At 42.7% G+C, this 144,179-nt stretch overlaps 2 long non-coding RNA genes and 1 pseudogene across 2 annotated transcripts; 1 reads left to right on the top strand and 2 right to left on the bottom strand.

Moving 5' to 3' along the window:
- Positions 1-44,262: 44,262 nt before the first annotated feature.
- LOC139165442 (PH domain leucine-rich repeat-containing protein phosphatase 1-like) lies at positions 44,263-84,989 on the bottom strand (annotated as a pseudogene).
- Positions 84,990-96,174: 11,185 nt separating this feature from the next.
- LOC139165854 (uncharacterized) lies at positions 96,175-100,907 on the top strand. The gene is made up of 3 exons (XR_011558821.1): positions 96,175-96,422; positions 100,076-100,256; positions 100,806-100,907. It is a non-coding gene; the product is annotated as an uncharacterized lncRNA (long non-coding RNA).
- Positions 99,812-100,458, bottom strand: LOC139165855 (uncharacterized). Its single transcript, XR_011558822.1, has 3 exons — positions 100,423-100,458; positions 100,025-100,091; positions 99,812-99,915 (listed from the first exon to the last, which is right to left on the bottom strand). It is a non-coding gene; the product is annotated as an uncharacterized lncRNA (long non-coding RNA).
- Positions 100,908-144,179: the final 43,272 nt, after the last annotated feature.

Raw genomic sequence — 144,179 nt, 5'->3', positions numbered from 1 at the left:
AACTGGGAAAAGTAGACCAAAGGTATCAGAAGTCAGAACATTTCTGATCCATTTCTGGAAAACCTTCCAGAAGTAACAGGGACCAAAATAAAACCACCAGGCCCATCACATCTTTCCCCCACTCGTTTGAAGCCCGGTTTTCCACACTTGACCGACTAGAGGTGCTATTAAAATACTCAAAGGTGAAACTATTCCGCGCTGAGAGTAGGAGAGCAGATCTTCCCATTCCGGTCGGAAAGCAGCTCTATCCCCTCGCTTCTGCTCAACCCAGGAAGCGGCCACGGTTAAGGGATGATTCACACGCTCCCCTGAGCACAAAAACACGCCTCCCATTCATTCCCTCACCCACCTGCATAGAAACGGAAGAGAGGCAGCCGGTCTCCGAGTCCATGCCTTCCTCCTGCACCCGCCACAGGTCCCGGAAGCCCAGCTGCGAGAGGTAGTCGTTTTGAATCTTCAGGGGCTTCTCGTGCGATTCCAGCCGGCGGGCGGTCTCCCCATGGAGCTGGACGTACAAGGCCGGAGGCTGCTGCGGAGAGGCGGCTTCCCCATCAGCAGGGCAGGAACTTTCCCGCAAAGCTTTGCCCTTGCCCGGGGAATCCGAATGCGGGTCGCCTGGCCGGGAGGGGTGATTCCACCCAGGCCCCGATCCCGCTCCTTCTTCTTTGGCCGCCGTCTGCGCCAGATCCGCTTCCGACGAAGAACTCGACGAAGAACCCCCGCCTCCGCTATAAGGATCCAAGCGGTCGGAGGCAGTCTCGGTGCTGGGGCTGAAACTCTCGGTATCCGACCCTCCCAAGAGAGCGGGGGGCTGGACAGGGAGAGATCGGTGCGGGGCGATGGGAAGGCCCATCCAGGGCTGCAGTTGGAAGGGGAAAGGCTGGACTGCCCGCTTGCACAGCCGCTCTCCCCTCCAGTGAGAGCCAGGCGCCTGGGCCGGACAGCCGGCGCCTCTCCGGCTCCCAAGCCATTGGCGGCCCCTCGATGGCTTCGGGGCCTTCTCCCGACTGGAATTGGGGTGAAACTTCCCGCCGTGGAAGTCGGAACCTCCGCGGGCTAGGGCAGCGCCTCTTCTTTCCCGCCTGCTTGCAGGAGCAACCCCCCGTTTTCTTCCTTAGGGGGCAGGGGAGCCTCGGCGGCCGCCTTCCCTCACAACTGGCCAGCGCTACCCCCGGCCACCCCGGTGTCCGATCTGCAGCAAGCGAAGCGCCACTTCGGCGGCGGTGGTCTCCAGGTTGCAAAGCACAGGGAGCAGAAAGCCGCCGCCGCCATCTACCCGCTGTCGCTCTTACTGGTGGGGGTGGTGGGGATGATAGTAATAGTAGACATGGACGCATCCTCGCTGTAGGTCCCGCCACACCCAGTCTCGCTCGGGGGCTTGGAGAGGCTGAAGCTGCCGGGCCGGCTTGGGCAGCAGAACGAGGGTCTTCCAATCTAAGCTGCGCGTCCCCAGCGCAATGGGAGCGGTGGGGGAAGAAGACGACGAAGAAGCCGCCGCCGAGAGATTCCTCTTCAGCCGGCCTCTCGGCAACAGGAGGGAGTTGGCGCCGTTGCCGGCAATAGCCGCCACCACCGCTGGAGTCCCGTTGGCCACTAGCGCCAAGGAAGCGACGAAGCCGGCCCCTCGTTTCCTTCGCCGGTAGTGTTGGTAGCCGCCGACCAGCCCCGTTCTAGCAGCTCCTGCGACAGCTGTTCCATCGTCCCCTTCCAGCGGGCTGGGTCCTCCTGCGCCGTTGCCGCTCTCGAGGCTGGGGCCCGAGTTGCTCGGCCGCTGCCCCTTGCAGATCACCGTGGCCGGAGTTTCTGGGCTCCCGAGCTGGAGTTGCTGCACAGGTTCGATTGTCGAGCGGCCGAAGCGGGGAGGAGCAGGCCCCGGGATTATGTAGTAACAGTGAACATTTCGTTGGTGTCTCTCAACGTTCCGTTCCTCTCAGCCTTGCCCCCGGCAAAGCTGCTGCCGTTGTCGCGAGCGCCATTAGGGACTGGCGAAGAGACTGGCTCAGCGGCGACAGGCGGCAGACACCACCTCCTTCCTCAGTCCCTCCCACCCACCCGGCGTGGCCTCTCCTCTCCTCTGGAGGCTCCTTATGAATATTAATTAGAGCAGGCCTCGTACGAAAGGGGGTAATCTTCCGCTTTGCCTCCCTCCCTCGCTCGCTCGTCCTTAATGCTGTTTGAGCGCCTTCTTAATATTCATGAGGAGTGACGACACCCCTCGTGAGTTGGGAAAGGGCGGGGCTCCGGGGATAAATAAAACGTGTTCATTTGCGCCTAAAAGATTGAACGGTGGGAGAAAAATCGACCGAGGAAGAGGTTGCTGGGAAACGTAGTTCTTGAAACGCAGCTCTGCTTCCCGAGGTCTCCCAGTGCAGACTACATGTCCCTTTAGCCATCGCGCCCTCTTCGTTAGGCGGGAGAGAAAAGGCAGTTTCCCCAGGTTTCCTTCCTCTAGCTGCTCGCTCTTTTGGGGGGCTAGTGGAGTGTGTAGGCTTTAGTAGTTCTCCTTTATCTTTCCTCATCCTTATTTGACCTCTACATTCTGCATGTAGTGTGGTGGCTTTAGTTGTCCTTTATCTTTCCTCATCCCTATTTGCTCTCGACCTTTATATATAATTCCATATTTGTTGAGGTTTTCACAGATACAAATGACCTCTGAGATTGCTGCATTAACCTCTATAATTGTCAGAAGTGACCTTGAACTTGATAATACTGGGCTACCTACAGTTTTTTCCCCCCAATGACTCTCCTTAGTGTAAAGAGGCATGTTTGCAATCAATTGTTGCTACAATACTTAACGTAGTTCCATTTAAAACATTTGATGGACTAAAATCTTTTAAGCTGTAGCCTACCAGAGAAGTCTCCCTCATCTGAGACTAAATTAAGATTGATGTAATCAATCAGGCTTATTGCTAAGCATTGGATTGCTCTATTAATCATAGCCAAAATACCTCACTGGATTTTGTGCAGGAAAATTACAGTATTTTGTTACAAGCACCAGCATGCTTACCTAGAAGAATAAATTACATACACACCATTCATTCAACACTTTGATTTGATTTGATTTGATTTGATTTCCGCCCCTTTCCAAAGACTCGGAGCGGCTCACAACAGGAACACAAAATACAAATCCACTGATTAAAAAAGCAGAACAGTTAAAAAAGCCCTTCATTAAAAACATTCATGCAACCCAAACAAACCATACATAAAACTTAAATTACAGCAGGGACAGCCAATCATGTAATTATCCCAATCAGAATAATTGATACAATCCACTAAAGCTGAGATAGTCTTTGCTTAAAGTAACACCATCTAGTTCAAAGGTAGGTAGCTCCTAATTTGGCCTGGTTCTTAGAACTGATAGATAGCGCAAGTGATAGGAGGCTGCACCCACCTGCCCAGAACGCTTCCGCACATGTGCAGAAACATCAAGCGACAAGGGTATGCATGAACCAGTAGTAAAAGGCTATAGAACTCACTACTGATGTAGTTGACTCTGTCGTGCAATTTGTTCTTGTACACACATGCCTCCCACCTTTTAGAACGGAAGGGTCCTTAATACAGTGGTACCTCTACTTAAGAACTTAATTTGTTCTGTGACCAGGTTCTTAAATAGAAAGGTTTGTAAGTACAAGCAATTTTTCCCATAGGAATCCATGTAAAAGCAAATAATGCATGTGAGTAGCTCCATTCTTCTCCATTTATCAAAAAAAGAATGTTAAAAATATGAGTAAATGACTAAATGATACAACAGATTTGGTTTCAAATACCTGTAAAAACAATGTGATTATAAGCAAGTAAACTGCAATTTATTTCAATACAGAACAATCAAAACAATCATAGAATAATCATAATCATAGAACAATCATAATTCTAAGCTTATGGGGGGGAACCTTCAAACGATTCATCAGAACATTAAGAAATGATTTTATATAAATCTATTTTAAACAAATTTTTGATGATTTCTTAGAAGTAAGAGAATACACGGAAAAGAAATAACCATGAATCTTACCTTCCAGCACACTTAGATCCATAGCCTCATTGGCTCTCTTCAGCACGCTTAGCATAATGTCTAATCCCTCTTTAATGTCACCTTCAGCTTCATCACAACAGGTGAGTAAATCCTGTAAAGGTATCACATTGCTATTCAATCATTTATTTCTATTAAATCTTATCTACCCAGAACATGCCAATATTCTAACATGAGATGTTTAGGATACAGGTGTTTGTTTTCAAGTACAGTAATACCTCATGATACGAACTTAATTGGTGCAAGGAGGAGGTTCGTATGACGAAAGGTTCGTAAGACGAAACATTGTTTCCCATAGGAAACAATGTAAAGTCAATTAATCCGTGCAACCAAAAAACCCCCGCAAAAAAATGGCTTTCGGCGACTGCTGGGAAGCGGCGCGGCTGTTTTAAAAGGTCGCAGCCGGCCTGGGGGGCTTTCCAGCACCCCCCCCGAACCCGGGTTGGGGGTTCGGGGGGGTGCTGGAAAGCCCCCCAGGCCGACTGCGACCTTTTAAAACAGCCGCGCCGCTTCCCAGCTGTCTCCTGAAGCCCAACGCCAAACGCGAACTTCCGCGTTTGGCTTCAGGAGACAGCTGGGAAGCGGCGCGGCTGTTTAAAAAGGTCGCAGCCGGGCTGGGGGGCTTCCCAGCAACCTCCCGAACCGAACCCGGGGTTCAGAAAATTTTTGCCTCTTCTTACGAACTTTGTTCGAGTTACGAACCGGCGTTCGGGAGGCTTCTGGGAAGCCCCGCCGCCCGGCTGTCACCTTTTAAAACAGCCGCGCAGCTTCCCAACAGTCTCCGAACGCCAGTTCGTAACTCAAAAAAAGTTCGTAAGAAGAGGCAAAATTTTTCTGAACCCCGGGTTCGTATCACGAGTTGTTCGTAAGACGAGGGGTTCGTATCTTGAGGTACCACTGTACAATGATATCAAAAGATCAAGGTGGGTATTGTGATGACATGTACAAGTTCCGCTCTGTGATACTTACACTGTGACATCACACAAAGGAACATGAGGGTTGGGGTTTATGTCATAGTGAACACTTCGCTTTCTGATCCATCTTGCATATGTCTATATTTCAGATATATTAAGTGGGAGGCTTTACTGCATTAGCCAAACCACAACTTATTCCCCTTATGCATTTGATTAAGCAGTGGAAATTTAGCAACCTGTATACGTACAAAATGTTGTGAATTCAGAAAACTTCCTTGTGTTAAATGCAATTCATTCATCTCATTTGGAATATTTTTAAATGTTCCAGTAAAAGAACAAAGCAATATTTTGATATTTGGAAATGGGTTGCTATAATTTTTATTGGAATACAGTAAAAAAAAAATGAAAAAAACTTTCCAGTACATTGACTTCTTAAATAATGAAGCAAAACAATGGAGATGGCTTACAGCAGGGATCTCCAAACTTGGCAACTTTAAGACTTATAGACTTCAGTTCCCAGAATTCCCCTGCCAGTGTGGCCGACTAAGGAATTCTGGGAATGCAAATCCACAAGTTACCAAGTTCTGAACAAACTGGAATATGAGAGATATGTAGAGTATGAAGAGCTGGTATCAGTGCTGTCCCAATTTGATGAACTTTGTAATATAGTGCAAGCTCAACATTTCATACCAGCCTTAATCAAATACATTTCAGCCTACCACTAGCCACTATGCTGAATCCTCTGGCACAATGTTTCTCAACCTTTGTAAGTTTGCTTTGCTTTGTTCTCTCTTTTACATCGTTTCATACATAGCTCCAAAAATATACAGGGTGACTGAGTCTCCATTGCTTGTCACATGGACCCTCTACCATTTGTCCAGCCTCCTTCAATTGCTTTTATTAGGCTTGCAAAGCCAGGTTTTCAGTTCTTTGTAAAAAGCCAGAAGGGTTAAAGCAAGTCTTGTATCAGAGGATATGATATATTTTTTAAAACAATATTTAATTCAAATCCTATATTTATTTCCCTAGTGTCTGGGAAATAATAATGTACTGGAATAAAGCACTAGCCTCTAACATAATTTCTGTTTTTATAAAAGATTGATTTAGCTTTATAGGCATTCTCAGAAAATAAATACACTCACCGATTCATTGGAATTGTAAACAATTCCTAGAGCTTTTTCGATAGACATAGAAAAGGCTCCATATCTGTTGTCAAGTGACATTATGTGTCTTTTAATATTGGTTGCCCGGACATGCCTCCTTTCACAGATGACATCAGCGATCTGCATTAATGTCTTCATCCGGTCTTTGGTTTGCTATAGGATACACGAAAGATGGAAAGGCGGTAAGAAGAATGGACATTTGGTGCCTCTAATAAATAACAGCCTTTTCACACTATAAATAGAAGATTATCTAACCCTCCAGAAAACGTAAGTTTGGGGAAATATGCCTCATTATGCTAAAAAACCAATTTATAATACCACATATTATTGATAAAGAACACAATAAATTTTAGCCTTTATAGTAGCAGAGACTTTGATCATGTATAAGGCATTCAAAGAGTAATGTAACATTAACAGTCCTATTATCCCCTAGAGCAGGGGCAGTGATGGGCTCCTACGGAAATGGTCAGGAACGCAGTTCCAGTAGTAAAATTTGGAGCACCACCCCAGAGCACCCAATTTACACTGAAAAATGTTGAAACAAAATGCATAAGCCATGCCCACAGTGTGGTAGTAAAATTTTGATAGCCCATCACTGAGCAGGGGTGTCAAGCTCAAGGCCCAGGGGCCAAATCTGGCCGGTGGGGTGCTTAGATCTGGCCCATGGGGCCACCATGATAACAGTGAAGGAGTGGCCTGCCATGCCTCTGCCAATAAACATGGAGTTTGGGAGGCCCACAGGAAGCCTTCCCAAGGTCCATTTTCAATGGCAAAATGTTGCAGGATGCCATCCCAGCTGAAAATATATGTCGGGCCACCACAGGCACCCCTGACACAAGTTATGTCAAGCTAGCCACGCCTACCCCACCCTCCCCAAGGTAAAACACAACTCTGATGATGGTCCTCAATGAAATTGACTTTGACACCCCTGCTCTGTAAAAGGATTGTTTCACAGATTCTATTGGGATATATCACTCTAAATGGGGATTAATCAGATGAATGCTAGTAAAAAGGAATTCTTATTTCATAAATAGTGACCTTTTAAACAAATATTCATTCTTTACAATAAACAGTATATATTATCCACTATCTTTCTGCTAATATTTGTTAATTTTAAAATGTCTCCATCTATTTACTCCATCAATCACAATAACTCTGGTCTTTAAATACATTGATTTTCAGATCCATTATTCTTCTTATATCTAAAATTTGCTGCAAATCGTCTAGGTTGTCAGAGGCATTATTCACATATGAAAATACATATGTGTGCACAATTTTAACCAATTGCTATTGAATATCACAACAAACCGACATTATACAACCAAGTGGACATCACATATTTTGACTTTTTCCTCTTTGGTGTTATGTATTAGCTGAGAATTCTTTAATGCTCACTTGTGATTTACTTTACTTTTATGTATTACTGTATTATGAATTCCTGCCACTGAGCAGCCATCATTCAAAATTAACTTTATCTAGAACTTTTCATAATTTAACCTATTCACCAGTATATACTTTCTCAAAATCATTATCTATTATTCTCATTTGGGCATAGAGTAATTTAATAGTAACCAATTAAAAAGTTGCCTTTAAATGGACTACAAAATGAAATTTAATAAGATAGAAAAAACACTATTACCTCTATAGCATGCTGGAATTGCAGCTGCTGAGCCACTTGGAGAGATGTCGCCGTAATTACTCCACAATTTAAAATGGTCTCGCCATCTCTGATATATCCCAAAATCTAAAACAAAATGCAAGAAAATAATAATATAGAAGCTTCTCTTCTACATTTGATGGACATGAAATAGAGATGAAAAACGTCAGTTGTCTTATACCTGTTTCACTGTAGACTTGACGCGGCGTAGCTGCACACACTGGAGATATTTCTGCAGCTGTTCCACTGCAAGGCCCAGTTCTTCATGTTTACCGTGCAGGATCGCCACGTCCACCTCTTCGATCAGATCGATCAGTTCAACACCTATAACCACACCTATAGGTTAGACCTTCATATGTGGTATACTTCACTAAAACTCACATACATGATCTACCGTGTTTCCCCGATAGTAAGGCAGTGTTTTACTTTCTTTTTACCCCCAAAAGCCCCACTGTGTCTTACTTTGGGGGTATGTCTTATATTGTCCCGGGCACCGGGGCCGGCTCGTCTTCGGGCTTCGGCGAGTCAGAGGGAGGGCATTTCAGCACACAAACGCTTCGAGGAAAAGGAAGGGACGCGGTCGCCCCCCCTCCCCTGCCGAACCTTTCCTTTCGGTCTCCACCCCCCCACCTCCACGCCGTCTTCTCTCCCTCCAATCACCCCCCCTCCATCCCCCCTCCCCCCTTCCAATGGGCTATTGGACGTGGCCAAACCCTGCACCTCCCGCGTCTCGTGTCCTCGGCGGTAGCGCATAGAAACACGTTCCCAAGCAGGAGCAGCGGTGGCAGCGGCAGCACCAGCAGCAGCAGCGGTGGTGGCAAGGAGAGGAGCCCTGCCTCGGATACGAAAGGCGGACCCGGGCGAGCGAAGCCGAGTGACAGCAGCAGCACCTCAGGGGCGAGTCCAACGAAGGGACTCCAGCTTTCCCTGTATTCCTGGAGCTGCCGCGCCTGCCTCTTTCCCTTTTTTTGCCGGTTGTGCGCGCCACTTGTGCACGCCGTGTGTGGTGTGGCGCGGTGTCTGTTTGCAGCAATGGCTGCGGCGGCAGCAGCAGCGAGCAACAAGGCGTCGGGAAGGCTCCAGGGGAATGCGGCAGTAGCCTCCCCAGCTGGGAAGAGCGAAGATTCTCTCTCTCTCTCTCCCCCGTCACCCACCCTCATGTTCTCCTCGGACCTCCTGGCGTTTACGCGCCGGCTTGGGATCCTGCGCCAAGAAGCCTGAGGGTGCTCTGGCCCAGCCTGGCTGTGTGCTTGAGTGAGGGGCTGTGAAGGTGCTCTCGTTCTCGCTGGAGAACGCCCAGGTCCGCCTTTCATATCCGAGGCAGGGCTCCTCTCCTTGCCGCCACCGCTGCTCCTGCTTGGGAACGTGTTTCTACGCGCAAAGCCGGCGGCGGGAGCGGCGGGGTCCAGCCCTCTAGACGGCGCCTCGCCAGCTATCCGCCGCTTCTTTCTTCTCCGCCTCGCCTCCGCTACTCCCGCCGCCGCCTTTTCTCTCCCCACCGGGCAAGAGGCCGGGCGAGCAGGCTGAGGCGCTGGAACTGGGGCTGCCTGTCCTTGGCGTGAACGGCCGAGGAGTCCTTCTTATCCGTGCCGGGTTTGGGAGACTCTCCTGGGCGCGAAGCTCCCTCGCCAGCGCCGCGAACTGCTCCAACGCCTCCCTCGCTTTTAGTACCGTGTTTCCCCGAAAGCAAGACATATGTCTTACTTTCGGGGTATGGCTTATATTAGCCGACCTCCCTGAAACCCCCCATATGTCTTACAATCGGGGGGGTCTTACTATCGGGGAAACACGGTATTAAAGGATTCACAGCTGATTTTATTTTTTTGAGCAGTGTATGTTGATGTTATGTGGAGTTTGGTATATGATTTGTATATAGGTATTTGTGAACATACATATTGTTTTTTAAAACTATTCAATTAAAATTATTTAATTAAAAAAAGCCAAATCCATAGCAAACGACCGTAATGTTTTTCTCCCTCTTTTCCTTTTATTGCTATTGATTAGTAATTGAACTGGGTCCTTCCATTAAAAAGACACATTCTATTATTCCGGCTAATATACAAGTTATAGGAGTAGACTTCGCAGTTTAGCTTTCTATTACCGCACCCATTTAACAATTTTCCAAACAAGAGGGTGTACTCACGTTGGTACCCTTTGCGTTGTATTTCAAATGTAACTTGCTTTCTTCTACGAGGAAAGCAATGGCACCCATCCTTTGAAGACGAGTTCGCAGGTTTTTGTGGCCTGCAGCAGCAGAATAAATCCCTGAAGCGTCTCTGAAATGTCAGAAACCTAAGAAAAGGAATGGAAAGGAGTAAAACCTCTCTGATAGACTCTATCTGCTCTGTGTCTTAAACAAGATCTAAGTATTGCCCACAAGATCATATTCTGCAACGTCCTGCCTGTCGGCGACTACTTCAGCTTCAACCACAACAACACAAGAGCACACAACAGATTTAAACTTAATATTAACCGCTCCAAACTTGACCGTAAAAAATATGACTTCAGTAACCGAGTTGTCGAAGCGTGGAAATCATTACCGGACTCCATAGTGTCATCCCCAAACCCCCAACACTTTACCCTTAGATTATCTATGGTTGACCTATCCAGATTCCTAAGAGGTCAGTAAGGGGCGAGTACTAGTGCACTAGAGTGCCTTCCGTCCCCTGTCCTATTGCTCTCCTATATCTCCTATACCTTCTTCTATTACAATATATTCTATTCTATTACAATATGTTCTATTACAATATATTCTCTTCTATTCTTTCTTAGAGATATTTTACTATGAGTATCTCCTCTATAACCTTCATCATGTATTTTACTATGTGTGTGTGTATGTGTGTGTGTACATATATATATATATATGTGTGTGTGAATGATGAGGCAGCAGCCATCTCGATCACCGGAACATAGAAACTTTAATAAAACCACTTAGCTTTCGTTAGCGTGCTGCTAACTTCGTCAGAGTATTAAAAATGCCATGGGAGACAATCACCTTTATAAAGCATTATTCAGTCTGCTCATTGCCCGCGTCATAGGGCCACACCCTTCCCTCCCCTCTGCGGCAAGCCTAATTGTGGGCTTGCTCATGCTGGCTAAAGGGGGATCTACCGCTTTTACTCGTGTCTGTTGCCTCTTTCCCTCCCCAAGGGAGGAGGTGGAGTTACGAGGCAATACTTCGGAGGTGTTTGGTATTACTTTCCCCCCCCCCCATTATCGTTGTTACTTTCCATAGTGGTACATGTCTGCTCTTGCAATTTTTTTGCCCATGCCCTCGTCTTAGGTCTGCACTGTTCTAATCCTCCCTTGTCCCCTGTGTTGGAACTGCATTGTGCCCCTCCCCCTCTACCTCCATGTTGCTCCAGTATGTTCCCTTGCTTCCCGTTGGGGGTTGCTCTACCCTCATTTAGCTGGTTTCTATGCCCGGCCTGGGGAATTCTGTTAGGGGCTTTATCCAATCCTAATGACCTATCCCCTTTAAGTCGTTGCTGGTGCCTTAAAGCCTGGTATGCCGATGGCATATCAATATGTCTATTTAAAGAATTTTCATTGGAGAACCAGGCTTCCTTTAGGAGGCGACCTCCCTTGGTTTCATCTCGCGCCAGAATCTCAGTTCCCTGGAAATCGAAGCCATGATCCTGCTCCTCCATGTGTATCCAAATCTGGGAATGACATATTGATATGCCATCGGCATACCAGGCTTTAAGGCACCAGCAACGACTTAAAAAGTAAAAGATCTTGGAATACTAATATCGAATGACCTAAGTGCTAAAGCCCACTGCAACAATATCGCCAAAAAAGCTTCTAGAGTTGTTAACCTGATCCTATGCAGCTTCTGCTCAGGCAATCTCACACTACTCACAAGAGCCTACAAAACCTTTGCCAGACCCATCCTGGACTACTGCTCATCTGTCTGGAACCCATACCACATCTCAGACATCAACACCCTTGAAAATGTCCAAAGATATTTCACCAGAAGAGCCCTTCACTCCTCCACTCGAAACAGAATATCCTACGAAAATAGACTAACAATCCTGGATAGCCTAGAACTGCGGTGCCTAAAACACGACTTGAGTATTGCCCACAAGATCATATGCTGCAACGTCCTACTGGTCAATGGCTACTTCAGCTTCAACCACAACAACACAAGAGCACCCAACAGATTCAAACTTAATACGAACCGCTCCAAACTTGACTGTAAAAAATATGATTTCAACAATGGAGTTATCGAAGCGTGAACTCATTACCGGACTCAATAGTCTCAACCCCTAACATTTCTCCCTTAGACTCTCCACGATTGACCTCTCCAGGTTCCTAAGAGGCCAGTAAGGGGCGTACATAAGTGCACCGGTGTGCCTTTCGTCCCCTGTCCAATTGTCTTCCTTTCTCTCCCTTTTCATATATATTTTCTTCCTTTCATATATCCTCTTCTATAAGTTCACTTTTACCCTTATATATATTACATGTCTATTTTTCTTCCTGTGTATTTATGTATTGGACAAATGAATAAATAAAATAAAAATAAAATATGTTCTATTCCTATATCTTCTTTTCTATTATTTATTAGATATATTTTACTATGAGTATCTCCTCTATAACCTTCATCATGTATTTTATTATGTGTATATAGATATATACCCACTAAAACCCTCATTGTGTATTGGACAAAATAAATAAACAAACAAACAAACAAACAAACAAATAAATAAAAACAAACCTTCCGCCGCCCAAAAGAAACAAAAAGCTTGAGAAGCTCTTTGGAGCAGTGTTTCACAACCAGTGTGGACATGGTCAGGTGTGCCGCGAAGAAGGAAGCTCAGCTTCTGGTCTCCCAACTTTTTGCTGAGAGTGCAAGAGCAAAAAGTTGTGAGACCGGAAGCTGAGCTTCCTTTTTTGCGCCTTCCAGGTTTTCCGCCAGCTGCAGCGCCCCGCCCGGCTGGAGCTTCTCTGGCAGCGGCGGCAGCAGGTGAGCTTTGGAGGCCGGCAGCAGCAGCGGGCACCGGCCAGTAGCCGCTAGGGGGCGGCAAGCTGGTCAGCTGTGAGGCGGAGCTTCGAACTGAGGCTGCGATGGCGGCGGCTGGACGTTTTGCTGTACGCCGTAATGCTGGCATTGTGTGACTGGCACTTGCCTGCTGCCTGGGGCCGGGACTGAAGCTCCAGCCCCATGCCCATGCCCAGCACAACGCCAGCATGTACGGCGGTGCCTCACAGCTGACTTCACTGCAGCCGCCCCACGGTTTAATTGGGGTGGCTCCCCCTCTTTTCTTGGAGGGATGGTGGCGAGCGCTCGTTGGCGCTCCCCGTCCTGGAGGGCTGGAGAAAGGGAGGGTCACGGCAGGATATTTGTAGGGTGGTATTAAAACATCAGCGGCATTTGAAGATTTGCGGCTAGAGGGAGAAGCAGCTTCCTTTCCTAGATGCGAATCTCTCCCTCTTCTCCCACATGCTGCCCCACTGGCCTTAGTCACCCCCGTCCCCAAAATTGGGGACCCTTTTCTCAAGGGCCAGTCCTCCTTAGAAGGGGGGAGGGTAGCAGTCATTGCCGCCATCGTTAGCCACAATTGTGGCTGTTTTTTTACATACGTTATGAGCCGCCCCGAGTCCTCGGAGAGGGGCGGCATACAAATCAAATTAATTAATTAAATAAATAAATAGTGCCCAATGCCGCTGCTGCTGCCGCTTGTGTACGAGAAAGAAAGAGAGATAGGAAGAGAGGGGGGAGAGGGGGGAGGAGGAAAGAGAGAAAGCAAAAACGATAGAGAAGGAGGGAGAGGAGGAGAGGGGGGAGAGAGAAAGAGAGAAAGCAAAAAAAGACAGAGAGAGGAGGAGGGGGGGAGAGAAAGAGAGAAAGCAAAAGAGAGGAGGGGAGAAAGCAAAAAAGAGAGAGAGGGAGAGATAAGGGGGAGAGAGAAAAAGCAAAAAAGAGAGGAAGGAAGGGAGAAAGAAGGAGGGAGAGAGAGAGAAATAGAGAGAAAGGGAGGAAGAGAGATGTTTTTTGTCCAAAGTTTTTTAGCCCCCCCCCCCCCCCTCCTCCCTCAATGTTCCCCAGGATTTTGTAAATGTTAATTATGTGTCTGGGCTCAAAAAGGTTGGGAAACACTGTTTTAGAGCAGACCTACTTACATCTTCAACTGTCACCCTTCGCTGCAGAATGACCACAGGCAGTTGGTGACTTTTGAACTTAGAATGTTGAAGTCCCAACAGCCAATAGAATTCGCACAAGGTGAAGGCCTCCTTTCATATCTACTAAAGATGACCTGCTCCACCTTTTCTGCATACAGTCAAATATCTCTAGGAACCTAAAATATTACACGGGGCGAAACCCGAACTCAGAACAATCTACATACATATACCTGTAAAAATGTACGAAAACACACACACACACACACATATATATATGTCACATGTTTTTTTTGCTGAATTTGAAAATTAAGGGCATATATATATATATATATATATATATATATATATATATATATACATACATACACACCACTAAAACCCTCATTGTGTATTGAACAAAATAAATAAATAAATAAAATAAACAGAGAGAGCATTTGGGCCAAGAGAACAGCTCCTTCTGTGAAATCTCTGCAAAGGAGTCAATCTTGAGGGCAGTCAAATATCTCTAGGAACCTACTAACAAATCCCTGAAGCTGCTTCTTTCTCATCTTTTGGTACAGAAGCCAAAATTCGTCGTATGTAGCTTGTATTTTTATATAAAAGCTGTTCTGTTCAGGTCTGTGAAACCCGAAATCAAAGTTTGAGCCCCTATAAAAAAATTTAGTATGAGTTATCTCCTCCATAACTTCCATCATGTATTTTACTAGTTGGGGGGAAAGATCAAAAGCAACATGAGAAAATATTATTTTACTGAAAGAGTAGTAGATACTTGGAACAAACTTCCAGCAGACATGGTTGATAAATCCACAGTAACTGAATTTAAACATGCCTGCGATAAACATATATCCATTGTAAGACAAAATACAGGAAATAGTATAAGGGCAGACTAGATGGACCATGAGATCTTTTTCTGCCGTCAGTCTTCTATGTTTCTATGTTTCTAATAAATAAAATAAACAGAGAGAGCATTTGGGCCAAGAGAACAGCTCCTTCTGTGAAATCTCTGCAAAGGAGTCCAATCTTGAGGGCAGTCAAATATCTCTAGGAACCTACTAACAAATCCCTGAAGCTGCCTCTTTCTCATCTTTTGGTACAGAAGCCAAAATTCATCGTATGTGGCTTGTATTTTTATATAAAAGCTGTTCTGTTTGGGTCTGTGAAACCAGAAATCAAAGTTTGAGCCCCTGTAAAAAAATTTAGTATGAGTTATCTCCTCCATAACCTTCGTCATCTATTTTACTAGTTGGGGGAAAGATCAAAAGCAACGTGAGAAAATATTATTTTACTGAAAGAGTAGTAGTAGATCCTTGGAACAAACTTCCAGCAGACGTGGTTGGTAAATCCACAGTAACTGAATTTAAACATGCCTGGGATAAACATATATCCATTGTAAGATAAAATACCGGAAACTGGATAAGGGCAGACTAGATGGACCATGAGGTCTTTTTCTGCCATCAGTCTTCCATGTTTCTATGTTTCTAATAAATAAAATAAACAGAGCATTTGGGCCAAGAGAGCAGCTCCTTCTGTGAAATCTCTGCAAAGGAGTCCAATCTTGAGGGCGGTCAAATATCTCTAGGAACCTACTAACAAATCCCTGAAGCTGCCTCTTTCTCATCTTTTGGTACAGAAGCCAAAATTCATCGTATGTAGCTTGTATTTTTATATAAAAGCTGTTCTGTTCGGGTCTGTGAAACCAGAAATTAAAGTTTGAGCCCCTGTAAAAAATTTTCCCTGCATATCTGAAACTTGAAATTTCATGACTTTGCATCATTTCAGGGGTTCTCTCTATGAGAATTTTTTTGGGAGGGGGGGCTTCTTTCTTGCTGAAAAAAAAGTCGCTAAAGTTCTGTTCCCGGGTCAGCCTGACCCAGACAGAAAATTCTTCATTTGGGGTGCTTATGTTTGGTCAATTTGAAAACATTTTTCACTTGGAAGGTAGTCTGAACATGTCTGCACACAATGAAAAGAAAATTGAACTGAAAAAACTGATGCTTATTGATTTATTTTGATCAAAAAGCCACCGCCTCCCCCTTTTTGTAATCTTTTTTTTCAATTTATGGATAGTTTAGCCTTCAAAATGTGTTCAGTTTTATTAAAGTTGGTGTGAGATTGGTAGTTTGAACATTTCTGAATATAAACAAAATATAAATGAACTGAAAAAAGTGATGCTTATTGGGGGTTTTAATCAGAAATAACCCCCCCCTGCTTGCAACCATTTTCACTTTAAATTTTTTTAGGCTCCAAATTTGAAATATTTTTAACATCTTAGGCATTGATTTACTAAATAACATTGCTGATCCTCATAAAAATATTTTGGGGGGGGGCAAATTTTTTTTTGGGGGGGGAAATTACACTTTTACTGTTTCAGGTCGTATAGGACCCGGACCAAAAAGATTTTTTTAGGAACTTAAATTTGGTCTTTTTTAAAACTTGTTTTGCTTGTAAACTAGTTTGAACATCTTTGCACACAATGATATGAAAATTGAACTGAAACAACTGATGCTTATTGGTTTATTTTGATCAAAAAGCCCCCGCCCCCATTTTTGAGCATTTCGTGTCCTTTTATATTTTTTTAGGCTACAAATCTCCAAGGGATTTTCCCCCAAAAGGTTTGATATACAAAATTGAACGTTCCTGATCATAAGAAAAATACAAATGAACTGAAAAAATTGATATTTATCGGTTTATTTTCGAATATAAGACCATAGGCTACTTGAGTATAAGCCTATTTGATTATTATTTATTTATTATTTATTTATTATTTGGATTTGTATGCCACCCCTCTCCGAAGACTCGGGGCGGCTCACAACAAGTGAAAAAAAACAATCCAATACATAATCCAATTAATTAAAATATGAAAAGTTTTAAAAAACCCTATACTAACATACACACACACAAGCATACCATGCATACATTCAGCGGGCCCAGGGGGAGATGTTCAGTTTCCCCATGCCTGACGGCAAAGGTGGGTTTTGAGAAGTTTACGGAAGGCAGGAAGAGATGGGGCAGTTCTGATCTCCGGGGGGAGTTGGTTCCAGAGAGCATGGCGGCCGCCTTTTATGAGCAAAATCATACGACCCTGGGAAACTGCAACCATCATGAATGTGAACCAGTTATCAAGCATCCATATATAAACTGTGATCATGGGGATGCTTCTGGGATTTGAACTTGGGCTTTTTGCCAGTTGGGCAGTTGCTTTAACCTCTAGGTCACAAGTCCCTATATCAGCTGAACCAGGAGAGGGATTCAATGATTTTTCCTGTCAAATCACCTGGTATACCCAAATATGGAAGGGAGCATACTGCTTTCTTTTGCCTTTTGGCCCCAATCCAGGGCATACTCAAGGAAGTGGGGAGAGGGAAACGGGATGGATGCCTCCTGCAACAGTCTGCTGGCCAAAATGGGGCATGTGAGGGCTTAATAGATGGCTCCCTGAGTTCTATTTTGGCCAGCAGAGTGTTGCAGGGGCACAATGGGCTGCACCTTTGCTATTTGCAAGAGAAATATGCTCCCTACAGGGAGTATCCGGCCCCTGCGCCTTGAATTTGACACCACTGAATTAGTGACTCTGCCAGGTGGATCTGATTTATATTTCACGTTTGTTAAATAATGTATTGAGTTAGAAATTGATTTACTTTAAATAAAAGAAAATTTATAATCCTATTTTTTTCTCTTGGATCTAAGATCGACATTATTTTTATGACTTTCATGAGTTTTCTGTCACTGTAAACACCTGCATCATACTTGTGTGAATATCAGGATAAGTCATATTGTCATATAACCAGGAATTTCTTTCTCCTTTAATGCTTTTCATCTTATTTTAGCTGAAGAGAGAAATTACATATGAAAAATTTGTGGACTGGGTCAATCCAGAGAAGATGATCCCAAGAGAAATTGAACTCTCCTTTCCCAAATTTAAATTGGAAGAAAAATATGACCTGAAACCTGTTCTGAGAACCGTGGTAATAACAGATGCATTTGAGGAGGGCAAGGCTGACTTCTCTGGAATGTTAACTAACAATGAGGGCAAGGCAGACCTCTCTGAAACGTCAACTAACAATGGTTCAGTCATATCTGAAGTCGTTCACAAATCATTCGTAGAAATCAGTGAAGAAGGCACTGAGGCAGCTGCTGAACTCTCCTTTCCCAAATTTAAATTGGAAGAAAAATATGACCTGAAGCCTGTTCTGAGAAGCAGGGGAATGACAGATGCATTTGATGAGGGCAAGGCAGACTTCTCTAGAAGATCAACTAACAATGATTTAGTCATATCTGAAGTTGTTCACAAATCATTTGCAGAAATCAGTGAAGACATCACTGAGGTACCGTCTGCCACTGGTGTAATAATGGGAATCAAGAGTGTAGTTCTTGCAACTGAATTCAAAATTGACCATCCCTTCATCTTTATTGTTAAAGACCGATCTAAAAACAGCACCATGTTCATGGGTAGATATTCTTCTCCATAATGGGTGCATCCAGAATATATTGGTACGATGGTTTTTACCCTTAATTCCTCAACACATTTCTTTAAGCCATGTTTTACTGAGCTTTCACTATCACTATCACACTTACTATCTTCTCTGTAATTAGGATAGAGATAGTTACTTTGTAATACTCCATAATACTGTATTTCACTTCTTTCCGGAATTATTTTTAATCAAGTCAAGAAAATAAGTTTTTAGTACAAGTGTTGCGACTGGGAGATATAATCCTGCCAAATTGCTTTGTTTATATAGGAATGTGGGCTGCGGGGGAATGGTTGCTAAGCATGAATCAAGGTATTACAACACAGATGTAACTATGTATTTGTCCTGTGTACATTTCCATGTGATGATGCAAGTACAATCAGCTCAGCTTCCATTGTGACTTCATGTTTTGTTATTTGGGCGATGTCATGGCTAGTTGTAGATGCCGCTGCTTGGTTTATCATAGCAAATGTACACAGTGATAGAATGAGCACACACATATAATTTTGTGATTATCATTTAATCAAGCAGTTTGAGTCTATTCTTTTATTTGAATCTCAAATATCTACAAATGATATGTACTGTACCTTATATAATTCTCATTTTGGTGCAGTCTTTCAGGTAATCAGAACTGAAATAAAAAGCATTTGATTATGTTGCTTTCAGATTTATTTAACAGCTGGTATAGTAATAGACCATTTACATCAGGGTTCCCCAAGCACTGCTCCACAGCCCCATACTGGTCCATTGTCCGTTGGGAACTGGCTCACACAAGCAGCATAGAAGCGTGGAAAGCTTCATTTGTATATGCATGGGATTAGATTGAGTGCACACACCATTCCCCTCCCCCACCCCCCACCAATCTATGTAGTCAAAAGTTGGGGACCGTTGCTTTATATTACTCAGCTCCCATATCACTGAAATTCATTATACCCAGATTGTATTTTCAGGTAGTCCTTGACTGCAATCAAGCCCAGAATTAGAGTCTAAAGTCATGATATCATATGACCAGATTCTATGGTATGATAGTTACAATGATAGTCATTAAGTGAACATGCATTGGGTAAGAAAATCCATTTCCCCATATGGACAGTTTTTGCTCAAAGTGGGAAGTAAAAGCTGGAAACTAGAAAAAAAATCACAGAAAACGTGAGCCAAGAATTATACTCTTTAAGTTTTTGCATAAGTCAAGATAGCATGTGGCCAGATTTGGTGCTATGATAGTTATTACTTAAAACATGTGCTTGCTAAGGAAATTTTCCCCAATGGGCATTTTTTGCTGGGGACTGAAAGCTGGAAACTGACAAATAAATAAATAAATAAACCAATTGCAAATTGTGGTTATGAGACCATGGGATGCTGCAAATAATCATAAAGGTATGTCAGTTGCTGACTAGCTTAACTCTGAAATGACATCTTAAGTAGCTCTGGGGAGGTAACTTTGTTAAGTGACCAGTTGGAAGTCAATTATGACCTGTAGGATAAAACAAAAAATATTGGATTAATAGGATGCAATAGATATCCATTTCAGTGAAATGTACATTCAATTCAATATTTTAGTAATGAATATGGCAAGTTGGATAAAAAGGCTGGTAGTTATTGCTTCCCTTCTCTCTCCATCACAGCATGGCATAACCCACTGATCCATCTAATTTAGGGATGTCAAACGTAAGGCCTGTGAGCCAGATCCAGCCCACAGGGTACTTAAATTTGGCCCAGGGGAGCCAGCCGGGAGATAGCAAAGGATCAGCTTGTGGTGCCTCTGGCAGCCAAAACAGGGGAGAGGGGTTGTGCGCAACTCCCACATGCCCTATTTTCAACCTGGCCAGCTTCCTGAAGCACTTTGCTAGCCAAAATGGGGCACAGGGGCTTCAGCTGCCCAGACCGAAAATGGGATGGGGGAGGCATGCACCCCCGCACACCATTTTGGCTGGCATGGTGGTGCAGGAGGCATCCATCCATCTCCAACACCCACTGGCCTGTGGAGAACTACAATGCTGATCCGACCCTCAATGAAATCCAGTTTGATATCCCTGATCTAATTCCTTTAAAATCTTAACAACATTTACCCTTTCTTTTTTGGCTGCCACATCCTGAGGAAGGACTTATATTTGGATTTATCTACTTATGAGAGAGTTGGATGTAGTGGTTAAGGTATCAGATTAGAAGCTGGGAGACCAAATTCTAGTTGTGCGTTAGACATAAAGCCAGCTGGGTGCCCTTGGGTCAGTTTTAGGAAAGAGGCAAAGATTTCTGAAATGTTTCCAAGAAAACTACATGCATTAATCCAGGAGGTTGTCAGGAGCTAACACTTTTCAAAATCATGCCACAAAGACACAGAAAGATCTATCAAACAACACATTAATTGATTAAATATCTTATTTGCAGTTATATGTATGAGACACTGAACAGTTGAAAAAAATGATACTTAAATAATCAGTGTGCTCATCAATGCAAAATGTTCCATTTGCAAGTGGCACATGATTTAGACAATGTATGCTTATTGAGCAATTTGAATTAAATGTCTATATATACGGCAGAGTTTGCCAATATAGCTGATTGTACTCTTTCATAAAGAAGCAGATTGCATAAAGGGGACTGGAGTGATTGGTGCTTGTCCGCTTATTTTTTATAGACTTCTGCCATTGCAACTAGTTCTTTCTTGGTTCCTCCCATCCTTTTCTCAGCTTCTCCACCCACTCAGTCAGGGATATTGAAGTGGGGACCTCTGTAGATAGCTCTGACATAGAAACAAATACTTGGCCACTGGTAATCTGGAAAGGGGTTAGCTCCGTGCTGTTGTGGATGGCGTTGTTGAATGCTACTTCTGCAAATGACAGCAGCTCCACCTAGTTGTCCTGCTGATAGTCTACATAACAGTTGCTACGAGATGGACGCAAAGCTCTCTCATCTTCAGGGCATCCAGCATATGTTGCCTCTGATCTCCTCCACCCTGGGACTGAAGACATTTCCGTACCCATAGAAGGCTCCTCCACTTGCCTGGAGGGAGAACTCACCCCTCCAATCGTCCCTGGCAAGGCCTGCTCCAGCAGAGGGAAGAACTCCAAGGCCAGCTGGGCTTCTCCTCTTTCAGGTTTCTGGGCAGATTCACTTTTGGATTGTTGAAGGGGTAGGATTTCAGTGTGCTTGCCACTTCCCTCTCAATTTTCCTGAGTTTTACACCACCCCGTGTCATGATGGTGATGGGCTTAGGACCATGGATAGCTCCCCACAGTGGGGGTACCTGGATCAGCATTTAGATGAGATTCAGGTTATTGTCAGCATTCCAAAAAGCATTTGAGAAATAAATCATATTCCCAGGCTTCACCTTCTCCAAAGTTCCAATTTATTAACAGAGCCATGTTCAACACAATTGGAGAAACCTGAATCTAACATACAGGGGTATCTCCACCTGGATTAGAGTTCATTTATTTTATTTATTTATTTATTTATTAGATTTGTATGCCTCAAGCCCATGACATGAACCATTTATTTTCTGTCAGAGTAATCATGCAACACCCAGTAGCTTCCATTCCCACTGTGGAAAAAAAGGTGACCTTGGGAACCTAAAAATGAATGTGTCATGACATGCAGCCATCCCCCCCCCCCCCCCAGTTCCCACAGCAAGAAACATTCCAAAAGAACATAGTATGATGTGACAGGCCAAAACCTCCAAGCACTTTGTCTCTGGCCTGACCAAGAGTTTGTCAATATTAATTAGATAGCTGATTGAATTCTTTCATAAAGTAGCAGATTAAAGTGCCACAAGTAATTCCTCATTTACTTAAAAATCATACGTAACCTGTTTGCCTGCAAATAAGGCATCCCCTGTTAATAGGCCCAATCAGGCTTTTGAGTGCATGGCAATAAGTGCTTATTTCAGGATTCAAAAAAACAACAACATAAGACAGGGACTTATTTTAGGGAAAAAACAGTAGTTATAAGGAATCTCATTTGCATAGTAACTGTAGATTAATATCTTTCCCTCTGTACTTAGCATGAAGATCAGGTTCATAGTGATTAACATATGTAGCATTATTTACAAGGAAGATATCAACATCCTGTCAAAATGATTTACTGCTTCCTTTTCCCCATGATTCCTAGGCAAACAGTGTGGCTAAATGAACCTGTGATAAAAGGGCATGCATGCCTATTGTATCATGCAATGTTTGACATCAGTATTATTAAAAATAATTTTGGTTGGGAACATTACTTTTGTTGTTTGGTTATTAGATTTGTGGGCCTCTCTGGTCATAGTAGATTGAATGGCATACAAACCCAAGATTGCAATTTAATTAAAAATAAATGAAGTAGCATGGTTGTATTACTCTATCTTTCTATCTTTCTATCTATCTATCTATCTATCTATCTATCTATCTATCTATCTATCTATCTATCTATCTATCTATCTAATAAAGGATGTATGTACTGTATGTATGTATGTATGTATGTATGTATGTACTATATGTATCTGTTTTCCCCCCAAAATAAGATCCTGTCTTATATTTTTCTGAACCCCAAAATAAGCACTTGGCCTTATTTTTGCGGAGGTCTCCTTTTGCTGTCTTACCTGATTTCCAGCTCTGTCTCTTTAATCCTAGCCAGAGAAAATGGCGGGGATGGCCTGCACATGCGTTTAAATATTTTTGAGGAGGGCTTATTTTCAGGGAAATACAGTATACTGTATATGTTTATTCTAGCATAACTCCGGAACACCTGGAGCAATTTCAACCAAACTTGGTACACAGATGACTTACTTCCTGAGACAAACAATGTGCGGTTAAGACACGCCTGGGGTATGTATGAGTGTGTATCTGTGTGTTCCAAGATACCTCTGGAAAGCTGGGGCCTTTAGGGAGAGTGAGTAAGGCATCTAGAGTGGCAATTGTTCACAATGTCAGAGGAAGAGAGCCTGATTAGGCCAGTACAGCAGTAGGCCTATAAAAGGAGTTGGATTAGGCCAGTTCAGAGGCCTTCGATTGAGTGTGCTCCCTCAGACAGTGGGCCTTTAAGGCCTAGGCCTCCTTCACATAATAGGCCTGTGAAGATAGTAGGTCACAATAAGACCAGTATCAGGTTGCTACCAGTATGGATAAGGACAGCCTACCAGTAGCAAAAATTAAGTTGCACTTGCACTTGTTGTGGGCACATGTGCATGTCCCAGCAAAATCTCACAAGGGGACACACCCACACATGAGATTTCAGCTAATTTTTTGCTTCTGCGCATGTGTGAAAGCAAAAAAAAAAAAAAAGCCAAAATTTCACACGCATGTGCGTCCCCTCGCAAGATTTTACTTCTTGTACAGTATAATTTTTTTTATTTTTCTCCACCATGACATAAAACAATATATGGTTATAAACACAACAACAATGCTTTAAATCAATCATATACAAACTTTTCTTTTCTCATCACTCGCTCCATGGAGGGTCTTAACTCTCTTCCCATATAAAGTTTTCTGTTAATTTTATACATTATTAGCAGTTCTTAAAATTCTACGTTAAAATTTTTCCCTCACCGTCTTACTACTAAAGGTTACAACAATGTAAAGAATAATAAATCTCTTTTTTTAGGGGGGGGGGTATTTCAATTATATTTTTATTTTACACAACTCCAGCCAAATAATACTGACACATTTAAAAAACTAATATTGATGTTTTCCAGTATCTAAAAATAATACAAAATTAAAACATTCAAATTCTAGGCATCTTTCTTTTCTTTTTTTCTCCCTCACTCAGTTTTTAATCTGTTATATTTTATTGCACACTATTACAAACAAGTAAGATAAGTCTTTTATCACATTAAAGTTTAAGCACTTGGAAATAATTAGATGCATAAATCTCTATTATCTAAATTTAATCTTATATCATATAATTGATTAAAAATTCTCTCTCTATATTTAGTATCTCTCTATCTTTAGTAATAGAAACTATTCATAATATGTAACCTACATCATAAAATAAAGTTCTATATGTTTAAATATAAACAATAAGTAAATTTTGTGTTATATCATTATATAGTGCTACCACCATTTCTCATCTTTGCCATCCAGCTTGCAAAGCTTGAATCAAATTCACTGTTTCTATTTTTCCAAAATTAAGGTACATACATAATGTAACTCTTAATTTTCTATCCAATCATAAAACTTCCCCCAAATTTTATAATAATCAGAGTCTTGTTTATCTTTAAGTTTCAAAGTCAATCTACTCATCTCTGCACAATCCATAATTTTTCTCAAAGATTTTACTTCTTGTGAATGTGCAGAATGGGACATGTGCGTGTGCCCGCAGCAGAAGTAAAGCTGTGTGTGCAGCGCACCGTTAGCAGTGGAATTGGGAATCCGCCCCTGTCAGACAAAAGCTTTGACATCTATAAATACCTGGGCAGTGCTGGGTTATCACCTAGCAGCTAGCTTACTCTAAATTTCTACCAGTAAAGCCAGTGGAAAGTTGCTGGCAGGATGAATAAACAGAAAGTGAATCCTCAGAAATGAACCATCCCTGTAGAGGACAAGGTCAAAGTTCTCCACAATATTGTCAGCCGCCCAGAGTGGCCAATAAATTAACTAAATGAACAAATAAACAAACAAATAACTTTCTGATGTAGAGTGGCCCGAGAGAGAATGACTGGCAAGCAATCACACAGTGAGATGACAATACAATACACAGGAACTGGGTTTTCCTGACTCTATTTCAGTGTCTGAACAATTGCACCACACTGCCTCTTAGTGTTTACTTATATTAATAGCTTATATTATAGACTTTATTTGCTTTTATTTACATTGTTACTTAACACTTTGAAATACTTATTTCTTTCCCCAAAACAATAATTTTCTTTCACCTTTATTCAATTTTGTGCTGACACAATTGTTTTCTGAAGAGGTTTTTTTTAATGGTGGGGGAGAAATGAAGGATTTGTGGTTAATGTTGTAGTCTGTAACTATTTACACAGAATGGAATGGAATGGAATGGAATGGAATGGAAGGGAAGGGAAGAGAAGAGAAGAGAAGAGAAGAGAAGAGAAGAGAAGAGAAGAGAAGAGAAGAGAAGAGAAGAGAAGAGAAGAGAAGAGAATTCTTTCTGGGCCAAGTGTGGTTGGACACACAAGGAATTTGTCTTTGGTGCATATGCCCTCAGTGTACATAAAAGAAAAATATACATTTGTCAAGAGTCATGAAGTACAACACAATGATTGTCATTGGAGTCAAATAAGCAATGAGAAAACAATCAATATTAATAAAAATCTTAAGGATACAAGCAACAAATTAGTCATATAGTCATGAGTGGAAGAAAATGGGTGATAGGAATGAGGGGGGGAAACAGTAGTAATAGTAGTGCAGACTTAGTAAATAGTTTGACAGTATTGAGGGAATTATTTGTTTAGCAGAGTGATCGCATTGGGGGGGGGGAAACTTTTCTTGTGTGTAGTTGTCTTGATGTGCTGTGCTCTGTAAGCGATATTTTGAGGGTAGGAGAAATGAGCATTGCTGCATTCAGTAGGGTTAGGGCAGTGGTGGCAAAACTTGGCATGTTCAAAAATTTGGAAAATATTTAACTTTGACTCTTCTCCCTAAATAAAAGTGAAACTATTTTCTGTCTTCCCGCCACCTGGAACACCTTGAAGACTGACATTTGGTTACAGTGCAAAGGCTAGTCCTGAAGTAGAAGTTCAGGCCTTGATTTTAGTTCTAACACCACCAGTGCCTTTGAAAAAGACCGTCTTGATCCATTTTTCAATGCTTACAAATTTTGGGGAAAGGCTCAATTGTCTCGTGGCCCAATGCTCCGGAGGATTTGCTACATGCTATTTAACGTCAAGCATTTTTTCTTTCTATTAACACTTTATTTATTTATTTTATTTATTTATTTATTTTATACAATACACAATGAGGGTTTTAGTGGGTATATATCTATATGCACATAGTAAAATACATGATGAAGGTTATAGAGGAGATACCCATAGTAAAATATATCTAAGAAATAATAGAAAAAAAGGTATAGTAATAGAACAAAGCAATGAAAGAATAGAAGAAGAGATATAGGAATAGAAGAAAGGTATAGGAGATATAGGAGAGCAATAGGACAGGGGACGGAAGGCACTCTAGTGCACTTGTACTCGCCCCTTACTGGCCTCCTAGGAATCTGCATAGGTCAACTGTAGATAATCTAAGGGTAAATTGTTGGGGGTTTGGGGATGACACTATGGAGTCCGGAGTTCCACGCTTCGACAACTCGGTTACTGAAGTCATATTTTTCACAGTCAAGTTTGGAGCGGCTAATATGAAGTTTAAATCTGTTGTGTGCTCTTGTGTTGTTGTGGTTGAAGCTGAAGTAGTCACCGACAGATAGGATGTTGCAGCATATGATCTTGTGGGCAATACTTAGATCTTGTTTAAGGCGTCTTAGTTCTAAACTTTCTAGGCCCAGGATTGAAAGTCTAGTCTCGTAGGGTATTCTATTTCGAGTGGAGGAGTGAAGGGCTCTTCTGGTGAAGTATCTTTGGACATTTTCGAGGGTGTTAACGTCTGAGATGCGATATTGGTTCCAAACAGATGAGCTGTATTCAAGGATGCGTCTGGCAAAAGTTTTGTAAGCTCTGGTAAGTAGTGTGAGATTGCCAGAGCAGAAGCTACGTAGGATTAGGTTTACAACTCTTGAAGGTTTTTTGGCTATATTGTGGCAGTGGGCTTTGGCCACTGCAGCCTCTGAAAAACCTCACAAAAGCAGTTCCCATTCTTATGTAATTGCCAGATACACAGGACTGCATGCCCCTCTCGCAACTACGGGAGAGGTCAGAAGCTGCACAAGAGCACACCTGATTCTCACATGGCCTCTGTAGACTATGAAAATCATGAGAACGGGCCATGCTTTCAAGAATAGCAATTGTTAAAAGAGTCAAGGAAGAGTTATATGATTATCATAATTTAAGAATATCATCCTAGATCAGTGTTTTTCAACCAGTGTGCCGTGGCACACTAGTGTGCCGCGAGACATGGTCAGGTGTGCCGCGAAGCTCAGAAAGAAAGAAAGAAAGAGAGAGAGAAAGCAAGAGAAAAATAAAGCAAGAGAGAGAGAGAAAGAAAGCAAGAGAGAGAAAGAGCGAGCGAGAGAGAAAGAGAACAAGAGAGAAAAAAAGCAAGACAGAGAGAGAGAGAGGGAGAAAGAAAGCAAGAGAGAGAGAAGGAAAGAGAGGGAGGGAAGGAGAGAGAGAGAAAGACAGAGGGACGTAGAGAGGGAGAGAGAAAGAAAGAAAAAGAGAGGAAGGAAGAGAAAGAAAGGGATGGAGAGAAAGAAAGAGGAAGGAAGGAAGAGAAAGAGGGAGGGAGAAAGAAATAGAGCGAAGGGGAGGAAGAGAGAGAGAGAATTTTCTTGTCCAAACTTTTTTTACCCCCCTCCCCCGCTCCATGTGCCCCAGGGTTTCGTAAATGTAAAAAATGTGCCACGGCTCAAAAAAGGTTGAAAATCACTGTCCTAGATGATATGGAGACTTACTGTATTTCTGGCTATGTATAGAAAATAACTTTCATCCCCCCTCCCCCCAAATTGATCTCACCTGCCATTTAAGGGAAAGCTGACTGCTGCCACCCTTGATGAGGGAATGGCAGGGATGAATCAGGCATGCAAATTAAGTCTTTAGCTAACTTAAGGGGAAAAGAATAGAGCGGGCAGTGACAGTACTCCAGCCTTCAACCAGAAATCCTGGATCATATAATAACATGCTGAATTTTGAGGCTTCCGTTCTGACAGACTGTGTGCTGCAAGCCCTTGCTTAGTACATTTTTACTACAATTTGCAAGAAGTATGGATGCAATGGGTTATATTGAAGCAGTAGCTTCTTTAGAGGTTTACCCAGCCAATTTATTGATGCAGAATTTGACTATGTCACAGCAATGCGGCTTGATGGTGTAGTTCAGGAGTGGGCAACTATGGCCTCTTTATGACTTATAGATTACAACTCAGGTCATGAAGCTCAGGAAGTCTGGGATTTGAAGTCCATAGGTCATAAAAGGGCCATAATTACCCATCCCTGGTGTAGTTGAACTTACAATTCTCCTCGTTGAACTGTTTCAGGATAGTGTGATTGGGGAACTTCAAGGAAGCAAAGTCAACAGGACCCCTACTTTGTTATCCTCTTCTACTGGCTTAGTCGCTTTTGTATTTCCTTCCCTGACAGAATTTAGCAAATGGGAAAAAAACATCAACCTTTCTATTTCAGAATTTTGTAAATCAGTAAAGAACACAGAGAACGTTTTTTTCTCTTTTTTGAAACTGGAGGAAAGAGTGCAGTGGAAGGAGATCCTTTAATATAATGAATGGTGATAGAGAAATATCACAAAAATACCACAAAAAAGGATATTTGCTGAGGTGACTGATAGCACTAGGACAGTGATGAATTATTGATAAACAATTATTGATAAACAATTATTGATAACCAAAGCCTGCCGAGAGCCTTTATTGCTACTCTGATCAATAAAAGGGACACACCCCAGACAGAACACTTTTGAGAATCTTTTGAGAACCTTTTGAGAACTATCGCCTGTGAGGCCACGCCACACCCTGTTGCAGGGGTCCTCAAACTTGTCAACTTTAAGACTTGTGGACTTCAACTCCCAGAATTCTCCAGCCAGCATAGCTGGCTGGAGAATTCTGGGAGTTGAAGTCCATAAATCTTAAAGTTGACAAGTTTGAAGGCCTCTGCCCTGGAGGTTTCCTTTTAAAGGGATGGCGAAACCCGACCGCTGTTCCCTCAAACACGGGCTTAAGCAGCACATTCGCGCCTCGCCCCACCGTGGACTTTCTCCCTTCCCCGCCCTGGCCTGGGAGGATATTGCCGAGGAAGCGGAAGGGAGGAAGCTTGTAGGGAAGCGGCTGGGAGCAATTCTGCTCTGGCCTCCAAGTTGCAAACTGCTTGTAGAGCGCTGGCCGTAGAAGGACGTCTCCTTTCGGCCTCTTTCTAGAAAAGTTGGTTTAACCCTGCTGTTCTATTCGGACCTGTGAGACCCGAAATCAAAGTTTGAGACCCTGTAAAACATTTTCCCTGCATATCTGAAACTTGAAATTTCATGAGTTTTCATCATTTCAGGGGTTCTCTCTATGAGATATTTGTTTTGGGGTAGGGGGTTTCTTTCTTGCAGAAAAAAAAATAGTCACACTTGTACTGTTCCTGGGTCACCCTGACCCGGACCGAACATTCTTCATTTGAAGTGCTTATGTTTGGTCAATTTGAAAACTTTTTTCACTTGGAAAGTAGTCTGAACATTTCTGCACACAATGATATGAAAATTGACTGAAAAAATTATGCATATTGGCTTATGTTGATTATAAAAGACAGACCCCCCTTTTATTTGTGAACTTTTTTCAATTTATAGATAGTTTAGCTTGCAAAATGTGTTCACTTTTACTAAAGTTGGTGTGGGATTGGTAGTTTGAACATTTCTGAACATAAGAAAAATATAAATGAACTGAAAGAAATTATGCTTATTGGTTTTTTAAAATCAGAAATAAGGCCTCCACACAAACACACACCGGCTGCTTGCAACCATTTTCACTTTAAATTTTTTTTAGGCTCCAAATCCAAAATATTTTTAATATCTTAGGCATTCATTTACTCAATTTAACATTGCTGATCATCATAAAAATATTTGTGGGGGGTGGGGGCTAATTCTTTTCTGGGCAAAGAAAGAAATCACGTTGAGTCTGTTTTGGCTCGTATACGACCTGGACCAAAAAGAATTTTTTTAGGTACTTAAATTTGGTCTTTTGGAAAACTTTTTTCACTGGGAAACATGTTTGAACATTTCTGAATGTAATGATATGAAAATTGATCTGAAAAAAATTGAGGCTTATATTTTTATTTTGATCAAAAAGCCCCTCCCCTCATTTTTTCTGAATTTCGTGTCAATTTATATTTTTTTAGGCTACAAATCTCTAAGGAATTTCCCCCCAAAAGTTTTGATATACTAAACTGAACATTCCTGATCATAAGAAAAATAGAAATGAACTGGAAAAAATGATTCTTATTTGTTTATTTTGGCCACAAAAGGGCCATACACACCCTTGCCCTTGCTGTGTGCCATTATTGTCACTTTTTATATATATTTGGATAGAAATATTTGGAATATCCTTTTGAAAAGCAAGCACATGATAGCCAGACAACTACTTTTATGAATGAAATCCATTTTACTAAAAACAAGTATGTAAATTTGAAATTAACAGCATACTTTTTATAAAAATTGAAATAATTGAACACGGGGGGAGACATTTATGTGCAAAATAAACAAATATGCATCAATTTTTCTAGTTCAATTTTCATATCATTCTGTTCAGAAATGTTCAAGCGACCAATCCCACACCAGGTTTAGTAAAATAGAACGCATTTTGCAAGCAAAGCTATCCATAAATTGAAAAATAATTCACAAAAATGGGGGGAGCGCATTTTATCAGCAAACTAAATCAATATGCATAATATTTTTCAGTTCAATTTGCATATCATTGTGTGCAGAAACGTTCAAACATGTTTCCAAGTGAAAAAAGCTTTCAAAAAGACCAAATACCTAAAATGAACAATTTGCGGTCCAGGTCACATAGACCCAGGAACATAACATTTGTTTTTCATAACACTTGTAGTGTTCGGGTCTATTTGACCCGAAACAAAAAAAAAATTCTTTTAGGTACTTGAATTTGGTCTTTTTGAAACTTTTCTCACTGGGAAACAAGTTTGAACATTTCTGAACATAATGATATCAAAATTGAACTGGAAAAATTGATGCTGAAAAAATTAAAAGGGGGAGGGGGAGGCTTTTATGTGCAAAATAAACAAATATGCATCAATTTTTCAAGTTCAATTTTCATATCATCATGTTCAGAAATGTTCAAGCTACCAATCCCACACCAGGTTTAGTAAAATAGAACGCATTTTGCAAGCACAACTACCGTGTTTCCCCGATAGTAAGACCCCCCCGATTGTAAGACATATGGGGGGTTTCAGGGGGGTTGGCTAATATAAGCCATACCCCGAAAGTAAGACATATGTCTTACTTTCGGGGAAACACGGTACTAAAAGCGAGGGAGCTGCGCGCCCAGGAGAGTCTCCCTTACGCAGCCTGGTGCCAGCTGGCAGTGGCGCGCTGCACCCAGAGCTTGGGCCACCCGGCGGGCGAGGAGGCGGCCCTGGCCGAAGCGGCGCGGCTCTGGCTGCGGCACGAGTGGGAGCATCGGCACTGACGACAAGTCCAGCTTCAAGACTTACGGAGGGAGCTCGGGCTGTGGCGAGAAGACGGGATTCCGGGTGCTGAGCGCCACCCGCCCGCCGTTCACGCCAAGGACAGGCAGCCCCAGTTCCAGCGCCTCGACCTGCTCGCCCGGCCTCTTGCCCGGCGGGGAGAGCAAAGGCGGCGGTGGGAGTAGCGGAGGCGAGGCGGAGAATAAAGAAGCGGCGGATAGCTGGCGAGGCGCCGGCTAGAGGGCTGGACCCCGCCACTTTGCCGCTGCTCCCGCCGCCGGCTTTGCTGGGGTCGAGCACCACGCCCGGCGGCAGGAACTGCGGGGGGTAGCCGGCGTACGCTCCGGCTAACGAGCCTGGTTAGCTCATGCTGGCCGGCGGCGGCCACGGGAAAACGGTCTGGCCCGGCTTGTAAGGGGAGACGGGCGCCACCAAGCCGGCAGAGCCCCGCCTTGGAGCCCTCGTGGCTTTGGCTCAGCTCGGTGGAGAGGCCGCTGGAAGAAGCCAAGGGGCAAGGGCACATCCGACGGCGCGTCCCGTTTGGCTTCTTCCAGCGGCCTCTCCGCCGAGCTGAGCCAAAGCCACAAGGGCTCCAAGGCGGGGCTCTGCCGGCTTGGTGGCGCCCGTCTCCCCTTACAAGCCGGGCCAGACCGTTTTCCCCGCTGCCGCCGCCGGCCAGCATGAGCTACCCGGGCTCGCCAGCTATCCGCCGCTTCTTTCTCCTCCGCCTTGCCTCCGCTACTCCCGCCGCCGCCTTTGCTCTCCCCGCCGGGAAAGAGGCCGGGCGAGCAGGCCGAGGCACTGGAACTGGGGCTGCCTGTCCTTGGCATGAACGGCGGGCGGGTGGCGCTCAGCACCTGGAATCCCGTCTTCTCGCCACCGCCCGAGCTCCCTCCGTAAGGCTTGAAGCTGGACTTGTCCTCGGCGCCGATGTCGCTGAGCTTCAAGGGTGCGCCTTTGGACGTCTCTTTGTCGGCGCCGCTGGACGCTGGAGAGCTTGGAAGAAGGCGACGGGTCCAGGTTGCCGATCAGGAGCAGCCCGAAGACGAGCCGGCCCCGGGTGCCCGGGACAATGTAAGACATACCCCCAAAGTAAGACACAGTGGGGCTTTTGGGGGTAAAAAGATAGTAAGACACTGCCTTACTATCGGGGAAACACGGTATCCATAAATTGAAAACAAAAATCACAAAAATGGGGGACGCACTTGATCAGCAAAATAAACCTATAAGCATTACTTTTTTTCATTTCAATTTTCATTTCAATGTGTGCAGAAATGTTGTTTCCAAGTGAAAAAAGCTTTCAAAAAGACCAAATATAAGTACCTAAAATGGTCAATTTGCGGTCCGGGTCAAATAGACCCGGGAACATAACATTAGGGAGTTTTATCGAACAGAACACGGGGGTTAAGCTCTCTGGCTAAGCAAGGCCCACCAGTGCAGCTTTTGGTCAACTTCCAGTCAAAATCAGTTGTGTTGCAAGGTCTCTCTCCCTCCCTCCTCCCCCTCTGTCTGTGTGTATGTATGTGTTTGTATCAACTGCTGGGTCTAGAATTTTATTTATTTATTTATTTATTTTGTCCAATACACAATAATACACAATGAAGGTTATAGAGCAGCGGTCCCCAAACTACGGCCCGCGGGCCGGATGCGGCCCACTGAGGCCATTTACCCGGCCCACAGCAGCATACGAGATTTTACCATCTATATACTAAGTTCCTGAATCTCCCCTCCACTCTGTTGCTGAGCGTCTGGCGGCGGCAAGGAAGAGGAGGAAAGCCAGGGGGCGGGGAGGAAAGCACCCTATGGCAGAGCAGCAACAGTGTCTCCCTAAAGGCGAGAAAGAAATTGGCCAATTACTTTCCTCCCCGCCTCCTGGCTTTCCGCCTCCTCCTCCTCCTCCTCCAGACGCTCAGCTGCAGACCGTCTTGGTCCCTCCAGTGCTGCTTTTTTGCTTTTTTTTTTTTTTGCACTGTTGACGTTTGCGCGCGTTTGGGCACTTTTGGCATTGGGGGGGGTGTCTGCTGCCGAGAGGGAGAGAGAGAGAGAGAAAGAGGGAGAGATAGACAGGGAGTGAGTGAGAGAGAGAGAAATAACGCAAGAAAGAGAGGGAGAGAGAGAGCGGGAGAGTGCTGCTTTTTTGCTTCTTCGCTACCCACGGGGAGCCTGGAAGCCCTGCAACAGCGTCTGGAGGGGGCAGTAACCAAGCCATTAGGACCCCATGCGCACTAACTTGTTAACGGCCATGCCGTCCCGTATCGCAGGGAGGGGAGCTTTTCCCCGGCCAGGCGACAGCAAGGCCCTCCCGATGGTTGCCTGCCGCCCAGGCCCCGCGCTTGGAGCCGGGGGCGACGGGCCTAGCCTCCGCTTATTTGGCCCCGGCACGGCCGAAGCGCAGGGCATAGTAGGCGGCGGCGGCTGCTTCAGGCCCACCCCCGAGCTGAGCTTCCTTTGGCTTCCTTCGAGGCAAAACTGCAAAGCTCACTTGCCGCCTTGAAGGAAGCCAAAGGAAGCTCAGTTCAACGAGGACCGGCTGTTGGTCCCTTGAAGCTGCCGCCGCCGCCGCCCACTGCGGAGATCCTTCACCCGAACGGAGGCGGTGGGTTCAAGGGACCAAGAGCCGGTCTTTCTCGGGGCTGAATTGTTGCAGCCTCTGAGGCTGCCTCCATCTCTGGGCGAAGGGATCTCCTCGGTGGGCGGCCTTCCTTTCTCCACCAAGGAGATCCCTTCGCCCGGAGCTGGAGGCAGCCTCAGAGGCTGCAACAATTCAGCCCCGATAAAGACCGGCTCTTGGTCCCTTGAACCCGCTGCCTCCGTTCGGGCAAAGGGATTTCCGCAGTGGGCAGCGGCGGCTGCAGCTTCAAGGGACCAACAGCCGGTCCTTGTTGAGCTGAGCTTCCTTTGGCTTCCTTCGAGGCAGCAAGTGAGCTTTGCAGTTTTGCCTCGAAGGAAGCCAAAGGAAGCTCAGCTCGGGGGCGGACCTGAAGCAGCCACCGCCTACTCCGCCCCACGCTTCGGTCGCACTGGGCAGCTCTGGCAGGTGCGGGGCAGCAGGGAAAGCCGCGAAGGTGATGCAGCCAAACGTGAGTCGAGTGGGAGGGCACTGAGCAGTAGCCGTGGGGCAGCGGTGGGGCGGTTGGCTGCAAGGCACCGGCGGTGGAGGCAGCTTAATGTGTTGCAGGACGCCGTACATTGCTGGCGCTGCGCTGGGCATGGGGCTGGCACCTCCGTTCCAGCCCAACCAGCGGGCCAGTGCCAGCCCCATACCCAGCGCAGCGCCAGCAATGTACTGCGACCCGACGTCGGTGCCACCGTCTTGGAGCTTCTGCTTGCAGCCGACTGCCCCGCGGCGTGTTGCATGGAACAAAAAAAAAGGAGAGGAAGGAAGAGAGAAGAAAAGGAGAGAGAGAGAGAGAGAGAGAGAGAGAGAAAGCAAGAGAGAGAGGGAGAGAAAACAGAAGTGAGAGTGGGAGGGAATGTGAGAGAGAAAAAGAGAAAAATGAGAAAATGATGGAGGGAAAGAACGAGGGAGAGGAAAACAAAACAAATGAGGAAGAAGGAAAAAAGGGAGAGGGAAGAGAGAAGTGGAAAGGAGGGAAGGAGGGAGGGGGGGAAAGAAGGAGAAATTGAGGGAAAAGGAGGGAAGGAAAGTAAGAAGAAATGGAGGGAACAAGGAAGGAAGGAAGAATGAAATGAATTATAGGGGCGGAGGAAGGAAGGACTTTTGGGGGGGGGGATTTTTAAAAAAATTTCTCTCAACATACATTCAAACAATACAATGTACCATCTAATTTTCCCTGAATAAAATGCGATATTTTGTCAGTAACTAATATCAATCATCAAAACAGTTGCAAAAGCTTTTTTTTCTAATGTTGTCATCCAGGTACATACTTTTCTTTTAATTAAATTCCCTCCTTAATGTTCCTTCAAAAAGTACAACACCAATTATATTTCTAACTTATTAACCATTATGCCAAAGTGCTTCCTTCTTTCTTTATATATTTTTCTATAAACCTTTTTATACATTTTTCTATAAACCAAGAGAATCTTGTATAGCCAATCAGATGTTAACAAAAGAAAATTAAAAACAAAGCATAAACATATATAAATTTCAGACTTGTTCCCCCTCTCTAAATAGTACATTCCCATTTTGTTTTTTACGTTAAAATAAGGTATGTGCAGTGTGCATAGGGATTTGTTCATAGTTTTTTTTTATAGTCCGGCCCTCCAACAGTCCGAGGGACAGTGAACTGGCCCCCTGTGTAAAAAGTTTGGGACCCCTGTTATAGAGGATATAGTAGAGAAGAAATATGAGATATAGGAGAGACTATAGGACAGGGGACGGAAGGCACTCTAGTGCGCTTACGTACGCCCCTTACTGACCTCTTAGGAATCTGGAGAGGGTCAACCATGGATAGTCTAAGGGTAAAATGTTGTGGGTTCGGGGATGATACTATAGAGTCCGGTAAGGAGGTCCACGCTTCGACAACCCGATTACTAAAGTCATATTTTTTACCGTCAGGTTTGGAGCAGTTAATATTAAGCTTGAATCTGTTGTGTGCTCTTGTGTTGTTGTGTGTTCTGTCTGGGTCCCCCCAGACACCAACACCAACCAAAAAGAGTAGCCAGACACACCGGTAAAAAGCAAAGGCAGTTTATATAATTCAAAGCAAACACAGGTAACAAAAACTGTTCTTACAGACAGGAACACTATGAAGCTTCACAGAGGTTTCATGAAGGCCAGGCAATAAAACAGGATTCTTGCTGGCAAAAACAACGCTGGAGATAATAAAACCCACACCTCCCCCAAGTCTTCCAGACTTCTAGGCCACAAACCAAGATCAGAGACGCCAAGAATCGAAGCAAGGTCACAGGACTCCCAATTGATAACTCTCCACAAGACTGTAAGGGCGGGCCTGCCTTTTCAACCCTGCTGAGGAGAACCACACCCAAACCCAGCTGTTGCCAATTCAGGGATGGAAATACCTTTCTAATTGGCCCCATCTTTGAGCTGCTCGTCTTTGCCTCATGTCTATTATAGCCTGTGCGTCTTCATCCAATGAATCCAGGCTACTAGCTGAGGAGAGCCCCCCCCTGGGGGTCTCAGGCTGCTCTCCCTCCTCCTCTTCCTGACGTTCCTCTCCCCCGTCTGCCTGGTCCTCCCCCTCCTGTTCACTGTCCTCCTCTTCTGGGCATAGACAAAAAACAATAAACAATAACAACAATAAACAAATAACAAAGAATATATCATTGATGTCCTCATGTGAGGAGGGAAAATACAATCCCTTCTAGTATCAAATTATTTTGATTATTATTCTACATGGGGCTTCGTCTGAAAAATGTTCGGAAACTTCAGATCATGCAGAATGCAGCCACAAGAGCTATCGTGGGGCTTCCAAGATCTGCCCATGTTTCGCCAACACTCCAGAGCCTTCACTGGTTGCCGATCAGTTTCCGGTCACAATTCAAAGTGCTGGTAATGACCTATAAAGCCCTATATGGCATTGGACCAGAATACCTCCAGGACCGCCTCCTGCCACACGAATCCCAGCGACCAATCAGGTCCCACAGAGTTGGCCTTCTCCAGGTCCCCTCGACTAAACAATGCTGTTTGGCAGTATATTGTATTGCTGTTGTTGTGAGCTGCCCCGAGTCTTCGGAGAGGGGCAGCATACAAATCTAATAAATAAATAACTAAAATAAAAATAGCTTTGCTTTCATGGGGGGGAAGGTGGCAGGTAGAATAATGCCTTGATCAAGGTCCCTGATGTCCCGGCTGGCGACGCGCTGGAGGGTTTCGAGGCCGGGCAACCAAGGCGTGTGCTGGGGAGTGAGCGGCAACAGTGACGAGGCCTTTTTCTCTCCCCCCACGTGGTTTGTGTTTCTCCGCTGGATTCAGCGATCTCGAGCGGGCCGCGTGCACGGCGGGGCTGGTGGCGGGGGTGCCGCGCGGTGAGACCTCACCCCCTCCCCATTCTAACTTTGCTTTCACGGGGGGGGGGTGTAAGTCTGCCTTAAGCATGCCAAGAAGAAATTAAATTAATTAATATTAATGGATTTCATGCACCAAAGGAGGACCAATTTTTTTTTTCTAAGACTTGACACAAATGTGATATTACAAAAGTCTACATTAAAAAAGAGCACAGTAAACTATTGGAAAATATAAACCAAAATAAAAATTAGGATACAGATGATGAAGGGGGAATTTAAATGGCTGAATTAAACACAGAAATGAAACATATATTCCTTTTAATACATATGCAGTGAATTCAAACTGATCTTGGGCTATAAACGAAATGGGATATAGGATTCCTACCATTGTAGATATACGTTATATAATGTTTGAACCGAGAATTTCCCAACATTGATTTCAACAGTTCCCCCATGCAAGTTAATCAGAAATTGGGAAGCTTTGGGTACTGAGGAGCAGAAAGAGCCTTTTCTGAGTTGTTTTCTTCTCTCACAGCCACTGTTTATAAACCAGAATAATTTTCATGATGCAGGAATAATAAATAATTTATTTTATTTACAAATGATTATTTAGTTCAACTTAGATGTCCATTTACTAATTCATTCTGTTCAGGTTTGTTTCTTCAATTTGGCAGAACTAGAGACGTGATACTGGTATACAGTGATCAATTATTTCCATTTAAACTATATTACAGTTCTTATCCCAGGAGCCGAATCGGGGTTTCCCCTTTGCGTGCGGGGAAACCCCGATTCGGCTCCTCGCTGCTGCTGCGCTACCGAGCAGATCAGCTGCTGGGCGGCCGAAGAAACCTTCCCTGGGTCCTCCCGGCCGCCCACGCAAAGGGGAAACCCCGGCTCCTCGCTGATGCCCCCGCTCGCCCGCCCGCCGCCCACCAGCAAGAGGGGGAGAGATAGAGAAAGAGAGAGAAGGAAAGAAAGAAAGAGATGAGAGAGGGAGGAAGAAGCAAGATAGAGAAAGAGAGAGAGAAAGAAAGATGAGAAAGGAAGGAAGAGAGTGACGTCATCGGGTGGGGGAAAATCGCGATATAGCGTTTCGCGAAGATCGAGATCGCGAAAATCGAGGGATCACTGTATTAATAATAAAGTTGGGGCCTGGAGATATACATGTCAGGACTTCTCTAATGGCTAGGGATTTTGTCTCCCAATCTCCAGCAAATCCCCTCAGGAAAGCCAATTTATGGCTCAGGTGCAGCTAGATTGTCGTTCCTAGAAGTAGTAATGACTTTCATGCCAAGGTTAGTGCAATGGCCATGAGATATCATTTTAATTTCCTAGTAATACCAGATTTTCATTGCCAGTTTTAGTTTAAGATGAAAATACAAGCGAAAATATTGCACCGGGCTAGGATGAAGGTGTTAATTTCAAGATTGAACTCCTGCAAGAAATAAGGCCATTCCATCACAGCTCCTTTAGCGTGTTCCTGTAAGACCCACTTCATTGTTATTGACTCTAAGGGGATAAACACTGTCTAAAGCAGAGACCACGATATCTGTTACTATAGTGTTATTATTATTGAGGTGATTGTTTTGTGATGATATCGTTAATATTATTGTTAAATTGATTAAGTCATAGTGGTCATGCTTATCCAAATTCCTTGACCAGCACAATGGGGTTTCCTTTTGGAGAGAGGAACGCAGGTTGGAAGCTGAACTACAGGTCCATTCAGATGCTGCAGGGGGGGTCGGTTTTGGGGTTGTCCTGTCAAACCGATGGTGCCAACCCCCCTGGCCTCAGGAATGGCATGAAAAAGGCATTTGCAGGGATCTGACATTCCTGGAATTTTTCCCCATTATCGTGGCTGTTGAGATATGGGGGGAAGAGTTTAGGAATAAAACTGTCTTGTTCTGGTGTGACAATCTAGCCGTAGTGCACGTCATTACCTCATTGTCATCCAAGAGCGAATGCGTGATGCGTCTAGTTCGCCACTTTGTTAGCAGGTGCTTCGAAATCAATGTTTTTATTCACGTCCCGTCATGTCCCGGGCGTGGAGAATGGCCTAGCTGACGCTCTATCACGGGGACAGCTGGTCAGGTTTTGGGAGATGGCGCCGGATGCACAGCAGTCTTCGCACAATGTCCCACCTCACCTGTGGCAGCTTGGGAACTTGAGGTCAACAGAGCGGTAAGCATGTCGGTGGCTCCTGGCACCAGACAAGCATACTTCAAATCAGGTGAGGAGTTCTGGGCTTTCAGGCAGGGCAGAGGACACACGCAGAGCTGGCCCATGCCAGTAGAACACCTGCTGGAATTCTTTGTTGAGAAGCACCAAGCGGGGTGCGCACCCAGGACAATACGTGGTAAATTGGCTGGTTTGGCATTTCTAGCAAAGCTAATGGCTTCCTAGATACAGCCAAGGAATTCAGAGTTAGAAAGATGCTGGAGGGATGGTCCAGGGAGCAGGTGCCAAGAAAGGTTGACCAAAGGAATCCGCTTTCTGTTGCCCAGTTAATGAGGATCTCTCAGCAGTGGGAGTTGTTATGTTCCTCAGGTTACGAAATACACCTGTTTCGGGCGGTAGCTTCCATACTGTTTTTCGGGGCTTTTAGAGTCAGCGAGGCCCTCGCCTCTTCCCGCAAAGATGCATCCTTAAGAGCATTTCAGGCCAAGGACCTGTCTATTTCCAATGATATGATGTCGCTACACTTAAGATTCTCCAAGACAGACCAATTGGGTAAAGGCAAGGTGGTCCACCTCTCGGCAGCCGGAGTTAAGGAAATATGTCCTGTCTCAACTTTAATAAGCTTTTTAGAAGCAAGAGGAGACAAGGAAGGTTACCTTTTTTGTCACCAGAATATGGCACCTTTAACGATATATCAGTTTTGGACCATCACCAAAAAGGCCCTATCAGGTATTGGTTTGGACCCCCAGCTATTTGGGACACACTCATTCCGGATTGGGGCCGCATCAACAACGGCTAGGTTGGGGCTCCCAGCGAGCCAGATCCAGGACATAGGCAGGTGGAAATCTTCGGCTTTCAAAGGATACATAAGGACAGCAGTGGAAACATCTGCTTTGCCCGGTAATTAAACCTGCTTTGTTTTTTGTTTTTTTCTCACTGTTCTAGGTCCTGGCCCAGCTCCACGGTGTGTTGTATGACGGGTGAAGGAAATGCCCATGAGGCCGCCCACAATACTGTTGTGTGGACACAGTATGATTTTCTGGGCTGGCAGAAGAGCTGCAATATCCCATTGGGGAACACAGTTGGCGTTAAGTCGCCATGCGAAGGTGGAGTGGCTGGGACGAAGAGGGCTGCGTTGGGATGGACTCCTCCCACTGCTAAGAGGCTGGAGCCGTGGAAGGGCTGAGCCTGGTGTTTTGGTGTTGCACTTGAGTGGCAACAACCTTGGACTGCTGAAGGGCTTGGCGCTGGTGGCCCAAGCTGGTGAAGACCTTAAGGTCTTAAGGAAGTGGTGGCCGAGCACGCGGCTGGTGTGGTCTTGGATCCTGCCTCGCAAGGTTTGGAGGTTTTCACAGCATCCAAGAGCAATTGACAAACAAAGGATTTCAAGTTAATAAGGAAATTGGAAAACTAATTTTGGCCGAAGGGGGATTTATAATGAGGCACCCGGACATTCGCATTCATATTCCCGATCTTTACAGACCAGATGGGGTATACTTGACAGATGTTGGCAACGACATCTTCTTGACAGACCTGCAGAGGGGCCTGCTGGAGCTGGTGCAGGCTTAAGGGGGGAGCTGGAGGCCAAGATAGAGATCTGACCCCCAGCTATGGCAAAAACGGGGTGGAAAGGGTGTCAGTTGCAACCGTGTGTTCTCCCTTGGGCATCTGTTAAAAGGTGATGGGCTCCTTCGTCTCACAACTCATGCCTCCTCCACGGATGGAGCGGTGGGAGGGAGGAGCACATGGGGCTCATCAACGTCACTTCCGGTTCCGGGTCATGGAGGTGAGCCCTCCCACACGCTGGGCGTGGCTTTCAATTTGGGTGAAGGCGGGGCTCGCTTCACCCTTACCAAGCAAGAAGTTCGCCCATTGGTTGCCCAAGTACGTTTTGTTCAGGATTTTTCACCCCATTTAGCACCCTCTACAGGTCTATTACTGTAATCAATAAAAGTGACCCATTTTCATCCAGCTCTTGTGTTCGAGTTTCATTCCCTGTCCGGCGCAATTAAGAGGCCGGGCGATTTTCGCACGGCCGATAGTTGCGGCAGCTGGGAGGGGCGAGAACACCGCCTGCCAGCTGGGCGTGCCTGCGCAAAGCGCAGGCTCGCCCATACGCTGCTTTTGGCAGCAAAAGGCATGCCTGTCCGGCGGGGGGAAGAATCGCCCCGGCCGGACGTCTGTTTCAGCTGGGAGGAGCGGGACGCCGCATCCCAGCTGATTGGCGGGGCCACCACAGGCAGTGGTTGGCTCGCAGGGGCCGCTGGGAGCGAGGGGAGGGGTTGCGGGCCTATTTCAGGGTCTGCACCCCTTGCCCTCGCACCTTTGCTCCCTGCTCGCCCTCCAGATGTCTATCCATTTTCAAGACCAAAAAAGCCTTTTCTCTCTCTCAAAGAAATAACAGTATTACAATATTACTTAACATTTTGCACTGGCAATACTGCCCTCTTTTCCAAATGGACAGAGGAAGAAGAGGGCGGGGGAGAACAAATTTAAAAAATATAAGGTCAACGTCAACATCAGTTTTTTTGTAATATATTAAACCTTTTGTATTTTAATTTTTCTCCACTTTGTCTTGTACACATTTGATATGTTAAGGGGGGGGGAAGGGTTAAACAAGATTAATTTATAACCAGTGAAGAATTAGAAAAAGGGGAGAAAAGCAACTCCTAGGAGTTAGTCTCCATAAGTCTACAAATATCTATCCATTTTCAAGACCAAAGAAGCCTTTTTTCTCTCTCAAAGAAATAACAATATTACAATATTACTTAACATTTAGCACTGGCAATACTGCCCTCTTTTCCAAATGGACAGACGAAGAAGAGGGGGGGGGGGGAGAACAAATTTAAAAAATATAACTTCAACGTCAACATCAGTTTTTTTGTAATATATTAAACCTTTTGAGTTTCAATTTTTCTCCACTTTGTTTTGTATATATTTGATTTAAATGTGCAAGGGAGAGGAAGGGTGTAGCTGCCGTAGCATGTTAGGATAGGATTACACTATATCTGGACTTCTAACAACAAATGCCTTATACATTCCGATTCCGTTAGCCAGGACAGGACTGCACGTAGGTCACATAAAGTAGTCTGCATTTCTGGTGAAATCTCCTTAAGGAAGTGATTGGCCATAAAACGGTTCAAGCAACTCTCCTCGAATAACAAGAATGTGTGAACAGGAAAAGAACTGTGTGATCAAAAGACGCAATTTACATTGCCTGGGGTAAAAAGGACGAAGGCTGTGATAAAAGACCTTGATTTGTGGTAAACAGGAGATAGCTGTGTTAAACAACAAAAGGTCCCAGGAAATTGGCCATGAGAGACATTTGCTTAGTAGAAACTAGTTATGTGCCATATGGAGATGGGAAGGACTCGGAAGTTGTGTCATCTCTTAGAGTTACGTTATTGGATGTTTGTATATCACTTGACATGTATGTGTAATCATTCCCATTTGCATATTCCCCCAATAAAAGGAGGTGCACAGGTCAATACTGTGTCATTTCACCCAGAGAGAGATGTGTCCAAGTCTTCTTTCTAGGATTTGCGTTTGTGAGTGACCACCTTGGCTGGGGTTGCTCTAAGTCCCTCTGAAGACATCGTTCCCCTCAGGGACTTTGCAGCACCCTCAGAAGGGTTAAACAAGACAGAGGAAGAAGGGGGGGAGAACAAAATTTAAAAATATAACATCAACGTCAGTTTTTTTGTCATATATTAAACATTTTATATTTTAATTTTTCTCAACTTTGAACACATTTGATGTTAACAAACAAGGGGATAAAAAAGATTAAACAAGAGTTAGAACAGGGGAGAAAGGAAGTTGGTGATCATTACAGCTGCTGCTCATAAATTAGCCTCATTATCTCCCTCACCTCGTCCTCAAGCTCTGGTGGGAGGATGAACTCGTCATCCGGATCCGGCTGAACTGGAGCAGAAAAATAGCCCCCCCCTCCTCCTAGGTGGCGCATCATCTGCTACTTCAATTTGTTTTTGGCTGCTGTCTTCAGGAACCACGCAGCCATTACGTCGGGGGTGCCCAATCGTACGAGTGGTGGGAGCCTCGTCTTGTTTGTTCGCAGTGATAAAGAAGCTTTCGTTGGTGAATTCTGTGGGGGTCTGCAGCACCATGCAGATCTGTTTGGCTGGGTCATGGTGGATGTCCACTGTGACTTCAATTCTTCTGGCTTGGCTTGGCTCCTCATCCTCGCTGTCTGAAATTGCAGCATAGGGCACTTGCCATGGGAAGGAGTTGGTGTGCCATGGTGGTAGGCGCGCACAGCTTTTATAAAAGAAGAAAAGACGCTGGTGTGTCAGTAGGCCTGGAATTTCTCAGTTTTGCCACCTAGGTTAAAAATAGCTCCCTAGCAAAGAATGTGAGGAATGGTAGCTGTGCCAAGTTGTCAGGTTTTTTGTCATATATTAAACATTTTATATTTTAATTTTTCTCAACTTTGAACACATCTGATGTTAACAAACAAGGGGATAAACAAGATTAACCACTTAAGAGTTAGAAAACAGGAGAAAGGAAGTTGGTGATCATTACAGCTAACAACCAAGAAGCAACGGCGCTTCTTGGTTAAAGGGCAGGATATGGAAGAGAATTGGGAACAAAACTAATGTAATATAAACCTAAGGAGCTTCCAGCTCTTAATGTTTCCCAAAGCTCTATTATCGTGGCATTTTGCGCAGTTGGTTCCGCTGACGCTGCTGCTCTTGTTGCTGCTGCTCGTAAATTAGCCTCATTATCTCCCTCACCTCATCCTCAAGCTCTGGTGGGACGATGAACTCATCATCTGGATCCGACTGAGCTGGAGCAGAAAAATAGCCCCCTCCTCCTCCTGGGTGGCGCATCACCTGCTACTTCGATTCGGTTGTGGCTCCTGTCCTGAGGAACCACACAGCCATTGCGTCGGCGGCGCCCATTCGTACCAGTGTTGGAAGCCTCGTCTTCTTTGTTCGCGCTGATAGCAATGCCTTCGTTGGTGACTTCTGTGGGGGCCTGCAGCACCATCTGAATCTGCTTGGCTGGGTCATGGTGGATGTCCACTGTCAGTTAAATTCTTCTGCCTTGGATTGGATCCTCATCGTCGGTGTCTGACATTGTAGCATTGGGTAGCTGCCATGGGAAGGAGTTGGCATGCCATTGTGGTAGGTGCGCACGGCGCTGTACACTAGGGTAAGCGGGGCTGTTTTCGTTCATGGTTACCTGAGGTGGCTCATTGGAGGCCGTGGATCCAACCTCGCTGCTCATTTCGGAAATGAAGATCTCGCTGCTGATCTCCGAGGCCGTGCCGCTGCTCAACAAAGGCATCCCCAAAACATCAGAAGGCTTATCTTTGACAGACTGAGGGAAGCTGCTCGGGCTGGAAGGAAGGGCCCTGTTAAACTCATAGCAGCAGAAGCTATCCTCAGTTACATCGAGCTGAACCACCACAACACTGAGGCTATCGTTGCAGCCATAGCTCTGAGCCAACATGCAAAGTTTCTTCGCAGCTGCAAGGGCATCGTGCACATTCCTGACGGCCTCCACTGCTTCATCGATGGAGAGACTATCCCATAGGCCTTTGCTGCCCAGAATGAAGAATTCATCCTGAGAAGGTAAAGTGATGGACTGTACATGGGGGCGTGGAACAACACTTGGGTGAAGAAAGGTATATCCCAAAATCCTTGTTGAGTCTGTTACACCGTTCACTTTGCCATCCTGGAAGGAAGGGACAAAAATCTATTAATTGCTTAATGTTGTTTTAAGAGCTAAATAGCAGCTCTTATTTGGGGGAGAGGAGGGTTAATATTTGAGGACAGAGTTGAATTTAGTATCAATCCACTGGGTACCTGGGTAGGATGGGTTATCATTCTGGTCCACTGACAACTCATCCAAATGAAATATAATATTTCCAATAACTTGAATATCCAATAATTTTAAAAGAGGCAGAAAGGAGCTGTGAGGACCATCAATGTCAATCTAACAGCAGGAAGTGGTTTTTGTTGGAAGTAGCTAAGGAGGAAGGGAACCTTATCATAACTCCCTTCCTGCCACTTTTGAAACATGATGTTGGATTTCTATAACTAATAGCAATAGAAAAGTAAGAGCAGAGGTGGGCTGTTAAGGTGGAACGGTGATGTGTGCTCGCCCCTGTAGCTCTGAGTGGTAGCGGAATCCAGCGCGATTTTGCTACTTGCACCTGTGCAGGTAGCAAAATCGCACTGGACTGTGCTATCACTTAGAGCCATGGGGGTGAGCACACGTCACCTTGGCTTTTCTCTAAACTTTGAGATAGTTTGATGTAAAGCTAGTATATATTTTTTCTGTTCAATTTTGTCTGTTTCTAAAAAGACATTATAGACATTAAAGACCCTTCACATCCTGGATATAAAGTGTTTCAACTCCTACCCTCAAAACGATGCTATAGAGCACTGCACATCAGAATAACTAGACATAAGAACAGTTTTTCCCCAAACGGCATCACTCTCCTAAACAAATAATTCCTTCAACGCTGCCAAACTATTTACTAAGTCTGCACTACTATTAATCTTCTCATTGTTCCCATCACCTATCTCCTCCCAATAATGACTTATGACTGTAACTTTGCTTCTTGTATCCTTACAATTTATACCCGGACTATCATACCTTATGATTCTTGACAAATGTATCTTTTCTTTTATGTACCCTTAGGGCATATGCACCAAGAAATATTCCTTGTATGTCCAATCACACTTGGCCAATTCAATTCAATTCAATTCTAACTGGTTTTTCAGTATATGCTGTGCAGAGTCACTTTTGAATTGAAGATAGTTCAAATTCAATAACTATCTATAGTTTAAATTATAGATAGTTATCTATTTATGTACATGCATTTATTAAAAAATGGGATGGGGATAGAGTGGAGTAGAGTAGAGCAGAACACGCAGAACAAAAAGCTCAATGTACATAGAATAGAACAGAACAGAATAGAATTCTTTATTGGCCAAGTGTGATTGGACACACAAAGAATTTGTCTTGGGTGCATATGCTCTCGGTGTACATAAAAGAAAATATACATTTGTCAAGCATAATGAGATACAATACTTAATGATTGTCATGGCGTCAAATAATCAATACAAAAAACCCCAAAATGATAGGTCATAGGTCATAAATCATAGTTACAGTCATTAATCATCAGAATGTGGGCAAAATGTTAAAACTAAATTCTACCTTATTGGCTGGGTTCTGAAACAGATTTGCAAAGAAGCACCTGCATTTTATTACCCTGATCCCTCCATCTGTCACCATCCCCGGGGTTGACAACCAGTGTCTTACTTATGTAATAATGGCCTTGTGCTCCTTGATCCTTGTTAGCTCTTCCTCACATTTTATTGTGTAAGACCTAGACAAAGGCAGAGGCTTCCCATTCCTGCAGAGAACGGATTGGCACTTTCCCACATTTGCTGAGGTTAATGTGAAGCATCCACCTGGGTCTAATGGGTCATATTTGATATGGCAAAGGAGACATTTGCTTAGTAGAAACTAGTTATGTGCCATATGGAGATGGGAAGGACTCGGAAGTTGTGTCATCTTTTAGAGTTACGTTATTGGATGTTTGTATATCACTTGACATGTATGTGTAATCATTCCCATTTGCATATTCCCCCAATAAAAGGAGGTGCACATCTCAATACTGTGTCATTTCACCCAGAGAGAGATGTGTCCAAGTCTTTCTAGGATTTGTATTCGGGAGTGACCCCCCCATGGCTGGGGTTGCTCTACGTCCCTCTGAAGACATTGTTCCCCTCAGGGACTTTGCAGCACCCTCAGGTGGTGGAGAAGACGGGTAGTTTCATCCTGTTACCTCAACGTGCCGATGCCTTCATCACGTGTCTGAGACCCCCATCGTTTACCCGCGCACTCGTCGTCCGTCGGTAGGAGCAGGTGATTTTTCGTAAGTATGGGGGCAAATTTGTCCAAGGAGCAGGTCGCTCACGTAAAGGAACTTGGACAAATTCTCAGAGCTTTTAACAAAAAACTTTCTTTTCCCTACTAAACGCGAGTTACGCCAACTCTTAACTTATATTTGGAAACATTATCCCTCTTATCCTCCTCACGGCTCGATAAAGTCTGCCGTTTGGATTAAGATAGGTACTTATCTTCATCAGGAGCCTTGTGCTCCTGCAACAATTCTTTTAACTTGGAAGGCTGTTCTTGCTGCCCTTCGTTTTCACAACTCTGATTCTCTCTCTCCCTCCGACTTTTCTACTACCCGTTCCGCCGAACCTTCGGCACCACCCCCATCTTATCCCCCCTCCCTCACTGATCCCTGCCCTCCTCAACCTACGCCCCCACCAGACCCCATGCCTATGCCCTCTCAGGATTTTCCTGCTCCCATACCTACACCCTCTCAGAATGTTTCCACTCCCGCTTCTGCTTACTTTACCTCCTCTTTGCTCAGATCTTTCTTCCGGCAGTGCGGTTGCGCGGGGGCTTGCCTCCGCCCTCGCTGACCCATCTTTCTCCAGAGGATATTGAAACCATTTCCCAATTTCCTGCTGATTTGGGGGGAAATGCCCCGAATTATAGGGCTATCCCCTATAAGGTTTTGAGGAACTTTAAAGAATCTGTCACTGAATATGGCCTTATTTCTGCTTATTGTCAGACTGTTTTTAAAAATCTTACCACAATCTATACCCTTCTTCCAATCCCAATCTTCTTCCTCAAAATTTTAAACTGCCGTAATTGATTTAAAAGATGCTTTCTTTTCCATCCCTTTGCAACCCCAAGACTGTTTGCTGTTTGCTTTTACTCTCCTACTTCTCGCTATCAGTGGAAAGTTTTGCTTCAAGGCATGCTAAACAGCCCTACTATGTGTCAATATGTGGTGCATTTTCTGTTGGAGCCCTTCCGCCACTCCCACGCAAACGTTCTTTTGTATCACTGCATGGATGATATCTTGCTTGCTGCTGATATGCCTCACCCATCCTTTCAACAGATTCTGCTGCTTCTCATTGAACATTTAACAGCTAATGGTATGACTATAGCTCCCGAGAAGGTTCAACAAACAGAACCCTTTTTGTATCTGGGTCATAAACATTCTCAGTCTCGTTCTCCCCCTTCTTCCCTCCTTGTCTTTACCCTCCCCTACCACCCTAGTACAGCTCCAGCAGTATTTGGGATCGCTGAATTGGACTCGCCCTTACATGGGATTCACAACCTCTCAGTTGACCCCCCTCTTTTCTGCCCTGGCAGGGGCTTCCTCCCCCTCAGATCTTATTCAGTTCACCCCTGAGCAATTGGACACGCTGGCTGAGGTCAATCGTGCGCTGCATGTTAAGTGGGTGGATAGATGCCAGGAGAACACCCCCGTCTCTTCTTTTGCTTAACACTCTTTCTATTCCTACTGCTTGTATTATACAAGTACTGCCCTCCTCAGTCTTGATCATTGAATGGATTCATCTTCCGCATACCCCCCGGAAAACTATTTCCTCTCGCTTTTAATTATACTCTCTTTTAATTGTTCGTGGCCGCTGCCACTGTTTAACACTCATAGGTTTTGAGCCGGTTTCACTTTATGTCCCCCTTCCCCTTTCCATGTGGGAATCTTTATTTTCTCAAAGTACAGACCTCCAGATGGCTCTTGTGGACTGGCCTGGTCAGATCTTATATCATCTATCTGCGGACACTTGCATTCAATTGATTCAGTTGGTCCCCGTCCACTTTAACACCTGTATGCAAGACCAACCTATCCCGCAGGCATTAACTGTTTTCGCTGATGGGACAAAAACCAAGGGAGCCTGTGTTTTTCAAAGGAACGGGAAATGGGTTATACATCACACCCCAGCCCAATCCTCTGCTCAACATGCAGAATTGGCTGCTTCCATTTTGGCCTTTCAAAAACTAACTGATACACCTTTTAATCTTATTGTAGACTCCTTGTATGTTTCCCAGATTATTCTTAATATTTTTGACGCCTATTTGTCCCCGGCTGTCGAGAGCTCCTTAATGGCCTTGTTTTTGACTCTCCAGCAGCTCGTTATGGCTAGGACTGCTCCCTTTTTTGTCGCTCACATACGCAGCCATCATCCCTTTCCTGGAATGTTAACTGAGGGTAACGACGCTGCCGACCAGGCTGCAAGATCACCCACTGTTTTTTCCTTGTCTTCCCCAACCCCATGGGAGAGCCACTCCTACTTTCATCAAAATGCCAAGGCTCTCGCTAAGCAATTTGGCACCTCAAAATCTGAAGCCTCGGCCATTGTTCAACAATGCCCCACATGTAGTCAGCATGCCAACTCCATCCCTATGGGGGTCAACCCGCGTGGTCTTGAGGCTTCACAAATTTGGCAGATGGATGTTACGCAATTCCAACCTTTTGCGGCCTGGAAATATTTACATGTTTCCATTGACACTTATTCAGGTTTTATTATGGCCTCCCCGCAAAGGGGTGAAGCCACCAAACATGTCATCAACCATTGTATCCGTGACCTTTGCAACGCCCTAAAGAACTTAAAACTGACAATGGCCCCGCTTACACTAGTTCATCCTTTGCGCAATTTTGTAACACTTGGGGTATCATGGACAAGTTCGGTATTGCCAGGGTCAATCGATAGTGGAAAGGGCGAACTTGACCGTTAAACGGGCGCTAGAAAAATTAAAAACGGAGAAAATCCCTCCGGGCCTCCCGTCCTTGCAAAACCAATTGAACAGAGTACTTTTTACTCTTAATTTCCTGAACTTAACTGGGTCCTCCACTCCCTCTACTGCTGCCCAGCGACACTTTGCTGCGTATGAGTCTTTGCCTCCCCGACCCCCCGTTTATTATAGGATACTTCCGGATCTGACCTGGAGAGGCCCCGCAGATCTCATCACCTGGGGCCGAGGTTACGCCGCGGTACAACTAGAGGATCGTGTTTTGTGGGTTCCAGGATGGCACGTACGCCCGCTTTTGCCAAAAACTAAAGAAAAGAAGGAATCCATCCCTGACCTCTCTGAGCGCTGTATCTTTGATTGACGATGTCTGCATCAGCTACAGAGCCTGTCTCCATGCCCGCCCAGGAATCTGGACTGCATCAACCTCCTACCTATGATGAAGTTTTTTGTGATCCTTCGGAATGCCCCCTTCCTCAAGGATGCCCTGTTTTACGCATTCGCAAATGCCCACCCCCATGTCATTCTTTGGGAGGGATTAAATGGACCCATGTCATATATGTCATTTTTCTTGCATGCTTTTATTTTTGTGTTTTTTGTTTAATTTTTCTTATTGCCCTAGTTACCTGTTCCCATGTTCCCACTTACACCTGCACGATGTTCTGTGGACCTGCAACAACGGATGGAGTATAATATTTGGCTACGTCTCGCAAATCTTTCCAACTTGTCTACATTTTGTTTGTTGCAAACTGTTGATATGCATATGATTCTTGGACATTGTCTGATTCCTATATGTACCCCCCTTTCTGTGTTCCTTAATGACTCCTCTTTGTCGATGTTTTCAATTGCCCAGGAACTACAATACACCCGGTATTATGAGTGGGGTCCCACGTCATATCGTCTCCCTTCTGGAGCAATGTCATTATATACCCCTCACGTTGCCATAGGAGCAAATGTGACATGTGCCCGTATTGTTAATTGTTCTACCCATCGGTCCCACCCAGGCTGCTTGAAAATGTCATCTGCCATGTGGGAGCACAATTGTTCATCCATTCAAAATGTATCTTTTGCCTATGGTCATGTGCTGCTGCCTCCAGGATGGTTTTTTACATGTGGCGATATTCCAGCAAACCTATCAGAAACCGTCTGTAGCCTTACTCGTCTAATCCCTGTTTTTCCCTCCAAGGAGGAAGTACTTTTGTCTCAACCTTACCGGCAATGCAGAGACACTACTCCCTTGGATGACACTTGTGATAGTAACCTCGCCTTATTGAACAAAGCTGAATATACCTCCTTAGCTGTTTCACTTGTAGGAGTGCCCGCATTAGCACTGTATAATCAGTGTTTGATAGGAAAGCTTGCCTGTGCCTTGGCAAAAGATATTAATAGAACCTCCATTGCCTTGGCTGCTTTAAATGAAGAACAATCTGACCTAAGACGTGCTATACTAGATAACAGAGCTGCCATAGACTTTTTACTGTTACTCCATCATCAGGGTTGTCAGGCAGTTAAGAACATGTGTTGTTTCAATCTAACTGATAACTCTGCCACCATAGAAGAACAGATAAAGCAGATGAAGCAATTGGTGGATAACATAGGTGCAGATATACTACCCAATTGGTGGAATGCTCTATGGTCATGGCTTCCGGATGGCTCATGGTTAAGGTTAATTTTTATGTATATGATTGGTATTATTTCAGCCGCTATATTAATATGTTGTTTTATCCAATGTATTACTTCCTTGTTGTCTATGTGTCGTTCTGCCTTTGTTCACAATGTATTGTATGAGTCTGCTCAACCTCTCATGGCCTCCTTGGAACCGTATTATGATGATCCAACAAACACCAAGGAACCTTTCCACTTCCCCAGCGATGAATAAATAGAAACAGAGCACTGATTTGGGTGCTTGCATTCAAACATAAATAAAATGGAGGAGATATAGCTGCCATAGCATGTTAGGATAGGATTACACTATATCTGGACTTCTAACAACAAATGCCTTATATATTCCGATTCCGTTAGCCAGGACAGGACTGCACGTAGGTCACATAAAGTGAGTCTGCATTTCTGGTGAAATCTGCTTAAGGAAGTGACTGGCCATAAAACAGTTCAAGCAACTCTCCTCGGATAACAAGAATGTGTCAACAGGAGAAGAACTGTGTGATCAAAAGACGCAATTTACATTGCCTGGGGTAAACAGGACGAAGGCTGTGATAAAAGACCTTGGTTTGTGGTAAACAGGAGACAGCTGTGTTAAACAACAAAAGGTCCCAGGAAATTGGCCATGAGAGACATTTGCTTAGTAGAAACTAGTTACGTGCCATATGGAGATGGGAAGGACTCGGAAGTTGTGTCATCTCTTAGAGTTACGTTATTGGATGTTTGTATATCACTTGACATGTATGTGTAATCATTCCCATTTGCATATTCCCCCAATAAAAGGAGGTGCACAGCTCAATACTGTGTCATTTCACCCAGAGAGAGATGTGTCCAAGTTTTCTTTCTAGGATTCGCGTTTGTGAGTGACCCCCCTTGGCTGGGGTTGCTCTAAGTCCCTCTGAAGACATCGTTCCCCTCAGGGACTTTGAAGCGCCCTCAGAAGGGTTAAATAAGACAGAGAAAGAAGGGGGGGGAGAACAAAATTTAAAAATATAACATCAACGTCAGTTTTTTTGTCATATATTAAACATTTTATATTTTAATTTTTCTCAACTTTGAACAGGGGATAAAAAAGATTAAACAAGAGTTAGAACAGGGGAGAAAGGAAGTTGGTGATCATTACAGCTGCTGCTCATAAATTAGTCTCATTATCTCCCTCACCTCGTCCTCAAGCTCTGGTGGGACGATGAACTCGTCATCCGGATCCGGCTGAGCTGGAGCAGAAAAATAGCCCCCCCTCCTCCTGGGTGGCACATCATCTGCTACTTCAATTTGTTTTTGGGTGCTGTCTTCAGGAACCACGCAGCCATTACGTCGGGGGTGCCCAATCGTACGAGTGGTGGGAGCCTCATCTTGTTTGTTTGCAGTGATAAAGAAGCTTTCGTTGGTGAATTCTGTGGGGGTCTGCAGCACCATGTGGATCTGTTTGGCTGGGTCATGGTGCATGTCCACTGTGACTTCAGTTCTTCTGTCTTGGATTGGCTCCTCATCCTCGCTGTCTGAAATTGTAGCATAGGGCACCTGCCATGGGAAGGAGTTGGCGTGCCATGGTGGTAGGCGCGCACAGCTTTTATAAAAGAAGAAAAGACGCTGGTGTGTCAGTAGGCCTGGAATTTCTCAGTTTTGACACCTAGGTTAAAAATAGCTCCCTAGCAAAGAATGTGAGGAATGGTAGCTGTGCCAAGTTGTAAGGAACTTCAAAGCAGCTTAACTGGTCCTCCCTCTAACAGGAATGCACAAGCTGACACTCCGGCATTGTCAAAATATGGCTGCAGAATTTTTTTTCTTGGCAGGACAGGAGGGCCAAAATGAATAAAAACAGGGGAAGCCATGTCAATTAGCTTACCGTATTCTTCGGACTATAAGACGCACCGGTATATAAAATGCACCAAGATTTCAAAGAGGTAAGTAAGAAAAAAACCCTCTGTGTGCCCCATTTTTTTTGCAAAAAATATGGTGGGTAAAGGGTTTGGGAGGCCTGCAGAGAGCTCCTGGGAGCTGAAGGCAAAAATGCACCTGGTTTTGCAAAAAAAAAAAAAAAAAAAAAAAGGACATTATTTGCCCTTTTTTCAGATAAAGGGGGAGTGTTTTTGCCTTTTTCTAGCCCCCAGGAGCTCTCTGCAGGCTTCCCAGATCCTCTGTCCACCCCATTTTTGCAAAAAAAACGGGCTCATTTTTTGCAATAATGAGATACTGGGGCAGGGCTTCTGGAGTCCAAAAATGGCTGTATTCTGTATATAAGACACACCGAAAATTCCACCCTCTTTTGGGGGGGAAGTGCGTCTTTATACTCCAAAAATTACGGTAATTGAATATCTATCAGATCAATTCACTTTTAGATTGATCTCGCTTTGTTTAGTACACCATTTCATTCTCCAGAATTTGCATGGACTGCTCTAAAAGCATAGAGAGTGGTTTACACACAAAGCAGAGGTGACACCATGGCCTTTGAAATATCACCAAATGTTCCCCCCCAACCCTGATTTTCCGATTTATACACACACAATTTGTGAGCCTGTAAGATTATATCTCTTTCTAATTAGGATTTTATTTTATTTTAACATGTATGCTTGTTTATTTTGCACCCCTCTTTCTTTATATACTGCTGCCTGCAAAGATTGCTGAATGTTACACTTATCACCCCTCCAGATCTGGTTGCTCAGTAGCAGGTGTGGGCTCCAGCCGGAACACTAAATTTGGCTCGCCACCGTGACTCGTGAGTGCTTGTGGGGTCATCGCGATTTTGCACGAAGCCGCAGGTGTGCCCGTGTTTCGGCAAGGTTTTTTTGCTTCGGCGCATGCCGAAAAACGGGCACATCTGCGGCTCCGTGCATGATTTTGCTATTTCCAGAGGTGCAGAAGCAAAATCGTGCTGGCCCCGCAAGCACTCACGAGCCGCATCGGCGAGCCCAATTTAGCATTCCAGCTACCAGCCCACCCTTGCTCAGTAGACCATCTAATGCATTGATTGATTGATTGATTGTTGAAAGGGACTTTGCAAGTCATCAAGTCCAACCCCCTGCTTAAGCAGGAAATCCTACAGCACCCCAGCCAAATGACAGTCTAATCTCCTTTTGAAAATGTCCAAAGTTGGGGAGTTCGCAACCTCCGCTGGCAGGCCGTTCCACTGGTTGATCGCTCTGACCGTCAGGAAGTTTTTCCTTATTTCTAGGTTGAATCTCTCCTTGGTCAGCTTCCAACCATTGTTCCTCGTCTGGCCCTCTGGTGCCCTGGAAAGCAGAGTGACCCCCTCCTCTCTATGACAACCCCTCAAGTACCTGTGGACTGCTAACATGTCCCCCCCGCCCTTCTTTTCTCTAGGCTATCCATGCCCAGTTCCAGCAATCTCTCTTCATAAGTCTTGTTTTCTAGTCCCCTAATCATTTTTGGTTGCTCTTTTCTGCACCTTCTCCAGAGTTTCTATGCCTCTTTTGAAGTTTCTATGTCTCTTTTGAAGCCATGGTTAAGTTAGATCCAACAGAAGCACACACACACACACAGGTGAAAATATGGGAAAAAGAAAAAATCAGGCTTGCAAGTGATTTTGAACAGCTTACTTGTTCTTAATTCCGGATGCTTCAGTATAACCATGGCTGCACACTGCTGGGGCTCCATAGACATCTCCGGCAGAAGGCTGGTCAATCTTGAAGCAACTAATGTTACTACAAAGAGAAACAAAAACGCTCAAGCATCCATACTTCAAAAGAAAAGGAAGCAGTCCCCATTCTTTTCTGCTAATCTTGTGTCATGTTTGTAGGTTATATTTTAGGTCACTAGGCGAGAATGTATTTATAATAGCAGTGATGAGAGTTCTGAATATGCAAGAAAAACGGCCATTATATATTTTTTACTCTGCTTTGCTAAAAGAAAAAAAAGTGTTGTCAAATATGACATTAAAAAAGAGGAAATTATAAATATTAATAATAAGGTAAATTAATTAGTTGCCTGAATAGGGTATTACAAAAAATAAACAGCTAGGCACAGATGAAAATGGTTTCCACTCCAACACATTCTGACATAATTGCATTTTTAATTCCTGCATTTCACCATATTTATTTTTCAGGAAAAGTGTTAAACTTGTAGTCATCCAGTCATTTGTGTGTGTGTGTGTGTGTGTGTGTTTCTGTAAGTGTTTCTGTTTGCATGTGTATAATCATAAATCCACACCCATATACCCTGCTTATGTTGGCCGCACTTACACACTTTCCTTTTGCCCATGGGCAACATTTTATCCTGCAATCCAGAAATCTGGTGGCAAACTTCACTGACACACTTGCCTGGATTTTAACTGCCATCACACACACACACACAAAAAAAGCCCCTGGAACTGTTTAAACGCTAGTGCTTAAAAACAAGTATAAAGTACAATAGGCTGAATGAATCAATGTTTATTTTTATAAACAACATTTATTTTTTTAAAAAAGGAGAGCAAAACAAAACATATACGAGGACCCGGATTGTGGGAGCAATATGCTGGCTCTGTTAAAAAGTGCTATTGCTAACATGTTGTATAAGCCACCCTGAGTCTAAGGAGAAGGGAGGCATTAAAAAAAAAAAATCGAATAAATATAAATAAATAAATATAATTTAACCTACTCTTATTAAATACACAACTCTTGCAGATTTGGATGCTACTGCTGCGGATCCTGAGATATATAGTGTTCCCTCGATTTTTGCAGGTCTGAACTTTGCAAAAAATCTATACCATGTTTTTTTAAAAAAAATATTAATTAAAAAATACTTCGCAGGTTTTTTTCTATATCACGGTTTTTCCCGCCCGATGACGTCATATGTCATCACCAAACTTTTGTCTGCCTCTAATAAATATTTTTTTAAATAAACTTTAATAAATTAACATGGTAATAATCTAAATGGTTGGTAAGGGAATGGGAAATTGCAATTTAGGGGTTAAGGGAAGGCTTGTGATACTGTTCATAGCCAAAAATAGTGTATTTACTTCCGCATCTCTACTTCGCAGAAATTTGACTTTCGCGGTCGGTCTTGGAACGCATCCGCTGCGAAAGTCAAGGGAACACTGCGGAGGGCAAAACTGCCCTTTCTCCACCTTCTGGAAGGCCGAAAATCAGCTGGCCAGCGTGCACATGCATATTGGAGCTGACATAGGGCAACGCCTTTCATGCCCTCAGATATGGTTCATGCGTGTCCGTAGGTTCACCATCACAGGGATTTTACATAGTTTTGAATCTTTGGATTGTTTTTTCTTCTCATATTGATGGGACAGGGAGAGAACTAACCTAATAATGGAAAAAAATGCCACTCAGGATGGCTTTACCTCCTCCTCTCTGCTGGTGGTTTCCAACACTAGGAATGAGAAGGGGTTTGAGCCTATCTAGCTAGAGCAGTGGTTCCCAACCTTTTTTTGGCCATGCCCCACCTAAGAATCTCTAAACTCCTGAAGCCTCCCCCCCACCATGACATATAATTCTTATTATTCAAAAAGTGAATTACTCACGCAGAGGAAGCTTAAAAGGCCATTAACTAGGTTTGAACAAGTTTCCAATTGCCCCCATTAAAAATGAAATTGCCCCCCTGTGGGGCGTGGGTCCTATATTGGGAACCAGGGAGCTAGAGTCTGTTTAACTTGGCCATGCAGAAGTTAGGAAAAGCCACCACATGTCAAGATAAGATTCTTTATGAATGCCCTGAATGACACAATCCTATGGGGGGGAAAACAGTGTGTTATCTTGGACCTGAACTGGGAGCAGGGGATAATTAATTGTTGGCAAGCAGTACAATATGCCAAGGGTTGGGCTTTGACAAGTTTGTCAAAAGCAGTGGAGTTTCCAGAAGTGGCTGAAGATACTTCCTAAACTGAACAGGAAGATTCTGTTCTAGGCACATTGGAATTCATGCAGGATATATTTATCCAAATTACTAAAAGTAATGTAGAGATTAACAGAGAACCGAAGAAAGTGATCTCTGGCAAAACTCTTTGAAAAACGGCCGATACACATTTGCTCACAACTCATCCTAATTTGGCCACTGAAGACTGATTTTTGGAGCAGTCAAGACAAGAAGCAGAAATCCTCAGAGCAATATGACAGTGCAAACAAGGAAACCGTTGTGCCATTCAAGAATGCAGTCAAAACTCACACAATTATTTCCTTGTACAGATATAGTGGAAATAAAGTTCACCAGAGGAGAACTTTGACCGTGACAAACCTCCAAGACATGAGTCAGCAAACTCAGATTACATTATATTTGCAAGTTATGAGAGACAAAATAGCAGAATCTTTCAATATTTGATAAAGAGGCTTATCCTATTTTAGTATAATGTGCAAAAAAACAACAACAAAAACCAACGTGCTGTGTACATAAGAACCTTCAACTCACATAAGAAACTTGACATTTTCTTGATAGGGCTGGTAGATTAAGCTGAAAAATGTATGCAGCAGTAAAGCTATTGGAATCATCAGAGATATAAGTCAGGCTCATAAATATGTAAATATATAATCACTTTGGAAGGGACAAAGACATTTTGTTTCCTTTAGTTCTTCAGGATGCAGGATGAGGACTTGAACATTCAGCATAGCATAACAGGAGTAAGGGGACATGATCAGAGATCAAATCTCCAACCAGGAAACTCACTGGATGACTTTGAGAGCTGGTCACTCTCTCAACTTAAACTGGCGAAAAGACAGACATGAACAGAATCAAAAATGATTGGAGATGGAAAAAGTAAAACCAAAAAATCTGTTCAACTCCTATCTTCAAAACGTCACTACAGAGCACTGCACACCAAGACAACTAGACACAAGAACAGTTTTTCCCCCGAATGCCATCAGTCTTCTAAACAAATAATTCCCTCAACACTGTCAAACTATTTACTAAGTCTGCACTACTATTACTAATAGTTCTTTCTCATCATTCCTATCACCCATTTCCTCCCAATTATGACTGTATGATTGTAACTTGTTGCTTGTATCTTTAAGATGTTTATTAATATTGATTGTTTCCTGATTGCTTATTTGTACCCTATGACAATCTTTAAGTGTTGTACCTCATGATTCTTGACAAATAAATCTTTTTTATGTACACTGAGAGTATATGCACCAACAACAAATTCCTTGTGTGTCCAATAACACTTGGCCAATAAAATAATTCTATTCTATTCTATTCTATAATAAAACAAAAAAATTGATTTCGCTCCTGCTTCTTGATTCTCTGGGTGGAAGATGAGTGGTGGGAAGTGCTATCCCTCTTCAAAATGAAAGTATAAAGGTCAGGAGCAAAAAGAAACTATTGTTCAAGGGTTCAAGGAGATCTTGGACAAGAACAAACAGGAACGATTGAAGTATAAGGACTGGGCTCTGGGCTCTTATTTACCAAACCAGTTATTTACTGAATTTCAAAAGAAAAACCATCCTCCTGTACATAGTTATTTTAAAAAAAGGATGGTTGTTTACATAACAAATGCTTTTCCCCAAGTGCATCATGTACCCTTTTGCCTACTGTGTAATAATAACATGGACGGCTCCTTACTTCAGCACCTCCAAGGTTTTGTGATCCAGAACTAGATTGGAGTTTCCAGTCAGGTCCAGTTCCTGCAGCGTCGCAGGCAAAGTTTCAGGCAATTTGACTTTGGTCAGTTCATTACAGCTCAGGTCCACACGCTGAAGAACAAAGGGAGAGTTAAAATAAACAGGCCATAGGTCTTTGGAACACAGAGGCCTAATTGTTACATAGACTGCTACAGTAAGAAATCAGAGTTCCAATTGCCACAAGTAACATGCACAGTAATAAACCAAGGTCTGGGACTGTACCATTACAGACCAAGGGTGGATTTCGCCGCTCGTGAACTTCACTATTGAGAAAACTACTACATATATCCAAGAATGTAGAATAAGCGTTATTCCTTAATACAGTGGAACCTCAAGATACGAACCTAATTGGTTCCAGGGGGAGGTTCGTAACACGAAAGGTTCGTAAGACGAAACATTGTTTCCCATAGGAAACAATGTAAAGTCAATTAATCCGTGCAACCAAAAAAAAACCCCGCAAAAAAACGCTGCGGCCCGGCTGTCACCTTTTAAAACAGCCTGGGGGCTTCTCAGCGACCTCCCGAACGCCGAACGCCAAACCCGAACTTCCGGGTTCGGCGTTCGGGAGGCAACCGAGAAGCCCCCAGGCTGTTTTAAAAGGTGACAGCCGGGCGGCGGGGCTTCCCAGGAGCCTCCGAACGCCGAACGCGGAAGTTCGGGTTTGGCGTTCGGCTTCGGGAGGCTGCTGGAAAGACGCCCGGCTGTTTTAAAAGGTGACCGCCAGGCTGGGGGGCTTTCCAGCACCTCCCCCGAAGCCCGAACTTTTGCCGAACTTCTGGGTTCGGGCGGGTGCTGGGAAGCCCGCCAGCCCGGCGGTCATCTTTTAAAACAGCCGGGCGGCTTTCCAGGAGCCTTCCGAAGCCGAATGCCAAACCCGAACTTCCGCGTTCGGAGGCTCCTGGAAAGCCGTGCGGCTGTTTTAAAACGTGACCGCCGCGCTGGGGGGCTTCCCAGCAACCTCCCAAACCCCGAACCGGGAAGTTCGGCAAAAGTTCAGGGTTCGGGGGGGTGCTGGGAAGCCCCCCAGCCCGGCTGTCACCTTTTAAAACAGCCGGGCGGCATTCCAGGAGCCTTCCGAAGCCGAACGCCAAAGCCGAACTTCCACGTTCGGCGTTCGGAGGCTCCTGGAAAGCCACGCGGCTGTTTTAAAAGGTGACCGCCGCGCTGGGGGGCTTCCCAGCAACCCCCTGAACCCCGAACCCGGAAGTTCGGCAAAAGTTCGGGGTTCAGGGGGTGCTGAGAAGCCCCCCAGCCCGGCTGTAACCTTTTAAAACAGCCGGGCGGCTTTCCAGGAGCCTTCCGAAGCCGAACGCCAAAGCCGAACTTCCGCGTTCGGCGTTCTGAGGCTCCTGGAAGGCTGCGTGGCTGTTTTAAAAGGTGACCGCCGCGCTGGGGGGCTTCCCAGCAACCCCCCGAACCCCGAACCCGGAAGTTCGGCAAAAGTTTGGGAGGGTGCTGGGAAGCCCCCCAGCCCGGCTGTCACCTTTTAAAACAGCCAGGCGGCTTTCCAGGAGCCTTCCGAAGCCGAACGCCAAAGCCGAACTTCCGCGTTCGGCGTTCTGAGGCTCCTGGAAGGCTGCGTGGCTGTTTTAAAAGGTGACCGCCGCGCTGGGGGGCTTCCCAGCAACCCCCCGAACCCCGAACCCGGAAGTTCGGCAAAAGTTCGGGAGGGTGCTGGGAAGCCCCCCAGCCCGGCTGTCACCTTTTAAAACAGCCAGGCGGCTTTCCAGGAGCCTTCCGAAGCCGAACGCCAAAGCCGAACTTTCGCGTTCGGCGTTCTGAGGCTCCTGGAAAGCTGCGCGGCTGTTTTAAAAGGTGACCGCCGCGCTGGGGGGCTTCCCAGCAACCCCTCCCCGAACCCGGAAGTTCGGCAAAAGTTCGGGGGGGTGCTGGGAAGCCCCCCAGCCCGGCTGTCACCTTTTAAAACAGCCGGGCGGCATTCCAGGAGCCTTCCGAAGCCGAACGCCAAAGCCGAACTTCCGTGTTCGGCCTTCGGAGGCTCCTGGAAAGCCGCACGGCTGTTTTAAAAGGTGACCGCCGTGCTGGGGGGCTTCCCAGCAACCTCCCGAACCCCGAATTTTTGGTGAACTTCCAGGTTCGGGGTTCGGGAGGTTGCTGGGAAGACCTACCGCCCGGCTGTCACCTTTTAAAACAGGCGGGGGGCTTCCCAGCAGCCTCCCGAACGCCGTTTCGTAACTCGAAAAAAGTTCGTAAGAAGAGGCAAAATTTTTCTGAACCCCGGGTTCGTATCACGAGTTGTTCGTAAGACGAGGGGTTCGTATCTTGAGGTACCACTGTATCTCATTTCCGGTGGGTAAGTACAGTGGTACCTCTACTTATGAACCTAATTCGTTCCGTGACCAGGTTCTTAAGTATAAAAGTTTGTAAGAAGAAGCAATTTTTCCCATAGGAATCAATGTAAAAGCAAATAATGTGTGTGATTGGTGAAACCACAGGGAGGGTGGAGGCCCTGTTTCCTCCCAGGAGATTTCTAGAGAAGCCCCAAGGAGGCTTATCCTCGCCTTTTCCGACCCTGTTTCCTCCCAGGAGATTCCTAGAGAGGCTCCACGGAGACATCTCCCCGCCTTTTCCTGCCCTGTTTCCTCCCAGGAGATTCCTAGAGAGGCCCCACGGAGGTTTCTCCCCACCTTTTCCGGCCCCGTTTCCTCCCAGGAGATTCCTAGAGAGGCCCCAGGGAGACTTCTCCCCACCTTTTACCGCCCTTTTTCCTCCCAGGAGATTCCTAGAGAGGCCCCACAGAGGCTTCTCCCCACCTTTTCTGGCCTTGTTTCCTCCCAGGAGATTCCTAGAGTGGTCCCATGGAGACTTCTCCCCGCCTTTTCCCGCCCTGTTTCCTCCCAGAAGATTCCTAGAGACGCCCTACGGTCTGATTTATTATGGTCTCCAACTTAGTTACTTTGTTCAATCCTATATCTCTTAACTAAAAGCTGAATATAAATAACAATTTATTACAGAGGACAGACAATAATCATTGAAAGCTATCCAAATGGCTGGGGGGAATTTTGTAAATGCTCAAAATGGTTGCTAGGAGTTGAAAATGATTTAGTGGCGTATAATTAATCAACGGCAAGTATGTTTTAGCAGCAGCATGATAATGTTCACTAAGCTGTGTTCACACTAGAACCAACCAAGGAGGAAAAAAATCTGGAGAGGTAATCCACTATGGCTTGGAGGCCCAAAAGTGTTGATACAATATTCATAATTTTTTGTCTGTCTGTTTGTCCATTTCCCCCCCTTGGGGTAAATAAATTTTTCAGCTGCATATGAAAATGGCAGGGTGAGTGTGAGGTTAACTTATTGACCTTGAGATCTCTTGGGCATCTAAAATAAATGAATGGGGCTTTATAAGTTCACAGACTATCTAACATTAATTAACAAAATGTTATGATTACATTTTTGTTGTTTTATTATCCTTTACCCTCCATATTTATCATTCTATCAAACAATGGCTTATATGCATACATCCAGAGGTGGGCTGCTATGGTGGAACAGTGGCGTGTGCTCGCCCCCTTGGCTCTGAGTGGTAGCGGAGTCCAGCACAATTATGCTATTGCACTTGGGCAGATAGCAAATCGAGCGCCTGCATCTCCGCATGATTTCGCTGCCTGGACTCTCAGAGTCATGGGGGTGAGCACACGTCACCGTTCCACCTTAGCAGCCCACCTCTGTATACATCTGTATGTGAGCACTTGCACACACTCAGAGAAATATGCTTAAAATTAAATAAAACATTTCTTGAACCTGATAATGTAGTTTATATTAGACATAAGCATCAGGCTGCAGTCCTTTTTTTCTCTCCAAAGGCAACAATCAAGGATATATGCCTTTAGCAACAATCTAAGAATGCCATAAAATTATGGAAGAATTTCTAACCTCAGGACAAGATGTAATGACTCATAGCTCCTTTTCAATTGGATTAAACTCTGTGTGTAATTAGCTTTATTTGTTGCTTACCGCACAAGTTCTGTACAGTACAATGTATTTTCAACTCAAATTTTAATAAATTACCACTACTACTAAATTATTAACAGCAATAATCAATTCATTGCAATTAATGTTACTAAATTTTAAAATATAACATCAGTGCAATAGTTGTTTAATGGGTCCAAGTAGAAATATATTTCATCTGTTTCTTCTCTGACAAAAATGAATGGGAGGTAATACCCATCACAAAAACAACAAATATGATAGGAAAAAAAGTGGTCTTTCTAATGAAATAAAAATGGAGATGATTGAAGGTAAGAAAACAGGGAGCGATGGAAGAAAACTTGCTCTCTGTTTTCTCACCTTCAATCATCTTCATTTTTATTTCATTAGAAAGAGCATGTTTTTTTCTATCATCTATGTTGTTTTGGTGATGGTTTCTTTTCAAATAAGGCTGCAAAAATCAGTCAAGTGGACACCTGGTCCACTTGACAAAGAATGACCCTTTAATGTTTAGTTTTGTGGTTAGCCCTAACCAGGTGAGTATATCCTAGGACTATGATGGTGAACCTATGGCATGCATGCCACTTTGGGCATGCAGAGCCATGATGCCTGGCACATACGGCATTGTCCGTTCCTCTTCTGGGTTTCTAGCGTGCATGCACAGGGGATGATCAGTTGGCTCTTGTGCTTGCAGCAGTGTCAAAACCTAGAAGAACTTATTTTCCATTTTCCGGTGGAAGCATGTGTGCTGGCCAGCTGATCAGCAAATGCGTGGCAGTAATTGGAAGACTTGCCAGCCGTCGTCCTTATGCGCACCAGACACCAGAAGTACATTTTCTGGCACATACATGCCCTCTGGCAACCCCTCTTCCTGGTCACAGCCCAGATGAGTGCATGCGTAAAGTGCTGGGAGAGAAAACAAGAATTTGTTCCTTTGCAAAACGTAATAACTCAGAGCAAGTTAAAGTTGTTTTTGATTTGCTTATTTTGAAGCAGGGTCACAAAACACCAGCAATAATGGCCTTCAAGTCTCTAATACAATAGCATTTAGACTTATATACCACTTCATAGTGCTTTTATAGCCCTAAGCAGTTTACAGAATCAGCATATTGCCCCCAACAATCTGGGTCCTCATTTTACCCAACTTGAAAGCTGAGTCAACCTTGCACCGCTGGTGAGATTTGAACCGCTGAACTACAGCTAGCAGTTAGCTGAAGTAGTCTGCAGTGCTGCACTCTAACCACTGTGCCACCCCGGCTCTAAACTAGAAAGGTATACTGTAGATAAAGTTATAAATTAGAGATCAGCAATAGAAGTTGACCTTTCTACAACTTCTTCACAGCTTCACAGTCTCAACAGCCTTGCATGCCATCCTGTATTTTGGAGAACAATAAAAGATAAAATAAAATAAGATCACAGATCACAGAGAAGGAGAGAGGAAGGTAGTGCATTTTACTTTTTGCATTTTGCATTTTTTGAATTCCAGGAGGAGGGGCAGATACTACTGGCTATAAGAGACAATTTTATTGGCAGTTTGTGTTCAAGCACAGACAAATCAGATTAGGCTGGGGCAGGATTAGACTGGGAAGGATAAAAGGCAGGAAAAAGCCATTTTAATTTGCACTTCCAGATCACAGAGAAGGAGAGAGGAAGGTAGTGGCCTAACGGCGCGCGAATCATATAACTATAAACCAAAATTAGCAAATTTGGTAGCAATAGGGGTTGTTGATTTTCTTGCTAAGTACTTGTATTTCAATACATTGTTAAGATGACTGGCTTGGTGCAGTGTAACAGTTGTTTGGCTGTTGTCTTCCGTAGTACTTTGTGGAACTTGGGGTGCTGCCCTCTTTGCATAAGGACATCTAGGTTAGATGGCGAGATCTCTAGATTGCAGTCCTTAGTTTGTAGTTTGCAGTCAGAAGTGGAAAGATTGTCCCAGCCACGTGCTGTAATGCATCCATGTGTCCAGCCTCCACTTCCACAGCGCCCCCTGAGGAGGAGGGCTGTGTGGACAACTGTCGGTTCAGGAAGATTGCGTGCAGTTGAGCAAAAACATAGCAATTTTGGTCTCTCTGTATCGAATTCCTATAATGTTCTTGCGGATTTAAATAGTAAGGATGTTGGAGATATTAGCAAGGTCCCTCGGGCAGAGAATGAGGGGGTGTTCAAAGGGGAAGTTGTCGTAAATATCACCAAACCATCAAGTGCAGTTAGTAGAAATAAAAAGAGGACACATTTTCTTGTGGGTGATTCGACTGTTAGAGGTGTTGATTTGGGACAGAGCAAGGATGTGGTGAAGGTACTGAGGTGTCTCCCAGGGGCCACTGCCAGCAGGGACAGGAGGCGGATTACAAACATTGTCGAGGCTGTGAATAAAGGTAATAACATTGATGTGGTGGTGCATCTTGGCACAAATGATTTGTCCCAGAGAAATGTTAATGTAGTAAAAAGAGATTTTCAATGTCTTAGTGTGGAGCTGGGTAAAATAACAGATTCAGTGACTTTCTCAGAGGTGTTACCGGTTTGTGGCCAAGAGGATAAAACAACGTGTATCAGAGAGTTTAATGTGTGGTTAAGGCAGTGGTGTAAAGCTGAAGGTTTTGGCTATGTAAGTCATGATGTCAGTAGGTGGTCTAATAGGGAGTTGTTTAAGAGGGATGGTTTGCATCCATCATACAGAGGTACCCAGGTGCTCAGTGAGGAATTCAGAACTTTTTTGGACAGGCATTTAAACTAGGTAAAGGGGACAGAGATGTAACTGATGTGGGTGATTTCTGTCCCCGACCAATGAGGATAAAGCAGTTTTTGGAAGCTTATGAAAAGGGAGCTGCAAATAAAATAGATGTAGTTGTTGATGATAAGGGGCAAACTAATAATGAAAATAATGTTCTTCGGGTAATGTGCACGAATGCTCGAAGCTTGAGCAACAAGCTCTGTGAATTAATGGCCATAATATCTAGAGATAATTTGGACCTGGTTGCCCTAACTGAGACATGGTTTAAGGATTCTAATGAATGGGAAATATCCATACCAGGATATACACTGTATAGGAAGGATAGAAGAGAGAGAAGGGGAGGTGGAGTAGCCATTTATATTAAAGAAAGTCTAAAAACAACACTAATTCAAAATACATGTCAAGATCTAGAGACTCTCTGGATTTGCATGCAAAATAAAGAAGGTTCTGTCATTAGAATTGGGGTGATCTATAGGCCTCCAGGGCAATCCGAGGAATATGACAACAAGATGGTGGATGAAATTACCCAAATGGCAGTAAAGGGAGATATTGTGGTTATGGGTGATTTCAACATGCCTGATGTTGACTGGAATATCCCCAGTGCCCTTACATGCAAAAGTAAGAATATAGTAGAGGCCTTTACAGGAGCAGCTCTGGCACAGCTGGTTATATTCTAGATTTAGTTTTTACGAATGGGAATTGGGTTTCAGAGGTCAAGGTGGGAGAAAATTTAGGTTGCAGTGACCATCTATGTTTATGGTTTGATGTAAAAACTCATTGTGAGCAATCCTATAATGCAACCAAAGTACTGGATTTCAGAAAAACAAATTTTAATGCAACGGGGGAATATTTAGATAATGAATTAAAGGGGAGGGATAAAATGGCAGGAGCGAGCACCCAGTGGACTGTATTAAAAAAGGCTATCTTAAAAGCCACTGGACTGTATGTAAGACAAATAACTAAAGGTAAAAGGAAGAAGAAACCGCTATGGTTTAGCAATGATGTAAGGGCTATAGTCAATGAAAAAAAGGCTGCCTATAGGAGGTATAAAGAGTCTGGAAGTATAGCTGATAGGGAGGTGTATAAAATGAGACAGAAGGAGGCGAAACAGATAATATATGCTGCTAAAGCCTCAAAAGAGGAAGAAATTGCCAAATCTGTAAAGAAGGGGGATAAAACCTTCTTCAGATATATTAGTGATAAGAAGAAGAAAAACTGCGGCATCACGAAGCTTAGTACTGGGAATAAAACATGCATTAATGGGAATAAGGAGATTGCTGACCATTTCAATAGCTACTTCAGTTCAGGTTTCTCAAAAGACACCTTACAAAATAATACTATAGAGGGATATAGCATTGCTTCCAGCTGTACGGATTCAGCTCCAGAGATCTTAGAAGCCGATGTCTTAGAAGAACTTGAACAATTAAAGATAAATAAGGCAATGGGTCCAGATGGCATCCACCCCAGAGTTCTTAAAGAACTCAGATCTGTCATTGCTACCCCCCTGACTGAATCTGAAGTTAGTTGGGGGAAAGATCAAGAGCAACATGAGAAAATATTATTTTACTGAAAGAGTAGTAGATCCTTGGAACAAACTTCCAGCAGACGTGGTAGATAAATCCACAGTAACTGAATTTAAACATGCCTGGGATAAACTTATATCCATCCTAAGATAAAATACAGAAAATAGTATAAGGGCAGACTCGATGGGCCATGAGGTCTTTTTCTGCCGTCAGACTTCTATGTTTCTATGTTTCTATAAGACCATGAATGTCTGTGAAATTCAGGATGGCTCAGTTTCTTCCTCCTTATCTCGTACATTAGATTTATAGAAAGCTGCCCTAATTCTTTGAAAATCAGTTTTCCTTTGATGTCTGAAGCAGCGGTGTTATGAACCACTTTTCAGAGCAGAATATTTTAGTTTGCCCTTAACTAGGTATGGAACTTGAAGCCTTCCAAATATTGTTGAATTGCAAATCCCATCATTTCTCTCCGGGGGCTCTGTTCCTAGGGTTTGTAGGAATTCACTCCGTCACTAATCCAATGTTTCTTACTTTAGATGTCACCAGTTTAAGAATCCAAAATAAAATCCCACATGAGCAGACACATACATAGTCTATCCTCAGACAGGTAAACTTAATTTGAACTTGGCGATAGGATTCTCACTTTAGCGAGACATAAATCTGATAGACATCCAAGATCTCAGCTCAGCCTTAATTGCAACTTACACTGTGACACCTTTCAAACGATGTTTAAGGTGGCAAAAAAGATCGCTGACAGGAAAACAACATGTCACTTAGGTTCAAATGAAGCATGAAAGCAAAACTGGTACTTCAAATTGTATAATGGCATTGCCTCTATTGCATAAAGAAATCCCGTATCACACACACACACACCCAAATCTCTTTGAACACTTTGTGTGTATTGCATGATTATTGCCCCAATTAGAACAGCAAAGGAGTGCAATTCAAAAACATCAAAGTTTTTTTAAAGGGACAGAAAACAAAAGCAGTCTTTTAAACCAGATGAATATTCTAACCTATGTGCTTTTCCATTTTTACCATTCTGAGACGAAGAAGACAAATCAGAGCTACCATTCTGCGGTGAAGGTGGGACGGGGGTGAAATCCAGCAGGTTCTGACAGGTTCTGAAGAACCGGTAGCAGAAATTTTGAGTACTTCGGAGAAGCAGCAAATACCACCTCTGGTTAGCCTGAGAGTGGGTGGGAATGAGGATTTTGCAGTATGTTTCCCTGGAGTAGGGTAGAAACTGAGGTTTTGCCGTATCCTTTCCCTGCCACGCCCACCAAGCCACACCAGGCCCACCAAGCCACGCCCATAGAAACAGTAGTAAAAAAAAATAGGATTTCACCACTGGGGTAGGGTCCTATCTCTGGGGAGCCATATCCGTACTGTTTTAATCTTGCGCCTTCTTGTAGAAGGATGATTCAATTTGGGTAAGAGTTGATCTATCAGTGTTTTATAAAGCAGGACACGGAGGACATATGAGCCCTGCAAATGTTGTGGCGAAGGGGTACATTAGTTTATGTAGTAGTAACAGTAGCAGTACCAGCAGTATCAAGACTAGCGAAGGTAGCTACTAGGGGACTGAACCATAATTCCCCAAAAGAGAGATTTATTCAGAATCTTTAAAGTTTATTGCAGAACTCGGTAGCCCTTGACTAAGGAAACCTTTTGGTCAAAGTGGACCCTTTGAAAAGACACTAGGCATCTCAGCTTCACTCAATAAACAGTAGCAGAATTCGCTCAAGACCTCTTCCACCTCTTCAGGAGCTAGCAGCGGAAGACCCAAGAGAAATGTACTTAACTGCAGACACAAGACGTGCTAGTAACACAGTAGATAAGCTGTGCTGCAGAAACAAGAATTCAACCTGTTATATATAACAGCCCCTAGCTGTTAAAATTTAGATCTCTTTCACCTATCCCTAAAAAGGCAATGGACTTCTTGCTGCTTGTTTCTTGACCAGGGATGTGGAAAGCAGCTGGACTGTCTTATGATAAAAGGTTGTATCTTATCTATGGCTCTTAGAATTCAGACTTGGCTACTTCAGCCTCCCCCTGTTTGCTCAGGGAGATTTTGATAACTTGTCCAATATTCAGTATATGCCATCCTTCTCTAATTTGAGGTTGGAGCACAAGGCTCTCCTGTGCCACAGGCTCTCCTAGCCACAGCTGTCTTACTAATCTTTTAAACCGTACACACTCATTTGTTTAATGTGCTCTCCATTCGTAGAAGTGATAGATACATAAATCCAATATAGATAGATAGATAGATCTGGTATAGATAGATCAGAGAAAGGTCATATTCTATCAGAATACAGATAGTATTCTAAATGTTAATTATTTCGTGGAGGGCTTCCCAAATTTAAAGTCTACAACTTCTGTGCCAGAATTAGAAGGGAAAAATAACAGCTGCAGTATAGGTAGTAACCAAGACCTGTAACGCTGATGGCAGAACACACTTCTCATATCATTTCACACTTTTTTCTTCAGAGAACAAATAAGCAACTGCATGGGAAGCAGGGCAAATTATACTATTTCTCTATAAAAAGAAGTTAGGAAAAGAAATAATCCAACGCAAGTGTGACATCTAAAATACAGCTGAAAGATGAGATTAATTCAGACTTGCTCATTTGCTAGTATGAACACTCAAATGCAATTTTCCAATATTTACATTTTTTAAAACCATTATGTTATGCCCTCCCCCCCCAAAAGTTTTAACTGCATCCTCATTTGGACATTTTTAGACAGCAAGTATGGATAACAGTAAGGACAAAAAAACAAAGCACACATAATAGCAGAGAAATTAAGTCTAGCTATGGTCAGGAAAGTCACACGCTAAATCTGAGCTGGTCCGTTATGGACCAATTTATTTTTAAAAAGATGTTTTGTCCACAGGTAATCTACGGCAGTGATGGCGAACCTACGGAATACATGCCAAAGTTAGCACAGGGAGCATATCTAAGGGCACGCAAGAAATTGCTCTATGTCAGCACCAGCTGATTTTCGGCCTTCCGGAGGTGGGGGGGTCATTTTTACTTTCCCTAGGCTTCAGGGTAGCCTGCAGTGTCTGTGGATGGCGAAAAACAGACCCAACAGGCCTATCGGAAGTTTAGAAACAAACTTCCCGTTGGGCCTTTTTTCATCCTGCCCAGGCTTCATTTCCTAGCGACAACACATAGTCAAACAAGTCATTTGATGAGCTTCATCCCACTCTGGTTTCTGCAGGCATGCTGGCAAAACCAAGTCCTCAGGGCCTCGTGAAAGAGAGTCAAAGTGGGAGTGGGGGCTAGTTTTAATTTCTGAAGGATAATGTTTGAAAAGGAGGGAGCCACCACAGAGAAGGCTCTTTTTCTGGGACCCACCAGATGTACCTCCTTAGGGGATGCAATTCCTTGCCTCTTCTCTTTAGTATGTGGGGTGGATGTGACAACCAGCACTTTGAATTGCACCCAGAATCAACTTGGCAACCAATGTAGCCCCTATGGGAGAGGTATTACAGGTGCATACCTATGTCTGCACAAGACAAGGATGGCCACTGCATTTTGAACCAACTGGATCTTCCAGATGCTTTTCCCAATCCAGCTCCCATTATCCCATATTAGTACTATGAGATTGGAAGACATGAAGCTTAACACATCAAAAAGGTAACATGTTGTGGAAGTCTGATTTAGCAGAATATATGATTCACAGACTGGGCTTCTGGGTTTATAGATAAGTAAAATTTGCCCCTAGACCAAATTCAACATTTAACATTTTAGAATATTACTCCCTACAGATTCTGATGCTAGCAGAATTGGGGGGAAACGCACATATTAACTGAAAAAAGTTTCACTTTAAGCCACGGATATAAAAGCTAACAAAACATAGCATTATATGTTTTGTCCTGAAATGTCAAAATTCTCAACATCAGTAACCACAAGCAAGCATTATAATGAAATGATCTTTTAAAAAAATCTTAAAACCCTTTTGCCTCAATAGCCAGGGATTTATTCCTTTGGGAACAAAAAAAATTAGTTTCCCCCACCTGTTTTTGCTTATGTAATGAAAATAAGTGACTAAATTTAAGTGACCTAAAATATTGATATATTGCACTATCAACTTAGGTCTTATAAGCAGTTGATTTGCTAGCAGAATCAAACAAAATAAAATGTCTAATTAGAAACAGATAAAGTTTAATTAGATTGAATATACAGTATCTACTTTTATCTCCCAAGTAAAGCTTAATTCTTGGTAATATTTATGTTAGTCTAGTAAACAGCAGGATTTTTTTTTTTACCAATTTGTAAGAGTTTAAATTCTAATAAACTTAGAAGACAGTAATTCCAATAAGAACTATTCTAAGGGAATTGATTTATTTTGATTTCCTGTTTTATTAGAATCCATCTAGTAAAACTAGATGAATTATTCATCTAGCATAATTATTTTTGCATCATACCCGTGCCCAACTGTGAACCATTTTATCCTTCGCTGGACTCTCTTTAAATTATATCTTAATATTTTCAACCATGAAGGTGAATTCTTTTGTTCTTGCAGAAACAGTGTCATTTTAACTTTGCTAATTTGCAAGGCAGCACAACCAACATAAAACAAAGACAATTGCATGAACCCATTTTTTTTTCATTTACCATTATGGAAACAATGTGGTTTAATCAACAAGCCATGTGAAAACCTTTTAGTTTAGCATTTTGTGTTATTACAGTATGAAGAAAGTGATACAATCCCAATGTTAAAGGTTTAAATTTGTTAAGAATGCTGATTGGCTGACTGTGTTAAACAAAGGTAAGTAAGGGAAAATAGGTAAACATAACATTTTGAGAAGATAATGTGATTATAGAAGTATAGAATGCTGAAAGAGATTTAAAATGTTATGTATATGAAGGGGAAATTCTATTTCTTCTTTATTAACTCCTCTCTTATAAGTTACAAATTTGAAATAAGGAAAAATAAAGAGAGATAAAGATATATAAGGGAGGATTGTTGAATCACTCTGGAAAAATATATTTGCTTATGACATAAAAAAAATCACAGAATATACTATTATAATAGTATTATACTATACTATATTATACTATACTATTATACAATTATAATACTATATAATATACTATTATATACTGTTGAGTATGTATGACTCAGTGTAAATAGTTGAATTTTGTTAGACGCCTCTGATTGGCTAAGACGCTGACAGTTGGGTTTCGGCGGGAAGCCTAAAAGTATAAAAGGAGCGTCTGGAGCTGTGTAAAAGCCTGACGCGTTCCTAGCTGAAGTCACTTGTCAAATAGAGCTGACAATAAAGGAACCGTTTACAACCCGAGCTGCCTCAGACTTTTCACAGGGGCTTCGGACAGTCGAACCTACGATCTCCACCATGGACAACCTGCCTGTCAGAAGAGTATTATAATACTATTCTATCAGCCAGCAACAATATTAACATGTCTATAGAATGGAGATATGTTCAAGTTCCCATAATGGAAGATCAAATAAACAAGGAACTTTGTGGAATGCTGCTGGAACTTTTTGGATGAAAATGGAAAGAGCTAAAAATGTTTATTTATTGAAAATGTGTTGAATGAGAAGAGGAAGGGATTATGTTTAAGACAGAGGAGAGATAACAGCTTTGACTGTAACTGCTAAAATGAAGATCACTTCCTTAATTTTTCCCCCTTTTAATGGTTTTGTTTCTTGCAATTTTACCCTTTCCTTTCCTTCTTTTATATATCTTTTATTCAAGTAAAAATTCTCAATAAAGATTTTTTTAAAAGGTTACTTTGAGAGAATATGGCTAAAAATAAATATCTGACATTTGATCATTTCTGAATTTCTCAAACAGCATTGGTTTATTTCACAAATCTCCACTTAAGAAGAGAAATCTAGGAATAAAGTTATGGACTACCACAAAGTTTTCCTGTTATCTTTGTAAGTGACATGCATCCAGCACTAAAATATCTCAACTTAAAGATACAATAAGTGTTAACTTTTAGGCATATATCTAACACTAGATCACAGGGGACAAACAAGAGAAATCCCTAGTGAGAATTCCTAGTTCTTAGTGCATTAATAGAATAGAATAGAATTATTATTGGCCAAGTGTGATTGGACACACAAGGAATTTGTCTTGGTGCATATGCTCTCAACGTACATAAAATAAAATAAAAGGTATATGAAGGACCTCTGCTAAAACACAATGAGTAATAAAGGAGATATTACAAGGGCCCTTCATCAGTTACCTAGATTATTAGGCCTTCAGAGCTGTTTAACAGATCAACCTTCTAAGAGATAGACACAGCTTTAGATAATATCCTGGTTATGTGCTAACAATGGGAGCTCAGTCTCATTTCACCATGAACTCATAGATACTTTTCAAGAACTATGAAGCTCTTAGAAAAGATTCCATTCAAAACACTTCAAAAGCTAGTTAAGAAATTTTAGAAAAATCAATGCTTAACAGCAGACCAATCTTTTCTCAAAGGTTTTCAAATCAAAAACAATAATTTTATTATGGGCTGAAGTGATTTATCACATCATCTTTTTAAAAAATGAACATGCCTTTTTAGTTACAATTTAAACATCTGCTGCATTTCTTACAAACATTTGCATTTCTGTAATATCAAGAAATGTGTTGCTGCTCTTTTTATTTTTAAAACAAGGCTTTAAAGTTTGCCTATCTCTAGACTGGCTTAGACTAGCAGGTTTATATATCTCAGCATTCAAGGCAAAGAAGATGTTGCTGTGATTACATAACAAATGGACTTACACTGGCAATTTCCCAACCCAGCTGAACAAAGAGAAAGCACAGGATGGTACCAAGTAATCTTGTGCAATCAGGAACTTAAAAAGCTAGCAACTTCCAATCCTTCTCCCTATACTTATGAGCATCGTTATTTGCCTCGCTTTTCAGTGAAAGATAATACAATTAATTAAGACAACTGCTACTTCAGCCATGGGGACAGCCAGAATTATTGTACTCACATATCTCTGTTGTGCGATTCTCCTTAGGAGCCTAAACCAAATCACACAGCACTTCTTTCTACAATTTCCCCCACAAAAATTAAGCCAGAATGATATGAGAGAGAGCTACTGACGGAAAGTCACTCAATGAGCTTCCATAGCTGAGGTGGATTTGAATCAGCAGCTCTCTTTTCCTAGCTTCCTGCCCAATAGCATAACTCACCATGCATTATTCAAGTCTATCCACAATTCATAATTATAATATATTCTGGCCAGGGGTGAAATTGTAACATTTATTTAATGCCTGGTTTCTTCAAAAACAAATCATGAGTTCTAGCCTCACCTTAGATATGAAATCCACCTGGATGACCTTGGGCCAGTCCCTCTCTCACACTTCCACTCAACTCACAGGGTTGTTATTGTGGGAAAAATAGAGGAGGAAGGAGTGCTAAATATGTTTCTTGCTTTGAGTTGTTTTATAAAAAAATAAATAAAAGCAGGATTTAAGCAAATAAATACCAGCGATCTGCATAACTATAAAAATGTTACCTTTGAAGCTTGTCGATGCCACCGGAAGTACTCTGCAAAAGTGAAATAGCAGATGTAGTAAGTCTTACTCTGAGGTTCGGAGGAGCTAATTGCTAAACAGTGTTGGTGCTTTTTAACTTCTTCTACCTGCATGGGGATGGATGGAAATACATATATTTAAAAACAAACGTATTAATTTTTAAGACAGAGGTTAAACTTCTAAAATACTAATGAATTAAAAATACAGTTAAGAGCGGAAAAAGTTGCAAGGATAAATAGGCGGTCAACCTAACAAAAGAAATGGATACATTTAATAAAAAGAATAAGAAATTTCAATATGAATATGAAATTTGGCTCATTTCACTGAGCCAAAACAAATCAAAAGTTGTAATAAGTCTTCAGATTATACATCTTTGAAAAGTGTTCAGAAACCTCAAATCGTGCAGAATGCAGCTGTGAGAGCAATCATGGGCTTTCCCAGATATGCCCTTGTCTCGTCAACACTCCGCAGCTTGCACTGGCTGCCAATCAGTTTCCAGTCACAATTCAAAATGTTGGTTATGATCTATAAAGCCCAACATGGCATCGGACCAGAATATCTTCGGGACCGCCTTCTGCCGCACAAATCCCAACGACTGATTAGGTCCCACAGAGTTGGTCTTCCCTGGGTCCCGTCGACTAAACAATGCCGTCTGGCAGGACCCAGGGGAAGAGCCTTCTCTGTGGCGACCCCGGCCCTCTGGAATCAACTCCCCCCCTCCAGATTAGGACTGCCCCACCCTCCTTGCCTTTCGAAAGCTCCTAAAAATCCACCTATGTCGCCAGACATGGGGAAACTGATAAGGGGTGTATGGTTTTTTATGTATGGATCGTTAGGTTGTGTGGTTGTTTTGTTTATAAGAAGGGTTTTTAATTGTTTTTAACATTAGATTTGTACATTGTGTATTGTTGTTGTGAGCCGCTCCGAGTCCTCAGAGAGGGGCGGCATACAAATCTAATAAATGATGATGATGATGATGATGATGATGATGATGATGATGATGATGATTATTATTATTATTATTATTATTATTTCTGAGATTACGCTCCAAGTAGTAGTATAATGGCCCATAATTGATACATAGGATTTCATTCTGAGCTTAAGCTCCAAGTAGTATAATGGCCCATAATTGATACATAGGATTTCATTGTTAATTAACAATGAGAAACAACTGTTAACTGTAAAATCAATTAGATAAATTCTCAACAATCCATTTTACTACCAGACCTTTTTAACAAACAAAAGTTAAAAATGACACTTTTGTTTTTCTTGTTCATTGCATACATCAGGGGACAGGGGGGGACGGGATGGGGGGACAGGACTGGGGGAATCCGGTGGGGGGGGTTACTGGTCTGTGGCCTGCTGGGAACTGGTTTATGCAAGTGGCGGGCAAATGAGCAAAGTTTCATCTGCGTATGCATGGGATCTAGGATACATGAAACCATCCCTCCTCGGTCCCTGGAATACAATTTTTTCCCCCTGAAGCTAGAAGATAGATTAGGGGCCACTGGCATACACTATTTTTGGATGAATGCAGATGTACAAAGCTGAACTTCAAGTACAGCAATATATAATCTATACTCCTGATGTAGAGGTGAACATAAGAATTAGCTGGTTTATTCAAAGATACTTGAAAAATGCATCTCTCAATCTCTATTTTGATTTCCAAGAATGTTGCATATCGGATTGCAACTTGTCTCTTTGCTAATCAATCAAATCCCTTATTCTGATGTGCACTCGAATAACAATATATTGAGGTGTGTGGTTTTTTTAAACCAAAATACATTATATTCATGTTTTTAAGGATGAATGAAGAGTACAAACAAATTATGCTTTCCATACCTATCTGGTTTAGTGTTCTCTTTCCTAGGAAACCCCAAGTAAGGTTTAAGGACTTGCTCATCAAAGAATACTGGGAAACATTTGCTTCTAAATCCTTAAGTACTATATCTTATCAGGTTTGGTAGCAACAACTGGAGTAAGTTTTGCAAAGAAGCATTTCTGCTCACTGTAATTTGTAATACAATTTTCGGAGAAAAGTATCCATTCTTTTGACATGCTAGATCAACCTTCCATATCTTGATACTCTCAAATATCCATGATGAAATTAAATGCTGATTTCTGTACAGGGAATAACACAATGACCAGATTGCTGAATGCAATCCGGATAGTATTCTCCAGCTAAGGGATCAAATTATTGGTCAACCTGTGTTTGTGTCTCAAGCAAACAAATCCTTTCTATAGCAAATGCAGTGGGTAATGTGGTTGTGTAATCATCCCAAGGACTCACTAAGCAGCACTAATTAAATCAGCAATGACTTATAACATAACTTCTCTTCCCGTGCTTGTAACTCTTAGTTACTGTACGGTAAGCAAAATTTACAATACCAGGGAAGTCTGGTCACTTTGTGGTTTCAATGAGCGGACAAAAACATTGAACTCCACATGGTTGATAGATTTCTGCTTCTAGATGCTCATAAATCTCGATATATTTAAAAGCCAACATTATTCATGCCCTCAGAACACTTTTTATGTTCCACAGTGGATGTCAGAATCTCACAGCCTAGATCAGTGATGGCGAACGGAGCCATATCAGTGACACCCGGAGCCATATCTGCTGGCATGCAAGCCATTGCCCTAGCTCAACCCCAACCTGCATGTGCATGCCAGCCAGCTGATTTTTGGGTTGCACAGAGGCTCTGGGAGGACATTTTTGGCTTCCAGAGAGCCTCCGGGGGGATGGGGAAGGGTATTTTTACCTTCCCCCGGCTCCAGGGAAGCCTTTGGAGCCTAGGCAGGGCAAAACAGTCTACTGGGCCCACCAGAAGTTGGGAATCAGGCCATTTCCAGCCTCCAGGGGGATGGGGAGAGGAAGCTGTTTTCGCCCTATCCAGGCATTGAATTATGGGTGTGGGCACTCACGCATGTGTGATGCCGCGCACCTACGCTCATCGGCACCCAAGGAAAAAACAGATCGCCATCATTGGCCTAGACAGACTGAATAAGTCAAGAGTGTTATTTAAATGAGGTTATACAGTATATGTCTAAGCATCAATCTGAAATGATTTGGGTCTTGCAACACGAAATGTATGGATTAGTTGGCCCCACTAGACATACACTATGGGTGCATGAGATTATGCCTATCTCTCCATGAATAGCCACTGATTAAAAGCCCAGGTCAGGATTTTTTGATTGGGGAATGGCATCCTATCTACATTCCCAATTTATTCTCCAAGTGGAAAATATCACTGTCCTCAAGAGCAACAGTGTGCAAAAAAAAAAAAGATGTGCAAAACAAACTTCTTCACATATAAATACCAAATGAGTACGCCATCTAAAAACAGTAATTGCGTTATCATCTGACAAAATAAAGGATACTTTAGAGAAACTGAAAATCTCATTAGGACATATCTTATTTTACAAAGATGGAGATTTATATAACCTATATCAATTGTCTTGCCTGAGGCTGCTTCTTGATTTTAAATTTGCTGTTACAGATTCTAGGTTTAATTATTTTGCCTATTAGAAACTACAGATACACACACATAGGTATACTAATAATGACATATTATCTTTTTTTTTAATACGATTTTTCGAGCAAAAATTACAAAAGCAGATGGGTAAGCAGAAAGGATTACAGATGTGCTCATAATTACTCCGAAACATGATGTGTTTTATTTCTTCATACTGCTCTTGCAATTTTTTTGGTTTGTTTAATTTCTTAGTTTTAAAATATGTGATTTTGATGATGCACTATTTATTTTAATTTTAATACACACACACACACACACACACACACACACTGAAATTGTCAACTTGCCTTTCCACCAATTAATGGGAGCACATGCATTTTTCCAGTTTCGCTTTCTTTCACTGATGATAGGCACGTCCCGCAAAGGGTAACTTGGCGTCTTGTCCATCGGTTGACCGGCATTTTCCCTTTTCTAACATTGTCTATTCCTGAGAGCTGAATCTGATCATAGTTGACAGTACACCTGGGCTTTCCTGGAATGAAAACAGCAAGTAACTTTATCAGTCAAGAGTGCTTTTCCAATTATTCTTCAGCATGCTCTAGATAGCAGAACAAAATGAAGATCATATCCCCAAAGACAGCAGAACTCCAAATACCTCCAGGACCGTCTTCTGCCACACGAATCCCAGTGCCCGATAAGGTCCCACAGAGTTGGCCTTCTCCAGGTCCCATCGATTAAACAATGTCGTCTGGCGGGATCCAGCGGAAGAGCCTTCTCTGTGGCAGCCCCGGCCCTCTGGAATCAACTGCCCCCAGATTAGAACTGCCCCCACCCTCCTTGTCTTTCGTAAATTGCTTAAGACCCACCTATACCGCCAGGCATGGGGGAATTGAGATATCTCCCCCAGGCTTCTATAGTTTTATGTATGGTATGTTTGAGTTGCATGGTTTTTAAATGTTGGGTTTTTAATGTGTTTTCTTTTAAACATTAAATTTGTCACATTGTACATTGTTTTTATTATTGTTGTGAGCCGCCCCGAGTCTGCGGAGAGGGGCGGTATACAAATCTAATAAATTATTATTATTATTATTATTATTATTATTATTATTATTATTATTATTAAATACATGGAAAAGTACTGTCCTATCAATTGCTTTTTAAATGTTTAGCTCCAGGAATATTTTAAGGACAATCATCTTATATATAAATAATTATGTGGATAGAAAAGTCTATGGACAAATTTGCAGATATGATTACCAGGGAGAGTGGCTTAAATTGCCATTCAGAAACATGAAAAATATATTAAAGGCGCAAAACAAAAGTCGCACACTGCCATTCCTAAGAGCCCCAACTCTGTTATCCCAACACAAGATTGAGTCGATCACTTGACAGAGGTTCTAAAAATGGAAAAGATTTAATAAGATATTATAATTATATTGGGATGAATATCTAAATTTTCAACAGCAAAAAAAAAAGACCCTCAAGATTAAACTATTAGTAGAAAAGCTTCGGAAGAAAGAACTTTCTGAGTGTCAGCGTACTGATTCAATGCTCAAAAGGAGACTCTTTAATGAACAGTCTGCTTCATCTCCAACCCCTTTAACACAATATACACCCTAACGCACCAAAATCATTTGATTAGGATGGGACAACTCTCACTTGAATATTAGAGCAGCAAGATTTTCCCACATAAGTTGTAGTATCCACCATTTCTTTAGACCAGTGCTTCTCAATTATTTTCTGTTATGCCCCCCCCCAAGAAGAAGTAAACATTTTGCACACCCCCCCCCACTGCTTTACACCATTTCCTTACTAAGAAGGCCAAAGGTGAAAAATGTGAGAATGCTACACAGCATTCCGTCTACCGGAACCATGGAAGATACATTAGGATAGCATTGATTAATGAGATGAAGCAAGCTCTGCCAAGACTTTGCCGGATGAACAGTTTTCACTCATCGTTTGTTCTGGCCTCCATTTGACTCTTGCCATGCTGTGCCTATGGCTGATCCACAAAAGTACAGAGTCCAATATTTCAGGAACATATTGCCTGTACTAGCTGGATGTCTCCATCACAGAAATGGCATTTCAGTTAATTCTGGGCACACGGTCAAGATGTGCCCAATAAACAAGGAAGATATTTCTCTCTTACCTCAATTCAGTCAAAACTGTTTTAGAATTTTGCAAACAAAATTTTCATATTCTATGAGATTTTATAAAATTGAATGAAATACAACATAGTAAGAGTAGGATTATTAGCAATGCCTATTTATTTTAGTACACTAATCCAACAGTAATATGCTAATTTAAGATGGAATGGCCAAAAGAAACTGCCTAAATTACAAAAAGCAAAACTGATCCTGTCATAGTACGATTTATAAGCTGACATGTGTTTCAAGGATTTAATTTTAAAACTATTTTAAAACAATTAATACAAAAATTATTCCTTTTGTTTTTTCGGCTTCTGTTTGATGTTCCTAAATTATGAAGCAAAACCATTTGTTTTTCAACATAAAATCTTTTTGGGATTTTGAAATATGTACCCCAAACCATACTCAGGATCTCGGTAGCTGGCTGGTATAACTTTATTTTATTTATTAAATTTATATGCAGTCCATCTTGCTATCAAGCAACTCTGGGCAGTTTACAACATGAAAAAGACAATCTTATATATTAATATAATTTAATATTAAAATTGTTCTAGCTTGGGAGAACGACAGGGTCAGGAACTGAGGTGACACGGTTTTGTAACGAACCCCCTTTAATGAGAACATCTGTTACCAAAGCAAGACAGAAAGCAACTTTCTGTCAAGCTGCTATTTATATAGCGGTTGTCAAGATGGGCAGCAAATGGCGGGCTGTAACTTTCTCACCGGATTAGCCGTCAGAGTACAGAGTACAGCCAATAGGAAAACAGTTCCTAGTTGCTAGGTAGACTTCGAGCATGGGGACACAACAAAAATCAACAATTAGTCACTATACCAGTATACAACAAGTTGGAGGTGGTGTCTTTTAAAAAAAAAAAAACCCCACTAAACACTTCCAGTATGGGACGTGCCTCTTGGGACTTCAGGCCAATCAGCAAAGCCAGGTTTTGAGGCCCTTCTGGGAGGCCAAGAGGGTGAGGGTGGATCTCACCTCGAGGGGCATGATTTCTACAGGGTAGGAGCCATGGCAGAAAAGGCTTTTCTCCTGGACCCCGCCAGCTGGAATTCCTTGACAACAGGGTCAAGGAATAGATAGATTATTAAATATATCTAATAAAAGAAACATACTTTTTGATGTATAAAAACATTTCTAAAAACAATTCACATCAAAATCTGTACATACCACCTATATAGGATATTGGAGAAGAGATCAGATACATCAAGGTGCAGTGACAAACAAATCAACAAATCTGGATATAAAAACAAGAGGAGTCAGATTCCAATACACAGAAAGGCTGGTCTCTTTCTTTTGTGATCCCAAGTTTCTCTTTCAACCACTTTTCATGGTCTCATTTTACCCCACATGCCCTCAGAAATCTCACTTAATCAATTGAATTATTTCTTGCCACAGCTTTAAAAATCCAGGCTTGCAGCTACAAAAAGGCAAGCAAAGTGTAAAAATAAATGTATGCTCAAGCTCTTGAGAGGCAGAAATTTTAAGCAAGATTTAAATGGGCCAGTTTGAAACATCACACCCTAAGGCACCTTTTTGCTTTCAGATCCAAAAAAGAGCTGCACAGATTAATAGATATCAAGTCAGTGTGTCAATGAACATTGATGTCATAAACAAGATCCATTTATAGTTAACTTTATATCTAGAACTAATATATATACATATATACAGTATATTAAAAGTTAAGCTGATGATCAAGACTTTTAGAGAGAGTCAGCAGGCAGGCTGCATTCAGCATTATGGATCTTAATAAATTAAAGTAAATTTAATATCAGAAAAGTGTTTTTCCTTTTCCAATGATTTTCACACATGAGAAACACAAATTCATTCCAAGATTCAATCAATCTAAACTGGGCCTGTGAGAGTGAGTTTGACCTTAGATTTTAAATAAAGCTTGTTCAGATAAAATAAACCACAGGTTAAATAGCATGGCTCAGCTGTTTTTGACAATCTTCAGACTTTTTAAATATCCCTATCCCTTTATTTGTATTTTGCACCAGAACACTTTTACAAACCAAGGCGCATCATTTTGAAAATGAGAATTAGTTCCATCTAGAAAACAGAAACATTCAGTCTTTCACATATGCATATTTATTTTGTCTTCTGCCTAATGAAAGGTGTCACACATGCCTTAAGCCAGCATTCCCCTAATTTCCACTCAGGTACAGGTAGTAGCTGATGATGCTTTCTCTCCTAAAGGTCAAGTAGTAACTTTTCTGACCCGCTTCTTTTATTGCAAATATGGAGAGAGGGGTGTGTGAGAAAAAGAGTATCTGCAGATAGTAGAAAACTACTATTCATTTATGTACACCCACACCCCCATCTAGAACCCTCCCAGGTTCCTTCAGACAACCTTCATTCCTTGGCCATGAGCCTCCTGAAGAAATTAATAGAGAAGAAAGTTCCAAAGGCCAATCAGGAGATCTACTTTTTTCACAGATCTCTTGCACCTTACTTTTTCTTCCAACTTATAACCGAATTATAAACAATACTGGGAAAAGTAGACCAAAGGTATCAGAAGTCAGAACATTTCTGATCCATTTCTGGAAAACCTTCCAGAAGTAACAGGGACCAAAATAAAACCACCAGGCCCATCACATCTTTCCCCCACTCGCTTGAAGCCCGATTTCCCACACTTCAGGGACTAGAGGTGCTATTAAAATACTCAAAGGTGAAACTATTCCGCGCTGAGAGTAGGAGAGCAGATCTTCCCATTCCGGTCGGAAAGCAGCTCTATCCCCTCGCTTCTGCTCAACCCACGAAGCGGCCACGGTTAAGGGATGATTCACACGCTCCCCTGAGCACAAAAACACACCTCCCATTCATTCCCTCACCCACCTGTATAGAAACGGAAGAGAGGCAGCCGGTCTCCGAGTCCATGCCCTCCTCCTGCACCCGCCACAGGTCCCGGAAGCCCAGCTGTGAGAGGTAGTCGTTTTGAATCTGCAGGGGCTTCTCGTGCTATTCCAGCCGGCGGGCGGTCTCCCCATGGAGCTGGACGTACAAGGCCGGAGGCTGCTGCGGAGAGGCGGCTTCCCCATCAGCAGGGCAGGAGCTTCCCCGCAAAGCTTTGCCCCTGCCCGGGGAGTCCCCCGAAGCTCTCCCGAGCCAGGATTCCAGACTGTGGCCCGAATGCGGGTTGCCTGGCCGGCGGGGCTGATTCCACCCAGGCCACGATCCCGCTCCGTCTTCTTTGGCCGCTGTCGGCGCCAGATCCGCTTGCGACGAAGAACACGACGAAGAGCCCCCGCCTCCGCTATAAGGATCCAAGCAGTCGAAGGCGCTCTCGGCGCTGGGGCTGAAACTCTCGGTATCCGACCCTCCCAAGAGGGACGGGCAAGAGAGCGAGGGGCCGGACAGGTAGAGTTCTTCGGTGCGGGGCGGCGAGAAGGCCCATCCAGGGCTGCAGTCGGAAGGGGAAAGGCTGGGCTGCCCGCTCGCCCGGCCGCTCTCCCCTCCATTGAGAGCCAGGCGCCTGGGCCGGACAGCCGGCGCCTCTCCGGCTCCCAAGCCATTGGCGGCCCCTCGACGGCTTCGGGGCCTTCTCCCGACTGGGATCGGGGTGAAACTTCCCCCCGGGGAAGTCGGAACCTCCGCGGGCTCGGGCAGCGCCTCTTCTTTCCCGCCTACTTGCAGGAGCAAACCCCCGCCTTCTTCCTTAGGGGGCAGCGGAGGCTCGGCGGCCGCCTTCCCCCACAGCCGGCCAGCGCTACTCCCGCCTCGCCGGTGTCCGAAGAAGAAGCCGCCGAGAGATTCCTCTTCAGCCGGCCTCTCCGCAACAGGAGGGAGTTGGCGCCGTTGCCGGCAATAGCCGCCACCGCCGCCGCTGCAGTCTCGTTGGCCGCTAGAGCCAAGGAAGCGCCGCAGCCGGCCCCTCGTTTCCTTCGCCGGTAGTGTTGTTAGCCGCCGACCAGCCCCGTTCTGGCGGCTCCTGCGACGGCTGTTCCGTCGCCCCCTTCCAGCGGGCTGGGTCCTCCTGCGCCGTTGCCGCTCTCGAGGCCGGGGGCCGAGTTGCTCGGCCGCTCCCCCTTGCAATTCATCGCGGCCGGCGTTTCTGGGCTCCCGAGCTGGAGTTGCTGCGCAGGTTCGATTGTCGAGCGGCCGAAGCGGGGGGAGGGGCCCCCGGGATTACGTAGTAACAGTGAACATTCCGTCGGTGTCTCTCAACGTTCCGTTCCTCTCAGCCTTGCCCCCCGCACAGCTGCTGCCGTTATCGCGAGCGCCATTAGGGACTGGCGAAGAGACTGGCTCAGCGGCGGCAGGCGGCAGCCACCGCCTCCTTCCTCAGTCCCTCCCACCCGCCCGGCGTGGCCTCTCCTCTCCTCTGGAGGCTCCTTATGAATATTAATTAGAGCAGGCCTCTTACGAAAGGGGGTAATCTTCTGCTTTGCCTCCCTCCCTCGCTCGCTCGTCCTTAATACCGTTCGAGCGCCTTCTTAATATTCATGAGGAGTGACGACACCCCTCGTGAGTTGGGAAAGGGCGGGGCTCCGGGGATAAACAAAACATGATCATTTGCGCCTAAAAGATTGAACGGTGGGAGAAAAATCGACCGAGGAAGAGGTTGCTGGGAAACGTAGTTCTTGAAACGCAGCTCTGCTTCCCGAGGTCTCCCAGTGCAGACTACATGTCCCTTTAGCCATCGCGCCCTCTTCGTTAGGCGGGAGAGAAAAGGCAGTTTCCCCAGGTTTCCTTCCTCGCTCTTTTGGGGGGCTAGTGGAGTGTGCAGGCTTTAGTAGTTCTCCTTTGACCTCTACATTCTGCATGTAGTGTGGTGGCTTTAGTTGTCCTTTATCTATCCTCATCCCTATTTGCCCTCGACCTTCATATATACAGTAATTCCATATTTGTTGAGGTTTTCACAGATACAAATGTTTGCACGTAGGCAACAGTGGCGAATATCTCTAGCTTTGGTGTAGGGTGGGAAAATATCCTCATTTGCCCGTATATTATTTGCATATAGGCATATTATTTGCAATAAGGGTATACTTGTTCTCAATATCCAGATACTTATGATACTGCACTTTACCAGCATTGAATTCACTGCTCATTCAGAAGACGTTTTATTGCAGTCTTGATTCGTTTCTCTTTGAGACATAGCAATATGAAAATATCCCAAACTTCGATTAGAATGCTATGGGGAGTGGGGTGGAGTAAAAGCATTCCTGTATCCAAAGCAAATGGCCAGGCAGGAGTTTGCCACTGTTTCTCTGTGGTTTTGATTAACCTGCAGGTCTGGTCACATATTAAGACCTTGACATTTTTGTCCCTTTATCAAATCCTTTCTAAAGTTCTGAATAGACAAATGTAAATAATATTAACGAGTGGGAACTGTTCCAGATAAAGCTGCCTTTTGCAACTGAGTGATGCAAAACTGATGGTGTTAGCATTAGCATTGCTAACTGGTGTACACTTAACACAATGCTAAGTGTGCACCAATTGTTTTGTAATAGCACCCAAGGCACGTATTAAATGTAAGGTCTGCTATCTACTTTTTTTCTCTTTCTTATCAACAGTTGATAATTCTGGGGTATTATGTGGCGGGTGTTTGAATTTTAACGTTCCAAAGCACTTCTTTATTTTCTTTCTTATTGTTATTACTTTATCTATTTGGGGCTTTTGTTATTTCTGGCTTGCAGGCAAATGATAATTCTTGCAGATCTTTCAATGTATCATTGTTACTACTTTGTCATGCCATTGTTCGTGGTCAGTCTGTGGTCAGTCTGTGTGATGATTTTGCAGCAATGCTCCAACCAGGGTTTCTTCAACTTCTTTTCTTTTGTAAGCATTCTTAGGGCTTGCTATTATGCAAAGAGAATTAGCCCCTCTATCTTTTTCTTCAACTTTCTGGCTCCTAGCCATTGCCAGGACTTCTTGTTATCTGTTTTACCTGATAGTTTTTCTTTGTGTACTAGCTTTGCCTTGCAATGTACCTTTTCTATTCTTCATTTGGTCTTTTTATTGGCAAGCTTGATCTCTACAGTATTAAATAAGCCTACAGGATGTCCTAAAGGATCTTCTTGTCCTTTGAATACACTTCCAATGCCCTTTTTTCTTCTTCAACTGTCTTTGTAGATACATACTGTTCTGCCAGCGTGTCCCAACCACCCGTAATTACAGGGTAATTAGTCCAAAAAGACACATACCACATGATAGAAGGAAAACCAAAAGTCTTTATCAACAGAAAAGCAGAAAAAGCTCCCTTTTTAAATGTCAAAGGGATTTTCTGCTACACACAAGGCACAGGTTAAATGCAATCCAATTTCTCACCCAGCAGCTGGGAAATTGAGTCCAATTCCAAAGTCCAGAAAGGCCACACACAGTCTTGAACAGGGAAACAGCAAAACCATGATCTTGACGAAACTATGAATCAGATAAACTTCCACCAGGCTAAACCAACATGCTGCTCTTTTTATCTGTAGCCCTAATTACAGCAGCCCCACCCACCACAGGTTGCCTCACTTATCTCCTGTAATAATCCTTCAGTTGTTCTCTCCTATGCATCACTCAACGCATGTGTGGGTCTCTCATAAGTTCTTGTTCAGAATCCAGAGGTGATAAAGATGATTGATCTCCTCCTGGGCTGTCTGCCAAACTCCCCTCTTCCCTGCCAGTCAAGCTTCCTTCGTCAGAGGAGACTTCGTCGGGAGATTCTATCAGGACCAAAAACGGCCTGTGGCATGTGGATGTTTCCCCCACCTCCACCTCCATATTCCTTGGGGCAGGAGCTGGGGCAGAGCCAACCACAACACATACACTGGGCAACATTAACATTAAGCTACCCAGAGTCACAGTAGGTGAGATGGGTAAGATAAAACCTTAATAAATAAGTAAATAAATAAGTAAACATTACATGCTTATCTATGCTCCTTGGTAAGAAGATTCTGTCAGTGTTACTGAGTGGATGAAGAGCATGATTCATTTTCATTATTTTTTAAAATTCTTCTAATTCTGTTTAAGTCCTGTTCACTATGCCAGTTGAGTATCTAATGGCTGGAATTGCCCAGGTGTTAATTGCCTTGATGGTATTTTCTTCACTGACTTTAAAAGCTTCTTCATTCTCGTGATGTATTCACTACTAACCTTCTTGACTTCAGTGTGCTTGACATTGTCGTTTGAAGGTGTCCCTGTATTTTGTGGTGCTCTTCCATCCAGAGCAGCAATTCAATATCAGAGGGTGTTTTTCCATACACCTTCATATTGTGTAAAGGAGGTAAGATAGCTAAATGTTTTTGATGGTTGCTAACTATGGCATGACTTGTTCAAGTATTGTTGACAGAGAAATAATGAGTCTCCTTGAAAAATTCCTCTCTTGATATTAACCTGTCATCATTGACCAGCAACTGCGTCTTCCATTGTGCTATTCATCTTTGCACAAGGCTTGATATTTCTACTAATTATTGTTCTTCACAGAGTCAGCCAGATATTTAAACTGGGTTACAATATTATGATTTAAACTGATCCTCAGTGACTCCAGTCTAGGCACTCAGAACAATGAAACTAATTACATAAAATCAATAAAAGATAAAGATTAAAAAATGGTGCGCTTAATGGCTCTCACTCACCCTCACCAAGGCCTGGATGGACAGCCAGGTCTTCCCAGCTCTCCTGAACAACAGCAGAGTGGGAATCATCCAGATCTTAGAAAGAACTTTGTTCCAGAACAGGTCTTCTTACAGAGAAGGCACATTTCTGGAGTCTGGATAAATGACACTGTTTTCAATTGAAGACATCCAGAGGGCACCAACCCTGCAGGATAGAATCTGCATGATTAAAATTACAAGAGAGATATCCAAACCAAGTAATAATTGCAGCCATAGGATAAGAAAACAACAGCCAATGCTGGAATATTGACAATGATTCCGATGCCAGTTCATGCGAAACAAAAATAATCATAAGAGAGTACCAGCAAATGTCAGCATATGCATAACATTCATGTTGAATGCAGAACTGCTTCCATACTTCAGCCCCATCTTATTCTTTGTTCTCCGTTTTGACTATGGTACCACTGATTAATTTGCCAAACATGCCTCTGAAAGCAGAAGGGAATTGTCCCTCTCTTTCTCCAGAGGAAGCCTAAAGAGCCTGCTCCTCTTAGTGATTGATTAATAACTGCAGCTTTTGCCTGTGGCTGTGCACCCTTCCTCCTACAGGCTCTCATTCTGTAAAGGCTGCAATGAAACCTCGTGCCAAATGCTTGTTCAGAAATGCTACATTCTGTCCTGAAGTGAATGATGTTGGCAGGAATCTACAAACATTATCATTGGATAGAGACAGAAAATAACTTTTCCTCCAACAAGCATTCTAAATATGTTTTCGGTCAGCAAAACATGACTGGGGGACTTAATGCAAAGGCTGGCTGCACATCTCAATGCACTCAGTTGCATAAGCAGGAGCAATGCCATGCAAATCACAGACAACTCACTCGGGTTTTCTGCCAAAGGGAGGGACACGAAGCAAAAGATCCCACTATCACCCCTTCCAGTTTTCTGTTTTAACTATTAGAGCAGAAAGCTTTAATCAGTTACTAATCTAAAGCTGCAGTTCATGAATCGGTTTTAATCAATGAAGCTGGGAATTAATTACATGTATTTGTAATGTGGTTCACATTTCTTAGCATAAAATGGGGTTTCAAATTTTCAATTGAAACTTTCTCTTCACACACGGAATAGCAGTTTGTTTAGAAAATAAAGCTTATCTCAGAAAAATATTTAAACAGGGATTTTCTCTTTGTAATACAGTTGTGTTTATAATTATGATTTCCTAGCCATTTTTCAGAGAATATGAATGATAACCCAAAAACCTTTCTGTCACTCATAGTTGGTGTTTGAAGCCATTTATTATCAATCAACTGTGTTTTTCATTCACAATGATCAGAGAAACTACCTAAACAACCCAGATCAAAAGTTTACATACATGGTGATTTTGGCCTGATAATATGCACACAGGTTGACACAAAGAGGAGTGAATGATTAAAGGTAACCAGTCACACCTGGCATCTGCATGTAATCAGTGTGTGTGTATCAAAGGCCAGTGAGTTTCTGGCTGCATGACAGACATCATTCATCCAGTGCTGCACTGATGGATCCTGAGTCATGGGGAAAGCAAATGAAATATCAAAGGATCTGTGGGAAAAGGTAATTGAACTATATACAAGAGGAAAAGGGTATCCAAGAAATTGAGAATGCCAATCAGCAGTTTTCAAATTCTAATCAAGAAATGGAAAATGAGAGGTTCTGTTGAAACCAAAGCACGGTCAGGTAGACCAACTAAAGTTCCAGCCACAACTGCCAGGAAAATTGTTTGGGATGCAAAGAACAGCCCACAGATAACTTCAGGTGCAGTACAGGACACTCTGAAAACATGTGGTGTGGCCGCTGCAAGATGCACAATACGGAGGCACTTGCAGAAAGATGGGCTGCATTGTCGAGTTGCCAGAAGAAAGCCATTACTACCCAAATGCTCAAACCTTCTGGTACAAAATCATTTGGAGTGGTGATTTTGAAAAGCTCAACCAAAATTAAGCTATACGGCCACAACCATAAATGGCAAACATTATATTTGGAGAGGAGTCAACAAGGCCTATGATGAAATCTACACCATTCCTATTGTGAAACATGGAGGTAGATCGCTGATGTTTTGGGGATGTATGAGCTACAAAGACACAGGAAAATTGTCCAGAATCTATGGCACGATGGATGCAGTATGTTACTTTCCACCTCCTATTTCCCCACAACTATTCAGCTGTTTCCCCACAACTAGTCAGCTGTTTTCTAGTTTTTACAAAACAGTTGGCTAGTCTGCAGGCATCAACTGCAAAAACTACTCAGGATGCCATCCCAAATCTCCAAACATCAACTGCATCAACTACTCAAGGTGTTACGCCAACAACTAATTGGGATGTTCCAACACAGCCCATCAACCCGCTTGCCGCAGTTGAACCGGCACTCCACATACCCCAGTATTTATAGGGGGACAGAAGCTCAGACCACATTTTGTTTGCCCTAACATGAAGCCTAAAGGACCAGCCTGAAGATGATGAGTTGGACCTTGTCAAAATGTCGCCAAGATTCAATCAATCTTACATGAGGAAAGGCCCAAATATGCCAAGACCTATGTATAAACACAAACACACACACATAGACACACATACACATCCCAGGGTGAGATTTTTTTAAAATTACTACTGATTCTGTGGGCGTGGCTTGGTGAGCGGGGCAGGGGAAGGATACTGCAAAATCCCCCATTTCCTCCCAATCAGCTGAGATTCGGGAGACAGAGAATAGATGTGGAGGGGAGGGGCAGTCAGAGGTGGTATTTACCAGTTCTCCAAACTACTCAAAGTTTCCACTACTGGTGTTCCAGAACTGGTCAGAACCTGCTGAATACCAACTCTGATACACACATGCGCACACACACACTCAGGGGTGGGCTGCTGTCCGTACGGGGATGCAATGGAGTAGCAAAAAATGGAGCTCCACCCCAGAGCACCCAATTTGCACTGTAAGATGAAAGAAAATGCAAGGCATCCTGCATAAGCCACGCCCACAGTGTGGTAGTAAAAATTTTGGTAGCCCTTCACTGGGACACACTCGTGTATATGTGTGTATGTATGTATACACACACACGCACCACATATATATGTCTATATGTATGTGCATATGTATATAATCAATGACCTCTTCTTAACTATCTTCATTTGTGGTTCAATTATTCCCTGAGTAGTCATCCTCCTTTGGAGCAGCTCATATCTCCCAAGTTTGGTTAGTTTTCTCACTGCACAACATTAAATAGAGATTCAGCTCTATTTTGGGGCTTTTAAGTAAACGCCACCACTTGTTCAGGCTATGATGACAGTAACAGGCTCCTGCTGATTCCTTGGACAGCAAAGGTAAAAAGTAATTATTAGCGTGTATAAAACCATACCAACAGCAAGAAGAGCATGCAGGAATTCACATAGCACACAAACCAGCATTTTCTTATAAGAGCTGTGTCTTCATCTGGACTCGCACAATAGTTGTGCAACACCAGGAAAACGCACAGTTTAATTAAGGAGATTCCCATAGAGGGATTCAGACCAGACATTAGAAGTGGCCTTAGTTGAAATGAAGCATTGCCTCTTCACCATATGTATATCTAATCCAATCAGATGAACCCACTAAATTGACTTACTGTATCAGCTTTATATTTCTTGTTGCCACTTGTGGTAGTATCCTCATTCAGAAGATTAATAATTACAGAATGGTCCATATCTTAAGACCTATGTGTATTCTCCAAACCTTTTCTTTCTACCATTTGTACAGAGAATCATTTGCTCCCTATCAACCATAAATCTTGTTTTTCCAGTGTTTAATGACAATTTGTTTCTGTCTATTAATCAAAATGATATATTTTCACCCTTTTACACAGATATTCTTCACATATTTAATCAGAATCTGTATTTATCTCCATTCTACATTGAGGATTATTATTATATAGTGTTTTGAGTCTTGGGTAAAATTCTAACTCTATTCTCTCTAAAAATATTTTTCATTTTTAATTAATTTTGAATTCAAACAGTTTGAGGCACTTCTATAAAATATATGCCCAGAGTGGCTTATAATTCCACTATTAAAAATGCTGCAATCAGTCAGTTTGTTTCTTCCCTCCAGGCAACACTGAAGATAGCTTTGGATGAAATTTACAATCATAGCACATTATAAGATTAATTTGAATGCCAGCATACCATTCCAGCATTCCATCTAAGAATAGTTACTAATAGACGTTGCTAAATCAGAACTTGCTGATGGCTGAATTTAGCTTGGCTTACTATCTGATTCTACCCATCATGGGTGTAAACCATAATTTATCATTTAATAAACTGTTCATAGATTCAGCTAACCCGTGGTTTATCAATAAAGCTTGATTTTAAAAGACTGTTCATTATCCTGCTTTATCAAAACATGGCTTGTCTCAGGCTTTCTTTAGGCTAGCTACAATATGGCTGAAGCTTCCCCAAAACGTTAAAATTTGCACCTATTCATCCTGCCCTTTCCTGTTTTATTCTTCCCATATTCTGTCCTAGGTAGTGGCTGATTATTGATGGTTTTGGTATTCCTGTGAATGAAAACTCTGGTTTCTGGCAAGAAATATCCATCCTACATACATTTGAAGTATTTTTAATTTGCTGCGGAAATACAGATTTTATGTTTTCTAAACCAGGATTATTAATAATAATTTAGTTCAATTATGACTAAATAAGTCTAGGCTTGGGTGATGTGTGACCCTAGTCAATGTGTTTACTCAGCTAGAAAAACATACACCGTTTTCTCCCACTACCATCATATATCACCTTGACTAATGAAAAATTCTTGAGACCATAAAACCTGCTTACTTATTCTGGGCCTCCTGAGAAAATTGTCTTAAGTCAGACAAAGGAATTTATTTCTAAAAACAAGACTGAACAATACACAGTCCATAGCAATCTAAGACAGTCATTTCATGTATTTTTTAAAAAGCTACTCTTTCTGTCACAGCTCAATTGTTAATTTTTCAGGACAATCTACATGGCTACTTCTCTGAAGAGTGCTGTATGAATTCCTACTCATTCCAATAATGAAACTGAGGGAAGTTTATTAGAATAGGGCCTGTGTTTATTTGTTCTCTGTATGGTACATATTGCTACCTTGTATACTGCTTGACCTTTTGGCCTTGCTATGTGAGATTATTCCCTCCTATCTCCCACACATCATGTTCTTTCCACGCACAGGATTAATCTGTCTAATAACTTAGGTATTCATAGGTTTCCACTGACAAAATTGGCCAGAACACATCAAGTTTGATGCTGCCATGAGAGGTCACAAAGCAAGTTATTTCAAGAACAAACATGTAAAAATTTGCTATAAACAGAAATAGCCTCTTTTTTGTCTTCTTACATCATTGACAGAATTCACTTATTATGCAGGCCTAAGCCGGTCTACTGAGTTGAAACACCTGGATCATGATTATTATTATTATAATTACTGCCCAGATTGGGGGGAACACACTGGGGTAGCGAAAATAGAGTTCCAGCCCAGAGCACCCAATTTACACTGAAAGATGTTGAAAGAAAATGCATAAGCCTACATAAGCCACACCCACAGTGTGTTAGTAAAAAGTTTGGTAGTCTTTCACTGTCTCAGGTGATAGTCTACCTTTACTACTTCCCATCTGCCGCACGAATCCCAGCGACCGATTAGGTCCCACAGGTTCCGTCGACAAAAGTTTTCTGGCGGGACCCAGGGGAAGAGCCTTCTCTGTGGTGGCCCCGGCCCTCTGGAATCAACTCCCCCCAGAGATTAGGATTGCCCCCACCCTCCTTGCCTGTCGTAAACTCCTGAAAACCCACCTATGTCACCAGGCATGGGGAAATTGATATACCCCTCAGCTGTTCTAGTTTTTGTATGATTTGTTTGGACTGTATGATTGTTTTTAATAAGGGTTTTAAAATTGGTTTTTTTTAATATTGGATTTGTACTTTGTATTGCTTGTTGTGAGCCGCTCTTTCTTTCTCTCCTTCCTTCATTCCCTCTTTCTCTCCCTCCCTTTCTCTCTCTTTCCTTTCTCTCCTTCCCTTTCTCTTTCCTATAGCAAACCTGAAGCTATGAAAATGGATATGCTTGCATTTTATGTCCCAGAGCTTAACAGTTTTTTTGTGCTTTCTTTTATTAGTTATATTTGATTCTCACTGGGTTTTTAAAAGCAATATAGTGATCTTATTCTTACAGTAACTCAGCTTGAAACCTACACGTGGTAAGCAAATTTACCATTCAAATACATTAGCTTGGATTCTAGCCCATGGTGCAATTTTGCAAGTGCATTTCAAATGTCACTAAATATAAAATTCTGTCTAGGTGTACCAAAATGCCTTGATAATCACCCTGCAGCTAAATTTAGAACATTGGTGCTTTGCATAAACAGGCATGAATCCTCTGGCACAAAACTGTATAGTGCACAACTTTCTGTAAATAAGGAAGAAAATGACCTCTGAGATTGCTGCATTAACCTCTATAATTGTCAGAAGTGATCTTGAACTTGATAATACTGGGCTACCTGCAGTTTTCTTCCCCAATGACTCTCCTTAGTGTAAAGAGGCATGTTTGCAATCAATTGTTGCTACAATACTTAACGTAGTTCCATTTAAAACATTTGGTGGACTAAAATCTTTTAAGCTGTAGCCTACCAGAGAAGTCTCCCTCATCTGAGACTAAATTAAGATTGATGTAATCAATCAGGCTTATTGCTAAGCATTGGATTGCTCTATTAATCATAGCCAAAATACCTGAGTGGATTTTGTGCAGGAAAATTACAGTAGGTGCATTGAAAAAATATTTGTTATATGTGGCACCACTGTCAGAAACACTCTGGTCCTAGTAGCTGTTAGCTTATCTTACAAGCACCAGCATGCTTACCTAGAAGAATAAATTACATACACACCATTCATTCAACACTTTGATTTGATTTGATTTGATTTGTATGCCGCCCCTCTCCAAAGACTCGGAGCGGCTCACAACAGGAACACAAAATACAAATCCACTGATTAAAAATGCAGAACAGTTAAAAAAGCCCTTGATTAAAAACATTCATGCAACCCAAACAAACCATACATAAAACTTAAATTACAGCAGGGACAGCCAATCATGTAATTATCCCAATCAGAATAATTGATACAATCCACTAAAGCTGAGATAGTCTTTGCTTAAAGTAACACCATCTAGTTCAAAGGTAGGTAGCTCCTAATTTGGCCTGGTTTTTAGAACTGATAGATAGCGCAAGTGATAGGAGGCTCCACCCACCTGCCCAGAACGCTTCCGCACATGTGCAGAAACATCAAGCGACAAGGGTATGCATGAACCAGTAGTAAAAGGCTATAGAACTCACTACTGATGTAGTTGACTCTGTCGTGCAATTTGTTCTTGTACACACATGCCTCCCACCTTTTAGAACAGGAAGGGTCCTTAATACAGTGGTACCTCTACTTAAGAACATAATTTGTTCTGTGACCAGGTTCTTAAATAGAAAGGTTTGTAAGTACAAGCAATTCTTCCCATAGGAATCCATGTAAAAGCAAATAATGCATTTGAGTAGCTGCATTCTTCTCCATTTATCAAAAAAAGAATGTTAAAAATATGAGTAAATGACTAAATGATACAACAGATTTGGTTTCAAATACCTGTAAAAACAATGTGATTATAAGCAAGTAAACTGCAATTTATTTCAATACAGAACAATCAAAACAATCATAGAATAATCATAATCATAAAACAATCATAGAATAATCATAATCATAGAACAATCATAATTCTAAGCTTATGGGGGGGGACCTTCAGACGATTCATCAGAACATTAAGAAATGATTTTATATAAATCTACTTTAAACAAGTTTTTGATGATTTCTTAGAAGTAAGAGAATACACGGAAAAGAAATAACCATGAATCTTACCTTCCAGCACACTTAGATCCATAGCCTCATTGGCTCTCTTCAGCACGCTTAGCATAATGTCTAAGCCCTCTTTAATGTCACCTTCAGCTTCATCACAACAGGTGAGTAAATCCTGTAAAGGTATCACATTGCTATTCAATCATTTATTTCTATTAAATCTTATCTACCCAGAACATGCCAATATTCTAACTTGAGATGTTTAGGATACAGGTGTTTGTTTTCAAATACAATGATATCAAAAGATCAAGGTGGGTATTGTGATCACATGTACAAGTTCCGCTCTGTCATACTTACACTGTGACATCACACAAAGGAACATGAGGGTTGGGGTTTATGTCATAGTGAACACTTCGCTTTCTGATCCATCTTGCATATGTCTATATTTCAGATATATTAAGTGGGAGGCTTTACTGCATTAGCCAAACCACAACTTATTCCCCTTATGCATTTGATTAAGCAGTGGAAATTTAGCAACCTGTATACGTACAAAACGTTGTGAATTCAGAAAACTTCCTTGTGTTAAATGCAATTCATTCATCTCATTTGGAATATTTTTAAATGTTCCAGTAAAAGAACAAAGCAATATTTTGATATTTGGAAATGGGTTGCTATAATTTTTATTGGAATACAGTGAAAAAAAAATGAAAAAAACTTTCCAGTACATTGACTTCTTAAATAATGAAGCAAAACAATGGAGATGGCTTACAGCAGGGATCTCCAAACTTGGCAACTTTAAGACTTATAGACTTCAGTTCCCAGAATTCCCCTGCCAGTGTGGCCGACTAAGGAATTCTGGGAATGCAAATCCACAAGTTACCAAGTTCTGAACAAACTGGAATATGAGAGATATGTAGAGTATGAAGAGCTGGTATCAGTGCTGTCCCAATCTGATGAACTTTGTAATATAGTGCAAGCTCAACATTTCATACCAGCCTTAATCAAATACATTTCAGCCTACCACTAGCCACTATGCTGAATCCTCTGGCACAATGTTTCTCAACCTTTGTAAGTTTGCTTTGCTTTGTTCTCTCTTTTACATCGTTTCATACATAGCTCCAAAAATATACAGGGTGACTGAGTCTCCACTGCTTGTCACGTGGACCCTCTACCATTTGTCCAGCCTCCTTCAATTGCTTTTTTTTAGGCTTGCAAAGCCAGGTTTTCAGTTCCTTGTAAAAAGCCAGAAGGGTTAAAGCAAGTCTTGTATCAGAGGATATGATATATTTTTTAAAACAATATTTAATTCAAATCCTATATTTATTTCCCTAGTGTCTGGGAAATAATAATGTACTGGAATAAAGCACTAACCTCTAATATAATTTCTGTTTTTTAAAAGATTGATTTAGCTTTATAGGCATTCTTAGAAAATTAATGTACCTTTCTCTATAAATTCTGTATATTAATCTTCCCATGAAGAAGAAAAAATAAATGTTATGGCGAATAGGATAAATAAGTTAAAGAAGATTGGTACAATATTGCCAGTTTTGTTCAAGGCAAACGGGTGTTTACTTTCTTGGGTAGCATCCATTTTATGAGAGCACTCTGAAGATACATTGAAGATTTCCACTGCTAAATCAAATGCATCTTCTACCATCTGTTAAGCCGCTTTAATTATTTTAATAGGTTTTTTGGTCACTCATAAATAATTGTTTTATTTAACTGTAGGCGAACAGAAGTGTATGTTTCAGTGTAAAAAAGGTACCCAGCTACATAAGTGAAGGCCACATTGACACTCACCTTTAGAAACAGTTGGTAATTCGTTACTCTTTGTACCGGTTTAATCAGATAAGATGTAAGCGGATTGGCCAATCTACGCCGTTGTTGTATTTCCTGCAGAACCAAGTATAAATTAACTTAGAAAATTTGCAGATAATTTTTTCATTATAAAAACTGAGAGGAAATCCTAAATCAATGCCATCACGCTCATCAATTGGTGTATGTATATTTATGCATGACCTATATATTAAAACTGTGAAAGCCATTTCATTACTAGCCAGGCCACCAGGCCCCTAGGGAATTGTAGCTCACCAACGTCTGAAACCACAACTATTTTTTCCTGGGGCATATCAATATAAACCTATCTTTTAATAGGAACAGTTAAATGGAGATCATTCACAAAATTTCTTTACATTTGTGACATGAGGTAATTGGAATAAAATTAGATCATTCTGATGTCATCATATCACAAATAGTATAATGTTCCAGTTTTAGCATAGTGAGCATTCAAAACTAAAATGAAACTAAATCCTGCCAAAAGTAAGCTTTGCTCACAGTGATGAAAAGATCTGTGGGATATTCTTTGAGTAGGGTTCATGTCAAACTTTCATCCATATACTTTCAAAGCCAATGCTAAATTTTCACTACGTGCATTTGCATATATGTACATGCAAATGTGTGTGGTATATCCATAAATATACTTTCAGAGCTCAAGTGGTGTAAATTGCAACACTATAAACCTGTACTTACATGAAAATAAGATCCCGCATGTTTTAAAATGAGTTCGGTGGAATCTGGCATGTTTCTGCAGCAAGTAATGTACATTTCAAATTTCTCTGCCTGCAAAGAAAAAAAAAGATTGAAATGATTTGTAAAAAGCTCCATCTGGTGGAAACTTGGCTATTTAAGAATTATGTGAGGGCACTTTTCAATTAAAGGTCTCTCCCTCCCTCTCCCTCCTCCCTCTCTCTCTGTCTTTGTGTCTCTTCTCTCTTGGAAACCTGGCAAGCTCTCCTTTTCCTTTTCTTTCTTCTTGGCAATTTTTTGGAAATTAGGGCTGGCTATAGAACGAGCGCAAGCCACATTGGAGGCTTTCCTTCAGGCGACTCTTGTCCTCATCCCTCTCCTCCTCCTCCAACAATCACCTGGCTCGTTGTGGCGGGGCTTGGAAGGTGCGCACAGACAAGGAGACCCTCTTCAAGTGAGTGCCCACCTCCCCTGTGTATGCCTTTTATGCACTTTCGCCAAGCCTGGCAACTTTCTTGGGAAAGGTCTTCCTGCTATATGTACCCTCCCAGTCTCACCACAACTGGCAAGGGCGTCACGAGAGGAGGAGGAGGGGGAGGATCACCAGACCCTTAGTACAGGAGCAAAGTTGTCCTGTAAATACTTTTGTGCAACATTTGTGCTCACGGCAGCCTTTGCCTCCTGCCACTTAGGGCTGAAGCTCGAGCCCCCGCTCGAAATACAATTGATCATTTAGTAAAGGTAACAAATCCTCTTACCCATGTAACAAAGCATCTGCCGATACTTTCTGGGGTTTCTGCACATGTTTCCAGTTCTTTCAGGAATATGCTGTTTAAAAAAATGAATTGAATTCAAAACAAAAGCATTTTCCCATGGGAAGGATTCTTTACAATTAATTCCAAAATTTTATTTTAAATTTATTTGGATTCTTAGTCCATTGGTATCTTTTTTAACATAAATCAGAAGACATTAAGTCACTCTGTTTTTCTAAAAGCAGGGTCATAGATGACTCTTCACTCACTTGCTGTGGAATTCGTAGAGTTCACGCATGTTGCTAAAAATGACGTCCTCTTTCTTTGCAATGCCAGGTGGGATGTCTTGAATTGTATTCATCATTTCCCAGAGATATGTCTGGTTTTTTTAAAAAAAGAAAAAAAAGAAGGGAAGCAAAGTTGGTTTAATTTTTATCAAGGTATAACCAACCATCCTCAACCAAATATATGCAAAATCAAGAACTTACATCTAAACATTCATGAAGATCATTTATGTATGTCTTCTCCGTTTTGATCAGCTCCGCCATGATGGACCTTTACACACAAGAGAGAGACAACTTTAGACTATTTGCTTCAACATATATCATTCTGAACAGAAATTAAATACATGGGAAGGACTTTACATAGCAAATATGTTTGATTAACTCAAGAGCACAGAGTGGATGAGAACTACAACTAGAAAAAATGTGGACTATTAAGGTCAGTAAAAATGATAATAAAATGATTTAACATGGCTTTTGCATAAGTAAATATTAAGTCTCATTCTTGGAAGCATTCTGTGCTCTAATTTAATCTTTGCTTTAAGTAAAGGCTAAGGGAAGCAATAAAAATACTGAATAAGACTAGCATGGGTTACATTATTTACCCTCTCCGGCGGGCAGCCTTCTGCTTTTCTTCATTCTTCATTCTCAGATTACACTAAATTAAGAAAGGGAAAATGATATCAAAATCAGTGTAAGACCAGGAGAAACAAACACAAAAAAAGGGGGGCTATCTAGATAGAAGCTCTAGAAGCCAGATTAAGCCATTGTACATTACTTCAAGCAAAAATAAAAATGCAACACTCACCGATTCATTGGAATTGTAAACAATTCCTAGAGCTTTTTCGATAGACGTAGAAAAGGCTCCATATCTGTTGTCAAGTGAGATTATGTGTCTTTTAATATTGGTTGCCCGGACATGCCACCTTTCACAGATGACATCAGCGATCTGCATTAATGTCTTCATCCGGTCTTTGGTTTGCTATAGGATACACGAAAGATGGGAAGGCGGTAAGAAGAATGGACATTTGGTGCCTCTAATAAATAACAGCCTTTTCACACTATAAATAGAAGATTATCTAACCCTCCAGAAAACGTAACTTTGGGGAAATACACCTCATTATGCTAAAAAAACAATTTATAATACCACATGTTATTGATAAAGAACACAATAAATTTTAGCCTTTATAGTAGCAGAGACTTTGATCATGTATAAGGCATTCAAAGAGTAATGTAACATTAGCAGTCCTATTATCCCCTAGAGCAGGGGCAGTGATGGGCTCCTACGGAAATGGTCAGGAACGCAGTTCCAGTAGTAAAATTTGGAGCGCCACCCCAGAGCACCCAATTTGCACTGAAAAATGTTGAAACAAAATGCATAAGCCATGCCCACAGTGTGGTAGTAAAATTTTGATAGCCCATCACTGAGCAGGGGTGTCAAGCTCAAGGCCCAGGGGCCAAATCTGTCCGGTGGGGTGCTTAGATCTGGCCCATGGGGCCACCTTGGTAACAGTGAAGGAGTGGCCTGCCGTGCCTCTGCCAGTAAACGTGGAGTTTGGGAGGCCCACAGGAAGCCTTCCCAAGGTCCATTTTCACTGGCAAAATGTTGCAGGATGCCGTCCCAGCTGAAAATATATGTCGGGCCACCACAGGCACCCCTGACACAAGTTATGTCAAGCTAGCCACGCCTACCCCACCCTCCCCAAGGTAAAACACAACTCTGATGATGGTCCTCAATGAAATTGACTTTGACACCCCTGCTCTGTAAAAGGATTGTTTCACAGATTCTATTGGGATATATCACTCTAAATGGGGATTAATCAGATGAATGCTAGTAAAAGGGAATTCTTATTTCATAAATAGTGACCTTTTAAACAAATATTCATTCTTTACAATAAACAGTATATATTATCCACTATCTTTCTGCTAATATTTGTTAATTTTAAAATGTCTCCATCTATTTACTCCATCAATCACAATAACTCTGGTCTTTAAATACATTGATTTTCAGATCCATTATTCTTCTTATATCTAAAATTTGCTGCAAATCGTCTAGCTTGTCATAGGCATTATTCACATATGAAAATACATATGTGTGCACAATTTTAACCAATTGCCATTGAATATCACAACAAACCTACATTATACAACCAAGTGGACATCACATATTTTGACTTTTTCCTCTTTGGTGTTATGTATTAGCTGAGAATTCTTTAATGCTCACTTGTGATTTACTTTACTTTTATGTATTACTGTATTATGTATACCTGCCACTGAGCAGCCATCATTCAAAATTAACTTTATCTAGAACTTTTCATAATTTAACCTATTCACCAGCATATACTTTCTCAAAATCATTATCTATTATTCTCATTTGGGCATAGAGTAATTTAATAGTAACCAATTAAAAAGTTGCCTTTACATGGACTACAAAATGAAATTTAATAAGATAGAAAAAACACTATTACCTCTATAGCATGCTGGAATTGCAGCTGCTGAGCCACTTGGAGAGATGTCGCCGTAATTACTCCACAATTTAAAATGGTCTCGCCATCTCTGATGTATCCCAAAATCTAAAACAAAATGCAAGAAAATAATAATATAGAAGCTTCTCTTCTACATTTGATGGACATGAAATAGAGATGAAAAACGTCAGTTGTCTTATACCTGTTTCACTGTAGACTTGACGCGACGCAGCTGCACACACTGGAGATATTTCTGCAGCTGTTCCACTGCAAGGCCCAGTTCTTCATGTTTACCGTGCAGGATCGCCACGTCCACCTCTTCGATCAGATCGATCAGTTCAACACCTATAACCACACCTATAGGTTAGACCTTCATATGTGGTATACTTCACTAAAACTCACATACATGATCTATTAAAGGATTCACAGCTGATTTTAATTCTGCAATTGTAAAGGGAACACTTTAATTTGATTTACCTGGAGTTATATTCTGTTTAAGTGTTCCCTTTATTTTTTTGAGCAGTGTATGTTGATGTTATATGGAGTTTGGTATATGATTTGTATATAGGTATTTGTGTACATACATATTGTTTTTAAAACTATTCAATTAAAATTATTTAATTTAAAAAAGCCAAATCCACAGCAAACGACCATAATGTTTTTCTCCCTCTTTTCCTTTTATTGCTATTGATTAGTAATTGAACTGGGTCCTTCCATTAAAAAGACACATTCTATTATTCCGGCTAATATACAAGTTGTAGGAGTAGACTTCGCAGTTTAGCTTTCTATTACCGCACCCATTTAACAATTTTCCAAACAAGAGGGTATACTCACGTTGGTCCCCTTCGTGTTGTATTTCAAATGTAACTCGATTTCTTCTGCGAGGAAAGCAATGGCACCCATCCTTTGAAGACAAGTTCGCAGGTTTTTGTGGCCTGCAGCAGGAGAATAAATCCCTGAAGCGTCTCTGAAATGTCAGGAACCTAAGAAAAGGAATGGAAAGGAGTAAAACCTCTCTGATAGACTCTATCTGCTCTGTGTCTTAAACAAGATCTAAGTATTGCCCACAAGATCATATGCTGCAACGTCCTGCCTGTCGGCGACTACTTCAGCTTCAACCACAACAACACAAGAGCACACAACAGATTTAAACTTAATATTAACCGCTCCAAACTTGACCGTAAAAAATATGACTTCAGTAACCGAGTTGTCGAAGCGTGGAACTCATTACCGGACTCCATAGTGTCATCCCCAAACCCCCAACACTTTACCCTTAGATTATCTATGGTTGACCTATCCAGATTCGAAAGAGGTCAGTAAGGGGCGAGTACTAGTGCACTAGAGTGCCTTCCGTCCCCTGTCCTATTGCTCTCCTATATCTCCTATACCTTCTTCTATTTCTATATCTCTTCTTCTGTTCTTTCATTGATATGTTCTATTACAATATATTCTCTTCTATTCTTTCTTAGAGATATTTTACTATGAGTATCTCCTCTATAACCTTCATTGTGTATTTTACTGTGTGTGTGTGTGTATATATATATATTTATACACACACACACACACATACACCCACCCACTTAAACCCTCATTGTATATTGAACAAAATAAATAAATAAATAAAATAAACAGAGAGTGCACTTGGGCCAAGAGAGCAGCTCCTTCTGTGAAATCTAAGCTTTCTGTCTAGAAAGATTAGAACTACGATGTCTTAAACATAATCTAAGTATTGCCCACAAGATCATATGCTGCAACATCCGGTCGGTCAACAACTACTTCAGCTTCAACCGCAATAACACAAGAGCACACAACAGGTTCAAGCTTAATATCAACCGCTCTAAACTTGACTGTAAAAAATATGACTTCAGCAATCGAGTTGTTGAAGCGTGGAACTCATTACTAGACTCCATGGTGTCAACCCCCAACATTTTTCCCTTAGACTTTCCATGGTTGACTTCTCCAGATTCCTTAGAGGTCAGTAAGGGCCAAGCATAAGTGCACTAGTGTGCCTTCCGTCCCCTGTCCAATTGTCTCTCCTATATTTTATATATCTTTTCTCCCATCCATATATCCTTCCTCTACTCTTCATTGATGTATTCTATTCTCATATCTCTTCTTCTATCCCTTCCCTGATATGTACTACTACTGTACACGTTTTTATTCTCCTTAACTTTCAATTTGTATTGGAGAAAAATAAATAGATAGATAGATAGATAGATAGATAGATAGATAGATAGATGATAGATAGATAGATAGATAGATAAATAAATAAATAAATAAATAAATAATCTCTGCCAAGGAGTCCAATCTTGAGGACAGCCCTTCCCTACCTTACCCTCTCAGTTTCCCCATCCCAGTGAAAGGCTCTTAGACAGACCCATCCTCGAATACAGCTCATCTGTTTGGAACCCATATCGCATCTCAGACATTAACATCCTTGAAAATGTCCAAAGATACTTCACCAGAAGAGCCCTTCACTCCTCCACTCGAAATAGAATACCCTACGAGACTAGACTTTCAATCCTGGGCCTAGAAAGTATAGAACTAAGACGCCTTAAACAAGATCTAAGTATTGCCCACAAGATCATATGCTGCAACGTCCTGCCTGTCAGCGACTACTTCAGCTTCAACCACAACAACACAAGAGCACACAACAGATTTAAACTTAATATTAACCGCTCCAAACCTGACTGTAAAAAATATGACTTCAGTAACCAAGTTGTCGAATTGTGGAACTCATTACCAGACTCCATAGTGTCATCCTCAAACCCCCAACACTTTACTCTTAGATTATCTACGGTTGACCTATCCAGATTCCTAAGAGGTCAGTTAGGGGTGAGTACTAGTGCACTAGAGTGCCTTCTGTCCCCTGTCCTATTGCTCTCCTATATCTCCTATACCTTCTTTTATTCCTATATCTCTTCTATTCTTTCATTGATATGTTATATCTCCTTTTCTATTCTTTCGTAATTATATTTTACTATGAGTATCTCCTCTATAACCTTCATCATGTATTTTACTGTGTGTGTGTGTGTGTGTGTATATACACACACACACACACACACCTACCCACTAAAACCCTCATTGTAGAAAGCTTAGAACTACGATGCCTTAAACATGATCTAAGTATTGCCCACAAGATCATATGCTGCAACATCCTGCCTGTCAACAAACTACCTCAGCTTCAACTGCAACAATACAAGAGCACGCAACAGGTTCAAACTTAATATCAACCGCTCTAAACCTGACTGTAAAAAATATGACTTTAGCAATCGAGTTGTTGAAGTGTGGAACTCATTACCAGACTCCGTGGTGCCAACCCCCAACCCCCAACATTGTTCCCTTAGACTTTCCACAGTTCACTTCTCCAGATTCCTTAGAGGTCAGTAAGGGGCGAGCATAAGGCACTAGTGTGCCTTCCGTCCTTTGTCCAATTGTCTCTCCTATATTTTATATATGTTTTCCCCCATCCAATATCCTTCCTCTACTCTTCATTGATGTATTCTATTCTCATATCTCTTCTTCTATACCTTCCCTTATATTTACTACTACACGTTTTTATTCTCCTTAACTTTCAATTTGTATTGGACAAAAAAATAATAAACAAACAAACAAACAAATAAATAAATAATCTCTGCCAAGGAGTCCAATCTTGAGGGCAGCCCTTCCCTACCTTACCCTCAGTTTCCCCATCCCAATGAAAGGCTCTTAGGCAGACCCATCCTCGAATACAGCTCATCTGTTTGGAACCCATATCGCATCTCATACATTAACATCCTTGAAAATGTCCAAAGATACTTCACCAGAAGAGCCCTTCACTCCTCCACTCGAAATAGAATACCCTATGAGAATAGACTTTCAATCCTGGGCCTAGAAAGTTTAGAACTAAGATGCCTTAAACAAGATCTAAGTATTGCCCACAAGATCATATGCTGCAACGTCCTGCCTGTCGGTGACTACTACTGCTTCAACCACAACAACACAAGAGCACACAACAGATTTAAACTTAATATTAACCGCTCCAAACTTGACTGTAAAAAATATGACATCAGTAACCGAGTTGTCGAAGCGTGGAAGTCATTACCGGACACCATAGTGTCATCCCCAAACTCCCAACACTTTACCCTTAGATTATCTACGGTTGACCTATCCAAATTCCTAAGAGGCCAGTAAGGGGCGAGTACAAGTGCACTAGAGTGCCTTCCGTCCCCTGTCCTATTGCTCTCCTATATCTCCTATACCTTTCTTCTATTCCTATATCTCTTCTTCTATTATTTCATTGATATGTATTTTACTATTTTACGGCCAACCCACACTCAGTAAAAGACATTGGAATACTAATATCGAATGACTTAAGTGCTAAAGCCCACTGCAACAATATCGCCAAAAAAGCTTCTAGAGTTGTTAACCTGATCCTACGCTGCTTCTGCTCAGGCAATCTCACACTACTCACAAGAGCCTACAAAACCTTTGCCAGACCCATCCTGGACTACTGCTCATCTGTCTGGAACCCAAACCACATCTCAGACATCAACACCCTTGAAAATGTCCAAAGATATTTCATCAGAAGAGCCCTTCAATCCTCCACTCGAAACAGAATATCCTACAAAAATAGACTAACAATCCTGGGCCTAGATAGCCTAGAACTGCGGCGCCTAAAACACGACTTGAGTATTGCCCACAAGATCATATGCTGCAACGTCCTACTGGTCAATGACTACTTCAGCTTCAACCACAACGACACAAAAGCATGCAACAGATTCAAACTTAATACGAACCGCTTCAAACTTGACTGTAAAAAATATGATTTCAACAATCGAGTTATTGAAGCGTGGAACTCATTACCGGACTCAATAGTCTCAACCCCTAACATTTCTCCCTTAGACTCTCCACGATTGACCTCTCCAGGTCCCTAAGAGGCCAGTAAGGGGCGTACATAAGTGCACCGATGTGCCTTTCGTCCCCTGTCCAATTGTCTTCCTTTCTCTCGCTTTTCATATATATTTTCTTCCTTTCATATATCCTCTTCTATAAGTTCACTTTTACCCTTATATATATTACTACATGTCTATTTTTCTTCCTGTGTATTTATGTATTGGACAAATGAATAAATAAAATAAAAATAAAATATGTTCTATTCCTATATCTTCTTTTTTATTATTTCTTAGATATATTTTACTATGAGTATCTCCTCTATAACCTTCATCATGTATTTTATTATGTGTATATGGCTATATACCCACTAAAACCCTCATTGTGTATTGGACAAAATAAATAAATAAATAAAAACAAACCTTCCACCGCCCAAAACAAACAAAAAGCTTGAGAAGCTCTTTGGAGCAGTGTTTCACAACCAGTGTGGACATGGTCAGGTGTGCCGGGAAGAAGGAAGCTCAGCTTCTAGTCTCTCAACTTTTTGCTGAGAGTGCCAGAGCAAAAAGTTGTGAGAAAGGAAGCTGATCTTCCTTCTTTGCGCCTTCCAGGTTTTCCGGCAGCTGCAGCGCCCCGCCCGGCTGGAGCTTCTCGGGCGGCGGCGGCAGCAGGTGAGCTTTGGAGGCCGGTGGGAGGGCAGCGGCAGCAGCGGCACCGGCCAGTAGCTGCTGGGGGGGGGGCAAGCTGGTCAGCTGTGAGGCGGAGCTCCGAACAGAGGCTCTGACGGCGGTCTAGACAAGTGCCAGCCACGCAATGCCAGCATGTCCGGCGTACAGCAAAATGTCCAGCCGCCGCCGTCAGAGCCTCCGTTCGGATCTCCGCCTCACAACTGACCACCCTGCAGCCACCTCACGGTTAATTGGGGTGGCTCCCCGTCTTTTCTTGGAGGGATGGTGGCGAGCGCTCGTTGGTGCTCCACGTCCTGGAGGGCTGGAGAGAGGGAGGGTCACGGCAGGATATTTGTAGGGCGGCTAGAGGGAGACGCAGCTTCCTTTCCTAGATGCGAATCTCTTCCTCTTCTCCCACATGCTGCCCCACTGGCCTTAGTCACCCCCGTCCCCAAAATTGGGGACCCTTTTCTGAAGGGCCAGTCCTCCTTAGAAGGGGGGGAGGGTAGGCAGTCATTGCCGCCATCGTTAGCCACAATTGTGGCTGTTTTTACATACGTTGTGAGCCGCCCCAAGTCCTCGGAGAGGGGCGGCATACAAATCAAATTAATTAAATAAATAAATAGTGCCCAATGCCGCTGCTGCTGCCGCTGGTGTACGAGAAAGAGAGAGAGAAAGAAAGAGATAGGAAGAGAGAGGAGGAGAGGGGGGAGAAAGGGAGAAAGCAAAAAAGATAGAGAAGGAGAGAGAGGAGGAGAGGGGGGGGAGAGAGAGAAAAAGCAAAAGAGAGAGAGAGAGAGAAAGAGAGAGGAGGAGGGGGAGAGAGAAAGAGATAAAGCAAAAGAGAGAGTGGGGGAGAGAGAAAGCAAAAAGAGAGAGAGGGAGAGAGAGGGGAGAGAGAGAAAGAGCAAAAAAGAGAGGAAGGAAGGGAGAAAGAAAGAGGGAGAGAGAGAGAAATAGAGCGAAAGGGAGGAAGAGAGAGAGATGTTTTTTGTCCAAAGTTTTTTAGCCACCTCCCCCCCTCCTCCTCAATGTTCCCCAGGATTTTGAAATGTGAATAATGTGTCTGGGCTCAAAAAAGTTTGGGAAACACTGCTTTACAGCAGACATACTTACATCTTCAACTATCACCCTTTGCTGCAGAATGACCACTGGCAGTTGGTGACTTTTGAACTTAGAATGTTGAAGTCCAACAGCCAATAGAATTCGCACAAGGTGAAGGCCTCCTTTGATATCTACTAAAGATGACCTGCTCCACCTTTTCTGCATACAGTGTTGACAGTCAAATATCTCTAGGAACCTAAAATATTACACAGGGCAAAACCTGAACTCAGAACAATCTACATACATATACCTGTGAAAATCTACGAAAACATATATATACTAACTACTAACATATATATATATATATGTAGATTGTTCTGAGTTCGGGTTTTGCCCCGTGTAATATTATATATTACTGTACATACATATACATACATGTATATATATATATATCCACTAAAACCCTTATTGTGTATTGAACAAAATAAATAAATAAATAAAATAAACAGAGCATTTGGGCCAAGAGAGCAGCTCCTGTGAAATCTCTGCAAAGGAGTCCAATCTTGAGGGCAGTCAAATATCTCTAGAAACCTACTAACAAATCCCTGAAGCTGCCTTTTTCTCATCTTTTGGTACAGAAGCCAAAAATCGTATGTAGCTTGTATTTTTATATAAAAGCTGTTCTGTTCGGGTCTGTGAAACCCGAAATCAAAGTTTGAGCCCCTGTAAAAAAATTTAGTATAAGTATCTCCTCCATAACCTTCATCATGTATTTTACTAGTTGGGGGAAAGATCAAAAGCAATGTGAGAAAATATTATTTTACTGAAAGAGTAGTAGATCCTTGGAACAAACTTCCAGCAGACGTGGTTGGTAAATCCACAGTAACTGAATTTAAACATGCCTGGGATAAACATATCCATTGTAAGATAAAATACAGGAAATAGTATAAGTGCAGACTAGATGGACCATGAGGTCTTTTTCTGCGGTCAGTTTTCTATGTTTCTAATAAATAAAATAAACAGAGAGAGCATTTGGGCCAAGAGAGCAGCTCCTTCTGTGAAATCTCTGCAAAGGAATCCAATCTTGAGGGCAGTCAAATATCTCTAGGAACCTACTAACAAATCCCTGAAGCTGCCTCTTTCTCATCTTTTGGTACAGAAGCCAAAATTCGTCGTATGTAGCTTGTATTTTTATATAAAAGCTGTTCTGTTCGGGTCTGTAAAACCAGAAATCAAAGTTTGAGCCCCTGTAAAAAATTTTAGTATGAGTATCTCCTCCATAACCTTCATCATGTATTTTACTATGTGTATGTATGTATGTATGTATGTATGTATGTATGTATGTATGTATGTATATATATGTATGTCACATGTTTTTTTGCTGAATTTGAAAATTAGGGGAGACTAGGATAGATCTATTTCGGCCTTAGTTTGGCCTCATCAGCTAGCCATACCCACTGGGACTTGAACCTGCAACCTTTGCCTTTTAAGGCAGAGAATTATCCTCTAGGCTACAGTATCCAATCCCTTCAGCTCTGCACCAGGGAAGGGTTACATATTTTATGTCAAATCACCCTGGTGTATTGAAGGAACATCACAGCTCCTTATTTGCCTCTCGTCCCAACCCAGGACCATTTATATATATATACCCACTAAAATCCTCATTGTGTATTGAACAAAATAAATAAATACAATCTGAAGTTAGTTGGGGGAAAGATCAAAAGCAACGTGAGAAAATATTATTTTACTGAAAGAGTAGTAGTAGATCCTTGGAACAAACTTCCAGCAGACGTGGTTGGTAAATCCACAGTAACTGAATTTAAACATTCCTGGGATAAACATATATCCATTGTAAGACAAAATACAGGAAATAGTATAAGGGCAGACTAGATGGACCATGAGGTCTTTTTCTGCCGTCAGTCTTCTATGTTTCTATGTTTCTAATAAATAAAATAAACAGAGAGAGCATTTGGGCCAAGAGAGCAGCTCCTTCTGTGAAATCTCTGCAAAGGAATCCAATCTTGAGGGCAGTCAAATATCTCTAGGAACCTACTAACAAATCCCTGAAGCTGCCTCTTTCTAATCTTTTGGTACAGAAGCCAAAATTCATCGTATGTAGCTTGTATTTTTATATAAAAGCTGTTCTGTTCGGGTCTGTGAAACCAGAAATCAGTTTGAGCCCCTGTAAAAAATTTTCCCTGCATATCTGAAACTTGAAATTTCATGACTTTGCATCATTTCAGAGGTTCTCTCTATGAGAATATTTTTGAAGGGGGGGCTTCTCTGTTGCTGAAAAAAAAAGTCGCTAAAGTTCTGTTCCCGGGTCAGCCTGACCCAGACAGAAAATTCTTCATTTGGGGTGCTTATGTTTGGTGAATTTGAAAACATTTTTCACTTGGAAGGTAGTCTGAACATGTCTGCACACAATGAAAAGAAAATTGAACTGAAAAAACTGATGCTTATTGATTTATTTTGATCAAAAAGCCACCGCCTCCCCCTTTTTGTGATCTTTTTTTCAATTTATAGAAAAAAGTGATGTTTATTGGGGTTTTTAATCAGAAATAAGCCCCCCCCCCCTGCTTGCAACTATTTTCACTTTAAATTTTTTTAGGCTCCAAATTCGAAATATTTTTAACATCTTAGCCATTGATTTACTAAATAACATTGCTGATCTTCATAAAAATATTTTTCGGGGGGTGGGGGCAAATTTTTTTTAGGGGGGGGGAATTACACTTTTACTGTTTCAGGTCGTATAGGACCCGGACCAAAAAGATTTTTTTAGGAACTTAAATTTGGTCTTTTTTAAAACTTGTTTTGCTTGTAAACTAGTTTGAACATTTTTGCACACAATGATATGAAAATTGAACTGAAAAAACTGATGCTTATAGGTTTATTTTGATCAAAAAGCCCCCACCCCCATTTTTGAGCATTTCGTGTCAGTTTATATTTTTTTAGGCTACAAATCTCCAAGGGATTTCCCCCCAAAAGGTTTGATATACAAAATTGAACATTCCTGATCATAAGAAAAATACAAATGAACTGAAAAAATTGAAGTTTATCGGTTTATTTTCTAATATAAGACCATAGGCTACTTGAGTATAAGCCTATTTGATTATAAGCATGGCGGGCGCCTTTTATGAGCAAAATAAACCAATAAGCATCATTTTTTTCAGTTCGATTTTCATTTCATTGTGTGCAGAAATGTTCAAACTAGTTTCCAAGTGAAAAAAGCTTTCAAAAAGACCAAACATAAGTACCTAAAGTGAACAATTTTCGGTCCAGGTCAAATAGACGCGGGAACAGAACTTTAGGATGTGTTTTTGAGCAGAACAGCAGGGTTAAGCTCTGTGACTAAGCAAGGCTCACCAGTGCAGCTTTTGGTCAACTTCCAGTCAAAATCAGTTGTGTTGCAAGCTCTCTCTCTGTCCCTCCCTCCCCCCCCTCTGTCTCTGTGTATGTATGTGTTTGTATCAACTGCTGGGTCTAGAATTTTATTTATTTATTTATTTGTTTGTTTGTTTGTTTGTTTATTTATTTATTTATTTTGTCCAATACACAATAATACACAATGAAGCTTATAGAGGATATAGTAGATAAGAAATATGAGCTATAGGAGAGACTATAGGACAGGGGATGGAAGGCAATCTAGTGTGCTTATGTACGCCCCTTACTGACCTCTTAGGAATCTGGAGAGGTCAACCGTGGATAGTCTAAGGGTAAAATGTTGTGGGTTCGCGGATGATACTATAGAGTCTGGTAAGGAGTTCCACGCTTCGACAACCCGATTACTAAAGTCATATTTTTTACCGTCAAGTTTGGAGCAGTTAATATTAAGCTTGAATCTGTTGTGTGCTCTTGTGTTGTTTTGGTTGAAGCTGAAGTAGTCTTTCCCTCTCTTCTATCTGCTTAGGTGCAGGTACTTTTTTCTACATCCCAAGATGGTGCTGAGTCAGGGGTGGGTTCCTCCCAGTTTGGACTGTCCAAATCAGTAGCGAACCGTTGGCAACATCACAATGGCATCACACATCTGGTTCAGTTAGATATCCTTGTGTCTACCTTTCTCTGGTGTTCAATGCCAGTGAGGGTGAATATTTGTGAGTCCGAGTGCCCTAACCGCAACCCCAAACCCTGAGGGCCAATAGGGCAATTTACCATATTTTTCAGACTATAAGACACACCAAGATTGTAAACTATCCTGACTCAGCAAAAGTGAATTAGGTGGCTAAATAAATAAATGAACAAACAAATGAAAATCAAACCTTGAAGGGATTCTCAGACCCTTTTCTTTGTTTAAACATTTGTGATTTCTACTGGAGTATGGGAATGGAGAAGGGTACTTTGTTTGTTTGTTTGTTTGTTTTGTCAAGTAGTGGTATACAAAGATATAATAATATTTATATACTAGTAAAAGAGAAACATTAGGACAGGACGGAAGGCACTCTTGTGCACTTACGCACCTCTGGTACCTATAGATCTGATGACAAAACAATCTTTAGCAGGTAGAAACACCTGATTAATCACAGAAACAAGCAGAAATGGCCCTGCTCAGCAGTTAAATGAAGGCCATATCTGGAAATTCCAAGAAAATTAGATAAATGAGAAATTGGAAAAAAAAATATTACAGAAGACAGTGGCAAACCACTTCCTTAATGCTGCCAAAAACCTGCATGAATGCAGTCTCCAGGTGTGAAGCTTGACTTAAGGGTGTGTTTCTTATCCAGTTAGCCAAAAGAAGAAAAAAGAAAAAGAAAAAAAATCCTTGGAATTGCCAACTTTATTACAGCATAAGTCAGTGGTCAACTCAAACTCATTTTCTCTCCACAGAGAAAAGCAAACATAGAGATTGATCGGACAGAATATCTCTCTGTTGAGTTGAACAAATGTTTATTGGTTGTGATAAAAACCGGTGTGATTCAGGTGTACGGTTTAATTCCTGAGGTAATGCAAGCTCCCTGTTCTGGTATCACCAAAGTCCATAAAGGAGAGCCAAAGGGCAGAACAAAGAAAAAAGGAAACAGAAGGAAAACATAAAGAAGGACAGCCCTGAAGGAGATAAAAGTAAAAGCAAACCTCTTGAGATAGAGCCAAAGGCAGAGATAAGGAGGGACAGTGCTCAAAGCGAGGTAGAAAGAAACCAAGGAGGAAAGACACACACAGTGCAAGGCCTCCCCAATTCTTTCCAACCTCTTAATAATTCTCCCACTCTGGGTTAGGTGAGCAGGAGGGGTGACACTTAGAATAGGAGAGTTGGAAGCGTTCCAAGCCACTGCCCAATTAGGAGTCTAGGAGAGTTTTGATTTGTCCTATTTTTGAACTTTCTTTCTTTTGTCAGTATCCAACACACACACAACCCACTAATCCTGGTCCTGTTCTGTTCAGTTTTCAGGGACGTGTGCTGTTGACACATAAGGCAGGGCTCCCACCCTTTACATTGGGCAAGAAAGAATTTTAAAATTTAAAAAGAGGGATGAGTTGAGGTGCAGAGGTAGGCATGGGCTAAGAGAGACATGCATCGTTTGTAAGTCTGGATAACCTTGTCTTCTGTTCTGTCTGGCCCAGTTAATTATCAGTAATTAATCCCCACTGAAGACTCAAAAGCAAAGTCACTGTGTATATTTGTCTATTTACAAAGAAACATGCTGCAAACAGCAATGAATTCATAGGAATGTCAGTCTGAATGCCAAAAGTCCACCGTTATCAGCACAGTTAATAATGAGCATCCAACATAAAGGAATAAATTCAAGTCAATAATTTTCGGTGTTGACAGGCACTCACAAATGTCTTCAAAAAAACAGGATTGCAGGATTGCAGAAGGATTTAAGAGAGACTTTTCAGATGCTAGTTCTCTCTCTCTTTATAGGAACATTGAACTTATTTATTTATTTATTTATTGATTGATTGATTGATTGATTGATTGATTGATTGATTCATTCATTCATTCATTCATTCATTCATTCGCTTTTTATGCCGCCCTTCTCCTTAGACTCAGGGCGACTTACAACATGTTAGCAGTAGTACTTTTTAACAGAGCTAGGCTATTGCCCCCACAATCCAGGTCCTCATTTTACCCACCTCGGAAGGATGGAAGGCTGAGTCAACCTTGAGCCGGTGATGAGATTTGAACCGTTGACCTTCAGACCTACAGTCAGCTTCAGTGGCCTGCAGTACAGCACTCTACCTGCTGCGCCACCCCTGCTCAGAACTTCTGCACTGAGGTTTCACATAATCCTCCCTTTTATACTATCAGTGATGACAAGCTGTGCATAGAAGTATTCAATGCCTAGATCTATGTTGATGGAGATGTTCTTGTCTCCCTCGCATTCTTCTTACCCTAACATCTAATATTGGGTCCACAATATCCCCCTCCTCATCTGACTCAAACATTACCACAGCTGGGGGTTCTGCAGTCTCTGGAGGTTCCCCAGGCCCTAACTCTCACATTCCAATTCCTCTGATAAACACACTGGCCTATGATACCAAGATGGACCCAGTTCATTCTCCTCAAAGTTTGTGATCAAAGGAGCCGGATGCGAGCCAACCACAACATCTTCTAGTATCCCTTGTCTCTCCAATCTACTTCCCCAGAGAACCAGCTTATTCTGTCCATGACAGAATTGGTGCTATCTATTCTCCAAAGCACCTGAGTGAGGGTAGAAAAAGAAGCAACAGGTGGAAACTAAACAAAGAGAGAAGTAACTTAGAACTAAGGAGAAATTTCCTGACAGCTAGAACAATTAATCAGTGGAACCGCTTGCCTTCAGAAGTTGTAAATGCTCCAACACTGGAAGGTTTTAAGAAGAGGTTGGATAACCATCTGTCTGAAGTAGTGTAGAGTTTCCTGCCTAAGCATGGGGCTGGACTAGAAGATCTCCAAGACCCCTTCCAACTCTGTTGTTGTTGTTGTTGTTGTTGAAACAAGGTGAATTAATGTTTCCTTTGTTTTCTAATCAGTGAATAATAAACCAAAATACATTTTGAATGTGGTTAAAACACTGTTTGCATCAGAATTAATACAAGTATCTTTTCAATATTGGATGACTACATAGAAACAGAAGATTGATGGGAGAAAAAGACCTCACGGTCCATCTAGTCTGCCCTTATACTATTTCCTGGATATATGTTTATCCCAGGCATGTTTAAATTCACTTACTGTGGATTTACCAACCATGTCTGCTGGAAGTTTGTTCCAAGCATCTACTACTCTTTCAGTAAAATAATATTTTCTCACATTGCTTCTGATCTTTCCCCCAACTAACCTCAGACTGTGCCCCCTTGTTCTTGTGTTCACTTTCCTATTAAAACCACTTCTCTCCTGAACCTTATTTAACATTTTAACATATTTAAATGTTTCGCTCATGTCCCCCCTTTCCCTTCTGTCCTCCAGACTATACAGATTAAGTTAATAAAGTATTTCCTGATAAGTTTTATGCTTAAGACCTTCCACCATTTTTGTAGCCCATCTTTGGACCCATTCACTTTTATCAATATCTTTTTGTAGATGAGATCTCCAGAACTAAATACAGTATTCCAAATGTGGTCTCACTAGCGGTCTATACAGTGGGATCACAATCTCACTCTTCCTACTTGTTATACCTCTAGCTATCCAGCCAAGCATTCTACTTGCTTTCCCTACCACCTGACTGCACTGTTCACCCATTTTGAGATGGTCACAAATCACTACCCCAAAAATCCTTCTCTTCTGAAGTTTTTGCTAACACAGAACTGCGAATACAATACTCAGATTGAGGATTCCTTTTCCCCAAGTGCATTATTTTACATTTGGAAACATTAAACTGCAGATTCTATTGCTTTGACCATTTATCTAGTAAAGCTAAATCATTTACCATATTACAGATGCCTCCAGGAATATCAACCCTATTGCTCACTTTAGAGTCATCGGCAAATAGGCAAACCTTCCCTACAAATAACATTTTTTATTACCTAGTCAAGTGCCAAGCTCTTGTCAAGAATTTGTTGTGCATTCAGAACTGGAAAAAATAAATTTTGTTTGGAAGAAAAACGGATTGATGACATTCTCAAGCATATTTATTAAAGCCAGAACAAATCAATTTGGGGCATGCAGGGGTGAAATCAATATTTATGCAGCCTATCTTAAGAAAACAGAGAAATGCTTCCAAACAGCAGAATCTTAGCATTATTATTTCCCTGTGGCTAATTTTCTTATTTTGGACTTGGTTCATCTATATCACTGAAGCCCTTTACTCATTGTGGGTTATATGGGACAATGTTGCTGACACACAGCGAGAGAAAACAAATGTAGTGTTGAAGGACCAGCTGCTTAAACCACTGTTTCTACGGCAATGTTACATTTATCAGAGGCCAGGCCTTTCTTCCAGCAAAGGGATGAAAACTTCTGAATCGAGTTAATAAAGTCAATCATGATTCTGAAATCGTTCCAGGTCATTCTGCAGATCCCAAATTGCCCAGATAGGCACCTTGGGACTGTCAAATCATAATCAAGAGACAAAATTCAGTACTCAGCCACTAAATGAAGGTACATGCCAGAATCACAAGGGAGCTCCTGCAACTGTAGGTCTCACTCAGTGAAAGGCTACCAAAATTTTTACTACTCCACTGTAAGCGTGGCTTACGCAGGACGCCCTGCATTTTCTTTCAACATCTTTCAATGCAAATTGGGTGCTCTGGGGTGGAGCTCCATTTTCTACCCCACTGTGCCCCCCCCCCCCCCATCCGGGCAGCAGCCCACCCCTGGTCTCACTGTACAAAGAGTTCTTTTTGTTTAAAAAATAATCATGCTGGCATTCAAGTTAGAAGATAGAAACCCAGTCACTAGTAAAGAGATACCCCAGTTAGATCAGTTTACAGTTATTATTCTAGAAAAGTGATGTCCCTTTCTTAGCCCATCATCCTCAAATCTTGGTTCCTGTTGGTTTATTCCTATGATATGCTGCTCATGGTTAACTCAGTATTTATTTTATTTATTTGTTTTGTCAAGTACGTATTGGTGGTATACATAGATATAATAATATTTATATACCTGATAGTAGTAAAAGAGAAACATTAGGACAGGGGATGGAAGGCTCTCTGGTGCACTTATGCACACCCCTTACTGACCTCTTAGGAATCGGGAAAGGTCAACAGTGGATATTCTAAGGGTAAAGTTTTGGGAGTTAGGTGATGTTAGTGAGTTTAAAATATCAAACTATAAAAGTAACCACACAGCCTGAATTTCCAGAACTTGCCAAAAGTTGACTAAAATGTAGTTACTTAGTTGTAATTCCAACAAACGCAATATCTGAGTTGTGTCTGTGCGGACAAGAATTGTTGCATCATTGATGTGGAAGTCTTTATGGACAAAAAGTAAGGTAACATTTGAAGCAAAACAGAAAATAAATTCTGTTTAGTGCAAAACAAGATGAAAAGAAACAAAGGTGCAGTATATGCTATCAGTTGCCTTTTTGCTCCTTTTCTATTGGAGCTGAGTGTACTTTTGACGAAATACCTATCCAAGGTACAAGATGAATGTTTTCCCTATTTGCTAAGCCCAAATTTTATTTGACAACTTATGGTTGATAAACACAGGTTTGTTATCATGGTTTCCATCCAGTGTTCCCTCTAATTTTTTTGGGGGGGTGGCCGGAAAAGTATAGTGTCTGAGCGGCAGTCCCTTCGGGACTGGGCGGCACAGAAATAATTAATAAATAAACAAACAAACAAACAAAAAACCCACCCTGTTTTGCCTCAGAGAATTTCAAAATAAAATACTGTACTGTGTGTCTATAACAGTGAGCTCATAACAGGGCAACTCTATCAATATCAAAATGCCACTTAAATAGTTGAGCTAGTTTCAAACTAGATTTTGATTTTCTTTCTCTCTTCCTTACTCCCATTCTTTTTCTTTCTCTTTCTCTTCCTCTCTTTTCTATCTGTTTCTCTCTCTTCCTCTCTCTCTCCTTCCCTCTCACTACTTCCCTCTCGGCTTCTGGGCAGGTTTGAAAAATTATGAGTTGATGATGATTTTTAAGTGAGCGATTGCTCACTGCTCAGCTTAGAGGGAACTATGTTTCCATCTATTAAAAAGGCAAAGAGGTGTCTAACAAAAAGGCTCGCTTCCAGGAAATACAACTTCCTCAGTTCCAGATACTTCCTCCCTTGAATGCAACAAGTTTACAACAGTCTACAAACAGAAAGTCTTTTGAGGTGTTAAATTTAATCTAACAACCTTTATTTTTATTTTTATTTATTTATTTATTTTGTCCAATGCACAATAATACACAATGAAGGTTATAGCTTTTAGCCAAGCTTGGCCAATATCAAAAAATTAGAATGACTTGCAGCAATATTTATCCTAATCAACCCATTTTCCCCCCTAAAATATTTAATCCAAAAGTTGAGGAGAGCATATTCCTTGCTATTTTGCCTTCGTCTAAATCGCTAAATTTCTTGAACTGGGATGTCTCCAGTCAAAACATGGGCTAACATGAAATAGATACAAAATATTCTGTCATGCAAGTTGAGAATCAGAGATTAAATCATTATTTGTAAGTAAATCTCTGATCCGGTTGCTATTCTTAGCTGCTGTCTGTCTGTTATTATGTTAGAAACTGTCAGTTCCTAGAAGTGAGGAAGTGTTTCCACTGTAGCTGCTGTATAACATTTTCTTTCAACTGTGACTATAGAAAACTGGAGCCGAGAAAGAAGACAGATGACTTTAAATTATGTTTTAAGGGGGTTATTCAGAATACAATGTGCTATACCAAGTAACCAGTCTTGGAGAAAATAAACACTGACAGAGAGTTCATTTGAGGAATGATTATCAAGTAGAAACTCACATATTTTGGATTTGACCTGCCAATGGATGATCCAGTAGAAGAACCTTCTACAGTGGTACCTCGAGATACGAGTTTAATTCGTTCCGGACCTGGGCTCTTAAGTCGAGCAGCTCTTATCTCGAACGACTTTTCCCCATAGGAATTAATGTAAATAATTTTAATTGGTTCCAGCCCTCAAAAAACTCACAAAGTTAGTCTAAATTATGCAGAAAGACATATTTTTAATGAAGAAATGTACATGTACATATAAATGAATAATGAAGTTTCTTTCACTTAACTTGTAAACTTTCTTAAACTTTTAATTTTACATATGTTCAACTTCTCTGCCACCCAATCCTGTAGGACAGAGGTCCCCAACCCTTTTTGCACCAGGGACCGGCTTTAAGCGATCAAGAGATGAATGGGTGAATGAATGGACGGAGGGTGGGAAGGAAGGAAGGAAAGAGGGAAGGGACAGGAACAGAGGAAGGAAGCAAGGAAACTTATGAAAGGGGAGAGTAAGAGAGGAATGAGTGAAGGGAGGGAGGGAGGGAAGAAGGTGGGAAGGAGAAAGAAAAGAAGAAATAGAGGAAGGGAAGGTAAAAGAGAAAAAGAAAAAGAGCAAGAAAGAAAGAAAGAAAGAAAGAAAGAAAGAAAGAAAGAAAGGGGGAAGGGACAGGAACAGAGGAAGGAAGCAAGGAAACCTATGAAAGGGGAGAGTAAGAGAGGAATGAGTGAAGGGAGTGAGGGAGGGAAGAAGGTGGGAAGGAGAAAGAAAAGAAGAAATAGAGGAAGGGAAGGTAAAAGAGAGAAAGAAAAAGAGCAAGAAAGAAAGCAAGAAAGCAAGAAAGCAAGAAAGCAAGAAAGGGGGAAGGGACAGGAACAGAGGAAGGAAGCAAGGAAACTTATGAAAGGGGAGAGTAAGAGAGGAATGAGTGAAGGGAGGGCTCTGGAAGCCGCCGAACGCCGTCAGAGGGGCGTGTCAGCGGCGGGAGCCGGACCCGGCCGCCGCCCCCCCCACGTAGAAGCCAAGCCCCCCCCCCAGCCGAGCCTAGTGGCAAGCTCGCCCCCAACCCCCGAGATCGAGCGCACGAAGAGGCATCTCTCGCCTTCTGCCGCTGGCCGCCCGCTCTCTTTTGCCCAGCGCTGCTTTGGAAGGCGCGACGGGAAAGCGCTCCGGCGTTGTCCGGGCTTCTCCTGCCACGCGCAGCCCAGCAGCGGCGGAGGAAGGCGAATGCGGCTTGGAAGCTGGGAGGGGGGCGGAACGTCTTTGGCCACTTAGCTCTTCCGCCCCCCTCCCAGCTTCCAAGCCGCATTTGCCTTCCTCCGCCGCTGCTGGGCTGCGCGTGGCGGGAGAAGCCTGGACAACGCCAGAGCGCTTTCCCGTCGCGCCTTCCAAAGCAGCACTGGGCGAAAGAGAGCCTTCCTCCGCCGCCGCCAGCCGCGGTTCCGAGTTGGGGGGTGGGGTGGGTGCTGGCAAGCCCCCCAGGTCGGCTGCAGTCTTTTAAAACAGCCCCGCCGCTTCTCAGCTGACTCCTGAAGCGCGGAAGTTCGCCTTTGGCTTTTGGCTTCAAAAGTCAGCGGAGAAGCGGCGGGGCTGTTTTAAAAGACTGCAGCCGACCTGGGGGCTTGCCAGCACCCACGAAACCGCTGCTTATGCCGGGCGGCTCGCCTGGAACGCCAGCAATGCCGCCCGGCCGATTGCCGAGTGGGGGTGGGAGGAGGCAGCGCCGCACCGGACCCTTCAGGCCGCTCCACCTGGGTCGAGCCCCATCCCGGACGGAGCGGCCTGAGGGGTCCGGGGGGGGCGCTGCCTCCTCCCACGCCCCGCCCCCGCTCGGCAATCGGCCCGGTGGCATTGCTGGCGTTCCAGGCGAGCCGCCCGGCATAAACAGCGGTTTCGTGCCTAGGGCCGGGCAGACAAGAGGTCTGGTGCTCCCACGGGGAAGGGAAAAGGCGGCGGCTTAAGCCCTTCCCTGTGCTTTGGAAGCCGCCGAACGCTGTCAGAGGGGCGTGTCAGCGGCGGGAGCCGGACCCGGCCGCCGCCCCCCCCCTAGCAGAAGCCAAGCCCCCCCCAGCCGAGCATGGTGGCAAGCTCGCCCCCAACCCCCGAGATCGAGCGCACGAAGAGGCATCTCTCGCCTTCTGCCGCTGGCCACCCGCTCTCTTTCGCCCAGCGCTGCTTTGGAAGGCGCGACGGGAAGAAGGAAAGCGGCACGGCGGGCGGCCAGTGGCAGAAGGCGAGAGGTGCCTCTTCGATGTGCGTGGACCCCCCCACCCCCAGCAGAAGCCAAGGAGCCCCAGAGTGGGGCGGCAGGGGAGGCGACCGCCTCTCCACTCACCAAGTGCCGGGATACGAGCCGAGAAGAGCCGGGCTGGTTTACTTTCCTTCCTTTCCGCGCTGATGCAGAGCCACTCGAACAAAGCGTCACGCCCCCCTGACGCTTTTGGCGGCAAAAGAGCCCAGCGTCACTTCGGAAGCCACCGAAAGCGTCAGAGGGGCGTGACGCTTTGTTTGAGTGGCTCTGCATCAGCGCGGGAAGGAAGGAAAGTAAGCCAGCCCGGCTCTTCTCGGCTCGTATCGCGGATTTGAGCTCGGGAGACGAACAAAAATGTCTCTCCTCTCCCAGCTCTTATCTCGAGTAGCTCGTAAGTAGAGCTGCTCGTATGTCGAGGTTCCACTGTATTATTATTATTATTATTATTATTATTATTATTATTATTATTATTATTATTATTATTATTTAGATTTGTATGCCGTCTCTCCGGAGACTCAGAGTGTCTCCACACAAGAATTCACCGCATTTTGCTTTCTGTGCATGTACAGAAGCAAAAACATGCTGGGGACATGCACACATAACACATACACAAGACAACCAAAGCTGCATACGCAGCACACCAGTAGCAGCGGACGGTAATAGCAATTTAAGTTTAAGTTTATTGGATTTATATGCCGCCCCTCTCTGAGGACTCAGAGCAGTTTACAACATATAAAAAAGACAATATACAGTATAACAAAATCCAAATAATTCAAATTCAGTTGAAACTAAAAAAACTAAATTTGCCCCTGATTTTGTTTTGAACCTCTCAACAAATCAGGAAGAAATTTAGGCGAGGCGATATACATGCCTGCTCGCTTGAGGGAAATCTCTCTTTTTCTGAACAAGCATGAGTCTTCGGAGAGGGGCGGCATACAAATCCAAATAATAAATAAATAAATAATAAAAGATAGACTGTCACTATATTGTTTAAATATTAAGAGAGAACTTAACCGCTGTTGTTACAGGCCGCAAACACATACTAAGAAAGAACTGACTTGGGCGAGGATTAGGGTTATGTTCTCTCGGTTTGTGTTGTTCTGTACTTCAAGACATGTATAGTCAAAATAAGCAAACGTACGATAAATTATGTAATGCCTTTTTTAAGGCTGATTGTAAAGATGGTTTATTGGTGGACAGGACCACATTGGTTTGAGGTCCTGGGCAACATATGGAGGAGAGAGATTGAGGTATTTCTACCCTCTCTTGGGCCTTGCCCTTAAGCTTCCTGTTCCTGTGCAAGAAATGTATTCTGTTGGCTTGTCAGACTCCCAGGTTATGCAGCAGTCATAGTTAACTTTGTAAGTTATCTGAAGCTTCCTAATGAAATGAAGGGGCTTGTCCTATTGCGGCTGAATGATTTTGCCCTCGTTTAGATCTTTCGTGAGGGCTAATCGCATCACTGAGGCTGAAGGTCTTTTGTCTTGTAGATAGGCTGGTCCAGTCCTGCTGGGGCTATTAAGAAAGGTGGGGGCTGTTTTCCAAGAGCATGTTTCTCCTTTAGGGAAATATAATATTCTACCTTTTAAATATTTCTCCAAATATTTCATTCTTCTAAGACAGGGTTGTGTGCTAGCTTTCCATAGGATCACTAAACAAACTGTAACAAGTTGAGGATTACCTGTAATAATGTTCACCTATCTCCAGTGATGGGCTCCTACGGGTATGGTCAGGTACTCAGTACCGGTAGCAAAATTTTGATTTTTTTTTTCTTTTCTTTTTCCCCTTCTGGGCTCTGGGTATGTTTTTCCTGTCGCAATAAATGAGGTTGAATGGGTATAATTTTAGAAGAGCTATGTGTGCGTGTGTGTACATACACTTTATGTAGTAGATAATCAGGGGTGGGCTACTGCCCGGACGGGGGGTGGGAGGCAGTGGGGTAGCAAAAATGGAACTCCACCCCCAGAATACCCAATTTGCACTGAAAGATGTTGAAACAAAATGCATAAGCCACGACCACAGTGTGGTCAGTGTGCACAGAGCAGATGGGCAGGGCCCCAAAAATGTGCTGGCGATTATGCTGGGCATTTTCAGATCAGGATAAATCTGGAAAAATTTCCAATTTTTTTCAAAGGAAAGCCAAATTAACTTTAACTATAGCAAGGAATGTGTTTGGCAGGATGCCAGTTACCTTATGTAGGAAGAAGGACAACTGCATCCCATCTGATCCCACCCCTCAAAACAACATTTCATCAAAGGTTTTTCTAAAAAGATCAGTAGGATCCATTTAAAAGCTGACAGGAGTTCATCCCACAATTGAAATTTTCCTACCTACCTGCATGGGGGAAAGAGCTCAAGCAGGTCAAAGGAATTCCTGATTGTGGGAACGCGGGAACTAGTGTCTTGGAATGTGCGTGCGAAAAGCATAGACCTTGAGCATGACACGTATGATGACCCAGTTTCTCTAGCAACATTCTCCTTCCCAGCACTCTTGTCTTGCCTTCTTTGCTGCTAGCCTAAGAAAAGTGCAAACGTTAAATATCACGAGGTGGGCTGATGGGACCTTTCTCTCGCTCTCGCTTTCTTTTTCTCATGAATCAGCACTTTGAAATGTAGCCCAGGTTGTGTGATTTTTATTGGTTATATTTTGTACGCTTAATACGTTATGAATTTGAATTGGTGTAACAGACCCATGTGAAATGTAGCATCGTAGAAGCCTGCATTTCTGTGTCTGCTTTCAATAAAAGGGTCATCCTGAATTGAATCTAGGTTGTCTCACCAAGGAGAAAAAGTTGTTTTCAAGTTTCTTGTACGAGGTTTTTTCTCTCAATTGGATTTATTTATTTTATTTTATTTATTTTATTTTATTTTATTTTATTTTATTTTATTTATTTATTTTGTGACTAACGCGCAGTCAGTTGCCAGCTGCGAGCCTCCGTGGGCTTTGTGGGAAATTCTAGACAAGCATCAAGACCAACAACCAGAGGTAAGGAATCAAATATTTTGGTCTATAACATCACCACTTCAGAGAGTTGTGCTAGCAGAAGGGGTCCTGGGAACATAGCAGCCACATCTACCATCATTGACATCAATGACTAAACTCAGGAAAAACCCCTGGAAATTCAGGTGCTGGACTGGAGGGTTTTGTAGCAGTTCCTGCCCATCCTATTCCTAGTGATGCAGAGATGAATTTGAGAATGTGGAGTGGAGATCTGTTTCCTGAGCCAGGAAGATGACAAGGAGTTGAAAGTGAAAAATATTCAAACAGGTTTTAATAGTTTATCATTTATTATTTTTAAAAATGCCTCCATACTAGTCTTTTCTAAGAACACCACAAAAAGGTCTCTCCCTTTGGGTAATCATTCCTTTGCTTTGCCCTGATAATTTCTGTTCTTCCAGCTTGTTCATAGCTGGCAAAATGGCAATGCCAGAAAGTGAGACTTCAGTCCTTACTGTGTGTTGTCCTCCAACTTCTTTTTTCTTTGCTCCCAAGGGAAAAGCCCACAACTGAGGTGATCATGCCAAGTAGGAGGGAATCTGCATAGTCCCTCCCAACAGCCACATTGTTGAGGGAAAATCTCTCTGGAGGATCTAACTCAGGTCACATCAGGGTTGGATTGCCTGAATGATGTGAGGTCCCAGAAGTTCCCAACTGCCTCCATCTTCTGTTACACTCAAACTGTTTCAATCAAAGAGATTTATTCCCCGTTCCCTTCCTAGTCAGCTGAATGCAAATTCCTCATTCATTGGGATCGGCTTGATTTTGTTCTTGGGCAGCAGATCACACCATAGTAATCCCTTCTTTTTATTTAGGAGACTAATGTGGACACCCATCTTATGCCCAACATTCCTGGGCGGGTCAGTGCTTAAGAATAAAATATAAAAGCCAACAAAATGATAGCAATCACAAACCGTGCAGCGTATCATACCAACAAAATCATTCTCCCTCCACACCTTCTGAATTCTAGTCTCAACTTACCCCATACGTTAGAGGAAGAACCAACTGTTTGACGAGTCCATTTCACCCAATAAGGGGATGAAGGGGGGATGCTGAATGTCATAGAAAATCCTCTTACCACTTGGCAGGGGCAGCTATGGTCTCACTGGGTGATGTCTAAGCGAGGGGACCCGGAGACACCCATTCTTATCTGTCTCAGACAGAGAGAGGCCTTGCAAGTATCCTGGCTCTATGCTATTCATGGTTTGAAAAGTGACGACCTTATTTTAAGCCTGAGAAAAAACCCAAAAGTCCATGCAGCATGATAGCCAAAGGAAGACTCGATATACAGCCCATTACATGAGTGCAATTATGAAGGGACCAAGTAGTGAGGGACCATGAACAAATGGGAGGAGGTGACTCTGTGCCAAGCCAGCTAGCCACAGATAAACAACTGCTCCTCCAGCAGCAGTTGTGAGTCCAGAGCAGGGATGGGTCCCTCCTAGCTTGGACCGGTTCACCCAAACCGATAGCGACCCACTGGTGATGTCATGATGATGTTAATGAACCGGATTGGTCAGTGTCGGTCCATGGGCACAGCCCTCGTTTTATTTTTTATTTTTATTTTCTTCTGAGCATGTGGAGAAGCCCAGTTTCCAGCACTGTGTATGCCGTCACCATCTCGAGGAAGCGAACCAGTGGCAAGTTAGAACACGCCCCTGCTTGGGTCCCCTCAACTTTTCAGTCCCAGAAAGTGGCTGAAAAATGCCCTTCTCCTGTTTTGCAGCCATGCACCATTTTCTGTCCTTGCCTCCTTCCTGTTTTTATTTGGTTTTCCCTCTCACTCTGAAAGCAAAAGGAAGTGAGGGAGGAAAGTGGGGAAGAAGGCACCGTTCCCCGTAAGCTGCGCGCGTGAGCATGCGTGTGCCCCAAAATACCCCCGCACACCCTTTTCCACGGGTGCACGCTCCCCATCCCCCTGCCAGCCTGCCGGGGGGGTGGGGACGGAGAGGCGCCAACAGTAGAAGGAAAGGGAGCCGTGGCCTCCCCTGCCTCCCCATCGTGCCTCCCGCCCCCGCGTACCCCTGGCCTCTTGGCGCTGCCCCCACTCGCCCGATCCGCCCCCTCTCCTCTTCCAAGAAAAGCGCGGAGGCTGCCTGCTTGAGCCTCATGACGCCGCTTCGCCCTGCCTGTCTCCGTTGTGTTTTTGGGGGGGAGTGGTGGGAAAGCCCTGTGCTGGCCAGGAAAGCCAGCTTTCCAGGAAAGCAGCGTGCCTTTTAAACACGCTGCTTTCCTGCACCTCTTTCCTGGGGGGGGAGTGGCCTCCTCCCCCCCCTGCTCAGGAAAGAGTTGCAGGAAAGCAGCGCATTTGAAAAGTGCGCTGCTTTGCCGGAAAGCCGGCTTTTATATTCTTACTCTTTTCCCTTAATATCTTCTCTAAATTTGTTTCTTGTTTGAGGAATATTTCTTTATTTTCCCTTTTACTTAAATACATACTTATTGAGTTAACTTGTAACCAATTTTGTTGTCCAAGGCATCTCTCTATTTCATTTCTATTGATCCTTCCATCCTTTTCATATAACTGTTCAATTCTCTGTATACCTTTTTCCTTTAATTTCCATATTATCTTTGTGAGGTTACTTTCTTTCTTTATATTTATCACATGCAGCGTCGCTAATTTAGAATTTGTCATTTTTAATTTGCCTTGCCATTTCATCCAACTTTCTATAATCGCTTTAGTTGGATCTATTAATCTATTTATTTCTATCTTGTTCCATTTCCTAAATAATAATTCTTGATTCTTAATGTCATTAATTCCTTTCTCTAATTCTACTCATGGTTTCTCTTCTAATAATTGTAATTCCATTAATCTATCTATTTGATATGCATCCCTGTAATACTCCAAACTTGGATTTCCCCAACCTCCCTCGCCTTCCGTGGCTATCAGCCATTTTTTTTAATTCTTGGTCTTTTATTACCTTCTATCCAAGCATTTAATTTAGTATCCCATTCTTTTAATTTCCTTATTGGGAAGGTTCCATGCATTACCTGTAAAATGTATAACATTTTTGAGATAATCATCATTTTTAATGCTCTTACTCTAGCCAATCTTCTCAAATTTTTATTTCCCCAATTCTTAATTTGTTTCTGAATTTTTTTCCATATTAAATTATAATTAAATTCCACCATATTTTCTGGGTTCTTTAATAATCAAACTCCTAAATATTTCATTTTCTTATTCCCCCGTTTTAAACCTGATACCTTCCGTATTTCAATTTGTTCTTTAGGCCCGGTATTTAAACAAATAATTTCTGATTTTTCCATATTTATTTTTAACCCTGATTGGTCTTTAAATTCCTGAAGTATTACAATCATTCTCTTAATCATATCTACTGGTGTCTCTGTAATTATTATAGCATCATCTGCAAATAGATTTAATTTTAATTCCATATTCCCTATTTGATATCCCTTCTATTGTTTGTCTTTTCTAATTTTATTAGCTAATGTTTCAATTGCCATCACGAAAAGCATCAGGGATAGGGGGCATCCTTGCTTGGTTCCATTATTTATTTCTATCTTCTCCGTTCTATTTCCATTCACTCTAACATAGGCTATATTTTCCTTATATATTTCTTTTATTACTTGACAAAATGTTTCCCCATATTCAGGCTATTACATAATTGAAATAGTCATGATTTATTTTGTCAAAAGCTTTATAAACATCTAACTTTAATAGTCCCATTTTCCTTTTAGTTCTAGTAGCATGGTGCAGCACATTCACTATATTTCTAATAGGTTCATATATTCTTCTTCCTTTTATAAATCCATACTGATCCTTTCCAATTATTCTTGGTAGTATATTTTCCAATCTGTTTGCTAAAATTTTCATCAAAATTTTATAATCCTGATTTAGTAGACTAATTGGGCAGTAGGAACCGGGTTCTTTTAAATCTCGATCTGGTTTAGGAATTGTTACAATTTTGGAGTTCTTCCATGTTTGTGGAACATCTAATGTTGTGAGGACATTATTATACAATCTCTCCAAATGTCTTTGTAAGTTTTAACAAATCATTCCATTCTTTATTTCTTGTTATTCTTAAATCTTCTCTTATTAATTCTATTTCCCTTATTCTTTTTTCCCTTTCTATTCCCCAACTTTTTTTAATATAAGACTCCATACTGATTAAATTACCCCTAATAACTGCTTTCTTCGTGTCCCAGATAACTGATTGCCTCATTTCACCATTTTCATTTATATTATAAAATTCCTGAATATCTCTCTGAATTTTTCCCCTATTTTTTTCACTTACTGAAACAATTGTGTTATATCTCCAAATTCTTTGTCTACTAATGGAGTCTATTTTTATAACTGCTGTTATGGGTGCATGGTCAGATATCCAATTACTCTTAATTTCTGCTTTTTTTATTTGAATATTTCCTGTTTTATTCATAAATATATAGTCAATACAACTAAACTTATTATGTCTTACAGAATAATATGTTCCTCTATTTAAATTATCAGCATGTAGGTCTGTCATATTTAACCTATTTAAATTTAGTTGTTTCTTTTCTTTGTTGTTAGCCATTATTTCTACATTGAAATCCCCAGCATATATCACCATCCCTTCTGAAAATAAATCCAATTTACGTTTTGCATTCATACTAAATTGGTTAGCATTTACATTTGGAGCATATATTACCGCAAGTGTTATTGTAATTTGGTTTATTTTTCCTTTTACAAATAATAATCTTCCTTCTTTGTCCCCTTTTGTTTGTATCACCTGAAATGGGTTCCTTTGATTTATTAATATAGCTACCCCCCCTACTGTTTATTTTTCCTTTAGATTCGAAAATACCTTTCCATTCATTACTGTCAATCAGTTTATCAGTTCTTTTCCGTCCCTTATGGGTTTCAGTAAGAAATAAAAAATTGAAATGATTTTCTTTCGCTAATTTCAATAGTCTGTGCCTTTTTAGAGGTGATGCAAGACCGTTTATATTTAATTCCATAATTGTTCGATCACTCATAGTATTTCCATTTAACGTTTTTCCCTCCTGTAACCCAGAGTTCTATTAAATTCTTCATTTTTATAAAAGAATCTTCCCACCCAGGTGCCTCCCCCCGAATTTCTCTCACAATGAGAGAAAAGCGGGGGGGAAATCCGCTGTTTTGATCAGGCACCACTGGGGGCACGATTCCACCAAAACTGTTGCTCTCCCCCTAACACCCTTTCTTTTAAAAAGGAAATAAAACCCCACACTCCCCTCCCCAAGTCTCCCTTAATTTGATTAAAATTAAAACAAATATTAAATTAAATCAGGACCAAACCTTAACCTTTTTCTTAATATATAAAACAATCAAAACAAAATATTTTACAAACATTTCATTTATTTTTTTGCCTCGTAACTCTCGCCTCCATTTTGGAAGAATCTGGTGCTTCTTTCTCTTTCTCCAAAAGAGCTTGCCTTTTCAATTAGAACTCCTTAATGGGGAATGTTGATTGCAGAAGTTCAAAAAGATTTTTAACCCCCTCTCCTCCTCTTGCACCCCCCTCTTCAATCACCTCTGTTGCTTTTTCTGCCTGTTGCTTTAAATCCGGATTCAAACCAAGTTTTGCCAGCATTTCCTTCCCTTCCTCCAACGACTTTGCTTGGTACATTTTCCCCTCTCGAAAGACCATTATAATTGCCGGATATTGCCAGCTGAAACGAATGTTTCCCTTAAACAAAGCTTCTGCTATCGGACGCATCTGGCTCCTAGCTTCCAGGTTCCAAAGTTTTAGCTTTTTACTTAGTCCAGTTTATTTGAGACTCCAAGAGGTTCAATGGGGTTTAAAATCCAAAGTTTATTTTTTTCATTTGAGGAGCGTTCAGTGTTCAGCAGAGCGTCTACACCAGTGATGGCGAACCTATGACACGTGTGTCAGCACTGACACGCATAGCCATTTTCAGTGACACGCGGCCACTAAGGAAGTCAGGTGTCCATTTTTCCAGATGAAGAAATATCGTCGCTTTGTGTTCTCTTTCATTGAGTGAGCCGATTCTTTCCATTACAATGAAACCTGTTCCTTCCAAAGAGCCCCTTCCGGGAACGGAGCTGGGCCGAAGGGGTTTTTGTACTCGTTTCCAAGGGAGCAATACTGCGGTTTGTCCAGCAGATGGCATTACGATCCCATTCATCGCTCGCGCAGAAAATGGGTCTTCTAAGCACGAAGTCGCCGCCTTTTGTCTTACTGTCTCTCAGGGATCATTAAGTCTCCACCATCAGACATTACGGGGAACACGCAGCTTCCCAATGTTTGGGAGTGGGTAGGTGAAAGAGGGCCGTCAGATGCTGCACAAAACGCGGGACTTCTCGAGATCCAGGTCGACCTCGACCGGATTTTAAATCTTCGAACCAACTGCGGTTCAGAAATTTCAAACAATGGGAGGAACGATGGAGGGATTTGGGGCGCCCGCGCGTGGAGGGGGGACGTTCCCGTAGCTCTTCCATTTGCTCTTCCGGATGAAGCTCCCCCTCCCTCTGTTCGATTTTCTATGCCAGGAATTGGGCAACGGAGGCAACTGGCGGAGCAGCCTTTGCTTACTTCCCGCAGCTTCAGCTACGGGCGGGCTGGAGAGGGCCTTGCTCCTTGGGCTATTCCCGCTTCTCACCAGAAAGAGAGAGGCTGGGCTGCCCTTCGACGTGCCCCCCCTTTTCAAAGCCCATGGGATCTTTCTTTTTTTTCTTCTTTTTTCTTTCTTTCATTCTCTCTTTTTCTCTTTCTTTCTCTCTCTCTCTCTCCTTCCTTCTTTCTCTGTCTCTTTCTTTCTTTCTGTCTTCCTACCATCTTTCTCTCTCTCCTTTGTTTCTCTCTGTTTCTCTCTCTCCCACTTTGTTTCTTTCTATCTTCCTTCCTTCTTACATTTCTTTTTTCTCTCTCTCTCTCCTTCCTTCCTTCCTTCTCTTTCTTTCCTTCCTTACTTCTTTTTCTCTCTCTTTTATTCTCTCTTCCGTCCTTCCCTCCTTCATTTTTTCCATCTCTCTCTCTTTTTCTTTCTTTCTAACTTCTTACCATCTTTCTTTCTTTCCTTTCTTTCTCTCCCTCTTTCTCTCTCCCTCTTTCTTTCTGTCTTCCTTCCTTCTTACCATTCTTTCTCTCTCTCCTTCCTTCCTTTTCCCCTCTGCTCCCTCCCTTCCTCCTTTCGTCTCCTCCTTCTCTCCCGTCTTTTCCCTTCTTTTGAAGTTTGCTCTTTGCTTGCTTTTTCTGTCAAACCTTTGCAAGGATATCTGTCTGAGGCTGCTGGAAATAACCTGCAATTCACGTGAGAATTCGCCGTTTCAGTGAGTCTTTGGGGCAAAGGCACCCCTCCCTCTCCTGCAGGAGTTTTTTTTTTTAAAAAAAAAAGAGTCCGGGGACTATTCCACAAAGTGAAAGTAAGACTCGGCGAAGCTTGTTTGTTGACTTGAGGTCAAAGCTTGAGAATCAAGAAAGGTGCCGCTTGGAGAATCAAGAGGAGTGCCACTATGAACGGGAAATTTGGAGTGCCTGGAATCGGTTACCAGACACTTTTAGCACAAAATTATGGTGTTTTTTCTCAAGGTGACACACCACCCGAGTTATGCTCAGTTTTTTGGCGAATTTTGATACACAAAGCTCAAAAGGTTGCCCATCACTGGTCTAGAAGACTCCATGCAAACACAAACACCTCCTCAAGCTTTCTTCAAAATCCCTAGAAATTTCTTTTTTTTCTTTGAAAAGTTGCTTGTTTTTGTTAACAAGTTCATTAATTGTTATTTCCAATTCTTCTTTTTCATTATGCAGTTTCGAAATTTCCATTGCCTTCCTGCAAATAATGAAGACCAGAGAGAAATTAGCCCCCAAGGTTTTTTTTAACTTGAATTATCAACCTTTTTATTGAATTTTTATGAAATACACATTAAAAATACCTTATGAAATTATGAATGTCATATAGACAGGGTGAACTTAATAGGATTGTGCAAAGATTTGATGAACTATGTGAAGACTTACGAGCCTTTCCTCTGTAGTTTCTGGTGGCTATCTAAAAATTTCTCACCTCCACTCCAATTTGTAATGTTCTCGGCAGAGTTCCTCATTTTTTTCAATTTTGTCCATTTTTTCGAATGTAATTTTTTCAATTTCCATTTTCATTTGTTCTTTTTCTATTTTAATGTTTTCCATTACTGCCGTTTTTCTGTAAAATATAAGGACCAGAGAGATATTAGCCCTCTTGCAATATAGAGGTGGGAGGAGTGGAGGAGCCCATATCTAGGGTGGCACAGGGCCGGAATATCCCGGTTTTGCTGGGGAGAGGCAGATATGTTGGGAGACATAGGGTAGGCTGCTCTCGTGGAACAAGAGCTCACTGCTTGAAAGCAATCCCTTGTTCCAGCCCCATGAGCTTAGCTCGGGGTACTGGCGACAAGCGAATCTCGGACCCTAGGCTCAGGCTGTTGATATTCAATGCCAGGTCGGTTGTAAATAAAGCTCCCCTCATCCAGGACTTACTCCTAGATGAGGAGGTTGACCTGACATGTGTTACTGATATCTGGCTGGGTCCAGAAGGAGGAGTCCCTCTCTCTGAAATGTGCCCAGCTGGGTTGCATGTGTGGCATCAGCCATGACCCCAGGGAAGGTGGAATGAGTGGCTATTATAGCAAAAAAGACCTTCAGCCTACGCAGGCTCGCTGCTCCTGAGATTACGGGTTGTGAGTCCCTCTTTGTGAAGTTGAACATAGGGGTTCAGTTGGGCTTGTTGCTTGTGTACCTGCCTCCCAGCTGCATGTCTACAGCCCTGCCTGCGCTACTCGAGGAGGTAGCTGGACTGGCAGTGGAGTTCCCCAAGCTTATTGTCTTGATGGACATTAACCTGTTGCTCGGAGAATCCTCTGGATTGGTGCAGGAGTTTATGGCCACCATGGCAACCATGGACCTGACCGAAGTAATTTAGGGTGCAACTCATGAGGGGGGCATGCTCCTGACATGGTATTCCCCACAGAGCAGTTGAGCAATGATCTGAAATTAAGAGTCTTAAATATGTTGCCTTTGTCATGGTCAGATCATTTTCTGCTACGGCTTGATTTCAAGGCTTCAATCCTCCTCTGCAGGGAGATGGAACTGATTAGGGGATTCCTTCCCAGGCACCTGATGGACCCAGAAAGCTTTCAGAGGATACTTCCATCTGCTGGTCCATTACTCTGGGGGGGAAAGAACATCATCTTTCAGCTGTGGCAAGGGGCACGTTTGCCTGGTGCACCAGTTGCGGCCTTATTTGGACTGGGAGTCTCTACTCACAGTCGCTCATGCCTTTATCACCTTGAGATTCAACTACTGCAATGCTCTCTACATGGGGCTACCTTTGAAGAGTGTTTGGAAAATTAAAATTGTGCAAAATGTGGCCGTGCAAATGGTCATGGGCATTCCAAGACATGCGCCTCTTTCTCCAACACTACATGGATTGCATTGGTTGCTGATTGGTTTCTGGACACAATTCAAAGTGTTGGTAATGACCTATAAAGCCAAACATGGCATCGGTACTTGGCGGTACTTGTGGGACCGCCTTCTGCCGCATCAATCCCAGCAATTGGTGAGGTCCCACAGAGTTGGCCTTCTCCAGGTCCCATCAACTAGACAATGTCGTTTGGTGGTGCGTAGGTGAAGAGCCTTTTCTGTGGGGGCTTCTGAATCAGCTCCCCCTGGAAATTCGCTCTGCCCCCCCCCATTTCATTTATGCCACCAGGCTTGGGGCAGTTAGATCTCAGTCCCCCTGGCCAACCAAATGTTTATATGGCTGTTGTTTGAATGGGTATGACTGATTTTTAATATAATTGGGGGTTTTAGATTGTCTCTATAGTTTTAATTTAATTGTATTTGTATTGTATTTGTTTTTATATGTTGTAAGCCACCCTGAGTCCTTGGAGAAGGGCGGCATGTAAATTCAATAAATAAAATAAAAATAAACATTTCTCACCTATGCAGTTCTTCTTTCAGTTCATTAATTTCTTGGAGGAGCTCTACTTTCTTGATGGCATCTTTTTTAATTTTTGTGCTGAGACTTTCAGTTTCTTTTATAATTTTTTGAATCTCGTCTTCTTTCTCTGAAGTAATTTTCCTGTAAAATATCAAGAGCAGAGTGAAGTTAGCCCCCTTAGGTTTTTTTACTCAAATTGTAAAACTTGTTTAAAATTAAAACTAATTGAAATATTGAAGAAACGACGAGAAAGTCAGGGTTGCTATCAAAAATTTTCACACCTCCTTTCATTATTTTCTTGGAAAAGTTGATTATTTTCCTTAAGAAGTTCATTAATTTTTTCCCCTAATTCTTCTTTTTCAGTCAGCAGTTTTGAAATTTCCATTGTCTTCCTGCAAATAATGAAGACCAGAGAGAAATTAGCCCCCAGGGTTTTTTTTAACTTGAATTATCAACCTTTTTATTCAATTTTTATTAAATACACATTAAAAATACCTTATGAAATTATGAATGTCATACAGACAGGGTGAACTTAATAGGATTGTGCAAAGATTTGATGAACTATGTGAAGACTTACATATCACTCTGCTCCTTCACTCTCTTCAAATCAGCATCTGACCTTTGCGCTTTTGTCTGAACAATCTAGAGAAGCCAAAATAGATCATAAGTCAGGAATATATTTCCGTAGCAGCCCACTTGCTACCCCTCACTACCCAATCAGTCACACTGGGCTTTCCCCCCTCTTTTTATGATATGAACTATGTCTCGGTCATGCACACTCAACAGGTTCCTTATGTACTAGATTGCTTACCTGATGGGAACGCAACTTTATGCTGGACTAGAAAAAAAAATAGTCTTAGTTAATTTCTTTAGGAAATGTAAAACACAGTGGTTCAAAACAATTATGAATCATCTAAATTTTATTTCACTGCTATTGGTATTGTATGTGGCCAAGGAAACTAGCTAATGTAGCAAAGAAGGAACCGACCAAGAATTAGCATCAGCTCTGATAATTGCCATTCTTTTACAGAAATTACAAATAAACTAGTCTGTATAGATGTGTGTATGGATTTCATATATGCAATAGAAATATAAAGCGAACATATATACTACATAAAATATGCTGCACATGCATTATTAACCATTACCAATTGTGAAAAAATCATTTATTTTCATTTTTCTCATAGTTATATTCTAAGGTGAGCTGCAAGTATACATTATATACCTCAGCATGTCTTTGTGTCAGAAGACGATGTCTCAAACTTTCTCCTTCCGGAGACAAAATACCCTATTTTTAAAAAGCAAATTGACAGTGATTAAAGACACTAATTTTTCTATCAACAATTCTAAATGACTTGGGTTGATGTTAAACATCGTTTCCTCTTCAAATCTGGGGTACCAACTATATCTCTGCCATCTAATCTTTGACACATGCCTGGAAATTCACACTACTGAAAAAAATAACATTTTACTATTCTTCCAAAACTGAAGAAACTTCTTGGATTACGGTCTAAAAATTTTCAAAAAAAAACCAAGCAAAGAAAAAGGAAAGTCCAGTTTCTTCTCGGTTGGATGAGTTCCTGCTGTTTTCCTAACAAGATTTTTCAGAAGTGGTTTGGTGTTGCCTCCTTTCTAGGGGAAGAAAAGGTGACTGGGTCAGGGTCACCCACTTGGCTTTGTGCCTAAAGTGGGGCAAGGAATGTCGGTCTCTGCGTGCGCAGGGTGATGCCTTAACCACGATACCAAACTGGCTTTCTTGGGTTGCTAATGCAAGCTAACTATGTATTTCAAAGGTCAAAACAAAAACCTAAACGGTCAACTGAGGATAAACAGAAAGCACAATTCATATTCTATCTGTCTGTCTATCTGTGTTTCTCCAACTACCTACTGTTCTTTCTATCTATATGTCTGTCTGACTGACTGTCTGTATCTATCTATTTATCTATCTATCTATCTATCTATCTATCTATCTATCCTATCTATCTATCTATCTATCTATCTATCTATCTATCTATCCTATCTATCTATCTATCCCTACCTAGCTACCTAACTACCTGCCTAAAATTTCTATATGTTCCATCACACATTTACTGTGACAGCGTATGAACAAATGTTTTCTCTTACCTCCTTTTGGAGATGTTTCATCTTTTCTCTTGATTTTGTCAACAAATTGTTTTCCATCGTAAAATCAGTAATGGAAACTAGAAGACAAAGTAATATGTGAGAATGCAGAACAGCCTTGACATTTTTATTTCCAAAATTGGAATCTAAACTTGAGAGAGTCCAGAATAGCACATAATTTTAAAATTATATTTCCCCTCTAATTCCTCTACTCTGATCCTTTAGGTAAGGTGACCAGATGTCCCACTTTTGGGCAGGACAGTCCCAATTTTTAACAATTTGTCCCACATCCTGCAGCATTTTTAAAAAGTCCTGATTATTTTTTTTTACTTCCAACTTGACATCGCATCATGGCAGGGCAGCCTCCAGTGAACTCCAGGGCTGTTCTCTGCTTTTGAGCTTTTTTGGTTGCAGCTTGGAGAGCCTCCACAACTTAAAGAAGAACTTCCTGTGTATCTGTGGCGTTAAGGTGATCCCCCAGAGAGCGAGAAATACCCTCAGGACCACAGCTGATGCAGCTGCCTGACACTTAAAAGGGAAGTGTTGTATCCTGTAATGGCTACCTTGTAACTCCTGTAAATAGTTTGTTCCTCTTTCCAGCGCTGTCTGAGCCGAAGCAGGAAGTCGCTCCTGATTGGCTCAGACGCGGCCGGCTCTAGCTTTGGCGGGAACCGCAAATGTATAAAAGGAGCGGTTTCTCCAGGCAGAGTCAGTCGGTACTCGCTGAATTGTCACTTTGCCTTGCTGAGCTGTCACTTGTTCTCTGAGCTGAATAAAAGTACCGATTGCTCAAAACCCTGCCTCTGGGTCTACTTCACTGGCGACGAACGGACGGAAGAAACATCGCGTGCAATATGAACAAAGTCCAGATCGGCCAGGCTCCGGAACTTTTCGATCCCGAGAAGACAACCTGGGACGAGTATATGGCCACCTTCGAGATCTTCCTCGAGGCGGCGGGAATAGAGGACGCCGAAGCCGATCGCAGACGGGCTATTTTCCTTAATTACTGCGGCCCAGAAATCCGTGGACTTGCCCAGACTCTCACCGAACCGCAGCAAGCAAGAACCGTAGCGTGGGACGTCCTACAGGAAAAGCTAGCGAGCCATTTCAAACCGACCAAACCGGCCATGGTTTTTCGGCATCAATTTTCCATGATGGCTCAGAAGGAAACCGAGTCAATCAACCAGTTTACAACGCGGCTTCGAACGGTACTTGCTCAATGCAAGTTTAAAGACCCGGAAGCTCGCCTCACCGACGCCCTGGTTTTCGGCATGAGAAGCGCTACAGTGAGAAATAAACTCCTCACCGAAGAAGAGCCGACTCTACAAACCGTGATTAAACTAGCGCAAACCGCAGAAGCAGCCGACGCAGCGGCAAGAGAATTGAAAGAGCACGGAAGGCGAGAACTCATTGCCAAAATCGACTCCGCGTCTCCCAGCGCCGTGGGAACAGACGACCTCAGCCAACCAACTCTCAGCGGGGACAACTGCCTCCTGGTGCAAGACCAGCCGAGACACCTTAGAGCTACTCACCCAGCCCCCTGCGCGGGCTGCCGGGGAAATCACCAGCGCCATCGATGCCCCTTCCGAGACGCTACATGCCGCCGTTGCAACCGGAGAGGCCACATCGCCATCGCATGCAGAGCAACAACACCGGAAGAAACATTCGCCACACCGCAATACCAGCGACCACAAAACCAGACCCCCCAATCGCGAGAAAGGAGACCGTTCCGCAACTCGGGTCAAAGGAACTACTCAACCGCTAACCGCGACTACTATAGAGGTAACTCTCAATTTTCCGTGAATAACACGGCAACCAAAAAGGGGGCTAAAATTGTTATCTCATTGTTACTAAATAACCAGCCTTGCTCAATGGAGCTGGATACGGGCTCTAGATATACCATCATGCCCTGGGAAAAATTTAAACTGTATATGCCGGATGTGTCTAAGGCTGACCTAAATCAAACCTCTTTGGTGATCAGAGACTTCCAAGGGGGGGTAATCTCGGTCCTGGGAACAGCAAATGTACCTATTGCATTCAAGAATGTTAAATGTACCCTTCCCATGCTTATTGTAACGGGGGCCAAGCACTCTCTTCTGGGGTTAGCGTGGATGGAACCGTTGGGGATCGAGATTTCGGGTGTGTGTAATGTAAACTGTGATAATATGCCTAACTTTGTTAAAGAGTTCCCTGAAGTGTTCAGCCCCGCCTTGGGATTGTATAAGGGGCCCCCTATATCATTCTCTATTGACCCCAAGGTACCACCGATCAGACTAAAACCTCGCAGGGTCCCCCTTCCGCTTCTCCCCAAACTAGACATACAGCTGGATAAACTCATTAGCCAAGGTATTTTGGTCCCTGTGGAACAGGGGCCATGGGAAACTCCCATAGTTACACCTCTGAAGCCAGATGGTTCTTTAACAGTTTGCGCTGATTACAAATCAACCCTGAATAAGGCACTCCAACACCACCCCTACCCCATCCCGGTTGTGCAGCAACTTCTACACTCCCTGGGGGAGGGGAAAAGGTTCGCAAAGATCGACCTGGCGCAAGCTTACCAGCAACTTCCGGTCGATGAACAAACAGCAAACGCTCAAACAATTGTAACGCACAGGGGGGCTTTCAAATGCACGAGGTTACAGTTTGGGGTAAGCATAGCCCCAGGAATATTCCAGAGCATTATGGAACGCCTATTGTCAGGGGTAAATGGGGCCATTCCATACTTTGATGACATCTTAATTGCAGGGGAAAACCAGGAACAAGTAAACAAAAGAATAAGGGAAGTACTTAAGAGGTTACAGGACAAAGGATTAAGAATCAAGCCTGATAAATGTGTCTGGGGAACCAACAGTATAGAATTCCTTGGTTATAAAATAGATAAAGAAGGCATCCACCCCACAACAGAAAAGCTGAAAGCAATTAGAGAAGCCCCTGAACCACGAGATAAGAATGAGCTACAGGCATTTTTGGGCCTCCTTAATTTTTATTCCGTTTTTTTAAAGCAGAAGGCAACAGTAGCAGAGCCTCTCCATCGTTTACTCCAGAAGGAAGCCCGCTGGACATGGGGGAAAACTGAACGTGAAGCTTTCTCTCAAATAAAGGATTTATTAACTTCTAAAAGTGTAGTAGTCCAATATAGTGCTTCACTACCCATCAGGCTCACGTGCGACGCTTCGCCGTACGGCATAGGAGGAGTCCTAGCTCACGTTCTGCCTAATAAGACAGAAGCCCCAATAGCATTTTTCTCAAGAACCATGACCAGCACAGAGAGGAATTATAGCCAGTTAGACAAGGAGGCCCTAGCATTAGTGGCAGGGGTAAAGAAGTTCCACAATTATATTTTTGGAAGAAGTTTTGAACTAGTCACTGACCACAAGCCCCTACTAGGTCTGCTAGCCCCCAACAAACCCACTCCACCTTTTATGTCTCCAAGACTGATCAGATGGGCTCTTTTCCTCTCAGGGTACCAGTATGAGCTCACCCACAAGGGGGGAAAGGAAATCAATCACGCAGACGGCCTCAGCAGGTGCCCCATAGCAGACTTAGTGGAAGACCCTGTTCCTTCCACAGATGTGCTAATGATAGAACTCGAGGATAACCCACTAACCACGGCCAAAGAGGTAGCTGCACACACGCAGCAAGATCAAATCCTTAAACAAGTGGTGAACTGTGTTCTAAAGGGATGGCAAAATGATGTTGTGAAACCTGAATTGTGTGATTTTAAAAACAAAAGACTTGAGTTATCTTATGTAAAGGGTTGTCTGCTGTGGGGGGATAGAGTGATCATTCCCAAAAGCCTGAGGGAAAAGGGACTCAAAATGTTACATGTGGGTCATCCTGGGATTGTCAGGATGAAGAGCCTGGCAAGGGGGCATTTATGGTGGCCAGGGCTGGATGCTGACATTGAAAGTTGGGTCTCAAAATGTGAACCGTGCCAGGAGTCACAGCCTAATCCCCCCAAAACAACTCCAGCTGAGTGGGAACAGCCTGCTGGTCCTTGGTCTAGAATCCACATTGATTTTGCTGGCCCAGTGGGGTCCCAGTATTTTTTAATAGTGGTTGATGCCTTCTCCAAATGGTTGGAAATAATAGCAATGAACAACATAACCACAAGTGCCACCATCAAGGTATTGAGTAGACTGTTTGCATCCCATGGTTGCCCAGATCTCTTAGTGTCTGACAATGGGCCACAGCTAACAGCCAGGCAATTCGAATTGTTCCTAGATGGCCTAGGGGTCAGGCATGCCCTCATCTCGCCTTATTCGCCCTGGGCTAACGGGTTGGCAGAACGTTACGTGCGGGTGGCAAAGGAGGCATTGCGCAGGTCAGGCCCTGGGGATGTGCAACAAAACTTGGACCAATTCTTACTCACCCAACACATCACCCCTAACTCGCACACACATGCAAGCCCTGCAGAGTTATTGATGGGAAGAAAATTGAGGTCACCACTAGACAGGTTAAACCCAAGGTTCTGTGTTAATAATAACCAAATGTGTGCAAACCCTGAAAGAGAAATGTATTTGGGACAAAATGTATATGTAAAAAGTTTTGATGGAAATGTAAACTGGATGAAAGGAGTTGTTGTTAAGCAAAATGCACCAAAAACTTATATTGTAAAACTAGAGGATGGTCGTTTGTGGAAACGACACATAGACCACATTCGAAAGCGAACAGAAAATCAATTGCCACAAACCGCTGACATGGACTCTCCCCCTTCAACAGACTTTAGTACATTGCCCGAGTTAAGAAACACGCAAAGAGACTTATCGGGCCAGGGGGAACCATCCAGCGACGCCGAGCCATCCTCGTCCTCCGAAGCCTTCGTTGGGCCCGCAAGGCCAAGTCCGCCGCGCCGGGAGAACAGCGGCGAGCCATCCTCCACAGTCGGTGTCGAAGGAGAAATTGAACTGCGCAGGTCAGCGCGAGCTCCGCGGAGGCCCCACCGATTGGACGACTTTGTCACATGGCTTTCATGATGGATGTGTCCAACTATGAGGGGAGGGGTGTTGTATCCTGTAATGGCTACCTTGTAACTCCTGTAAATAGTTTGTTCCTCTTTCCAGCGCTGTCTGAGCCGAAGCAGGAAGTCGCTCCTGATTGGCTCAGACGCGGCCGGCTCTAGCTTTGGCGGGAACCGCAAATGTATAAAAGGAGCGGTTTCTCCAGGCAGAGTCAGTCGGTACTCGCTGAATTGTCACTTTGCCTTGCTGAGCTGTCACTTGTTCTCTGAGCTGAATAAAAGTACCGATTGCTCAAAACCCTGCCTCTGGGTCTACTTCAGGAAGCAAGAAATAACAGCCAAAATAAGCCAAATAAGGGACTAAAACGGATGGGGATTGCAGATTTGTGGAAAGGTTCGGAGTGAAAGGTGGTAATAGTAGAATGACTTGGAGAGAGGAGCCCTTGGTGCTGTCTGGTTGGATTGATTTGATTGTACAGTATTTGATTTGATTGGGAGTTCCAAGGGGCAACGCAGCAGTCATTGCATTTCATCAGGAACAGTGAGGACTTGAAAGATGGGTGAGGAGAAAGAGTTGAAGTGGCGGACGGGTGATTGGAGATCGGAAATCAGAGCTCGGAGATAGGAGACCAGCCACAGACTCCCTCCTCCTAATACCAGATTTAGACCTACTTGGGAATCATTCCGGATGAGGTGTTTGAATAGCAAAGGGCAAGGTGGTGTTTTTGAATGTACAGTATATGAAGTTTTGTGCAAGTTGAAAGAACAGAAGACTTAGAGGTGACTAGGCAAACTGGAAGCCCCACGCTGAAAATAAAGGGAGTATCACCAGCTCAGCGGGTTTATTAATTTGGATATAAACGGATTAGAACTATAAGCAACTTGATGACCAATAAGGAACATTGTTGAATTAATTTAGGATTGGGTCAGACTGATACATTAATTAGAAGACAATTGGGTTCTTAACTAACTTAATAACATTAAGAGTTCAAAACTGATCTTATTTAATAATCAATGTAAAACTGTCTAGGTATATCCTAATTCCTATTTCTCTCTTTCCTCTTCTGATATTCATTTACAATTGATTCCATATTAAATATAGAATTAATATAAATACTGATCAAACCTGATTAATCAAAATTACTTAACTATTTATTGGCTACTTTATTTAACATTGCTTTGTAAATGAACTGTCATTGATTGATTTACTTTATTACCTACTATAGTGATAGATTGCTTGCTTGTTATTATTATTAATTATTAGATCTTTAATTTTTAATTACATTAACTATTCAATATTTGAGAGGCAGAGATATTAATAGACAAACCTGACACATAGCAACTCTTTTTTGAAATAGTTTAAATAAATATAATAGAAGTACAGTGATCCCCCGGTTATTGCATCCCCGACCATTGCGAACAGGGTAATTTGTGATTTTTGAACCCGGAAGTCAAAACACCATCTGCGCATGCGTGCCCTTTTTTCTATGGGCACGCATGCGTAGATGGCGCCGGGCAAATCAGCTGCTGGGCGGCTTCCCTGGGTCTTCTCCTGACTCCTAAAGCGGGGAAGTTCGCCAGGAGTCAGCGGAGAAGTGGCGTGCCTGTTTTAAAAGATCGGAGCCGGCCTGGGGGGGCTTTCCAGCAACCCACGAGCCCCCAACCCGGGCTCGTGGGTTGCTGGAAAGCCCCCCCAGGCCGGCTCCGATCCCCCAGGCCGTGTCTCCTTCTCCCTCCTCCTCCTCTTCTTCCCCGCTCTTCCATCCTTCGCCGCCGAGGTCGCCAGGAAGGGAGAAGAAGAGTCAATGAACGGCGCCAGCCGCCGCCTCGCCCAACGCAAAGCGCAAGAGCCCAGACCCGGAGGCAACCCACTCGCTGTCTGCGGCGCTTCGAGTTTCTCCTCCCGGAGGCGTGCTCGGCGCTCGCTGCAGCGGGGGAAGACCCAGGGAAGGTTCCTTCGTCCGCTGCCCACGGAAAGGGGAAACCCGGATCTTCGGCTGCAGCGAGCGCCGAGCGCGCCTCTGGGAGGAGAAACTCGAAGCGCCGCGGACAGCGAGCGGGTTGCCTCCGGGTCTGGGCTCTCGCGCTTTGTGTTGGGCGAGGAGGCGGCTGGCGTCGTTCATTGACTCTTCTTCTCCCTTCCTGGCGCTCGCTGTCCGCGGCGCTTCGAGTTTCTCCTCCCGGAGGCGCGCTCAGCACTCGCTGCAGCCGAAGATCCGGGTTTCCCCTTTCCGTGGGCAGCGGACGAAGGAACCTTCCCTGGGTCTTCCC

This window comes from Erythrolamprus reginae, chromosome 3 (assembly GCF_031021105.1).
Source record: "Erythrolamprus reginae isolate rEryReg1 chromosome 3, rEryReg1.hap1, whole genome shotgun sequence".
Classification (NCBI taxonomy): domain Eukaryota; kingdom Metazoa; phylum Chordata; class Lepidosauria; order Squamata; family Dipsadidae; genus Erythrolamprus; species Erythrolamprus reginae.
The sequence above is the reverse complement of the archived record's forward strand: the minus strand, read 5'-3'. Positions and strand labels throughout refer to the sequence as shown.